General features: G+C 45.7%; 6 protein-coding genes, 1 long non-coding RNA gene and 1 other non-coding gene across 13 annotated transcripts; 5 read left to right on the top strand and 3 right to left on the bottom strand.

Moving 5' to 3' along the window:
* Positions 1 to 45,436: 45,436 nt before the first annotated feature.
* LOC120667536 lies at positions 45,437 to 47,618 on the top strand. Its single transcript, XM_039947594.1, has 2 exons — positions 45,437 to 45,461; positions 47,080 to 47,618. Exons 1-2 carry the CDS (start codon positions 45,437 to 45,439, stop codon positions 47,616 to 47,618), a joined length of 564 nt encoding a protein of 187 aa, XP_039803528.1.
* Positions 47,619 to 84,745: 37,127 nt separating this feature from the next.
* LOC120667352 lies at positions 84,746 to 85,478 on the top strand. The gene is made up of 2 exons (XR_005672163.1): positions 84,746 to 84,805; positions 84,894 to 85,478. It is a non-coding gene; the product is annotated as an uncharacterized LOC120667352 (long non-coding RNA).
* Positions 85,479 to 85,687: 209 nt separating this feature from the next.
* LOC120664246 lies at positions 85,688 to 92,371 on the bottom strand. Of its 2 annotated transcripts, XM_039943367.1 has the most exons (11): positions 91,914 to 92,371; positions 91,627 to 91,770; positions 91,399 to 91,523; positions 90,314 to 90,536; positions 89,368 to 89,606; positions 89,159 to 89,292; positions 88,050 to 88,149; positions 87,607 to 87,699; positions 87,463 to 87,531; positions 87,298 to 87,369; positions 85,688 to 86,152 (listed from the first exon to the last, which is right to left on the bottom strand). In XM_039943367.1, exons 1-11 carry the CDS (start codon positions 92,338 to 92,340, stop codon positions 86,141 to 86,143), a joined length of 1,638 nt encoding a protein of 545 aa, XP_039799301.1. In that variant the 5' UTR covers positions 92,341 to 92,371; the 3' UTR covers positions 85,688 to 86,140. The 2 variants fall into 2 exon arrangements, 1 of the variants encoding a protein (XP_039799301.1); XR_005670814.1 differs by lacking the exons at positions 85,688 to 86,152; positions 87,298 to 87,369 and having other exon boundaries at positions 88,433 to 89,292.
* On the top strand, positions 92,085 to 95,619 carry LOC120664247. Of its 2 annotated transcripts, none has more exons than XM_039943369.1 (9): positions 92,085 to 92,970; positions 93,060 to 93,113; positions 93,182 to 93,310; positions 93,910 to 94,182; positions 94,262 to 94,392; positions 94,776 to 94,893; positions 94,956 to 95,045; positions 95,288 to 95,371; positions 95,474 to 95,619. In XM_039943369.1, the coding sequence occupies exons 3-8, from the start codon at positions 93,302 to 93,304 to the stop codon at positions 95,366 to 95,368; spliced, it is 702 nt and encodes a 233-aa protein (XP_039799303.1). In that variant the 5' UTR covers positions 92,085 to 92,970; positions 93,060 to 93,113; positions 93,182 to 93,301; the 3' UTR covers positions 95,369 to 95,371; positions 95,474 to 95,619. The 2 variants fall into 2 exon arrangements, with proteins under 2 accessions (XP_039799303.1, XP_039799304.1); XM_039943370.1 differs by having other exon boundaries at positions 92,829 to 92,970; positions 95,477 to 95,619.
* Positions 95,620 to 97,575: 1,956 nt separating this feature from the next.
* TRNAS-UGA lies at positions 97,576 to 97,657 on the bottom strand. Its single transcript has one exon. It is a non-coding gene; the product is annotated as a tRNA-Ser (tRNA).
* A 10,186-nt stretch (positions 97,658 to 107,843) lies between these two features.
* LOC120664245 lies at positions 107,844 to 108,756 on the top strand. The gene has a single exon (XM_039943366.1). The coding sequence runs from the start codon at positions 107,978 to 107,980 to the stop codon at positions 108,629 to 108,631; it is 654 nt and encodes a 217-aa protein (XP_039799300.1). The 5' UTR covers positions 107,844 to 107,977; the 3' UTR covers positions 108,632 to 108,756.
* A 13,086-nt stretch (positions 108,757 to 121,842) lies between these two features.
* On the top strand, positions 121,843 to 123,840 carry LOC120667351 (LOB domain-containing protein 15-like). Its single transcript, XM_039947446.1, has 3 exons — positions 121,843 to 121,982; positions 122,168 to 122,465; positions 123,214 to 123,840. Exons 1-3 carry the CDS (start codon positions 121,969 to 121,971, stop codon positions 123,622 to 123,624), a joined length of 723 nt encoding a protein of 240 aa, XP_039803380.1. The 5' UTR covers positions 121,843 to 121,968; the 3' UTR covers positions 123,625 to 123,840.
* A 333-nt stretch (positions 123,841 to 124,173) lies between these two features.
* On the bottom strand, positions 124,174 to 128,309 carry LOC120664244. 4 transcript variants are annotated; one of them, XM_039943365.1, is made up of 6 exons: positions 127,936 to 128,309; positions 126,439 to 126,640; positions 126,038 to 126,122; positions 125,807 to 125,861; positions 124,722 to 124,860; positions 124,174 to 124,649 (listed from the first exon to the last, which is right to left on the bottom strand). In XM_039943365.1, the coding sequence occupies exons 2-6, from the start codon at positions 126,613 to 126,615 to the stop codon at positions 124,533 to 124,535; spliced, it is 573 nt and encodes a 190-aa protein (XP_039799299.1). In that variant the 5' UTR covers positions 126,616 to 126,640; positions 127,936 to 128,309; the 3' UTR covers positions 124,174 to 124,532. The 4 variants fall into 4 exon arrangements, with proteins under 4 accessions (XP_039799299.1, XP_039799298.1, XP_039799296.1 ...); XM_039943364.1 differs by having other exon boundaries at positions 126,439 to 126,637; XM_039943362.1 differs by lacking the exon at positions 127,936 to 128,309 and adding an exon at positions 127,200 to 127,336.
* Between the last annotated feature and the right edge of the window lie 14,348 nt (positions 128,310 to 142,657).

Genomic DNA, 142,657 nt, shown 5'->3' with positions numbered 1-142,657 from the left:
CATTAAGAGGGCGGTTCTTCGTGCAGACTCTAATCCAGCTCCCGAAGGAGAGACGGGTGCTTCACAGCCGCCTCAGCAGCAGCAGTCTAGCGAGAGCCTTTCGGCGGTGTCTGTGGACGTTTCGGAACTAATGGCTCCGGAGAAATGTAAGACTCTGCTTTTCGAGCCATCTGTCATTTCTCAGAGCACGATTGTAACACCCTAATTTAAATTTCAGCATTTAGTAATAAATTTAATTGGTTTTATTTAATTTTCTAAGGTTTTATATGTTTAGTCTTGCATTTAAATTAATTTTTGATTCACAAGTAATAAAAATTTGTCTAAGTTTAAAATTTGTTGTTGCATTCATGCTGGTGCATTGTTCTTTTTGTTTGAGTGCTAGGATTGAATTCAAATTTGAATTTGAATTCAAATGGTTTTAGTTTGAGGGGTGTTTGAAATAGGAAATAGAAAAGAGGAAAACCAAACCTGAAACCCAGCCCAAAGCCCGTTGGCCGGCCCACCCTCTCTCTCTTTTTCCTTCCCTGCCGGCCCGCTCGGCTTTCCCTCACCCCGCTGCCGCACCGGCCCAGCAGGCAGCCCAGCTAGCGCAGCGCGTCCTCCCCGACAGCCCGATCCCGAACGACAGCGGCTCCGCTTGTGCGTCGCCCGCGCCCCCGCTCTCCCTCGCTGACGCCGCGGCCCCACAGGTCAGGGCCTTCTTCCTCGCCATGACGCCCGTGCCTCTGCTCCGCACAGCTCAGCCCTGCTCGCCCGTCCCTGCTCCGTGGACCACCCCGACCCCCCGTGGCCAACCGGTCAGCCTCGTCCCCATCTTCTAGAAGCTTCACCACCAGAACCTGGGACCGCGCACGGCCGTTGCGCGATCCGCCCTGCCCGGCCGAGAATCGCGGCCGCTATCCCCGCCGGGATCACGCTGGGCACGCACGCCCAGGATCCTCGGCCCCCCTCCTTTAAACACCGCCCGTGACCCTCTGCGCCGCACCATCCACTCCATTGCACCTAGAGTCCCGAGATCTGAACGCCCTGCACCACTCCGCCACGCAGAGCTCCCTGCGTCGCCGATGCCATGCTGCTCCGCCGCCTCCTAGTCCCACTAGAGCTGCGCAGCAGCTTCGCCGTGCGCCCAGGCGTCTCCCCGAGCACGCTGCCCCGACCCCGGTCCATACCTGCGCTGGAATTTCCTTTGGAGCCGACACTGCAGGTATCATGGCCGCCGTCGAATTTCCTCACCGCCGGCAAACACGGGACCCTTCTGACCCCTTTGCCTTGCTCCACAGCACCGCCACGGGTAGATCCGTGGAGCCTGGATGCTAGAGGAGCCCTCCATCGACCGGACCCCGTGCCCAGCGCCGTGTGCCGCCGCCGGGCCCCGACGTCGACGCCTCTGCACTGCCTCACTGCTCAATTCCGAGCCTAGGTGAGCATTGTCCCGGCCTCCTCTGTCGTTTTCGCTCGTCATCTTGGCCCAGGACGCACTCTAGGTGCTGGTGCGCCTCTCGCCGGCGACCCTTGCCGCAGTTCCGCCATGGCGAACGCCCTGCAGCCCTGCACCGCACCGCAAAGTCCCTGCACCGGCATGCCCGTGCCTCGCGCAAACCACACGACCCTTTTGCACACGCGCCCAGGCCACAGAACACTCAGCATGGCACGCCCATCGCATGCCGGCGAGCTCCGCCCCTCAGAGCCTCCGCCGCCGCCATCGCATCCTCGCTCCTAAGCCGCCCCGAGCCCAGCAAATGCCATGGGTAGATCACGCATGACGTGTAGATCCTCCCCAACCCAAAGCCCGCTCAAATCCCAGCCCGGAGGGCCGAGTTCGGCCGGCTCCGGCGCTGCTCCGCCGCGGGAACGCGTCTCCGGCGGTCAGCGCCGCCGCTTCCCCGCAACCTCAGCCCTGAGCCGTCCGATCAAGAACGGACGCGCAAGATTAGATCGAATCCCCATCAGATCTGAACCACTAGATCTCGTTCCAATGGCCCATACGCGTAGATACCAGTTCGGCCTGGCAAAATTGCTAAAGAGACCCTGGGTTTCTTTTAAATGAACCCGCTGTCCTACTCAGTGTTAAAATATTTCCAACCAGGCCCAGAATCTTGCACGGACCCCCCTGAACTTTCCAGTATTAGAACCCGCCATCCACCCTTGGCAGTTTTACGCGCTAGCCCTTAGATCTAAGGTTTAATTACATTTAGGTCCCCGGTTTTTGCAGAAAACCCCCAGAAACTCTGTTTTTCTTACAGTTAAGCCCCTGGATCTTGTTTTAGGCCTAGTTTTCGCGTTCTAGCTCCGTTTTAGGCGTTCTTTATGTCCGAGCGATCGTTGTAACACGTAGAATAGTTCTACCTTTGTTTTGTTCACTATTTTTATGTATTATTGTACTGTTTCTTAGTGTTTGCTCTTGTTTGCATGTATGTGTATATGTTGGACTTGTTTTGGCATTGCGATTGTGAGTAGACGTTGATCCTTCGGAGGAGTACCAGTACCCGGAGTAGCCACCATCTTCTGAGCAGTTTGAGCAGCAGGAACAGTTTGAGGAAGGCAAGTATAACTTGAACACCACCTATCACTTTTAATACAATTTCATACTGCATTTTAATACTGTATGCCTATAAGGATTTTCTAGCCACTTTATATCCTTTATATATATCCCTTGTGTTGCATTTTGGTTAGTTGTGATAGGTGCCGCGCTATAACACACTTGGTCCTTTTTAATTAATTTGAGTAATGGTATATGCAACTTAATTCTGGGAGTGACCCGTTTGAGTGGCTCACATCTCGTTAAAATATGTTTTGTTAGAAACATGGTTTAGGGGGCCAGCACGGTGCTTACTGCCGGGTTGGCCACTCTCCATAAGAACCGGTTCATAGAGCGACAACCTGGGACAACAGCGCAACCACAAGACTGGAATGAGATGGTCTTGGCTTACTAATTAGGTCATTTTTGTTCGGGAGTAACTTACCGACGGGGCAGGAGGGGTGGTGAGCTTCAATGGTCCCTGACCTATGAGGCTTAGTCTGTATACCCCCTCGAGGTGGGCCCCATCGTTGCGGAGCCTGATTCCTTAGCGGTTACACCTGTAACACCCGGTTTATAAAAGAACATAAACCGAGCAATCATATACGTGCCAGGATCAAGTCACACGTATATACAACAGAATGAACAGTATATCATAGCACATATCACGTAAAAAGATATAATAAAGCGAATACGAATGTTATTTATTATATTAATGACAAAATGTATGATACAGCGGAAGCGAAGTACAGATACGAATAAAAACTCTCCGAAGCTGAGCAAGGCGTCACAGGGACGTCGACTGGGAGACAAACACCTAGAAGTCCTCGAAGTCCTGGTAGCGCTGAGCGAACTCCCTCGTGTCGGTAGGAACTGAGAAGCAGTAGCGTAGCGAAGAGGAAAAAGTAGAGAAGAGGCAAGAGTGAGTACACAACTTGTACTCAACAAGTATAACACAAACTATGAGGCTCTAGGTTGGCTGACTGAACTGCATTAGCTTTTAATCTTGGCAAAATTTTATTAAAGCTATTTACTATGAGTTGATGAATTACCATTAACCCAATTACATAGTAATAAATCAGAATTAATCATGTTACTACTGAGAACCAAACCAAAACCAAGCCACCAAGGTAACCCCGAGAGGCACCTCCCTCGTCGGAAGGAGATAACCCCACTAATCAAAAGGAGGATCTGGGCCGCTCATAACCGTGAGCACGGCTAGTATACCAGTTTTACACTCTGCAAAGGTTGCACATCTTTACCCACAAGTCGTGAGCTATGCTAGTTGTTCATCACACTTCCGTAGGTGAGATGGCTAGCAAACTCACTACGAGGCCGTTACAAAGAATCTCGTTGGTAAGGCGTAACCGCGAAGAGTTAGATCGGCGACGATGGGGCCCACCTCCAGGGGTACAAGCACAGGTGCGCAAACCAAGCACAGATGAAGCCGGAGGAGCAGGGACCATTGAAGCTTACCACCCTTTGCCCCGCAGGTAAGTTACTCCAAACCAAAAAGACCTAATTAGTAAACCAAGACCGTCCCATTCTAGTCTTGTGGTAGCGCTGTTATCCCAGATTGTCGCTCTATGAACCGGTCCTTATGGAGAGTGGCCAACCAGGCAGTAAGCACCGTGCTGGCCCCCTAAACCATGTTTCTAACAAAACCCATTTTAACGAGAAGTGATCCACTCAAGCCACACAGAGGGCCACTCTCAGAATTAAATTCAAGTAAACCATTAATCAATTTAATTAAAAAGGACCATTATGTGTGAGAGCGCAACAACGTAGCACAACTAACCAAAATGCAACCTAAAGGTTTATATAAAGGATATAAAGTGGCTAGGAAAGTCCTTATAGGCATACAGTATTAAATGCAGTATGAAATTGTATTTAAAAGTGATAGGTTATTCATGTTATACTTGCCTTCCTCGTACTGCTCCTGCTGCTGCTCAAAGTGCTCAGAAGATGGCTGCTTCGGGTACTGGTACTGGGGCTCCTCCGGTAGCTCAACGTCTACTCACGAACACATGGCCAAAAACAATGCACAACATAAACATACAAGCAAACACTAACAAAAGCTAGGAAACAATACATCAATACATAAAAACAGCACACTAAACTAGTCTAAAACTATTCTATGCATCACAACGATCGCGTGGACATAAAGAACGCCTAAAACGGAGCTAAAACGCATAATCTAGGCCAAAAACAAGGTTCAGTGACTAAACTGCAAGAAAACTAAGGTTCCAGGGGGTTTTCTGCAAAAACCGAGGGCCTAAACGTAATTAACCATTAACTCCAGGGTCTAACTTGTAGAAGAACAAGTCAGGATGGCGGGTTCTATTCTGGGAAAGTTCAGGGGGTTATCTGCTAAAATCTTGGCCCAACTGTAATTAGTTTTGCATACAGATGGATGGCGGGTTGATTTCAAGAAAACCGAGGGGCTCTTTAGCAAAACGTGCAAGGCAAACCGGTATCTTTAGATCGGAATCGTCGGATCTCAATCCGATGGCTCAGGGCGGCTCGGTCCCACATCTAATCTGGCCCGTCGGCTACGGATCTGACGGCTGAGGTGAAAAGGGGCACATGAGGCGGCGGCGGGCTGCCGCCGGCGACGAATCCCGCGGCGGCGCTCGTCATGGACTCGCCGGAGCTCGCTAATCTGGCGTTCTGGGGCTCGTTTCGGCCTACGGTTTGTCCTGGGAGGTAGTACGCCTCATGCGTAAACCACTGGTGGTGTTGTGGAGGTGGTTTGGGGCTCCGAGCGCGACTCTCGTCGGAGATGGCGGCTCAGCGGCGGCAGGGAATGCCGGTGAGCTCACGCTGGGCGGTTCTGAGGCTGGGATCTGGGTCTGTGGGTTCAGCATGCGTTCAAGGCCAGCGCAGGCCATGGCAGTGCACGGCGGGGCTAGGCAGCGCTGCAGCGAGGTCCGTCGCGGCGGCGCAGGGCGTGTGCGGCGGCGGGAGCGCCGGCGTGCGGTGCCTGGGCACCGATGTGGGTCACTGGCTACAACAACTCTTGCAAAAGGGAGAGGGGGCCGGGGTGTAGCTCACCGAGCATTGGATTGGGCGGTGGCGTGATGCAGCAGCGGGATTCCGGCGGTGCAGGCGCGGCTCGACGGAGCTTGTGCCCGGGATTCATCGTGCGCGCGGGGCTAACGTCGTGGAAGGAGAGCTCGACGAAGGTTCTAGACCCGAGGCAGAGCGGCGGCGTCGGTTCGCAGTGGTGGAGATGCTGCGGAACGGCCGGACAACGGTGGCGCAGAGACTCCGCGCGGCGGAGCTGTGCAGGCGAGGCGGGGTAGGGTTTGAGGCGGCGCTGGAGCTGGGTGATAGGCGCAGGGGCCGTGGGGGCGAGTTTAAAGGGAGGAGCCAGGGATCGCGGGCGCGGTTGGGGAAGGAAATCCCCGGTGGTTTCGCCGGAGATCTCGGGCGGACGCCGCGGCCGTTGCGCTGGCGCGAGGGGTGAGGAGGAAGGGGATGATAGGCGGGCCAGGCTGGTCAGTGGGAGGGAGTGCGTTTGCGGGCCGTGCGCGAGCGCTCGGGCTGAGCGGGGCAGTCTGGGCCGGCGTGGGGAAGAGGGAGCGCGAGAGCAGGCCCAGCTGGGCCGCGCGGGGTGAGGAACGCCGGGCTGGCCCGAGCGGGAGGGCGTGGGGGAGAAGTGGGCCGCGCGTGGGAGGTGGTCCGGGCTGCTGGTGGGCTTGGGCTGAGCGGGAAAGGAAAAAGGGGAGGTGGGCCTGCTGGATTTGGAATTTTTTTTTGGGCTGGGTTTTGGATTTGAGTTTGGGTTTTGGGTTTTCTTTCTCTTTCTATTTCTTTTCCTTTCTAATGCTAATTCTAATTCAAACTCAAGGCAAATGAATTCAAATAAATTTGAATTCACTCTAGCACTCAAACAATTAAAACAAAGCTCCAGCATGATGCACAAACATGTTGACCCTAAAATAATTTTTTAATTACTTATGCAACAAAATTGGATTAAATGCAAGACTAAGCAAATTAAATCCTAGAAAATTAATTAAAGCCAATTAATTTTATTATTAAATATTGAAAATTAGCTTTGGGTGTTACAACACCTTACCAAGGTGATCCTTTGTAACGGCCTCGTATTGAGTTTGCTAGTCATCTCACCTAAGGAAGTGCGATGAACAACTAGCGTAGCTCACGACTTGTGGGTAAAGATGTGCAACCTCTGCAAAGTGTAAAACTAGTATACTAGCCGTGCTCACGGTCATGAGCGGCCCAGATCCTCCTTTTGATTAGTGGGGTTATCTTCCTTTGACGAGGCAGGTTTCCCCGGGTGGCTTGGTTCGGTTTGGTTCTCAGTAGTTCTTAATTAATTTTGATTAATCATTATGTAACCGGGTTCATGGTAATTCATCAACTTGTAGTAAATAGCTTTAATAAAATTTTGTCAAGACTTAAAAGCTAATGCAGTTGAGTCAGCCAACCCTAGAGCATCATAGTTTGTGTTATACTTGTTGAGTACGAGTTGTGTACTCACTCTTGCCTCCTCTATATTTTTTCCTCTTGTTCTTTTGGGGACACTCTACTGCTGCTCAGTTCCTGCCGACGCGAGGGAGTTCACCCAGAGCTACCAGGAGTATGAGGACTTCTAGGCGTTCGTCTCCCAGTCGACGTCCCTGTGGTGCCCAGCTTCTGAGAGACTTCGTATATGTTTTACGCTTCCGCATACTCGGTATCAAACATTTTTTCATTATTGTAATAAATAACATTCGTACTCACTTTATTATATCTTTTTACGTGATATTTGCTGTGATATATTGTTCATTCTGTTGTATATACGTGTGACTTGATCCTGGCACGTATATGATTGCTCGGTTTATGTCCTTTTATAAACCGGGTGTTACAACGATAGACTTCTACGTTTCGAAAGGCTATTTCGCCGAAGGTGTTTGCCGTCCTCCAAGGGCGGAGGTGATTCCTGTACCGGAGATCGGCGAGGTTGTGGTTTTTAAGGATTTTTTTACTGCGGGGCTTAGACTTCCGATGGATCCACTTGTGCCGAAGCTTTTGGAGCCGTTCAACATGAAGCTGCACCACTTCACCCCGAACGGGATAGTTGCTTTGGCCAAGTTTTTGTGGGTGGTGCAGACCTTCGGTGGAGAAGTGTCTGTGGATGCCTATTGTTGGCTTTTTCAGCTGCACTGCCAGCCTTGCAAGGTGTACGTGGATGAGGACGATGAGCTTAGCGAGGTTCAAAATGGCTGTTGCACCTTCGTTTCTCGCAAGCCGAACAAGAGGATTGGCTTAGAGAAGGTTATGCTTTCGACGGCTTATAAGAACAAGTGGGAGGGGAACTGGTTGGGGTACTGGTTTTACGCCAAGATTGGCTTTCCTGATCCCGAAGGTTCTGACGAAGAGAAGTATATGTTGGCTTCGGACATCAAGATGTTCGAACACGTCTATCAGCCTAGCTTCAACAAGAGTGGGCCAGGTTTCAAATCATGCCTGGAGGCCTTCATGACGGCTTGCCAAATTTGTGGCGGTAGGGATGTGGTGGAGGAGTTTTTGGCTGTGAAGGTTTGGCCTCTGTCTGCTGGCTGGTCTCCATTGACGTTCGAGCGTAAGCGTTTTGCTGGCTTGAAGTATGACGTGACGTCTCCGGTTTTTGGGTTTCGGAGACCCGAAGGTTGCAGCGATGAAGTTTTAGTGGCTGAGCTGGAGCGGCAGGCTGCGGAGATATTGGGTCCCTGGAATAGGAAGGAGTATGGTTCTTTGGTGGAGGTGTGTGGGGGAGAACCTTCGGTGGAACCGGTGTTTGGCTGAGATGGGCGTGGCTTATGAGCCTCGGCCGGCGCCGGCGAATGCCATTCCGAGAATGACGTCGCCCGGGAACATTGGTTCGGAGGTTCCCGGGTCAAAGTCTAAAGGTAAGGCTAAGGTGGAGGAGGTGGGGAGTTCCGGGGCTGTTGGCACGCGGGGGCGCAGGCGTGGCCGGAAACCTTCGAGCATGAAGCGTCCCCTCATAAGAGAAGACTTAAATGTGATACAAACATCAGTCTCAGGAGGCTGATGACACATTTATTACATCAGATGGTTCATTACCGTACAACTCTACGCGGTAGTGAGCAGAGAAGTGCCACTATCGCGAGGATTACAACCCACACCCACACAACGATATTAAATATAAAAAGGAGGTCATCAGAGTCTTGCGCCATGCGGTAACTCCTGCGGGTGACCCTAATCCACAGGGAAGGTTGGGTGCAGGACGGTACCCTACTCAACATCTTCTGAAATGAAGTCGGGGTCTTCCTCTGTAAAAATTAAGAATGGGGTGAGTACAAACGTACTCAGCAAGTCCAACCACACCCACGGAGGGGGAATAAATAGAATATAATGCACAGGGAAATTCAAGGATAAGGTCAAGGCTTACTTTTGTGGAAAGCAATATTTTATGCAAGGGTTCATTTGAAAGAAAATATTTCCAAAACTAGTTTTCCTGTACCGAGTAACACGAAGGGTTGATCCACACAGGATCCAAGTTTTAAGACTGCTACCGGACTCCTCATCCGCCGTAGCATACGACACAATTGCTGGACACATTTCCAAAACAACTCACGCCAACCCATCCCATAGTAAACACTAGTTATGTGACCACACCGTAACTCGCCCAGTACCGCGGGCACGGCTATTCGAATAGATTCTTAACTCTGCAGAGGTGTGCAACTTTACGCACAAGCGGGGTACCGCAACTCGATCACCTTAGTGTCGGTGCAGATCCCAACAAAGCCATTGTGACACCCCGGCATACAGAGTACAAGAGAATTTGAGAATCTCTCAGGTGAGACAGAAGAGTTATGCTATAGTTCCTTTTTCCCGGATTTATGTAACACCTATCTGGAGTTTTTCTCTCTTCCTTGACCTTACCAATCTGTGTTTCCTTTTATCCCAGCTCAGATGTCAGCTGAACAAAAAGACCTTGGAGACAGTGCAATGGGTGATGGTGAGAAAGCTTGCCCGTGTTGCCAATTCTATGGCGTTCCTTGTCGTCAAATTCGAGCAACTGAAGATGAAGCCACAACTTGGAGGAACCAGAGGTTGTTCTCTAGTACAAAGAGAAAGAGGTCTCATCAAGAGCAGCTAGCAGAGGATTCCCTTTTCCTTGACTGTCTATTGGTCGATGAGCTACAGACCATCCAGAAGAGAAAGAATCCTGAGTGCTCTAGCAATAGACAGGTCGAGAACCAATCACTCTATAATTATGTTGATGGGTTGACTATCACTATGAATGTGATTCAGCCCCGTGGCCGCAAGGAGCCTAAAAGGCAAGCAGCAGAAGTAATGCAAGATGGGATGTTAAGTTCACAGGGAGGTCAACCAAGTAGCGTCATTCACCTCCACCGCAAGTGCTACAAATGCGGACAAAAAGGTCATTATGCCAAAAGTTGTCCACAGAAGCGCCTGTCACCGGTAGCACCAGTCCAGGACCTTTCACCAGTTCCGCATACTAGTGGTGATGAGACCCACCTTATTTCCGAGAACTGCTCCAAGCAGGATGCCCAGAATGATCAACAACATGTGATACCAGTGAGCAGTGATCGTACGAAGCATGAGCAATCCGAGAAGGGACCAAAAGAATATATCCAGGGTAGAGTTCACCATGTGTCAGCAGAAACCATTCGGGATAATAGTTCAGTCATTCTTGGTATGCTTCTGGTCACCTCTTTCCCAGCCTCAGTGTTGATAGACCCTCGTGCTACACATTCATTCATCAGCACGCAGCTTGCTGCTAAACATGAAATATTGAAGCTTCCCATGAGGAAGAGAATGGTCGTCAAATCATCAGGAAAAGAACAGATCTCCAGCTACATATGTCCTCGAGTCAGCATAAGGATAGGCGAGGCAACCCTCCCTGAGGACCTTATTGTAATGGAGTCAACAGGAATCGACATCATTCTTGGTCAAAATTGGTCTATTCGAAACAAACTTGTGATGCAGCCTACCAAAAGAGTGGTGAAGGTCCAGACCTCGCCAGGAGAGCAAATTGAGCATGAGGTTCAACATACTTCCAACTCAAGTCATGTGGGTATGAGAATCCGACTCCGAAGTGAGTAGAACTTAATCCCATCCTTGTTTCTCTTTGTTAGCCAGCCTAGAATCTCGGGACGAGATTCCTGTAAGGGGGTAGGATTTGTAACACCCTAATTTAATTTTCAGCTTTAATAATAAATTTAATTGGCTTTAATTAAATTTCTAAGGCTTTTTGTGCTAGTCTTGCATTTAATCCAATTTTTGTTCCTCAAGTAATTAAAATTTTCCTTAGGTTTAATTGTGTTGTTGCATTCATGCTGGTGCATGGTTTTATTTTGTTTGCTTGTATAGGAGTTTGAGTTCAAATTCATTTGAATTCAAATAGTTTGGTTTGAATTAGAAATAGAAATAGAAGAGGAGAAGAAGAATAGGAAAATACCAACCCACTGCGGCCCACCTCAGCCCAAATCCGGAAAACCAAACTCAAACCCAGGTAGCAGCTCAGGCTGGCCCAAAACCCAAGAACCAACCCAGCCCTCCCTCACCTCCTAACCGCGCGGCCCAGCATGCGCTAGAGAAACCGGCCCAGCAACCCACCCCCACCCGGTCCAGCCCACGCCAGCACAGCCGCGGCCCAATCTAACGCGCGCCGGCCCAAACTCACGCGCCCCGCTCGCGCGCGGCCCGCGTCCCACCCCGTCAGCACGACCACGTCGCCCGCTCAGCCCGCTCGCAGCGCGCCCCGCCGCTGACCCGTGGGCCCCGCCTGCCAGCTTCGTCTCCCCCGCGCCGCGCACTTGCAACGGATCCCGTGATCCCTGCCGAGACCTCGCCGGCCTTCCAAACCCGGGCGCGGACGCCGAGATATCCGGCGCCCTCCTTTAAATCACCACGAGACCCCCCCAGGAACCCATCTCATCCCGCTAGCGCCGCCGCCCCAAACCCTAACAACCGCCCCGCCATAGCCTCTGCTCGGAGCCACCTCTGCGCCGCCGCGTTTCCCCACTCCATCTCCTCCCAGCCCACCAGAGCCACCGCAGAAGCTCCCCCGTGCGCCCCGGAGTCCACCTGAACGCTTCTCGCCCGGCTCCGACTCTACAGCACAAGGATTTGCCCCCCGTGCAGCCTCGCCGGTGAGTCCTTGCGCCACCGAATTTCTCCCTCCTCAGTGAGCCCTGGGCCTCCCTAATCTCTGGATCACCTTCGCAGCGCCTCCCGGAGTCAGCCCGTGGGTCCAGGATGCAGGAACAGCACGTTTTCGACCGCACCACCATCTCCGACAGTCCGTCTCCGCTCGACCTCGCCGGCGAGCCCCTTCCGCGTCACGCCCCGCCCGTTCGAAGACTCGGTGAGGACATCCTCCACCCGCGCTCCCTTTTTGGCGTGTTAGCGTAGCCCGTAGCCCACTCTCGCGGCCCGAACACCCTGCGCCGGCGAGTCTCCGGTGTCCCGAGCCGCCGCCGCCGCATCCCCCATCCTGAGCCACCACGAGTCCAGTTAATGCCACCAGTGAACCACGCATGATGCGTGCGCCAGTCCGGGCCAAGATTCAAGTCGAATTAGGCCCCGGAACACCGATATCGGTGTTCCCCGGCGAAGCCCCGCCGCGGGAATGCCGTCTCCGGCGACCCGCGCCGCCACCACCCCCGCGAGCGAATCCTGGCCACCCGATCCCGCACGGACGCTCGTGATTAGAATGTGTAACGATCTGTTCTGAGCCGCCGGATCTTGATCCAACGGATCAGATCCGCGCATACCCCTTCGCCCTGGTCTTTTTGCTAAAGAACCCCCCAGTTTACCTGATATCAAACCGCGGTCCAGCTTTAGTCAAAAGTATTCACAGCTAAGTCCTGTTTTTTGTGTTTAGACCCCTGATCTTTCCAGAAATCAAACCCGCCATCCAGCCCTTGCCTTTTTGTACGTTAGACCCTGGAACTAAGGTTTAATCACGTTTTAGTCCTCGGTTTTGCCCAAAAACCCCCTGGAACTCCAGTTTTCTTACAAATAGGTCCCTAGATCTTGTTTTTGGCCTAGACTATGCGTTTTAGCTCCGTTTTAGGCGTTCTTTATATCCACGCGATCATTGTAACGCGTAGAATAGTTTTAGACTAGTTTAGTGTGCTGTTTTTATGTATTGTTGTACTGTTTATTAGTGTTAGCCTTTATTTGCATGTATGTTTTTGTTGTTGCCTTGTTTTTTGCTACGTGTTCGTGAGTAGACGTTGAGCTACCGGAGGAGCATCAGTACCAGTGCCAAGAGCCATCTTCAGAGCAGTTTGAGCAGCAGGAGAACTTTTGAGGAAGGCAAGTATAGAATGAACAACACCTATCACTTTAAATACATTTCCATACTGCATTTTAATACTGTATGCCTATAAGGATTTCATAGCCACTTTATATCCTTTATATATATCCTTTGGGTTGCATTTTGGTTAGTTGTGCTAGGTGCCGTGCTATAACACACTTGGTCCTTTTTAATTAATTTGATTAATGGTATATGCAACTTAATTCTGAGAGAGACCCTCTGTGTGGCTTGAGTGGTTCACGTCTCGTTAAAATTGGTTTTGTTAGAAACATGGTTTAGGGGGCCAGCACGGTGCTTACTGCCTGGTTGGCCACTCTCCATATGGACCGATTCATAGAGCGACAACCTGGGACAACAGCGCTACCACAAGACTGGAATGGGACGGTCTTGGCTTACTAATTAGGCCATTTTGGTTCGGGAGTAACTTACCGACGGGGCAAGAGGGGAGTCGAGCTTCAATGGTGCCCAGGCTGCGAGGCTTGATCTGCGTACCCCTCGAGGTGGGTACCATCGTTGCATTTCCTGAATCCTTAGCGGTTACACCTTACCAACGTGTCCTTTGTAACGGCCTCGTAGTGAGTTTGCTAGTCATCTCACCTAAGGAAGTGTGATGAATAACTAGCTTAGCTCACGACTTGTGGGTAAAGATGTGCAACCTCTGCACAGTGTAAAACTGGTATACTAGCCGTGCTCACGGTCATGAGCGGCCCATATCCTCCTTTTGATTAGTGGGGTTATCTTCTTCCGACGAGGGAGGTGCCTCTCGGGGTTACCTTGGTGGTTTCAGTTTGGTTCTTAGTAGTAACATGTTTAATTCCGATTAATTACTATGTAACTGGGTTTATGGTAATTCATCAACTTGTAGTAAATAGTTTTAATAAAATTTTGCCAAGACTAAAAAGCTAATGTAGTCAGTCAGCCAACCTTAGAGCCTCATAGTTTGTGTTATACTTGTTGAGTACAAGTGGTGTACTCACTCTTGCCTACTCTACTCTTTTTCCTCTTGGGGATACTCTACTACTGCTCAGTTCCTGCCGACGCGAGGGAGTTCACTCAGCGCTACCAGGACTACGAGGACTTCTAGGCGTTCGTCTACCAGTCGACGTCCCTGTGGCGCCCTGCTCAGCTTCGGAGAGTTTTTATCGTATTTTGTACTTCGCTTCCGCTGTATCAGACATTTTGTCATTAATATAATAAATAACATTCGTATTCACTTTATTATATCTTTTTACGTGATATGTGCTGTGATATACTGTTCATTCTGTTGTATATACGTGTGACTTGATCCTGGCACGTATATGATTGCTCGGTTTATGTCCTTTTATAAACCGGGTGTTACAGCCATTACCCACCTTAGATAGACCTGACTAGCCATCACGGGATGCACCAAGGTGTCATTGACCTAACACAGAGGTTTTAACCGGGGCATAAGTCACACAGAGCTAATCCCTTCTCCTTGATCACCCGTTGCTCTCAGCTCTCCTGATGGCTATCAGACTAACTAGTGGGGTTCATGCTAAGCCGTTGCCCATACAACGGTCGAGTGGTTTGCACGATAGTGGAGTTAGGTGAGATGACACACCAACTCGGTCCTTAGTGGTGACAAGATGGATATCTCCCTTCCTTCCTCTGCCACACAGGCACAAGCACACCAAACGGCAAATCACACAGAGATGCCATCCATCCCATCTAGACTTATCTTTCGAAAATTCCACTTTTATCCCTTCCCACACATGCACACCTTTTCTTTATAAAACAAGTTGTATTGTGTATAAGATCCTAAGCATTCTAGTAGCGATTAACGTCCAAACAAAATCAGACATTAATCTAGGTGGTCAAGGAATGGTCATAACAAATCAAGGGGGTGGCTATCCAACCGTGTTTTCAGCAAGCAAAACATATGCAATTTGGTAAAACAGGCCAATAGGTTGTGTTTATAAAAACTAGGATAGATGCATGCATCAAAGGATGGGATTGAATTTGCCGTCTTCGAAGTCTTCGGGGAGGTCCTGGTCGAAGCACTGTCCTTCGGGCTCGGGGTCGTGGAACTGGTCCTCGTTCACCTGCTCGTAGTACTGCTCGTCGACGGGCTCTCCTTCATTCACACCGTGGTCTTGGCTCGGGCTGGGGTGCAGCGAGGAAGGGGTCTCCGTGGGAGCTGGCGGCGGTGAGCAGAGCAACTGGCGGCGGTGGTGCTGGAAGCTTTGGGGAGGAGCTAGGTGCGGCGGTGGAGCTGGTGGGGGGCGAAGGGTGACGCGGCGGGACCTCTTTATAGCCCTAGTAAGGCGGTGAGGAGGGGTGCGAGGCGGTGGCGGGTTGGTGGGCGTGGCGCGCGGTGCACGTGGGTGTAGTGTGAGGGCGCTGTGTGACCGGCGGTGATGGTGGGCGTGGCGCGAGGAGCGCGTGGGCGTGCGCGCGCAGGGCAGGCTCGGGGCATGCACGGGGCGAGCGGGTGCGGCGTGCGCGGCTTGAGCGCGAGCAGAGGGAGGCCGCGGCATCGTGGCGTGCGTGTGCACGCGAGCGGAGGGGCAGTGGCGGTGCGCGGCGCGTGTCTGTGTGCGCGGACCGTGCGTGGGGTCAGTCGGGGCGAGGCGCGCGTGCAGGAGCGGCGTGCGCGTGGGCAGGCGGCGGCCGAGCGGCGTTCGGGGCGCGCGGCAGGGAGGAGGGAAGGAGGGAGAGAGGGGGAGGGAAAAGAAAAGAAAAGGAAAAATGGAAAAAGAAAAGGAAAAATGGAAAAAGAAAAAAAAAGGGGAAAAGGGAGAGAAAACGAGCGCACGCCGGTGGGGTTCGCGGCGGCCGCTGTGACCTGGTCGGCCGCGTGCAATGTCACGTGTGCGCGCGGATGAGGCCACAGGGAAAAGGTCGGGGTTGGAAATCGGACGTTTGGAACTGAGAGAGATTCCGGGAAATGGGGTTTAGGGTTTAGGAGGATTTTGAGCTCAACGATGAAAAGTTTTGCAAATAATTATTTTAGCGCATTATTTAATTTTGATGGATTTTCGGGATATCACAAACCTACCCCCACTTAAAATGAATCTCATCCTCGAGATTCGGCTGGCTCCTAAACAGGTGGGGGAATTCTTTCTTCAGAGCGTCTTCACGTTCCCATGTCGCCTCTTCTACTCCATGTCTGCTCCACTGGACTCTGCAAATCCGTACTTCGGAGTTTCTTGTTCTCCTGATATCGCAAGTCTGGCTGCAGATCTATTGCTTCTATTGGCATGTGTTCTGCCTCGGGTACCTTTAAACATCTTCTTAATTGCGAGACATGAAACACCGGGTGTATATCTGACATTTCTTCCGGTAGCTCCAGACTGTACGCTACTGCTCCGACTTTCTTCAGAACTCGGTACGGTCCAATGTACCGAGGGGCCAACTTTCCTTGCACCTAAAATCTTCGGGTTCCTCGAATGGATGACACCTTGAGATAAATGAAATCTCCTGGGTTGAAGCTTATTTCCCGTCTTTTCTTATCTGTGTAGCTCTTTTGCCTTGACTGGGCTACCTTCAGCTTTTCTCTAATTCCGGCAACTCTTTCTTCCGCTTCCTTTATAAGTGCGGGCCCGACTAGGGCACGTTCTCCAACTTCTAACCACATCAGCGGAGTTCTGCACTTTCTTCCGTAGAGAGCTTCGAATGGTGACATGCCCAAGCTTGCTTGGTAGCTGTTGTTGTATGAAAACTCGGCATAGGGTAAACTCTGTTCCCAATCCTTGCCATAGGTAAGGACACATGCCCTCAACATATCCTCCATAATCTGATTCACTCTTTCTATCTGGCCATCCGTCTGTGGGTGATAAGCTAACTTGGTGCCCATGGCTTTATGCAGACTCTTCCAAAACCTGGAGGTGAACTGGGTCCCTCTATCTGAAACAATTCTGCTAGGTACACCATGTAACTTTACTATATTTTTCACATAGAGCTTGGCTAGCTGTTCTCCACCGTAATTTGTCCGTACGGGTATGAAATGAGCTGATTTAGTAAGTCGATCCACTATTACCCATATGGAGTCGTGTCCTTTCTGGGTCCTGGGCAAACCCACTACAAAATCCATTCCTATCTCGTCCCACTTCCAAACCGGGATGGGTAAGGGTTGCAACAGTCCTGCTGGCTTCTGATGTTCGGCCTTGATCCTTTGACAAGTATCACAACGGGCGACAAACCGTGCAATATCCGCCTTCATCCCATTCCACCAATATTTCTGTTTTAAGTCCATATACATTTTGGTGGATCCTGGGTGAATGGAATTTACCGAGTTGTGAGCTTCATCCATGACTATTTGCCTGAAGTCTCCCTTCTGGGGCACACACATTCTATCTTTATATCATAAGGTTCCCCTATTATCCACCCTAAAATCTGGTGCCTTATTTTCTCCAGTCAGCCTCCGGATTTCCATCAGCCCCTTGTCCGAACTCTGTGCCTTTCTGATTCTGTCATCTAGTGTGGATTGGACGTTCAGCACTTGGTTGGAACCTCGAGGAACAATGTGCACATTCAATCGTGCCATTTCCTCTCGCAGATGATCCTCCTTGGGTCCATAGGATATCCGGCTTAGGGCATCAGCTACCACATTTGCTTTTCTGGGGTGGTAATGGATTTCCAAATTATAGTCCTTAACCAATTCCAGCCATCTTCTTTGCCTTAGGTTCAAATCCGGCTGGGTGAAGATATACTTCAGGCTCTTATGGTTAGTATAAATCTCGCACTTATTTCCAATCAAATAATGTCTCCAAATTTTAAGTGCGTGCACTATGGCTGCAAGTTCCAGATCAAGGGTTGGATAATTCTGCTCATGAGGCCTGAGCTGGCGGGAAGCATATGCAACGACTTTCCCGTCTTGTATGAGTACACAACCCAATCCTTGTCGGGATGCATCACAATAGATGACAAAATCCCGATGAATGTCTGGTAGGGTCAGCACTGGGGCGGTCGTCAACCAATTCTTCAATTCTTGAAAACTCCTCTCACATGACTCTGTGCAGGTGAATTTCTTCTCCTTCTTGAGCAGTTCTGTCATGGGTCGGGCTATCTTGGAAAATCCTTCAATGAATCTCCGATAATACCCAGCTAATCTGAGAAAACTTCTGATCTACCGACGTTGGTCGGTTGCTGACCGTTGGAGACTGCTTCGACCTTCTCGGGGTCCACTGCTACTCCTTCCGCGGTCAGAATATGACCAAGGAAAGCTACTTTCTCCAACCAGAATTCACATTTGTTGAATTTGGCATACAGTCTGTGTACTCTTAATTTTTCCAAAACTATTGTCAGATGTTGTTCGTGCTCCTGGACACTCTTCGAGTAAATAAGTATGTCGTCGATGAAGACTACGACAAACTTATCTAACTCATCCATAAATATCTTGTTCATGAGGTTCATGAAATAAGCAGGAGCATTTGTGAGTCCAAAGGACATTATAGTGAACTCAAACTGTCCGTAGCGGGTGACAAAAGCTGTCTTTGGAATATCACTTTCTCTGATCTTAAGCTGAAAAATATCCTGACCTTAGATCAATCTTGGAGAAGTACTTGGCTCCTTTTAATTGATCGAAAAGGTCATCAATCCTGGGAAGGGGGTACTTATTCTTGATGGTGATTTCGTTCAGTGCTCGGTAGTCCACACATAACCTCATACTCCCATCCTTCTTCTTGACAAATAGGACTGGGGCTCCCCAAGGCGACGAGCTTGGTCTGATGAAGCCAATTCGTTGCAATTCTTCCAGTTGCTTCTTTAATTCTGCCAATTCGGAGGCTGCCATCCTATAGGGTCTCTTGGCTATAGGGGCGGTTCCAGGGACAAGGTCGATGACAAACTCTATATCCCTATCTGGTGGCATTCCAGGGAGTTCCTCCGGGAAAATATCTGGGTACTCATTTATTACTGGGACTTCTTCTAAGGACTTGGCTTCCATGCTAAACACCATTGGGTCTGATCCACTTACCCGGGTATGGCAGGTCACCCGTATTCCTTCCGGGTTTGTCAGGTGTACCACCTTGTCCGTACAACCTATGAGGCCATTGTGTCGGCTTAACCAGTCCATTCCAAGGATCACATCTATTCCCTTGGACTTTAGTACTACTAAGTCTGCTAAAAATTCTACCCCACTTAAATTGATCCTTACCCGTAGACAACCTAGTTGACACTTGATGTCACCTCCAGGCGTCCGAGTTAATAGGGGTGTCTTTAGTAGTACTGTAGGTATATTGTGCTTTTCCACAAAACTCGAGGATATGAACGAGTGTGATGCTCCAGAATCAAATAGTACCGTTGCAAGAGCTGAGCTGACTAGGTACTCACCGAGCACTACGCCCTGAGCTCCTTGAGCCTCCTGTGCGTTGATGTGGTTAACGCGGGCTCGTCCAAATGACTGCTGGGGCTGCCTCATCTGCTGACTGTTGTTGTTGCGGATGGGCACTCGGTTGGCACCTGACAGAACTGGCCTTGGTCCATTAACTGTATTGGAGAAGGCTGATGTAGCAGGCTTGTTCTTGGCATATGGGCAGTTGGCATTGAAATGGCCTGTCTCTCAGCAGTTGAAACAGACCCTAGCATTGCTGTTGTTGGTGGTGACTTGACAGGCATTGCTCTGCGGGGCCTTCATGGTGTTCTGGCTCCGGAACTACGTGTTAGAGGCATGTGGGCCTGTCACTTGAGATTGAGTCCTATACTGCATTGGGGCCTGATACATTGGTGCAGTATAGCTGAAGCTTCTTGGTTTCTGGAAGCGATCCTGCTAGCGGGACTTGCTTTCTAGAAACTTGCGCTTGTTATCTTTCCTTTCATCAATTTTGGCCCTCTCTCTAAGAATCGCCTGGTTCATCAGGGTATTAAAATCTAGGTAGATCTGCGGAGTAAGCAGGGTCCGGAGTTCTGGGTTTAATCCTTTCTTGAACATATCCTGCTTCTTCTCATCGGCATTCACTTCTTCAGGAGCATATCGGGCCAGCTCTATGAACTGATGGGTGTACTCTTCCACCGACATGCTTCCTTGCTGCAGAGCGCGGAACTCATCCGCCTTGCGCTTCATGGTGGCTGAGGGAATATGATATCGGCGGAACTCTTTCACAAACTCTTTCCTTGTGATGGTGGAGGCGTCTTCGACAGTGGCACAGTAATTTTCCCACCAGGCCAAGGCAGTCCCGATGAGTTGGTGTGCTGCCAGAAGAACTTTGTCCCGATCTTGGCATTCAAACGGCTCGGGCTTCCTCTGGATCACACGAAGCCAGTCGTCTACATCCAAGGGGTTGCTGGATCCGGCAAAGGTGGGCAGCTTGGTCCTCAGAAAAGTCGTCAGCTTGTCATTCATGGTTTGCTCTCGGGGCCGCTTGTTTACGAGAGCATTGGCCAATGTTTCCAGTATGAGGGTCTGGTTGTGGATTATCTGGGCCAGATCTCCGAGGGGCGGAGGTGGTGGCAGTGGCACTTCTCCTTGATTCTCTCCTCGGTTCTGACTCACTTTCTGTTCATCCTGGGGAGGGTTCTGTCCATTAGGCTGCACTCCCGTGCCAGCGACTGCAGGGTTCCGAATGCGGGAGGCCCTTGTAACGCTTCGGGAAGCCATATGTAAATTGGGTAGAGTTTTTGTGAGAATGGAATTAAGTGATGTTTAAGTTGTTTAATTCGCATTTTTGAAAAGGCAGAATCTATCTTCTGCCGATAAGCACACAACCAACAAGCACGCAAACATGGCAAACAACAAGCACACACAACTTTATTACTGCAAGGGAGGGTACAACACGGGGCAAGGTTAAAACGCGTACTACACGTCCGGGTACAGGTTCACACTTCAGAGTACAACTTAAGCCAAAGGGGGCTCGGGAGGGTGCAACATCTGGATGGCGTCGGTCATCCTACTCGCGGGGCGAGCCTTCCTCTGGGGCGGAGTGTGCGAGTAGACCTTGCTCGCCGTCCTCTAGGTTCCCATTTGCCAAGGATTGCGTAGCAGCTTCTCCTTCATCGGCGGCAGTAGACCTTTCAAGATTCGCGGGTGGGACTTGTGGAGTTATTACGAGTGGTCCCCATCCTATGACGGGTGTTCTGAGTAGAACTTGGTCTTCCCCAATTGCCGGGACCGGGGTTCCACTTCTGGTCCATTCTTGCATACGCTGATCTCGGGCTTGCCTGAGGCTCTCCTGAGCAACTGCTTCACTGCTGACCGCGGCTGCGGATCTTGCCTCGGCTTGAGCTGCTCGTACCTGTTGTAGTCTCACCGCGAGCTCTGCTTGCTCGGCTCGATGGGTGTGCTCCCTCAGAATGTTGGCTTGCTCATCAAAGAGCTGATCCAAGGCGGCTAGGTAGATGGCCACTTGGTACAGAGGGTCCTCTTCATGGTGGCGCCGTTCCAGACTTCTCATGCGTGCTTCCCAAACTGGGGTTCTGATGGCCGGCGGAAAAAACCTCATTGGCGTGGGGGCTAGGTGTTCTTCGAAAATCCGGCATAGGTAACGGAGTGCCTTTCTGAAGGCCAAGGAATAGGTGTCTTGGTGCCTAAATCCCGTAGCGGTCACTCGCCACGGCTGGATGTCGGGGTAGTGGTCACTCCTGGCGATGACCAGGATCACCCTGCAGCGAAGGGTACCATGGTGCTCGTACTCTCTGCTGTAGTACCTTGGGCGTTCTATAATGCCAAGGCTTTCTAGGGCGTTGATCAACAGGCTGGGGAAGCCAGGTGCAGCTTGGCAATCGCCCTGGGTCCATCCTTTCTCAGCCATCTGAAAACAAAGATAGGGTGAATAAACTTGCACAATTATTTGAGGTACACAAAGGGAGTAGATGATATTTATTATTGCGACATGGTGGGATACAGGCTTCATGGATACATGATTATTAGGGCAAAGGTTCTAGCTTGGGGTGCTACTCCTATCATGGGGATTCTTCCTCGATCCTAAGAGGGCGCTTCTTCAGTGGAAGATACTGATCCATCACGTCATCTTCGGTCTGAGTACCTTTATCCCAATGGGCTTCTTCGAACTCTTCTTCGGTCTGAGTGCCTACATCCCATTGGGCTTCTTCGGGTTCTTCTTCTTCTTCTATCCACCCACCTATTCCTCTGCGAGCCTTGTATTCTTGCATTCGGGCTTGGAGAGCGGCCAGGGAATCCTCGGAGCGTGCAGCTCTTGTCCGTTGTTCTTCCAGTTCTGCCTCACATTCTTGCATCTGGGCTTGGAGAGCGGCCAGGGAGTACTTGGCGCGTGCGGCCCTCGTCCGTTGTTCGTCCAGCTCCTGGGTTGCCTTTTCTGCTCTGTGGACTTGTTGCTTCAGTTGTGCCGCTTGCTCGCCGTAGAGCTCATCCAGGCCGGTGAGATAGATGGATAGGTGGGAGACCGTATCTTCTAGGTCTTCTTCTTCTCTTCCAAGTCCTCTCATCCGGGTAATCCATGTGCGTTCTCTTCCTTTAGTAGGCGGGAATAATCCCATAGAAGTCTGCTGAAGATGGTGCTTGTAGATCACACGCAGACGTCGGAGTGCTTTACGGGCGGCTTTCCGGTAGGTGTCAGGAAAGCGAAATCCAGTGGTGGAGATGAACCAGGGATCCACATCAGGGTAGCGGGTGCTCTTTCCCATGAAAACCATTACGTCGCACCGAAGAGTGCCCCTGGTGTCGTACTCCCGGTAGACGTACTCTGGTGGGTCCACCACTCTAATGTGTTCCAGGCTGAGTATCAGTAACTTAGGAAGGCCGGGCTCTGCGTGACAGATTCTGCCAATCCATCCATTGTCAGCCATCTGGAACAGGGCAAGAACCAGTGGTGAGTGTTTGTGCGAAAGAAGGATTAAGGAAAGAAAAGTCCTAATGTGAAAGGGCCAGAAAAAGGGTTTCGCTCCTAGGGTCACGTTCTACGGCCAACCTATGGCTCTGATACCACCTGAAGCGTCCCCTCATAAGAGAAGACTTAAATGTGATACAAACATCAGTCCCAGGAGGCTGATGACACATTTATTACATCAGATGGTTCATTACCGTACAACTCTACGCGGTAGTGAGTAGAGATGCGCCACTATTGCGAGGATTACAACCGACACCCACACAATGATATTAAATATAAAAAGGAGGTCACCAGAGTCTTGCGCCATGCGGTAACTCCTGTGGGTGACCCTAATCCACAGGCAAGGCTGGGTGCAGGACAGTACCCTACTCAACGTCTTCTGGAACGAAGTCGGGGTCTTCCTCTGTAAAAATTAAGAATGGGGTAGTATAAATGTACTCAGCAAGTCCAACCACACCCACGGAGGGGGAATAAATAGAATATAATGCACATGGTAATTCAAGGATAAGGTTAAGGCTTACTTTTGCGGAAAGCAATATTTTATGCAAGGGTTCATTTGAAAGACAACATTTCCAAAACCAGTTTTCTTGTACCGAGTAACACGAAGGGTTGATCCACATAGGATCCAAGTTTTAAGACTGCTACTGGACTCCTCATCCGCCGTAGCACACGGCACAACTGCCGGACACATTTCCAAAACAACTCACGCCAACCCATCCCATAGTAAACACTAGTTATGTGACCACACCATAACTCGCCCAGTACCGTGGGCACGGCTATTCGAATAGATTCTTAACTCTGCAGAGGTGTGCAACTTTACCCACAAGTGGGGTACCGCAACTCGATCACCTTAGTGTCGGTGCAGATCCCAACAAAGCCATTACCCACCTTAGCTAGACCTGACTAGCCATCACGGGATGCACCAGGGGGTCATTGACCTAACATAGAGGTTTTAACCCGGGCATAAGTCACACAGAGCTAATCCCTTCTCCTTGATCACCCATTGCTCTCAGCTCTCCTTGATCACTAACTAGTGGGGTTTATGCTAAGCCGTTGCCCATACAACGGTCGAGTGGTTTGCACGATAGTGGAGTTAGGTGAGATGACACACCAACTCGGTCCTTAGTGGAGATAAGATGGATATCTCCCTTCCTTGCTCTGCCACACAGGCACAAGCACACCAAACGGCAAATCACACAGAGATGCCATCCATCCCGTCTAGACTTATCTTTCAAAAATTCCACTTTTATCCCATCCCACACATGCACACCTTTTCTTTATAAAACAAGTTGTATTGTGTATAAGATCCTAAGTGTTCTAGCAGCGATTAACGTCCAAACAAAATCAGACATTAATCTAGGTGATCAAGGAATGGTCATAACAAATCAAGGGGGTGGCTATCCAACCGTGTTTTCAGCAAGCAAAACATATGAAATTTGGTAAAACAGGCCAATAGGTTGTGTTTATAAAAACTAGGACAGAAGCATGCGTCAAAGGATGGGATTGAACTTGCCGTCTTCGAAGCCTTCGGGGAGGTCCTGGTCGAAGCACTGTCCTTTGGGCTCGGGGTCGCGGAACTGGTCCTCGTTCACATGTTCGCAGTACTGCTCGTCGATGGGCTCTCCTTCGTTCACACCGTGGTCTTGGCTCGGGCTGGGGCGCAGCGAGGAAGGGGGCTCCGCGGGAACTGGTGGCGGTGAGCAAAGCAGCTGGCGGCGGTGGCGCTGGAAGCTTTGGGGAGGAGCTAGGGGTGGTGGTGGAGCTGGTGGGGGGCGAAGGGTGATGCGGCGAGGCCTCTTTATAGCCCGAGTAAGGAGGTGAGGAGGGGTGCGAGGCGGTGGCGGGTAGGTTCCGGCTGGTGAGCATCGCGGGGCGCCATTAATGGCGCTCCGGCCGCTTGCTCTAATCGTGGCGTGGCGGCGCCGGTGGCGAGGTGGCGCTGGGTGATGGGACGTCTCGGGCAGGCAGTGTCGTGGTCAAGCGGCATGGCACGCGGCGCACGTGGGTGCAGTGCGAGTACGTTGTGCGACCAGCGGTGATTGGGGGCGTTGTGCGCGCTCTGCACTCGCGAGCAGCGCTGGCAGTGGCGAGCGGCGCGGCGGTGTGGCGGCCGCGTGGAGCGCGTGGGCATGCGCGCGAGGGGCAGGCTCGGGGCATGCGCGGGGTGAGCGGGTGCGGCGTGCGCGGCTCGAGCGCGAGCAGAGGGAGGCCACGGCGTCGCGGCGTGCGCGTGCATGCGAGCGGAGGGGCAGTGGCGGTGCGTGGCGCGTGTCTGTGTGCGTGGACCACGCGTGGGGTCAGTCGGGGCGGGGCGCGTGCAGGAGCGGCGTGCGCGTGGGCAGGCGGTGGCCGAGCGGCGTTCGGGGCGCGTGGCAGGGAGGAGGGAAGGAGGGAGAGCGGGGGAGGGAAAAGAAAAGAAAAGGAAAAATGGAAAAAGAAAAGAAAATGAGCGCACGCCGGCGGGGTTCGCGGCGGCCGCTGTGACCTGGTCGGCCGCGCTCAATGTCGCGTGCGCGCGCGGATGAGGCCACAGGGAAAAGGTCGGGGTTGGTAATCGGACGTTTGGAACAGAGAGAGATTCCGGGAAATGGGGTTTAGGGTTTAGGAGGATTTTGAGCTCAACGATGAAAAGTTTTGCAAATTATTATTTTAGCGCATTATTTAATTTTGATGGATTTTTGGGATGTCACAGAGCACGAAGGTTTCTGTTGCGAGGGTTGAGAGCGCCAAGAGGAAGGCACAAGATGAGGAGGTTTCTTCAGGCAATAGCGGTACACCCTCATTTATGGAAGAGCTCATGGGGATGGTGGGCGGGGAGATTGTAGTTCCCGAAGGGAGGCTTTTTAGATCCCATTATAATCTTAGAGATGAGTACGGGACCATGCTTTTTGGGTCCGGCCATCGGGTTGAGGTGGTGAGGGCGCTGATTAATCTTTATTGTTCCCCCGAAGGTATAACAAAGCGCCGGAGGATTCAGAGTCTCGTTAAGACTGGCTCCAAGCCTTCGGACATTCCGAAGCCGCTAGAACCTAAGCCCATCGGGGCTGCAGCTGGTGCCCGGAAGGATCCGACCCCGATGACGGCGGTCGCCATGCCTATCCCTGCGGTGGGTGTCGAGGAGGGGGAGATTGTGGTTGGTGAGACGCTCCTCTCTCTCAGGGGCAGGGATTTTAACGGTGGGTCATCGGCTCTACCTTCGGATAAGGGGGTGGAGATGTTGGAGGGATTGAATCTCGACGAAGCCGGTAAGCTTCGTTTCCCTGTTTTTGTGAACCCTTTGTTTGTGACCTTATAGTGTCCCTCTTTTTATTTCCTTCGCAGCTGTCTCTGCGTCGATGAAGAAACTTTTGGCTCTGATGCATGAGCCTAGAACGACTGGGATTCTTCCTCCTGAAAGGGGTAGGGCGGAGCCTGATTGCGTTTAATCTTTCTTCACTTTTTGTTGTCCCCGAGGGTGATTTTGTGTTTGATTCAGAGTTTAATGCAGTTGTGGCAGAGACGTCTACCTCCGACGCTGCCTTCATTGTTGCTGAGTTGAGCAAGAAGCTTGCCCACGCCAGCTGTATTTTGATGCAGAAGGCCAAGGCGGATGCGGACCTTCGGGTGATGAGCGCCACCGAGAGATTGGGTCTAGCTGACAAACTATGGTGGGCTGAGGCGGAGGTTCTCGCTCTGATGGACGAGAACCAGCAGCTGAAGGTCAAGTGTTCGAAGCTGGAGTCAACTGCTTCAGATAATGAGAAGGTTCTGGAGAGCCTTCCGAGGACTGTTGAGGGGGACGCAAATGAGAAGGCCGCCCTCAAGGGGAGGATCACCGAGCTGGAGAGGGTTCACGCTAAAGTGGGTGAACTCGAGCAGGTCTTCACCGAGGTCGCCTCACGAGCAGATGGGGTGTACGAGGAGTACAAGAAGGCTCTTGCCGCTCTTGGCACGGAGCCTTTACCCTTGCCTAAGCCGGCCGAAGTTTCTCGGGTCTTCTTTCAGCTCTTGGATTGGATGATGTCTGAGTTCGAGGGCCTCGGTGAAGTGATGAGCATTGCAAATGATAACGTGGCCTCTGTTTCCTTTGAGGGGCTTGTTGGAAACCTTCTTCGCGTCGGCGTAGTTGATCTTGCCCGACTGGAGGGTTTTCAGTATGTCCCCTACGAAGGTTTGGCTGAGGAGGTCGCAAAGATTCAGGAGGTGAAGGTTGTGTTTTTTGACCAGTTCTAGGAACCTTCGGGCAAGGTCGCCGTTTGGACTCTGGCAGCCGCTGCTACTGAGGTAGGGTTGGTTTCAGCGACTGTTCATTTTTCTTCTGCTTTTTTTATTGGGTTCGTCTATTTTGTGCAGGGGTCGACTCCTGATCAGCCTTCGGAGGACAATCGAATGTCCGAGGCTCGCAGGACTCCTTCGGGTAATGATGCCGGTGGTTCGTCGGGGGCTCAGGTCTAGAGATTAGTTTGTAGTTTACTTTGGTAGTTTCTGGCACTTGGTTTGTAAATATTCCCATGGTGCAGGATATGAACAACGCTAGGGTATTGATGAGCTGGGAGGCTTTCAGCCTTGCTCGTCCCAGATGCAGTGTGGCAGAATATTTATGCTGGTCCGGTCGAAATTCATTGTAATCTGTTTTGCTCTTTCGTCTTTAAGTGACCTTCGCAACGCTTTTCAGAGCGTATGTTATTCTCTCATTTGCCTTTAACGTGGCTTCTTATTGCGTATCCTTCGGGTTTCCTTTCTATGTGCATCCTTCGAGATACCTTGTTATGTGCATTCTTCACGGTGTTGTGTTTTGTGCATCCTTCGAGGTGCCTTGTTATGTGCATCCTTCGAGGTGCTATGTTTTGTGCATCCTTCGAGGTGCCTTGTTATGTGCATCCTTCGAGGTGTTGTGTTTTGTGCATCCTTCGAGGTGATGTGTTTTGTGCATCCTTCGAGGTGCTTTGTTGTTGTCGTCCGAGGTGACGCTCGTTATGAAAAATGTCTCTCCCCTTCCTAACGAGTCGTTGCCCAGAGGCAGTTTATGTATAAAAGGGAGTTCTCTTTTGTGGAACCTTGATAGAAGATTTGCTTACCATCGAGGCAACACGCGGAAAATTTGTATTTCTGGAAAAACGTCTCCCCCTTTTTTGCGCACTGTTGTCTTCGGGGGGTTTTGTTCCTTTTGCTTCATGTGGATCGAGTGATTTATGCCGAGGGTTCGGTCGGAAAAAAGTCTCCCCCTTTCTGGCATCCATTTTTGATCATTCCGAGGGTATTTTTATTTTTGTTTTTTGCCGAAGGCATTTTGGTTCAGTACGTTTTAAAGGTCGAACCCCCTTTTTTGCCGAAGGTTGTTTGTTTCGGACCTTTTGAAAGGTCGAAGCCCCATGCCGTTCTATTTGCACAATTTGTGCCTTGGTGCCGAAGGTTTTTTGATTCGGGCCTTTTAGAAGGTCGAAGCCCCTTGGCGTTCGATTTGCACTTATTGTGCCTTTTGTGCCGAATGTTTTTTGGTTCGGACCTTTTTGAGGTCGAAGCCCCTTGGCATTCATTTTGCACTTATTGTGCCTTTTGTGCTGAAGGTTTTTTGGTTCAGACCTTTTTGAAGGTCGAAGCCCCTTGGCATTCATTTTGCACTTATTGTGCCTTTTGTGCCGAAGAATTTTTGGTTCGGACCTTTTTGAAGGTCGGAGCCCCTTGGCGTTCGATTTGCACTTATTGTGCCTTTTGTGCCGAAGGTTTTTTAGTTCAGACCTTTTTGAAGGTCGAAGCCCCTTGGCATTCATTTTGCACTTATTGTGCCTTTTGTGCCGAAGGTTTTTTGGTTCGGGCCTTTTAGAAGGTCGAAGCCCCTTGGCATTCATTTTGCACTTATTGTGCCTTTTGTGCCGAAGGTTTTTTGGTTCGGACCTTTTTGAAGGTCGAAGCCCCTTGGCGTTTGTTTTGATAAGTATGCAAAGTTTACGGATTCTGTATACTTTACTAACTTACTGTTTTGTGTAGCATGTAGATGCTTGCCGAAGCTTGCCACTTGGGCTGCTTAGGCGAAGGTGACACTTTGTTTGGGGGAAGTTCATTGCATTGAAATAGTTTACAATGGGTCCGTCTTGTCAAAAACCTCACCTCCGGTGTGGAGTTTCCCCTTGTGAGGAAAAGAGTACAGCCCTTTTGCAATGTAAAGGAAACTGAAAATAACTATGAAGGTCCGCGATCGCTTATAGTTTCGCGACGCGGCCTTTTTACAAGCTTATATGTAGTACTTTTTAAGGCTGTCCGCATTCCAGGGATGCAGCAGCTCATTGCCTTCGGCGTCGGACAGGTGATATGACCCTGGCCTGTTGCTCTTGATTACTAGGAATGGCCCTTCCCACTTGGGTTGAAGTTTGCCGGAGGTTTCGGCATTTGGCTTCCTTTTTAGAACCCAGTCTCCTACTTCGATGCTCTTTTTGACGATCTTCTTGTCTCTCCACTTCCTGGTTTCTTGTTGATACTTCTCTAGGTTTTCCGAAGCTTGTAGGATGTCTAGTTCCATGAGGTCTTTTTCATCCAAGGTGATGGCCTCCACTTGGTGTGTCACCCTTAGGCTTCGGTTTTTAAGCTCCAATGGTGTCATTGCTTCGGCACCGTAGAGTAGCCTGAATGGGGTGAACTTGGTGGTTCTTGATTCTGTTGTGTTGTGGGACCAGATGACCTTTGGGAGTTCATCAGCCCATTTGCCCTTTTTTTGATCAAACAGGCACTTTTTGATGCTTCCGAAGATGATACCATTGGCTCTTTCGACAGCCCCGTTGGATTGCGGGTGGTACACTGAGGCAAAGATTACCTTCGTGCCTATACTGTAACAGAATTCTCTGAATAGCTGTGAATCAAACTGTTTGCCGTTATCGGCAGTGATCTCCCTTGGGAACCCGAACCTGCAGATGATGTTCTGCCAGAAGAATTTTCTGATTGTTTCTGATGTGATATTGATTAGTGGCTTAGCTTCGATCCACTTTATGAAGTACTCAACAGCAACTGTTGCGTACTTGTAATTGCCCTGAGCTGTGGGTAGAGGTCCCACTAGGTCTATTCCCCATCTTTGAAGAGGCCAGGTCGGAGGTATCAATTGAGTTGGCTCCGAAGGTCTGGAGGACTTCGGGCCCATCATTTGACATGCTTGGCATGTTTTCACTATGTGCTGAGCGTCCTTCAGGGCCGTTGGCCAGAATAATCCTTGCCTGAAGGCTTTGGAGACAAGTTGTCTGAAGCCAATGTGTGATCCACAAAATCCGGAGTGAATTTCCTTGAGGAGATCAATTCCTTCGGTTGTCGAGATGCACTTTAACCATGGGCTGGTTACACCAGACTTGAACAGCTCTCCCTCGGAGATAAAATAGCCCCTCACTCTTTGGAACATTTTTTCTCCTCTTTTTCATTTGGCAGCTTGATGTTTCCCTGAAGGTACTCCATTATGGGTGTTCTCCAATCTTCGGCTAAGATTACTGAAACCTGTTTTTCTTTTTTCGGCATGACCGAAGGTTCTGTGATTTCTTCAAAAAATGCATCCGAGGGTAATTGTTCCCTTCTGGATGCTGCTTTTGCCAGCTTCTCAGCTTCATCGTTCATTTGCCTCGGGATATGGACGATGTCAAAGCCCTTGAAATGCTTCTCCATGGCTCTGACGGCATCGAGGTACTCGATGAGTTCTGGTTTTCTTGCCTCCGAGTCTTTTTCAATGTGATCTCTGACAACCTTTGAATCTGTTCTGACTATGAAGTTTTGATGGCCCAGGGCTTTCATTTTGCGAAGGCCCAGGAGCAAGGCTTCATATTCGGTGGTGTTGTTGGTTGATGATTCGAGGTTGCCGAAGCTTAGACGTGCTGCGTATCTTGTTTTTGCTCCCGAATGAGATTTTATGATTGCAGCGATACCTGCTCCTTCGTTGCACCAGGCTCTGTCGCAGTGCACGGTCCAGGTTTCAGCTGATGGTTCCTCCTTGAAGATTGGGGATGTCCAGTCGGAAATGAAGTCTGCCAATACTTGTGACTTGATGGCTGTTCTTCTCTCGAAGTCTATGTAGAACTCAGAGAGTTCCAAAGCCCATTTAGCAATTCTGACTGAGGCCTCCGTGTTGTTGAACAAGTCATGCAGAGGTTGATCAGTGACTACGATTATCTTGTAAGCTTCGAAATAGTGTCGAAGCTTCCGAGCAGACATGACTACCACGTATGCAATTTTCTCTAGCTCTGAGTACAGGAGCTTCGAGCCAGCAAGAGCTTCGGATACGAAGTAAACTGGTAGCTACTTCTTCTTTCCCTCGGTTTCTCTCTCGAGCATGAGTGCTGCACTGACAGCAGAGTAGGATGCCGCGATGTATAGGAGCAACACATCCTTCGGGTGGGGTGAGGTCATTTTGACCATGTTCTGGAGATGGTTTTTGAGTGCTTGGAGGGCTTCGCTTTACTCGAGGCCCCACTCGAATTTGTTTGCATTGCGAAGGACCTTGAACAATGGTAGGCTTCGGTCAGCAGAGCGAGGGATAAATCTGTTTAGGGCTGCTATCCGCCCTGTGAGCTTCTGTACGTCCCTGATGGACTTGGGCTCCTCCATGTTCCAGAGAGCTTTTACTTTGTCAGGATTTGCTTCGATGCCTTTGGTGGACACGAGACATCCTAGCACCTCTCCTTTGTGAACTCCAAAGATGCATTTGTTGGGGTTCAAAGATAGCCCTGCTTTTCTTAGGCTTGCGAAGGTTTCAGCCAGGTCTTCCACATGGGTGCCTCTTATTGAACTGGTTACTACAATATCATCAACATAAGCCAGGACATTTCTTCTGAGTTGGTGCTCTAGGACCACCGAAGACATTCTTGAGAAAGATTGTCCTGCGTTTTTCAATCCTTCGGGCATCCTCACGATGCAGTAGGTGCCAAAGGGGGTTATGAAACTTGTTTTTTCTTCGTCTTCTTTCCTCATCCAAAACAAATGGTACCCGGAGAAACAGTCCAGCAGAGATATCAGTTGACTGTTTGCCGCATCATCGACGACTCTGTCGATTCTTGGCAGTGGGAAGTCATCCTTTGGGCAGGCTTTATTGAGGTTAGTGAAATCGATGCAGATGCGCCACTTGCCATTCTTCTTTTTGACTGGCACTGTGTTTGCCAGCCATGTTGGATATTTGACTTCTCGAATAACATTTGCATCTAGCAGTCTCTGGACTTCGGCCTTGACTGCTGCGACTTTTTCATCTGCCATTTTGCAAAGCTTCTGCTTCTTTGGGTTGATGTCCAAGTGATGCTCAATGATATCTCTGCTGACTCCCCGTAGGTCACTGGCGGACCATGCAAAAACATCTTGATTCTTGTGGAGGAATTCAAGAAGCTCTTTCTCTTCTTCGGGGTCGAGGGTTGCATTGATGGTTACCATTTTGTCGGGTAGATGTACGTCAAGGGGGACCTTCTTGACTTCGCAGTCTTCCTCGAAGGTTGCTTTCTCGTTGTCTCTCTGCTGCTCTTTGAAGGTAGCAGATTTGGATTCAGTCCGAAGGATGTGGACATTTTTCTGGCCTGGGGTGTATCCCCGCTCTATGTCCCGCGCAAGCTGCTGGTCCCCGCGGACGGTGATGACCCCCGCGGGAGCTGGAATCTTCATGCACAAGTACAATTGATGAATGATAGCTTCGAACTTGTTGATTGTCCCACTTCCTAGGATTGCGCGGTATGGGTAGGGCATCTCTACAACATCGAAGGTGATGTGCTCTGTTCTTGCATTGGCCGTGTCTCCGAAGGACACAGCGAGTGACAGTTTGCCGATTGCATTCACTCTCTTTCCTCTGAAGCCCATTAAAGGGATATCCGAAGGCTGAAGCAGGCTTCGGTCGATGCCCATTGTTGACGCTCCTTAGTGCCCCAATTTATATACCGCAAGCGCATAGGGATCCTTCGATACCCCATGTACTAAAGCAACGCCCTGTCACGACGCCCCCCTTTGGACGAAAGCACTCTGAAGCAAGTCGAACCCCCCTTTGGTAGTTCCGCCATGAACCTCTAGCCACCATGACTACAAGATCATGCTAAGCGATCTATCTCGAAAATAGATCTAAGATGAAGCAAACCCAAAGAAAAGAACAAAATCGAAAGAGAGAACATGGTCGCTAAAAATTCGGAATCACCTTGATCTTGATGATCCTAGCTCCAGAACTCCAACGTGGTCTTCCTTGCAAGGTTCCCACGTCGGCTAGGGAAGCCCCTAGACAACTAGCACGACCCTCGGCTCTCCGAGAGGTGTCCCTCTATCTTTTCTGCTCCTTGGCGTCGTCTCCCGAATGATCTTCTGCGTGAGCTTGGGGGAGGGGGCTTTAAATAGCCTCAGGAAACCCTAGTTCGAAGGGGAGGTCGAGACTCCCTGAAAAGGGCCTGGGCCGGCCAGCTCAATGGGCCCAGGCCGGCCAGCCTGGCCCATTTTCTCGCCGCCTCGCGTCCTCCTTTCTCCCTAAGTCTTTTGGAGTCTTCTGGAGTTTATACCTTTCACGATTGCACCCCGTTGGACGTCGTTATCTTCGAGATTTCTTCGAGGGAAAGGATAAGACGGAGAATCCTTCCTTAAATCTCTCTCTGCTCTCCTTAGCCCTGAAGTATCTTGATCTCATCTTGTGGGCTTTGTCCTTTAGGCTTCATTGGAGGGTGGATGTGCATGAACGGGCTTCTAGTCATCATGGCCTTTGGTCCTTTGTTTGGGCTTTGGCCTTCGTCTTTCTTCGTGTTATCGCGTGATCATGGGCCTTGTCATTTCATGCTCCAAAATTTGTCAAAAACCTGCAAAAACAAAGTACCTCCAAAATATATGTGCAATTGTGAAAACGACCAATAATTGGGCCGAGGTTAGGATGGTTAGTGATTTTGATATTAAATTCATGCCATTATCAAAGTTAAACATGGGATAGAATGGATACTTAAGGAGCGCCAACATTCCCCCCATGCTTAAACCTTGCTCGTCCTCGAGTAAGTCTTTGATAAAAATCAGTGTTGCCTTTCGGTGTCCAATCCCGGCACTTGATCATACACGAGAAAACACAATGCTCCCAAAATATTTTGCAGTTAATAGTTCAAGTTGTAGCCAGCTTTTTCAATGTGGAAGGTAGATACAAGTTAAATGCTTCCCCACAATTATTAAGCACATGCTCTCAAAATTAAACAAGTCTCAGAATTAAGAAAGTAAGTTCCATAAGTAATGCTAGACCAAGATCAATAATTTAAACCTCATTGTAATTTGCTCATGGAAACTCTCAGCTCATCTTGTCTCTCAAACTTGCTAGAACTTCCTCCTTTCTTTCTCTCATATGTATGTGTGAGGCTTTATCTGGAGCTCTGGAAAGGTTAGTCCTAACAAAAGATATTATAATCAAGATATTATCAAAACAAGAAATACTTCTTATGGATTTACCGAGACTCGTCAAAAAGACCATTGGAAAATAATTTCTTTGTGGAGAGGGAGAGAATGGAACACACACTTTAGATGGTGGACATGTGCAAATGGCAACGGTTGATCCCAAGGCACAGCTGATGTCCTTGTTATCGGATTGCACATGGTTGGAATAATTGAGTATAGAATAATCTTCAAAGTACTTGGAGTTTAATGAAGCTAAAGGAACCGAGGAGTTTTTCACCATCATCATTTTTTTCTTTCTTTTTGCTCCTCAGAACTGTTGATAACACAATGCACTAACTCCTCCCCCCCATGCTTGAATGTTTGCTTGTCCTCAAGCAATGAACTGATGATAACCTGATGGAGTGAGTGCACAAGACTCGCATCAATTCTCTGGGCTCAACTTTGGAATTCAAGGGGGCATCTCCTCGTAAAAGATTGAGGCCAACAGAGGAGGTAAAGGTCCAGGCCGGCCGGCCTAGGGGTGTTGGGCCGGCCGGCCTACTCCCTGTAGGCCTCCACTTCTTCGGATTTTTCTGCTGCGAACTCTTTGAAGCTTCCCAAGCTTATGTTTTACTGAATTTTGCTCTTGATTCCACTGTTTTGCCGTCGAAATAATATATACTCAATATATAGGTTGTGGTCAAGGAGGTGTTTCACAAAAAGATGTTTTTGGTTAAGGGTGGATATCCAGCGAGGTTTGCGATGTTCCCGGTGTAGAAACTCACAATTCATGGATAGAATGGCTAGCAAAAGAGAGGTACACAAAAATACGGAATGGTCAGCTTCTTAGTCACGTACCAAAGAAGATAAGTCTTGAATTAATTCACCTGAAAATAAATCTTGCTCTATGGTTTGTCCTGATATAACATTTAGGCTTTTTTAGAAGGGTAGAGCAATTGCAAAAGATATCATTGACAAGGTTAGCTCAAAATTAAATCCAAATTAAATTTTCCTTGACAAGCTTAAGAGCAAGAATAAAAAGGTATGGGTCTTAATTTATCATAACCTCCACAATTGAATTAGCCGGTATTTAATTAATTTTTCAGATCATGTTAGGGAGAGCATTAGTTTAAATATGCATAAACCAAGCACAAGAAAGTAGATAAGGAGGCAATGATCATCATATTTTAACATGGCACAAACTTTCTATCATCATTACTAACCATAACATTAAAGCGTGGGTGATACATTTATTTATCATGGTGATGGAAGCAAAATAAAGCAAATTGCACACATCCTGAAAAATAAAACAGAAAATTGCTACGCACACACAAGCTTGCACACATGCTGAAAATAAATGAAAAGAAATAGACAAATCCAAACCACACGTGCGAGCATTTTATTCATGGTCTTGTCGTCGATCACTCTCCTTGATTGCCTCTTGCGTTGTATCCTTGGTCATAATATTGTTGAAATGCTCCTCCATCAAATTGTTCCAGTGGCACTAGGCCTAGAAGTCTCATTTGATATGCAATTCCTGCGGTTCCATCTTCTAGTTGGCTTGTGTGCCTCCGGATGGCGTCTATGTCTTCCATGTTTCTTCTTGCATAGGCACCCATGATTCTCATTCCTTGTTCCGGTTGAGGGAGGTCAGAAAATTGTGCTCCAAATGACGGGTCGGGCATCTCTCCTTGGTATGATGGGGGTGGGTAGCCATAGTTGCTAAATGGTGGGGGTGCCGCCACACCATGCCCCCATGCTTGATCTTGGTTTCCTTCCCATTGACTCGTCCATCCTTGCGGGTGTCCTTGTCCACTTGATGCACCTTGAAATTTATTCCTCCAATAAGCGGAACTTGGTGGTGGAAGCTTTACTTCCAAATTTTCTTGTTGTGCCGATGCCTATGTTCCTTCAATCAACCTTCCTCTTTTTGTTTTCCTCACCTTTGCTCCAATGTTTTCAACTCACCAATCAGTACTTCCTCTTGAGAATAATTTTAGCCTTTGATCGGGGAGGGAAATATCCATCTCGAAAATAGTGAATCCCTTCTTTTCATCCCCTCCGATATAATATCCTTGCCTCAAATGTTCAATCCCTATATCTCTTCCCGGGACATAATATTTTTTGAATCACCCCTAACCCCAGATTCAAGGCTCGGGCTATTAGTGTGAAATAACACCCCGAACCAACTTCTCCCGTGCCGGATGATGCTTCACAAATCCATCTTTCAACCATGATGTAGGTGGGATCAATCACTTGCTTTTTCACCAATGCTGCATACATCAAATTCAATTCTTGGTCGGTGACCTTTGATTCTCTCATCCTCCCGAGAATTCTTTTGTTCACCCAAGAGTGGAATATTTGGAGGATCACATTACTTATATTCTTCCTTTGGCGATTGACATCTTTTGCTATCTTCGTCCAAAACTCATTGAGCCCTCCATCTTCGACTTCCACCGTTTCATTTGCATTGCTTTTGAACCCGAGCAAACTCCCTATTTCTCCATAAGTGATGACTTTTTCTTCATTCTTGAGCCAAAATTTCAGACATAACACTTCTTCATCATCCACCACCTCTGTTATTTTCTCTAGTGTCATGAACATCTCCAAAGCCACTTCTTCTTGCATGTCTACCGTAACATCGTCGGAAAATAGCTTCCAACCGATGTTCTCCAAGAGCTTGTAGATATCATGATGGAATCCCAACTTCTCCAATGCTTCATCATCAAGATCATAGTTTGCTCGCAGCCTTTCCTTCATGAACTTGAGCCTTTCTTCTTCTTTCTTTGACAAGATAATAAACCCGCATTCAGAATTCTTGGGCTTGTATGACGGTGGTGCGGATGACCTTGTCGAACGCCGTGGAGGAGGTGGCATCCCTTCGGTGAATCTCATGGAGGAACTTCTTGGGTCCCTCATCCCACCAAGGAGTAACATGTCGCTCCTCGGTGCGGGGTTGTCTTCCTCCATGCTCTGCGGAGACTCGGAGAACGAGTGCCTCCGCGAAGAACTTGCTGATGCGTCGGATGTTGATGAACGCGTCCTTCTCCTCCTGGTGACGAACTTCATGAAGCCACTCATGGTGACTCTTTGCTGCACACACTCAAAAACAAACACAGCGGGGGTTTCTTGCCAGTGGGAGAACAATATATCGAAGAGTGGAGCAAACTAGGATTTGTGGTGAATTTTCTGAGATTTTAAGAGTTGATTTTGGTGGACGAATTTTTCAGAGCTCTAGCTTAAGTTTCTGGGTGATGAACTTGAAGAACACAAACAAGGAACTGAGCGAGGAGCATACCTGTGAAAGGGGAGCACCAGGGGACTTAAAAAGAGGCCAGGCCGGCCGGCCTAGGGCCATGGGGCCGGCTGACCTAGGGTGTTCCTGGCCCTCCTCCACTTCATCTTTCTCTGGTGACTTCCTGGTGCAATTTTTTGCCTCTGTCCAATACATATTTTGTGCTTTGCACCGTCCAAAACCTGTGCACCACTCCTTCCTTGTTCTTGTTGTCCACTTGCAACATTATTTCTTCACTTTGTGTCATTCACCTTGTCCCATGCTTCATCATTCATCACATGGTGCCATCTTTGCTGAAAATCCCATGTCCTTCCCATGCATGGCTGCTCCCTTCTTTGGATTATTTGCATGTGGTGGTAGGTGGAGAGCATAACTTCTTCCCATGAACTCACTTTGATCAATGGATGTTAATCAAGCACATAAACCCTCTCCAAATCATGCTTAGATGTTGAATCCTCCTCTAACTTCGAAATTTCAGAATTAACTCAAAGCATGCAATGAGCTTAAATAAATAATCAGAGGGGAATCAAAACATCTTTACATTTGTAAGTCAAAATAAAATTTTCTGACTATATTAATTTTGGTTGCACCCGAACCGTTCACTTTCATGAATTGATAGCGAACAATCTCGAATTCAACCGTGGGTCTTGGGTTTAGCTTCTAATTTTTGCCAAAATTAGAGAGAAATTTTTGATAAATGGAACAATTAATGTTTAGGAAAAATTCTAGTCCTATGGCAATGAAACTGAAAATTCTCTCTGTGTTTGCGCGAACCTACGCATCAAGAATTTGGATAATATAAACAAAGCGCGGCTCTACTCGTGTCTTTTTATTTCAACTTAGTCCGGCCATCATGGAGAGGACGGTCGCCAAAAATAGGTATGGAATTTTGGATGTGGATTTCTCAAGAAGAGGCAAATAAATCATAGGATGGCTCATGTCATTGGTTTAAAATAAGAAACAACATCGAAATGACCGAGCAAATAAAATCCAAATCGAATTGTTCGACCGAACGACCAATTGTTCAAAAGTTTATCATGTTCTTGCATAGCAAAATTCTTGACTCACTTACCCAAATCTCTCGCGGGTTGTCCTCCCAGCAACTTATTCTTGACTCGACGAACGGGTTGAACTCCCGGCAGCTTTATTCTTGACTCGACGAACAGGTTGCCTCCCGCAAAGCGCTTCGTTTATAGTCTATAGCTAGACTTTCTTCTTCTTCACTTCGGACCAACGCTCGGTGATGGCGCTGCAGTCTTGGGTACCCACTTCCGCACAATCCTTGTTGCGGGTTTGTCATTCAGGTTAGTCGTCTTTTTGGTCTTCACAGGCTGGCTTCTAGCTTTTATCTTGACGGGTGCAGCAATCTTCTTTGTCGCGATGGACGCGATGACTTCTATCACCTTCTTCGCTTCCTTCTCGTTCGGCTCCTCTTCTTTCTTCGGCTTCTCCTCTGTGACATGGTAGTGAGGCGGAACATATTTGACATTGATCATGTTGCATACCTCGAAGCGTGGGCGAAACTTGAACTCGCTTGCGGTGCCATTGATGTCGAACTTGATCTCCCCCTTGCCAACGTCGATGTTCGCTCTTGTGGTCTTGAGGAAAGGCCTCCCAAGTATGAGAGGCACCTTGCTCCCTTCTCCCATATCGAGAATCACAAAGTCAACTGGGACTAAGTGTTCTCCAATCTTCACGGGCACATCTTCGGCAATTCCCAAAGGATAGCGAATGGAATTGTCCGCTAACTCTAGGCACATGGCGGTGGGTTCCGGCTCTGGTAAGCTTAACTTCTCGAACATGTTCTTTGGCATGACGCTCACACTTGCGCCGAGATCACAAAGTGCTCTTTCGAACATAAGAGATCCAATGGAACACGGGATGGTAGGACATCCGGGGTCCCTCTTCTTCTCAGGAGCTTCATTAGCGATTGCCGCGCTACACTCCTCGGTTAGCTTGATGGTGCTTGGCGGTATCTCACACTTGTTTCCCATGATGTCTTTGAAGTAGCGAGAATATGTTGGAACTTGTAGAGCGTCCAAGAGTGGCATGTTGATGCTCAACCTGCGTACCATGTCAACAAATTTGTTGAATTGCTCATCTTCATGTTTACCTTTGCGGTATCGTGGCCTTGGCGGTAGAATCTTGGTGTCTATATCATCTAGCTCAAACTCCGGCTCTTCGGTGACTATCTCCGGCGTAGGAGTAGGTGCCTTCTCCTTGATGATGGTCTCCACTTTAACTCTTGGCTTAGGCTTCCTTGCTCCCGCCTCATGTTCAGGTTCTTCGGTCTCCTTTCCCAAGCGAGTTTGAATTGCCTTAGCCGTCTCCGGACTTTGAGGTTGCCCGGGCAATTTTCCTTCGTTGCTAGATAGGCGTCCGGCGAGCTGGGCTACTTGCGTCTCTAGCATCTTCATCATGTTTTGAATGGAAGAGCTTGCATTAAATTGGGGTCTACCTCGCCCGTAGCGGAAGTTGGGTTGCGGGATCCATTCTCCCTTCTTCATGTAGTCGAGCATCTTGGCTTCCTCCGGGCAATTCTTTTGGACATGGCCGTACTCTCCACATTCTTCACATGTAGACCTTACTTCAGCCGCCTTCAAATCAATAGCTTGGGCTTCTCTTTTTTCCACTTCCATCTTCTCCAATCTTCTCATGAGCGAGTCGATCTTCCCTTCTAGCACTTCTTCATGTTCCACTTGCAATACACTCTTCGCGGCGCCCACGGCTTGGAGTGGTTGTAGGCGCCCTGATGATGCCCATGCGTCATTGTCCGCCACCTTCTTGAATAGCTTGAAAACTTGAGTCGGCGTGAGTTCCATGATCGAACCTCCGGCCGATGCGTCAATGATCCCCCTTGATGCAGTAGTGAGGCCTTGATAGAACATCTGGACCACATCTTCCCTTGAGAACTTGTGATGAGGTACGACATGGATGTCGTCGTTGAAGCACTCATAGGCTTCCGCAATAGTCTCCGTCGGGGCTTGCGTGAATGTAGCAATCTTGTTGCGCAAAATTTGGGTCTGCCCGGTGAGTAGAACTCCGTCATGAACTCCTTCATCAAGGACTCCCAATTTTGCACCGTGTGCGCTGGTAGAGAATGAAACCATTGCAGCGCTCTCCCAAGTAGAGAGAACAAAAAGTGCCTCGCTCTCATCTGATCTTGAGTCATCCCTTGCATGTCGAAGGTGCGGCATAGTTGGAGGAACGCTTGAACATGTAGATTAGCGTCTTCTTTTCCAGTGAAGGGCGAGCTTTGCACCATCCCTATGATTGAAGTCTTGATCTCCAACGGAACTCCGATGTTGTCGAGATTTTGGATCGGCAAGTCCCGAACGTCCGGAGTACATAGCTCACCGATCGTACGCTCCGGCCCCGGTAGCGCCATCCCTTGGTGAAGTGGTGCCTCCTTTGGACTTGTTGGTGGAGTCGCTTGAGGTGAAGACGATGAACCGGCGACTTCTTCTTTTGGATCTACTAGTTCCAGCTTTCTTGATCGTGTTTCTCGTCTCCTTTGCCTGTAAATTTTTTCTGGAACATCCACAAAATTTTCGGGTTTGTTGGAGAGGCTCCCGTCCATCGCCTGTTAGGGGTTAGTGAAAAGAAAAAGAAAAATATATACAAGATCTAAAAGATGAATATACAAGATCTAAAACATAAAAGAAAAATAAAGCAAAATAAAGCAAACTCTAGATTAGATTGATTTTCGTGGAATAGATCTGTTTTTTAGTTAGCACAAAAAATAAGAGATCTAAAAGGTCAAAAAGAAAAATCAAGAAAAAGAAATATTTACAAATGCAAGTAAGATTGGATCTTAAATCGATGGTTCCCCGGCAACGGCGCCACAAAAGCTTGTTGACGCTCCTTAGCGCCCCAATTTATATACCGCAAGCACACGGGATCATGTAGCTTTTCCCTTAGAGTATTCTCCCAACGTTTATCAATCCACGGAACCAAATATACAAGAAACAATCTACTAACATAGAGAATCCTTTGTGTTGAGATGGTGTAAAACAAATCTAATCTACTAAAAATGACAAACACCGAAGGTAGCGAGAGAAAGTTAGAGATAACCAATCCAGATCACCTAGATCATGCATATGTTGTAGTTCAAGCCAGATGTAGTGAAGCAAGACAGATGTGAATCTCAATGAAAAGCATCTTCAAACCCAAAATCTCCAATCCGATCCTTCGATGCCCCATCTACTAAAGCAATACCCTGTCACGCCCCCTCCTTTGGAAGAAAGCACCCTGAAGCAAGTCGAACCCCCCTTTGGTAGTTCCGCCATGAACCTCAAGCCACCATGACTACAAGATCATGCTAAGCAATCTATCTTCTCTACTCCTTGGCGTCATCTCCCGAATGATCTTCTGCGTGAGCCTGGGGGAGGGGGCTTTAAATAGCCTTAGGAAACCCTAGTTCGAAGGGGAGGCCGAGACTCCCTGAAAAGGGCCTGGGCCGGCCGGCTCAATGGGCCTAGGCCGGCTGGCCTGGCCCATTTTCTCGCTGCCTTGCGTCCTCCTTTCTCCCCAAGTCTTCTGGAGTCTTCTGGAGTTTATACCTTTCACGATTGCACCTCGTTGGACGTCGTTATCTTCGATATTTCTTCGAGGGAAATGATAGGACAGAGAATCATTCCTTAAATCTCTCTTTGCTTTGCTTAGCCCTGAAGTATCTTGATCTCATCTTGTGGGCTTTGTCCTTTGGGCTTCATTGGAGGGTGGATGTGCATGAACAGGCTTCTAGTCGTCATGGCCTTTGGTCCTTTGTTTGGGCTTTGGCCTTCGTCTTTCTTCGTGTTATCGCATGATCATGGGCCTCGTCATTTCATGCTCCAAAATTGGTCAAAAACCTGTAAAAATGAAGTACCTCCAAAATATATGTGCAATTGTGAAAACGACCAATAATTGGGCCGAGGTTAGGATGGTTAGTGATTTTTCTCTGGGCACTGGTTTGTTCTATGGTCGGAGTCAGACCCGTGGAAGTGACGGAAGAATTTTTTGGGCTCACGCGAAGGTCCACGACCTCGGCCCCTTCCTCTGTCGCGACCTCTACCCCATGCTCCGGACGAAGGTTGTTTGTTATTTGATTGCTGAGGTTCTGACTCTGGCGGTATCATGAAGGGATCGAAGGTTATCTGATCCTCATCATCATGCGAAGGCTCCAGAGGTAGGATGAGCTGCTGAGCTGGCTGCTCTTGCTGCCATGTTTGCTGATTGTATTTTTCTGCCTGGTGAATGATTCTTCTTTGCTCGACCATTCTGCGGTGATTGGCGTCTGACTTCGCGTACTTCTCTGCTTCTGTATAGAGCTCCTCTAGGGTCCTCGGAGGCTCTCTTGTGAGGTGAGAAGCAAGCTGGCCAGGCAGGAGACCTTCGATGCATTTCTTGATTGCATCCTTCTCTGGGAAGTTTGGGATTTGAGCCTTCTTCTGAACGAACCTCCGGAAATAGTCATATAGAGGCTCACGGTCGTGCTGTGGGAACTTGAAGTCTTTCACCATGTTGGTATTTAGCCTTCTGAATCCCTGAAAGTCCTGGAGGAGCCTGCCTTTCAGCTGGTACCAGTTGTTGATTAATTGTGGGGGACGGTATGAGTACCAGTTGGCCACAGAACCTTCGCAGGCCATGACGAAGGACTTGGCCATGGTTGAGTCGTCACCTCCGGCCGAAGCGATGGTTGCTTCGTAGGCCATGAGGAACTGGGCTGGATCAGTTGTTGCATTGTATTTGGGGAGCTGTGTGGGCTTGTAGCCGAGCGGCCATGAAGTTCGCTGCAGAGCGATTGAGAGTGGCGAAGTCGGGTCAAATGGGAGGTTGACCGGTGGTGGCCTTCGGTCTTCATTGTGAGCGAAGGTTGTCTGGTGAATGATGCAGTTTTCTTGTTGGACAGAACCTTCGGTCATTTCTTGGTATGCTCTCTGCAAGTTCTCAATTTCTGCCTCCATTTCTGCTAGTTTGCGCCTGGCTTCGGCTAGTTTGTTTGCCTGGTCCAGTGCCCTCTTTTTGGTGGCGAGCTGAGCTTCGATGTTCCTTTTCTTCATTTCAAGGGCCTTGAGCTTGAGTGCTGTTTCTGTGAGCTCTGTGGATTGGGTTTGATGAGCTTTAGTGTTTTCGGTGTCATCAACCGGTTCTCCATGAAGGACAGTTTCGTTGGTGAGGTCTTCATTTCGTGTGTTGGCCTCTTCGTGCTACTCAGTGGTGTAGTTTGTGGTGCCGGCGGTGGCTTTCTTCTTCGCTGGGGCCATCGAAGGTTGTCTTTCGAGCTGGAACGGTGGGCGCCACTGTTGGGATCTTAGCTTCTTAGATGCCCAAATAGGGAGCATGAACAGTATGAAAATGACAATGAAATTAGGTAATTCTACAGTAATAACCAGAAAAATTCAACCCTTTACACTGTGGAGAGAGGGGGCTATTTATACCCCTAGCCTTCGGCTGGGTTTTCCTAAATTGCCTCCTTCCAACTCATTTACAGCTCACTTACAACCGGTTTCGGGGTAAAATTACAAGATTAGAGGTGCACAACTCCGACCTTCTCATGTATTCAGGTGTACAAACCCAATATTCTCACGTATTCACGTTTTACATGCCCACCTACACCCACCGAAGGGCTTTGAGTCCTTCGGGGTCCTTCGGAGGTCGCCCCCCTGCATGCTCCGTCTTCAAGCGATCAGCCGTCACCTTCGGCCGCCCGAAGATGTGATCCTTCGCTTATCGGCGGCGAAGGTCTTGATCTTTAAGCTTGTGCTTCTGAGCAGCCACTTGTCACCTTCGGCCTGCCGATGGTGTGACTGACGGTCTCCTTCGGTCTCCCGAAGGTGGCTCCTTCGAAGGTTCACATGTTGTGGACTTCAGGCTTGTGCTCCTGGGTTTTTGGCCCTCACCTTCGGTCCCGAAGGTGCGCTTCTCAGACCCCGGTGTCTTTGTTGGCACCGAGCACCCTTCGTGCGCGTCTGTTACCCAACACCGGAGCCCTGCAGACAGGTTAGGAGATGTTTTCGAGGCTGGGATAAACCTCTGGGTGCATTCCCGATGGTCCAATCCCCAACAGAAGTAATGACCCAGACCATGCAGCCCTCATCATCCTCTTCCAAGACGTATGGCAGCCCGCCATGGGCCATGGCCTCCAACAGGCTCTTCAAATGAATATCCAAAAATAGATATCCTCTATTCCGGATTTCATGTTAGCCAAAGATAGAGAGTAAGGATGGCTATCTAGACTACAAATAAGATATAGAAGAGCTATTGGAAAAGACAAATATATGGAAAATGATTTTCACTAAAATGCCTCTCCAAATGATAATTTAGAGAGTAGATTTTGAAAAAGCTCTTGGAGATGCTCTTAGCCCCACATTTTTTTGCATATCCCATTTGTCACATCTACAACTAAGAGAATGATAGTTTGTCGGAGAAAATTAATTGAGTTTAATAAACCACAAATCCCACATATGGAGGGGATGCCAGGATGCTTACCGTCAATAACTAGACTCTGTTCGCAAGCTGATAGTATTTTTCTCTCACATCAAATTAGCATCAGACACCAGCCAGTTAGCGATACTTTTTTCTCACAATAAATCAGCATCAGCCACCAGCCACAGCCAAATGAATAGAGTCTATGGTTTTAGGCCCATTTTTACATACCAGGAATATCTGTTGCCCACTGTTGCTGGCTGGGTGGCTGGCTTTACATTTGCGGCACGCCCCCACCTGTCCAAGTGTCCATGATCAGGTTCCTCGCTTCCTCCATCCTCCGCGCTGCATTCACCAGGAGCTCGCCCGCAGGCGCCATCAGGTGCGACTGCGGCCACCCCCAGGGCCTCCGGCTCCCCATTCTTCCCCGATCGCCCCGCGCTTCGCTAGGATCAGCTGTCGGGGTTCGGTTCCTCTTGTTGGAAATAAATTTCAATTAAGATATTTGTGATCTTCACTATTAAAAAATGTTTAAACCACCTAAATGCGATTAAAGAAACCTAATGATAAAACCCTAATGGGCTATGATAAGCAGGCCCATTAAGCCTGTTTCCAGAGGCTAGCCCCCAGCCCCACAGTGCCTATAAATATAAGGTCGTGGTTAGCACCTTAATCACCCATTCAAGTCATTCTAAAACCCTAGCCACCGCTAGTCTGATCGCTAAGGGCACAGGAGGGGTTTGGAAGGCCAAGCACTCCCGTTGGCGCCCGGAGGACGCCGATTCGCTGCTGCATCTCCTACACCGACAGAAACGCCTACTTCCTCTACGGATCAGGCGTAAATGGCTGCTGCTACTGCTAACACTGGTATAATGATTACCATTTATTCCGCATTAGATTGATTTGTCATGAACTAGGTTATGTTAAGATCCTGGGTAACGTGCCACTAATATTAAGTTTTGGCAATTCTAACAATCGGTATCATGAGCCATCTTAACCTAGTCATGCACGGTCAATTTTAAGCCATGTTTATGCCTCTGTTTTTTTCGTCGGTTTAAGATGCATGTGCTGTGCAGATTAGATCCTATTGCACAGTTAAGTTTGAATCATGTTTTAGATGCAATTAGTCTCTGCAGAATGGCTTTTACATGTTAATCATATTGATTAGATCTAAATCATGCTTAATTAAGTTTTCTGATCACGAGATTAGGTCTAATCTAATTCGGTTTAGGTCAAGTTTAAGATTAATCTTGATCTGTTAATGCTAAGTGTCTCGGATTAGATGCAAATCATTAATGTTTATGCTAATTCATGGTTAGACCAAGACAATTTCTTGATTAAGTTGAGTAATTAAGGTTAGGGTTTAAGATTGCTTACTGTTTTCCCCAATTTATGCCTCTGTTAAGTTAAATTCCGCAAAATTGAAGTTAGATCCATGAGTTTTCTTGCATCAGCGGGCGTGCGGGACCCGCATGCTTGGACCAAGGCCGGGCCAAAGCAGGCACCGCGCACGCTGGTCCTCCCCATGCAGGCGTGCGGGACCCGCATGCTTGGACCAAGGCGGCGCCCTGTAGGGCCCGCATGAGGAGGCGGCCGGTCGGCGGCCTGCAAGCTGCATCAGCGGCGGCCGGGCCTGCCAGGCGCGCGGCGCAGGCAAGGCGGCCGGATTCGGCCGGCTCCCACGCAGGCGCGCGCGGCGCACTACTCCCGAGCATGGAGCCAGGCGGCGCTCCTGCGGGCCCGCGCTCATGAGGCTGCGGCGGCCGGGGCCAGGGCGCTGCTGCTGGCCAGGGCCCCGCGCGGATGACGCTAGCGCGCGGTGCTGGACTTGAGTCGAGCGGCGGCTGCTGTCTGAGGAGAAAGTGGAGACTGGAGTGAGGAAACTAGGGTTCAGACTGCACCTCCACTGTTTTATACTGCACCACATCAGTTCGTGGCCCTTGGATCATGACGGACGATCAAGATTCGCCCGCAGTTAGGGTTTTCGCGGGATGGGCCAAATGGGCCGAGTGTGCAGTTTGGGCCGCGAGCGAAGGGGGTGTTTTGGGCTGTTTTTTATGAGTGGAGGTGCAGTTATGTTTTAGCTCAATTTTAATTGCTGTTATGTTAAAGGTTTTAATTATTTCTGTTGCACTTATATTACCAGCATTATGTTTATTTAATTTTCCATGAGTTATGTAATACTTTTAATTATATTTTAATTGCATTTATTCACTAAAAATTATGTTCATCCACCATAAGCAATTAAGATGCACTCTATTTAAATGGAACCATCGGGAAGTTTATTTAGAGCACTTGTAATTAATTCTGACCATCATTGATTTAATTACGAGTTTTAATGATAAATTTCGTTTGTTTTCCCCATCGGTGATGCAAATTGAAATTTATGTATGATTTTAATCAGACCATCGTAGGGTTAATTTCATACTTCTTATGCGCATCTTAATTGTGAGTTTAATGAAGTTATTGTTCTGATGATTTTCAGTGAACACTGTGATGGGCTACCAGAAGTCCATTGAGCCCCTGAATGGCACCAACTACCCCAGCTGGTATAAAGATGTTAATATTGCCATTGCTATGTGCGAGTATGATCTCGCCTTACGTCAAGACAAGCCAGCAGAGCCCGCTGATCCCAATGGCGATCGTACTGCCATTGAGAAGTGGGAGAGATCAGACAGGATGGCCAACATGATCATTAAGAACACGATCTCTCTGGCCATCTATGGTGCTATTCCTAATAAGGACCAGGATGGTAATGAGCTGAGCACCAAGGCATACCTTGCCAAGGTGGAGGAGAACTTTAAGAGTTCTTCCAAGACTTATGCTAGCACCCTGATCATGAAGATGCTGACTTCACAGTATGATGGGCAAAGTGGAATCATGGAGCACATTATGAGTATGTGTGACATGGAAAATAAGCTGAAGACACTGGATATGGCTATCTCTGATGGTTTTCTAGTGCACTTCATCATGACTTCTTTGCCAGTACAGTACAGTCCCTTCAAAATAAGCTACAACACTTAGAAGGCGACTTGGAGCATGGCTGAGCTCATTAGCTACTGTGTTGAGGAAGAAGAAAGACAGAAAGCTGAGAGGATGAAGGATGCTGTCAACATGGTCAGCGAGCGCTTTGGGCGTGTTAGCATGAGCAACACTCCTAAGCATCAGGCTGAGTCTGGCAGCAGTAGGCAGCATAAGAGAAATTTTAAGGGCCATAAGAGCAAGGCCGTGTCACATAAGAAGATCTATAATGAGAGGTGTGCAAGTTCTGCAAGTCACCTAAGCATGAGCAGAAGGAATGCCATGGATTTAAGGAGTGGCTTAAGAACAAATGTACAATTACTGATTATGTATCTTTTATTGATGAATCATTCTTGAATTTTTCTCCTAATACTTGGTGGATTGACTCAGGTGCCACTGTGCACATTTCCAATTCACTGCAGGTATTTAGTTCGATCCGAACTATAAGTGAGGGGGAGCGAAGCCTAAGAGTGGATGATGGCAATGAAGTGAAGGTTGAAAGCATTGGGAGCTTCGACTTGGAGTTACCAAGCGGCTTCAACCTTAGTTTGCATGATGTTCTTTATGTTCCCAGTTTGGAGAGAAACCTTATTTCTGTTTCACGTTTAGATAAGTCGGGACATATTTGTGAGTTTGGCAACTCTGTGTGCAACATTAAGTTTCATAATTTATGTGTGGGCCTTGGTCATTTGCAAGGTGATCTTTATTTGCTCTCTCTTGATAATGTTTATTCTGCAATGAATGTGGATGATGTATCGCATAAGCGTAAGCGTGATGATGAGACTTCTTCGAAATTGTGGCATTGTCGTTTGGGCCATATTTCGAGGGGGAGAATTGAGCGTCTCATAAGAGAAGAGATACTCCATTCATTAGATCTCTCAAACTTAGATCAACAATGCGTTGATTGTATTAAGGGGAAATTCACTAAGACAATTAAGAAAGGAGCTACTCGGAGTTCGGGCCTATTAGAAATAATTCATACTGATATTTGTGGCCTGTTTCTGGTAAAGTCTGTTGATGGTTTTGACTCATTCATTATTTTCACCGATGACTTCTCTCGTTATGGTTATATTTACCCCATTCGTGATCGATCCGAGTCATTAGATAAATTCAAAATATTTAAGGTTGAAGTGGAAAATCAGCATAATGTCACTATTAAATTAGTGAGATCGGATCGAGGTGGTGAATATTATGGGAGACACGCTCCATTCGGCCAAGTACCTGGACCATTCGCTAAGTATCTTGAAGAGAATGGTATAAATGCCTAGTACAGTATGCCGGGCGAACCACAGCAAAACGGAGTAGCTGAGCGTCGTAATCGTACACTAATGGACATGGTACGTAGCATGCTTAGTTATTCTACTTTGTTTGTGGAGCTGTGGATGGAAGCATTAAAAACAGCTGCGCACATACTTAATCGTGTTCCTTCCAAATCCGTGCCAAAAACACCTTATGAGTTATCGTTTGGGAAGAAACCATCGCTTAATTATTTACATGTGTGGGGCTGTCCAGCCGAAGCTAAGTTATTTAATCCACAGCAAAAGAAATTATATGATAAGATGGTGAGCTGCTATTTCATCGGATACCCTGATAAGTCTAAGGGATACCATTTCTACTGTCCTAATCGTTTCACTAAGTTCGTTGAGACCAGGCAGGCTGTGTTCCCAGAGGATGTAGGAATCAGTGGGAGCTTTCCGAGGAGGGAAATTAATCTTGAAGAAATACGGGCTGAGCTTCCCATCCTAGTAATTCAAGAAACAATAACACCTCAGTTAGTGCCGTTGTTCATTCCTTCCATTAAGAGTACACCATCTGTTCAGATTACGCCTCCTGTTCAGAGTACTAGCGCTGCTCCGCAAGTCAAAGTAGCTCATGAGCCTGCGAGCAAACCACAAGCTGAGCAAGTGGCGCCTAATGCTGAAGTTCAGAACCATATCCAGGTGCCTCAGGCTGCACCTCAACCAGCACCTCAGCCTGTTGAACCCTTAAGAAGATCACAACGGGCTAGGAAGCAGACAGTTTTCCCTGATTATGAGACATACTTGAGTGAAGACATTTATGATATTGGGAAAGCTGATGATCCTAACTCATTTAGAGAGGCAGTATCATGTGCGAACTCTGCCAAATGGGATGAGGCCATGGAAGAAGAGCTTAAGTCCATGAGTTCCAATGATGTTTGGGATCTGGTAGATATTCCTGATGGAGTCAAACCAGTAGGCTGTAAATGGGTCTACAAGACTAAACGTGATTCTAAAGGGAATGTCGAACAATTCAAAGCAAGGCTTGTAGCCAAAGGTTTTACACAAAAGGAAGGGGTTGATTATAATGAAACTTTCTCCCTTGTGTCTAAAAAAGATTCATTCAGAATCGTTATGGCGCAGTGGCTCATTATGACTTAGAGCTGCACAGATGGATGTCAAAACTGCGTTCCTTAATGGGGACTTGGATGAGACCATCTTCATGGCACAACCGGAAGGTTTTGTTGTGAAGGGCAAGGAATATTTGGGATGCAGACTTAAGAAATCCATTTACGGGCTTAAGCAAGCGTCAAGACAATGGAACTTTAAATTCGATCAAGTGATTAAGAAATTTGGATTTAAGGAGAATGATGTGGATAATGGTATCTACACTAAGATAAAGGGTGGTAAATTTATAATTCTAGTGCTTTATGTGGATGATATCCTATTAGCGAGCAGCGATAAGCGTATTCTACATGAGACAAAGGGATTTCTTTCATCCAATTTTGATATGAAAGATCTTGGTGAAGCCTCTTATGTTCTGGGCATTGAGATACACCGAGATAGGACCAAAGGAGTACTAGGATTGTCTCAAAAAGCATATATTGAGAAAATGCTTAAGAGATTTAATATGGATAAGAGTAAGGCCACACCTGTTCCATTAGCGAAGGGCGATAAGTTCAGTGAAGCCCAAATGTCTTAAGAACCAATTGGAATCAGATGAGATGAAGGACATACCTTATGCTTCAGCTGTCGGAAGCCTGATGTATGCACAAGTCTGTATGCATCCTGACTTGGCATTTGCTACCAGAATGTTTGGAAGATATCAGAAAAATCCCAAAAAGGTCCACTGGGTTGGTGTCAAGAAGGCATTACGTTATTGCCAAAGCACTAAAGACTTCATGCTCACATACAGAAGATCAGATAACCTTGAAGTTGTGGGTTATACTGATACTGACTTTGCTCGGTGTGTGGATAGTAGGAAATCTACATCAGGATATATCTACACGTTAGCTGGTGGAGCTATATCATGGAAAAGCTCTAAGCAAAGTTTAGTTGCAGCGTCGACGATGCAAACTGAATTTGTGGCATGCTATGAAGCAACTGGACAGGCTGTTTGGCTTAAGAATTTTATCCCGGGCCTCAAGGTAATTGACAGCATTACGGAACCTATAATATTATACTGCGATAATCAGTCTGCAGTATTCTTTTCAAGTAACAACAAGTCAAGTGGTGCTTCCAAACACATTAATCTTAAGTATCGTGTTGTGAAAGAAAGATGCCAGGATTGAACCATTAAGATTGAGCACATAAGAACTAATTCTATGTTAGCGGATCCGCTCACTGAAGGCTTACCACCGAACGTGTTTAAGCAGCACGTTACTAATATGGGTTTGGTGGATAGTCTTTAGGTCCTGGTTTAGGACCATTATGAACTCCCAAATAACGAATAAGCGTTCTACCGAGGTGTTTCAGTGAGACTGTGGGTAATGGGTGTGACACCCGAGGTGTCTGCACAATAGAATTGCATTTATTTTATGCATCATGTGCTTGTTTTACTTGATCAAGGACCTTATTGCAAAATTATAAGGTCAAATGTGTAATTATGATTTAAAGTAAGGTCTTTTCTATAGTTTGATTTGAATAGGGAGAGCAAATCTTGTTTTGTGGAGGGTTTATTTGAAAATTTTAGTGCAATCATTACATGTCAGCAAAGTTTACATTTCAGCCTAGATTTAATGTGAATTTGCCTTGAAAAAGACAAAAGTCCTTTTGAATTCAAAATCCTTCCAAGGTTTTCAAAATAACTCTTTAACCTTTGGTCAAATCAATTTTTGCACAACACCAAAGTTGTACATCTTGAAAAGTTGAACAACTTTCATGTTGGGCACTTTTTCATTTGAGCTTTAGTTTAAAAGTTATTGCTATTTTACAGTAAGGTCCCTAAAATTTTTTGAAATTACAAAGAAGTCCAGTCGTCTTCCACCTCCTGCATGCTTCTCTGTTTTCCCTGTCGCCGCCGCTGTTCAGCGCCACCGCCGCTCAGGGCCGGCCGGGAGGCCACCTCCTGCTTGCTGGGTAGTTCCACGTGTCGCGCCCAAGCCTCCACCGCTCTCTACCCCTCACGCTGGAGTTCGTCTTCCCGTGCCACGCGCCCCCAGAGCACCCGCCGGTCGCCACCTAGTGGCTGCCGTGGACCACTCAGGATAGAGCCCGGCTCTCCTATCTCTCGTGCGCATCAGAACCAGGGGGCTCTCCTCGACCTAGTCCCCTCACTCTTGCGCCGATTCCCCAACCTCAGACCCCAGAGCACCACCGCCCCTCCTCCGCAAGTTCGGTGAGCTCGACGCCGCCGCGGGACCGCCCCTCCAGACCTCCTCCGCCCGCTCCGACCCCGCACTAACCTCGCGCAGCTCCCAGGCCCCTCCACACCCCCAATCCGCCGCCGCAGCATGGTCGCCGGCGAGCAGTTCGAGCCGCCGCCGCACCTCGCCGTGCGGAATACCCCAATCAACCGTCCCGGACCTCACCAAACCCACGAATCGATGCGCCCTGACCTCCTCGAGCTCCCTAGCCACCTCTAGTTCGCCGTCGGTGAGTCCCCTGGCCGGAACACAACCGAATCCCCTCCCGGTCATCTTCTCCGACGAGCCAGGGGCATATCTGCTAGGATTCAAAAAGTTCTAAGGGCCTAGCTGCAAGATTCCAATTCTTTTCTTTTTACTTTTAGGCTGAATTTTGAAATTCCATAGAAATTTGTAGAAAAATCAAAAAAATACAAACTCAAATGTTTTGGAATCCTTACTATAAGATCTACAAAGTTTGTTACATGCACATCTTCATTTTTGGTGGGTATTTTAATCCAAGAAAAAGGAAAGAGTAAAGAGGATTTATTTGTTCCATGAGTTCTACTCATTAACTGCATGTGATTTTTTGCTTTATTGTGTCTTGTATTGTTACTAGTGTTTGGTAAAAAATTTGAAACCTTTTTGACATCATTAGCTAGGTCAAAGTTTAAAGATTCTTTAATATACTAGTTTTCCTAATTTATTTGTTCTGTTAGAAATAATCAAGTTTTGTGTATGAAAATTTTTCCATGATCACATGTTCCTAAAACCTTGCTGTTTCCCAAGTTTGGAAAATTTTCGATCTGTTTAACTATTTCTTTCATTTAATGCTTCTTAAGTAGGCTTTAATTGTGATAAATAGTTTCCTTGCTTAGAAAATTCTGAGAATTTTTGTGTAACTCTACTTTGGTCATATATCCATTTCTGTAAAATTTAGGATCCATAATCAGTACATAACTTCCTGTACTAATTAGTTTTATCATATGTGGTTTATTTTTGTCTAATTTATTACTCCAATTTTGTTCCTAGATAAATTCTGAAAACTTTATGAGGTGTTCATAATCATATTATGTCTGTTTTGAAAAATGTTGAGCTTCATAAGTATTGTGGGTTCTTCTATAGAATTCAATCTTTCTCTAGGTACTATCTAAATAATTGCTTTATTCTAATTAAATGCCTGCATGAAATGGCATAATTTTTGCAGGATAGATTACTCTGTTTACCTTCTATTTGATGTATTTTTTTCTGAATTTACTACTGAATGTGTGCTGAGTTAGGTATTTATTAGCAAACCATGAATTGCAAGCTATAGGAATCAACTACAACTTGTTTATGAAGTTAGTGAACTTCTTTTGTGCTGTTGATCATGATGCCTTGTGTAGTTAGAAAAGTTAGTTATATACTCTATAAACAATTGCCCATATACATAAGTTGTGTTGCTATGTGTAGACTACAACATTACCATGAAATGAGCGTGTTTGTAATTTCATCTATTGCATCACATATAGATACGACTGCTCTCTCGGACGGGACGTACGAGTTGATCCCGGAGTCCGAAGGAGGTGATCACAAAGCCCAAGTGAACGCTGCCGTACTAACTGAAGCCCCGGACCAAAGTTCGGAAGAGCCCAAGGCTGAAATAGTTACTGACTACCGAGAAGGCAAGCTCCGGACATAACCCAGTTTTCAAATATTGCACTTTATATACTATTTATTTGTGCATTTATAGTTCTTAGGAGTTGTATTGAAACCCTAGATGCATGATCCTAGAAACCTATGTACTGAACACTAGACTTGAGTCCGCATATTTGCTATGCTTATAGGACCGGTAAAAGTCGAGTGATTGCCTGTCACTCGCGCCTCTATAGGAATTGTTTGTTTACTTTCTGCTATCAATATAAGGACGACGGACGGGGTCATGTTTTGAGAGACCCCGTCTGTGTTGATGAACTAGCTAAGGTCGCGGTGTGTGGTAGTGCTGGTTAAGTTTTTTAACGTACTAGCCACATGCCGTAAATATGGTACACGGTAAGTCAAGTAGCCAATTGGACCGGGGAGTGTATATACCTGTCACTCTCTCTTAGAGATAGGTTTTATTTATATTTATGTTGCGCAACACCGCGGCTACAGGGAGGAAGATGGTGCCCTGTAGTCGGGGAGAGTGTCCCTATCCACAAGCCGGAAAGAAAGGTAAACGGTTGTTTGGGAACGACCCGACGGTGTTACAAACGTGTGTGTTAGGTCTGCCTGGACAGGTTAACAAATTCGATTTGAATCGTCTTCTTCCCACAGTTTGGGACTGGTTGATCTCTTTGCCACACAGAGTAATAAGAGCAACATTATTATGATCAATCTTGATATTTGCTTAAAGTTCTACCATGGTTGAATAGTAGTTGCTTACATAGAATGGTTAATCAACTAGAATCTTGGAAGCTAAAATTTGAAAGTAAGGACCTACTTTTTATTGCTTTTCAGCAAAATAAACCAGAGCCTCACAAACCTTGCATAGTCTAGCTAAAGTGGGTTAAGTATACCCGTTGACGGTTAAGTCTTGCTGAGTATTAGTATACTCAGCCTTGCTGTTGAAACCTTTTTCAGGTATGAGTTTTGAGGACTAGATCGCTAGTTTGACCTATCCCTGCTCTTTGCCTCCTGGCTGGTCCGTAGAGTGGGATACGTCTTCGGCCGGAAATGACCCTGACGAGTGATACCTTGCTTGGGCTAGCTTGGTATACTTCTGCGACGTGTTGTAGCCGTCGTGTTATATTTCCGCTGCTTTCCAAACTCTGAAGCTTTAAACTTATGGCTTGTATAACTGTTTTACTAAGTTTGGTTCTGTAATAATGCTTTGAACTGGTTTGTAATAACTACTATGCCCGTGTTGTAAAATATGGAGGGTTGTAATATCTCTGGACTCGCCTTCGTGCGGGGTATGCTTGTTCGATCCGAGAACCGGTGGTTGTATCGGGACGTTACCCGACAGACCAAGAATTGTTCCGTTTGAAGTGCGTTTGTGTCGGTGTTGCCTTTATGATGATGGCCAGCGCACTTGAGCCGGGATAATTCAGGTGGTTCTGTCATAGCTGGTATCAGAGCTGCAAGCATACACCAGAGGTATTGGAACCTTAAAAATCGATTTCCGTATAAAATTCGAACAACAAAGAATTTCTGAAACTACGTTGGAATCGTTAAGGGTTGTGCATAGAGCGTAAAGCCCTAGGGAATTTATGGGATTTATCAGGTGGCTATTTATGTATGGTTTATTATATCTGACTTCCAACACTTTACATTTCTATCAAACCATACTCACAAGCAACTCTTAATTTTTGTAACAACGCACCTACGCTAAGGTAAGAAGTTAGGATCCTCAGTCAGCTGAGGGAGTCTGACCTTCCCGTCGGTGATGCGAGCCGAACGCTGCCCTCAAGCAGTGGCTTACTTGAGGTGCTCTCAATATACCAATGTTGGTGCTCCTTAAGTATCCATTTTATCCCCTGTTTAACTTTGATAATGGCATGAATTTAATATCAAAATCACTAACCATCCTAACCTCGGCCCTATTATTGGTCGTTTTCGCGTTTGCACATATATTTTGGAGGAACTTTGTTTTTGCAAGTTTTTTACCAATTTTGGAGCAAGAAACGACGAGGCCCACGATCACGCGATGACACGAAGAAAGACGAAGGCCAAAGCCCAAATAAAGGACCGAAGGCCATGATGATTAGAGGCCCGTTCGTGCACATCCACCCTCCAATAAAGCCCAAAGGACGAAGCCCACAAGATAAGATCAAGATATTTCGGGGCTAAGCAAAGCAAAGAGAGATTTAAGGAAGGGTTTTCCATCCTATCCTTTTCCTCGAAGAAATCTCGAAGATAATGACGTCCAACGGGGTGCAATCGTGAAAGGCATAAACTCTAGAAGATTCCAGGAGACTTGGGGAGAAAGGAGGACACGAGGCGGTGAAGGAATGGGCCAGGCCGGCCGTCCTGGGCCCATTGGGCCGGCCGGCCCAGCCCTTTTTTGTGGCGGTTCGGCCTCCCCTTTGGCCTAGGGTTTCCTAAGGCTATTTAAAGACCCCTCCCCAAGGTTCACGCAGAGATCAATTGGGGAGACGACGCCAAGGAGCAGAGAAGATAGGGGACTCCTCTCGGAGAGCCGAGGGTCATGCTAGTTGTCTAGGGGTTTCCCTAGCCGATGTGGGAACCTTGCAAGGAAGACCACGTCGGAGTTCTGGAGCTAGGATCATCAAGATCAAGGTAGGGCCCCGGTTGTGATCTTGTGATGTACAATCATTCATGGTGAAGTTATTTGTGATTCCGAATGTTTAGCGACCATGTTCTCTCTTTCGATTTCGTTCTTTCCTTTGGGTTTGCTTCATCCTAGATCTATTATCGAGGTAGATCGCTTAGCATGATCTTGTAGTCATGGTGGCTAAAGGTTCATGGTGGCTAAAGGTTCATGGCGGAACTACCAAAGGGGGTTCGACTTGCTTCAGGGTACTTTCGTCTAAAGGGGGGCGTCATGACAGGGTGTTGCCACTGAGTAGGTGGGGTATCGAGGGATCGAATTAGAGATTTTGAGTTTAAAGATGCTTTTAAATGAGATTCACATCTATCTTACTTCACTACATCTAGCTGGAACTACAACATATGCATGATCTAGGTGATCTAGATTGGTTATCTCTAACTTTCTCTTGCTACCTTCGGTGTTTGTCATTTTTAGTAGATTAGATTCGTTTTTCACCATCTCAACACAAAGGAATCTCTATGCTAGTAGATTGTTTTTTGTATCTTTGGTTCCGTGGATTGATAAACCTTGGGGAAATACTCTAAGGGAAAAGCTACACGAACCGTGCGCTTGTGGTATACAAATCGAGGGTGCTAAGGAGCGTCAACAAGTTTTTTTGGCGCCGTTGCCGGGGAACCATCGATTTAAGATCCAATCTTACTTGCATTCGTAAATATTTCTTGATTTTTCTTTTTGACCTTTTTAGATCTCTTATTTTTCTGAGCTAACTAAAAAACGGATCTATTCCACGAAAATCAATCTAATCTAGAGTTTGCTTTATTTTGTTTTATTTTTCTTTTATATTTTAGATCTTGTATATTCATCTTTTAGATCTGGTATATATTTTTCTTTTTCACTAACCCCTAACAGGAGATGGACGGGAGCCTCTCCAACAAACCCGAAAATTTTGTGGATGATCCAGAAAAAATTTACAGGCAAAGGAGACGAGAAGCACGATCAAGGAAGCCGGAATTAGTAGATCCAAAAGTCGAAGCCGACGGTTCATCGTCTTCACCTCAAGCAACTCCACCAACAAGTCCAAAGGAGGCGCCACTTCACCAAGGGATGGCACTACCGGAGCAGGAGCGTACGATCGGAGAGCTATGCACTCCGGACGTTCGGGACTTGCCGATCCAAAATCTCGACAACATCGGAGTTCCATTCGAGATCAAGACTTCAATCATAAGGATGGTGCAAAGCTCGCTCTTCACTGGAAAAGAAGACGCTAATCTACATCTTCAAGCGTTCCTCCAACTATGCCGCACCTTCGACATGCAAGGGATGACTCAAGATAAAATAAGAGCATGGCTCTTTCCGTTCTCTCTACTTGGGAGAGCGTTGCAATAGTTTCATTCTCTACCACTGCGCACGGTGCAAAATTGGGAGTCCTTTATGAAAGAGTTCATGACGGAGTTCTACTCGCCGGGCAAGACCCAGATTTTGCGCAACAAGATTGCAACATTTGCGCAAGCCCCGACGGAGACTATTGCGGAAGCCTATGAGCGCTTCAATGACTACATCCGCGCCGTACCTCATCACAAGTTCTCAAGGGAGGATGTGGTCCAGAAGTTCTATCAAGGCCTCACTACTGCATCAAGGGGGATCATTGACACATCGGCCAGAGGTTCTATCATTGAGCTCACGCCGACTCAAGTTTTCAAGCTATTCAAGAAGGTGGCGGACAATGACGCATGGGCATCATCGGGGCACCTACAACCACTCCAAGCCGTGGGCGCCGCGAAGAGTGTATTGCAAGTGGAACGTGAAGAAGTGCTAGAAGGGAAGATCGACTCGCCCATGAGAAGGTTGGAGAAGATGGAAGTGGAAAAAAGAGAAGCCCAAGCTATTGATTTGAAGGCGGCCGAAGTAAGGTCTACATGTGAAGAATGTGCAGAGTACGGCCATGTCCAAAAGAATTGCCCGGAGGAAGCCAAGATGCTCGACTACATGAAGAAGGGAGAATGGATTCTGCCACCCAACTTCCTCTACGGACAAGGTAGACCCCAATTTAATGCAAGCTCTTCCATTCAAAACTCGGTGCCTCTTCGTATACAATTGAAGGAGTTCATGGAGGAGCAAGGCAAGATCAACAAGGACACCGTCACCAAGTTCATGGCTATGGATAAGATCTTGGAGAACATTGATGGCAAGGTGACGGAGGTCGGGAGCTCTAACCTTCAAGTACTCAACATGATGAAGATGCTAGAGACACAAGTAGCCTAGCTCGCCGGACGCCTATCTAGCAATGAAGGAAAATTGCCCGGGCAACCTCAAAGTCCGGAGATGGCTAAGGCAATTCAATCTCGCATGGGAAAGGAGACCGAAGAACCCGAACATGCAGCGGGAGCAAGGAAGCCTAACCCAATAGTTGAAGTGGAGACCATCATCAAGGAGAAGGCACCTACTCCTATGCCAGAGATAGTCACCGAAGAGCCGGAGTTTGAGCTAGATGATACAGACACCAAGATTCTACCGCCAAGGCCACGATATCGCAAAGTTCCGACGTATTCTTGCTACTTCAAAGACATCATGGGAAACAAGCGCGAGATACCGCCAAGCACTGTCAAGCTAACCGAGGAATGTAGCACGGCAATCGCTAATGAAGCTCCTGAAAAGAAGAGGGACCCCAGATGTCCTACCATCCCGTGTTCCATTAGATCTCTTATGTTCGAAAGAGCACTTTGTGATCTCGGTGCAAGTGTGAGTGTCATGCCAAAGAATGTGTTCGAGAAGCTACATTTACCGGAGCCGGAGCCCACCGCCATGTGCCTAGAGTTAGCGGACAATTCCATTCGCTATGTTTTGGGAATCGCTGAAGACGTGCCCGTGAAGATTGGAGAACACTTAGTCCCCGTTGACTTTGTGATTCTCGATATGGGAGAAGGGAGCAAGGCGCCTCTCATACTTGGGAGGCCTTTCCTCAAGACCGCAAGGACGAACATTGACGTTGGCAAGGGGGAGATAAAGTTCGACATCAATGGCACCACAAGCGAATTCAAGTTTCGCCCACGCCTCGAGGTATGCAACATGATCAATGTCAAATATGTTCCACCTCACCGCCGTATCACAGAGGAGAAGCCAAAGAAAGAGGAGGAGCCAAACAAGAAGGAAGCGAAGAAGGAGATAGAAGTTGTCGCGTCCATCGCGACAAAGAAGATCGCAGCACCCGTCAAGAAGAAAGCTAAAAGCCCGCCTGTGAAGACCAAAAAGACGACTAACCTAGAAGACAAACCCGCACCACGGATTGTGCGGAAGTGGGTAGCCAAGACTGCAGCACCATCACCGAGCGTTGGTCCGAAGTGAAGAAGAAGAAAGTCTAGCTATAGTCTATAAACGAAGCGCTTTGCGGGAGGCAACCCATTCGTCGAGTCAAGAATAAAGCTGCTGGGAGTTCAACCCGTTCGTCAAGTCAAGAATAAGCTGCCGGGAGGACAACCCGCGAGAGGTTTGGGTAAGTGAGTTTAGAGTTTTGCTACGCAAGAACATGATATACTTTTGAACAATTGGTCGTTCGGTCGAACAATTCGATTTGGATTTTATTCGCTCAGTCATTTCGATGTTGTTTCTTATTTTAAACCAATGACATGAGCCATCCTATGATTTATTTGCCTCTTCTTGAGAAAGCCACATCCAAAATTCCATACCCATTTTTGGCGACCGTCCTGTCCATGACGGCCGGACCAAATTGAGATAAAACACATGAGTAGAGCCGCGCTATGTTTATATTATTTAAATTCTTGATGCGAAGGTTCGCACAAACATAGAGAGAATTTTCAGTTTCATTACCATAGGACTAGAATTTTCCTAACCTTAATTATTCTCTTTTTCAAAAAAACTCTCTCTCATTTTGGCAAAAATTAGAACCTAAACCCAAGAAACACGGTTGAATTCGAGATTGTTCGCTATCAATTCATGAAAGTGAACGGTTCCAGTGCAACCAAAATTAAAGTAGTCGGGAAATATTTTTCGACTTACAAATGTAAAGATGTTTCAATTCCCCTCTGATTATTCATTTAAACTCACTGCATGCTTTGAGTCAATTCTGAAATTTCGAAGTTAAAGGAGGATTAAACATCTAAGCATGATTTGGAGAGGGTTCATGTGCTTGATTAACATCCATTGATCAAAATGAGTTCACGGGAAGGAATTGTGCTCTCTACCTACCACCACATGCAAATAATCCAAAGGAGGGAGCAACCATGCATGGGAAGGACATGTGATTTTCAGCAAAGATGGCACCATGTGATGAATGATTAAGCATGGGAAAAGGTGAATGACACAAAGTGAAGAAATAATGTTGCAAGTGGACATCAAAGGCAAAGAAGGAGTGGTTCACAGGATTTGGACGGTGCAAAGCATGAAAGATGTACTGGACAGAAGCAAATAATTGCACCAGCAACCCACCAGAGAAAATTGAAGTGGAGGAGGGCCAAAAATGCCCTAGGCCGGCCCCAAGGCCCTAGGCCGGCCGGCCTGGCCCCTTTTTAAGTGCTCTGGTGCTCCCCTTTGACAGGTACGCTCTTCACTCAGTTCATTGCTTATGTTCTTCAAGTTCTTCACCCAGAAACATCATTAGAGCCCTGAAAAATTCGTCCACCAAAATCTACTCCAAAAATCTCCGAAAATTCACCACAAATCCTAGTTTCCTCCACTCTTCGATATATTGTTCTCCCGCCGGCAAGAAACCCCCAGGGTGTTTGTTTTTTAGTGTGTGCAGCAAGGAGTCACCATGAGTGGCATCATGAGGTTTGTCACCGGGAGGAGAAGGAAGAAGAAGAAAGGCTCAAGTTCGAAGGAAGAAGAAGAAAGGCTCAAGTTCATGAAGGGAAGGCTGCGAGCAAATTATGATTTTGATGAGGAAGCATTGGAGAAGTTGGGATTCCATCATGACATCTACCAGCTCTTGGAGAACATCGGTTGGAAGTTATTTTCCGACGGTGTGACGGTAGACAAGCAAGAAGAAGTAGCTTTGGAGATGTTCATGACACTGGAGAAAACAATGGAAGTGGTGGATGATGAAGAAGTTCCATGTCTGAAATTTCAGCTCAAGAATGAAGAAAAAGTCATCACCTATGGAGAAATAGGGAGTTTGCTCGGATTCAAAAATAATGTATATGAAATGGAGCAAATTGAAGATGGAGAGCTTGATGAATTTTGGACAAAAATAGCAAAAGATGTCAACCACCAAAGGAAGAATATAAGTAATGTGACCCTCCAAATATTCCACTCTTAGTTGAGCAAAAGAATTCTCAGGAGGATGAGAGAATCGAAGGTCACCGACTAAGAATTAAATTGGATGTATGTTGCATTGGTGAAGAAGCAAGTGATTGATCCCACCTACATCATGGTTGAAAGGTGGATTTGTGAAGCATCATCTGGTACGGGAGAAGTTGGTTCGGGGTGTTATCTCACAATGATAGCCCGAGCCATGAATCCGGGGTTACGAGTGATCCAAAAATATTATGTCCCGGGAAGAGATATTGGGATTGAACATTTGAGGCAAGGCCATTATATCGGAGGGGGTGAAAAGAAGGGATTCATTATTTCTGAGATGGATATTTCCCTCCCGATCAAAGGCTGAAATTATTCGCAAGAGGGAGGACTGATTGGCGAGTTGAAAATATTGGAAAAAAGGTGAGGAAATCAAAAAGATGAATGTTAATTGAAGGAACATCGGCATCGGCACAACAAAAAGACTTGGAAGTAGACCTTCCACCGCCAAGTTCCTCTTATTGGAGGAATGAATTTCAAGGTGCATCAAGTGGACAAGGATACCCGCAAGGATGGACGAGTCAATGGGAAGGGAACCAAGATCAAGCATGGGGGCATGCTGCGGCGGCGCCCCCACCATTTAGCAACTACGGCTACCCACCCCCGTCATACCAAGAAGAGATGCCCGACCCGTCATTTGGAGCATAATATTTTGACCTCCCTCAACTGGAACAAGGAATGAGAATCATGGGTGCCTATGCAAATAGAAACATGGAAGACATAGACGTCATCCGGAGGCACACAAGCCAACTAGAAGATAAAACCGCGGGAATTGCATATCAAATGGGACTTCTAGGCCTAGCGTGTGACACCTCAGGTGTCAGTACACTTAAATACATATCACTGTACCCCATTTACACTTAAAAGAAAATGTGGCAAAGTAATTCAAAGAGGAGAGGTCAAATAAAAGTCAAAGTATATAAAAGAAATTAAAGGAGAAAGAAAAAGGAGTGAAAAGCTACTCAAATTTCAATTCAAAAATAGGCACAAAATTTTTCTTGGCTCAAGAGAGGTACTTCAATTGACATGTGCTCAATTGAACTTCAGCCAAAAATCAATCAAAAACAGAATAAAACCAAAGCCCTTTTATGCAAATTTGAAAATTTACAAATAGTTCAAAATGTGAGTTTCAAATGAAAATTTGCATAGCACGAAAGTTGTAGATCTTGAAAAGTTATGCAAAAGTGGTATTCAACACTTTTTCATTTGAGCCCTCTAAGTAGGAGATATTTTTAGTTTACCGACAGGTCCCTGGAATTTCAGAAATCACAGATATGCCCTCACCTCCATCTCTCTCCTCCCGGTTCCTCTGTTTCGCCCGCCGCCCGCCGTACGCCGCCGGTGGACCTCGTCCATGGCGCGTCCGCGGCCAAATGGACCCGGGGAGCCCTCCAGCGCCACCTGGCTTGCCCCTTGGCACCTCCCCACGCTCACACGCGTCCTGGACGTCCTCCCGAGCTGACACGACACCCTCAATGCGCAGCGCCGCCTGCTCGCTCCGCCCGCTCGCCGTCGTGTGCGCCGGACCCAAACCCGAGCCGACACGACACCCTCCACGCGCAGCGCCGCCTGCTCACTCTGCCCGCTCGCCGTCGTGCGCCCCGGACCCAAACCCGCCTTCCCCAGACGCTACTCCCCTCACCCAGGTGCTCTCTGACCTATAAGTAGCCCTGGAGCCCCGCCGTTGCGCGGCTTCTTCTCCTTCTTCCTCCTCCCGCCGCTCCGCCGTGGCCGGTGAGATCTAGCTCGCGCGGACCAGCCACCCCAGCCCTGCATTGCTCCATCCGACCACCCCACAAGCTTCTCCACCCTCCAGTTCAGCTCCACGCGTGCGGAATCGAACCCAATCCCTTTCCCGACGCCGTTCCCCTTCTGCGCCGCCGCCGGCGAGCTCAGGCTCACCGCGGACCGGCCAGCCCAGAGGGAGACCGAGCACGACATCTACCCCAGGCGCATCCTCATGCTCTCGCGGTGCTCGTGCGCGCCCCGTTCCCCTACCCCGAGCTCTCCTTCACCTACAACGCCGGCGACCCGAACATCCGCTCCGCCATTGACGCCGACGAGCTTGATTCCGTGCACCGAGCACTCGAACGCTGACCAGGGTAGGTGTTCCTCGATCCCTACTCTCCCACGCGCCTCCCCGTTGCAGCCCCGGTAAGCCCTGGCTAGCAGAACACCACCGGGCGAGCTGCAGCGGTGGAGAAGGCCGGCGAAGGGCCCGGTTGTAATTTCTTTTTTCGTTCAAGGGTGTGTTTGCAAGAATTCCAGTGTATACCAGTGAAATTCTAAAATGCAGAACAAATCGCAGAAAAATGATAAAAATGTAAACTCAACGGATCTGGAATCCTTGTAACAAGATCTACAAATTCTGCAACAGTCACATCTGCAGAAACTCAACCAAATTTAATCTGGGAAAAAGAATAAGAAAATCACCCTATGCATGTTCAGGAAGTTCAACTCAACAAATCACCATGATTTTTGAGCATGTTATCACTAATGAAGTATTAAGCTCACAGTAAAAAGTTGGAACCCAACCAAAATAGTTATCATGTTGGAACAATCAAGATTCTCTAATCTGTTGTTGACATTCCTGAATTAATGCTGGAAAACATATGCATGAACTTGCTCTGGAATTTTTATTGCATGCATATGCAACTAAGACCTTGTTAATCCCCAAATTTCAGATTTATTAGAGTTCATGTACTATATACCATGTTTAATACTTGTTTAATCAACTTAATTCTTCATATATAGTTTTTAATCTCAGAAAAATCTATATTTATTTATGAAGTCCCTTTTCAGCTCTGTGATCCTGTCTAAAAATTTTGAGCCGCAGTTACTAAGTTTTGCTTTAGTAAATAATCATGCTTAGGATCTCAGGGCTAGATTTACCATTTTTGTTCTGAGTAAACTAGGCCGTATCTGATCTTTATTTTTGGACATTTTCTTGTTTAGAGTATGTTCTGTCTGTAATAAAAAGTTCACATGTAGAACTGGTCAAATGAACTTTGATAAATTTATGCTAACTCTTGTTAAGTTAATTGCATAACTAATATATCTGGTGGATATAAAGCTTGATAATTTTTCTGGAGTATTTTTAGCTCTTTACTAGGCTCTGGTAAAAATTTGAGAACCATATCCATAGTTCAACTCTCTAGAGAATTAATCTTATTTAATGGCTTGCTGATTTTGTTTTTTTTTGTCACCTCTACTGCATAAGTGAATAAAATCTGGATAAATTACAGTAGTAAGTAGATGCTTGGTAGATGCTCCCATAAAATTTTGACTGTGCTAACTTGTCTCAAGACCTGGGCCAAGCCCCAGAGGCTTTTCTGCCTGACAGTGCACAAGAAGGCAAGCCCCGGAGCATAATCCCACTATTTTCCGAATTGTTATTCATTTATCTATTTATATTGTGTTGTAATAATTTCTTTTCTGCATTTAAGTTTTCTAGGCGTTGATCGAAAATCTTAGATGCATGATCTCTAGGTACCTATGTTTGATCCCGGATCTTTTTATCGACTAGTTGCCATGCTAATTAGGTACGGTAGAAGTCGAGGGGTTTCCTGCTTCTCGCGAGCAAATAGGAATTTTACTCACTTTAATTCCTGCTGAAATATAAGGACAACGGGTGGGGTTGCGTAGTTGTGATACCACGTTGGTGTAGTCAAAAATGGCTAAGGTCGCGGTGTGTGGCTCATTTCGTTAAGCGTTTGAAAGTACTAGCCACATACCGAGAAATATGGTAATCGGTAAGCTGAAGTACCTGATTGGACCAGCGAGTGGAACGACCTTTGCACCCTCTTGGTAGAAGTAGGGTTTATATTTTTTTGTCGCGACGTACGGGTGCAGAGACGTCGGGCTCTGTAGTCGGGGAGGGTGCCCCGGATCCACGGACTGGAAAGAAAGGGGAAAAGTAGCGTGGGCGGGAGCGAATTCGATCCCCATGCGTGTGGTCTAGGTTCCCCTGGCTAGGTTGAAATTCGATTCGGAATCGTCCGCCTCTCACGGCATGAGATTGCTTAATGTTTTCGGTCACACAGAGTAACAAGTGGAACATGATGATGATAATACTGCTGGTTGATTAAATGGTTGCTCTACCATGTTTGTGTAGAGTTAGTTGCAAATTTAGAATGGTTAATCCAACTAGAATATGGCTAAGTAAAACCTGAAAGTAAGGATCAACACTTAGCAGCGTTTTTGGCAAAACAAACCCCACCAACCAAAAAGCCTTGCATGTCTAGTTATCGGACTATGAAATATCCGGAGACGGGTCAGTCTTGCTGAGTATTACTATACTCAGCCTTGCTTGTAGCACTGTTTTTCAGGTACTAACTTTGAGGATCTGTTTGCAAGTCTTACTTGGCCATGTACCTTGCCTCCGGGTTGGTCTGTTGAGTGGGATGGCCCTTCAGCTGGTGCTGACCACCCTCCCGCTGAGTGATGCATTCGTATGGGCTTTATCGATGTGTCACGTTATTTCGCTAGTTATCTTTTAAATGCTTCCGCTGAACAATGAAACTTGAATAATTTGAGTATATGGAACTCTGTAGTACTTTACTATTCCGAACCTGGTTTGTAATAAATTTCCTTTTCCACTGCAATCACTCTGAGATGTATGAAATGTTCTGTGTTGTAATCTCTGGGCTCACCTTCGTGTGAGTGTTGTCTGCTGATCCTGGAATAGCGTGGCTTTATCGAGGCTTCACTCGAGGAACTACCAGTGAGTGCCAATTTGGGTCAGAGTTGCTTAGCAATGAAGATCAGTGCACCCGGGCCCAGTAGTTTTGGGTGGTTCCGCCACATAGCGCCACCGGAACAATTTGATGGAGGAGCATTTCAACAATATTATGACCAAGGATACAACGCAAGAGGCAATCAAAGAGAGTGATCGACGACAAGACCATGAATAAAATGCTCGCACGTGTGATTTGGATTTTTTTCTATTTCTGTTCATTTATTTTCAGCATGTGTGCAAGCTTGTGTGTGCGTAGCAATTTTCTGTTTTTATTTTTCAGCATGTGTGCAATTTGCTTTCTTTTGTCTTCATCACCATGATAAATAAATGCATCACCCACATTTTAATGTTATGGTTAGTAATGATGATAGAAAGTTTGTGCCATGATAAAATATGATGATCGTTGCCGCCTTGTCTACTTTCTTGTGCTTGGTTTATGCATGATTAAACTAATGCTCTCTCTAACATGATCTGAAAATTAATTAAATGCCGGCTAATTCAATTGTGGAGGTTATGATAAATTAAGACACATATCTTTTATTCTTGCTCTCTTACTTAAGCTTGTCAAGGAAAATTTAATTTTGATTTAATTTTGAGCTAACCTCGTCAATGATACCTTTTGCAATTGCTCTACCCTTCTACAAGGCTAAATGATATATCATAACAAACCATAGAGCAAGAATTATTTTCAGGTGAATTAATTCAGGATTTATCTTCTTTGGTACGAGACTAAGAAGCTAATCATTCCGTATTTTTGTGTACCTCTCTTTTGCTAGCCATTCTATCCATGCATTATGAGTTTCTATACCGGGAATATCGCAAACCTCGCTGGATATCCACCCTTAACCAAAAACATCTTTTTGTGAAACATCTCCTTGACCACAACCTATATATTGAGTATATATTTTTATTTCGATGGCAAAACAGTGGAATCAAGAGCAAAATTCAGTAAAACATAAGCATGGGAAGTATCAAAGAGTTCACAGTAGAAAAATCCAAAGAATTGGAGGCCTACAAACAGTAGGCCGGGCGGCCCAATACCCCTAGGCCGGCCGGCCTGCCCCTTTTCCTCCTCTGTTGGCTTCAATCTTTCACGAGGAGATGCTCCCTTGAATTCCAAAGTTGAGTCCAGAGAATTGATAAAGGTTTTGTGCACTCACTCCATCAAGTTATCATCACTTCATTGCTTGAGGACAAGCAAACGTTCAAGCATGGGGGGAGGTGGAGTAAGTGCATTGTGTTGCCAACGGTTCTGAGGAGCAAAAAGAAAGAAAAAAAGAGGAAAGAAAGAAACAAAAAAGAAAAAAAAGAAAGAAAGAAAAAAATGAATGATGATGAAAAGCTCCTCGGTTCCTTTAGCTTCATTAAACTCCAGGTACTTTGAAGATTATTCTATACTCAATTATTCCAACCATGTGCAATCCGATAACAAGGACTTCAGCTGTGCCTTGGGATCAACCGTTGCCATTTGCACATGTCCACCATCTAAAGTGTGTGTTCCATTCTATCCCTCTCCACAAAGAAATTATTTTCCAATGGTCTTTTTGACGAGTCTCGGTAAATCCATAAGAAGTATTTCTTGTTTTGATAATATCTTGATTATAATATCTTTTGTTAGGACTAACCTTTCTAGAGCTCCAGATAAAGCCTCACACATACATATGAGAGAAAGAAAGGAGAAAGTTCTAGCAAGTTTGAGAGACAAGATGAGCTGAGAGTCTCAATGAGCAAATTGCAATGAGGTTTAAATTATTGATCTTGGTTTAGCATTAGTTATCGAACTTACTTTCTTAATTCTGAGACTTGTTTAATTTTGAGAGCATGTGCTTAATAATTGTGGGGAAGTATTTAACTTGTATCTACCTTCCACATTGAAAAAGCTGGTTACAACTTGAACTATTACCTGTAAAATATTTTTTGGGAGCATTGTGTTTTCTCGTGTATGATCAAGTGCAGGGATTGGACACCGAAAGGCAATGCTGATTTTTATCAAAGACTTACTCGAGGACGAGCAAGGTTTAAGCATGGGGGGAATGTTGGCGCTCCTTAAGTATCCATTTTATCCCCTGTTTAACTTTGATAATGGCATGAATTTAATATCAAAATCACTAACCATCCTAACCTCGGCCCTATTATTGGTCGTTTTCGCGTTTGCACATATATTTTGGAGGAACTTCGTTTTTGCATGTTTTTGACCAATTTTGGAGCATGAAACGATGAGGCCCACGATCACGCGATGCCACGAAGAAAGATGAAGGCCAAAGCCCGAACAAAGGACCGAAGGCCATGATGATTAGAGGCACGTTCGTGCACATCCACCCTCCAATAAAGCCCAAAGGACGAAGCCCACAAGATAAGATCAAGATACTTCGGGGCTAAGCAAAGCAAAGAAAGATTTAAGGAAGAGTTTTCCATCCTATCCTTTTCCTCGAAGAAATCTCGAAGATAACGACGTCCAATGGGGTGCAATCGTGAAAGGCATAAACTCTAGAAGATTCCAGGAGACTTGGGGAGAAAGGTGGACACGAGGCGGCGAAGGAATGGGCCAGGCCGGCCGGCCTGGGTCCATTGGGCCGGCCGGCCCAGCCCTTTTTTGTGGCGGTTCGGCCTCCCCTTTGACCTAGGGTTTCCTGAGGCTATTTAAAGACCCCTCCCCAAGGTTCACGCAGAGATTAATTGGGGAGACGATGCCAAGGAGCAGAGAAGATAGAGGGACACCTCTCGGAGAGCCGAGGGTCGTGCTAGTTGTCAAGGGGTTTCCCTAGCCGATGTGGTAACCTTGCAAGGAAGACCACATCGGAGTTCTGGAGCTAGGATCATCAAGATCAAGGTAGGGCCCCGGTTGTGATCTTGTGATGTACAATCATTCATGGTGAAGTTATTTGTGATTCCGAATGTTTAGCGACCATGTTCTCTCTTTCGATTTCGTTTTTTTCTTTGGGTTTGCTTCATCCTAGATCTATTATCGAGATAGATCACTTAGCATGATCTTGTAGTCATGGTGGCTAGAGGTTCATGGCGAAACTACCAAAGAGGGTTCAACTTGCTTCAGGGTACTTTCGTCCAAAGGGGGGCATCGTGTCAGGGCGTTGCCACTGAGTAGGTGGGGTATCGAGGGATCGGATTGGAGATTTTGAGTTTAAAGATGCTTTTCATTGAGATTCACATCTATCTTACTTCATTACATCTAGCTGGAACTACAACATATGCATGATCTAGGTCATCTAGATTGGTTATCTCTAACTTTCTCTTGCTACCTTCGGTGTTTGTCGTTTTTAGTAGATTAGATTCATTTTTTACCATCTCAACACAAAGGAATCTCTATGCTAGTAGATTGTTTCTTGTATCTTTGGTTCTGTGGATTGATAAACCTTGGGGGAATACTCTAAGGGAAAAGCTACACGAACCGTGCGCTTGCGGTATACAAATCGAGGGCGCTAAGGACCGTCTACAACCAACTATTAGTTGACTATATTGGAAGTAAAGTGTACTCAGTCAGCTGAGGGAGTCTGACATTCCCATCGGCGATGCGAACCGAACGCTGCGCTCAAGCAGTGGCCTACTTGAGCTACTGCCAATATATTGACCATCGGTCAATTATATTGGGAGTAAAGGAACTTGTGAATATGCCACTAAGTAGCGTATGTTAACGTTGGCCATACGACGGAAATTGTATGGCTGCCGCTTCTATAGTGAGCGGTACTATATGGAAACACTTTCATGAGTGCTGGCATGAAAGGTTCAATGGATATATATATATATATGTTCTGTCAAATTTTTTGCAGGTACACTAACTGCGATTCGATAAGTTAAGAACGGTTAGAATTTATCGACTAGATATATAGGGAGAGTCGTATCTATGTTATGCCACCGTGCTAACCACGTAAGCCCAACAATAGTTGGCAATTGCTTATCTTGTGAGGACGTATAGAACGCACATGCATCATGGCATATCTTGGTATGATTGATCGCCTTGCTTGTTATGTTGTTTTATTAAAATATGTTACTTTTACCTGAATGTCCTCCTAGGTTTTCTGTTGTAGTAGTGTGACCGACGTAATCTGCTAGTCGGATCTTGAGTTGAGAAGGTCTTTTGTAAGTTAGTGGCTTTGGATTTTGTATGAACCTTACCGTTGATCTTAGCTTGTTAATCAATCCAACCCTTGATCAATGCCTTGAATCTATTCCTATCAAAACCATTATTCCTTTTCCTTCATGGCTCCCTGGTTAAGTCATGATGTTTGTTAACAAAACCCCATCAATAATCATTCTATTCCTCTTGGTGTTATGCCTGATCTTGCTGGCTATTTCGATTTCAACATCTGAATCCTATATTTCCATTCTTGCTCAGTTAATTTGGATAAATTTAAAAAAAAAGTCATGATAATAATAACTTTTGAAATACAATCCTTGATGCAACGATCATGCATCACATCATTTCATGTTATTCGTCAGTGCATGGTGTTGCATCATGATCGAGAATCTATAGACTGGCGAATGGGTATGCGTTTGAGTACCACTTCGTGGGTTGTCTTCGGTTCCTATCTTGATGTTGTTGGCGCTATTGGGTTGCCACTCTTGATTTCTCTTGTGGTGGTGTTTAATCACGTGACATTGATGCCGCAACGAAACCTAGACTCTCGTGTGCGCTGCAGCCACATGATTGAGCTACTAGGAGCGTGCTGGTGTCTAGGTATGTGTGACGTAACTCACTGCAATCCCCTTCTATGCAACCTTACTAGTGTCCTAACCTCTGATCCTTACTCAAGTGTATAGGGCTAATGAGTTTTAGTCGCGGGAATATGGATACGATATGTGCATTGCACTGTGTGCATCATCAACTCATGTGTGTACGCATCATACTTTATGCCTCTCCTACATGCATACGTCAAAGAACATTGTCATCATTGCATCATGATGTCTGCATCATTGGTCCAGCATCGTGGTAATTACATCGTGTCATAAGCACCATTTCAATGGCGCATAAAACATTTTGTCATTGCATTGCACCAGCATTGCAATCATACATCTCAAGGGTGCATCATTCTCATGGTCATCGAGCATATGCATCTCGCATCATACTGTTTAATTTAATTAACAGTTTGAGCAAGAATGTCCTTGACCAAAAACTCACCTTGATATCTTTTCTATCTAGATTCAACACCAGATTAAGAAATTGATTCTTCTAGGACTTAGGTCCTCTCTTCTTTGCAAGATCCTACTATATGTTAGTACTAGAATAGTCCACCGATCTTTTCCAACCGACTTTGATGGTGAGTGTGATCACATATTTTATACACAGACTCTTGTTGCAAAAACGGAAGCCCTGGAGCCTTTAGTGTGGAAAAACAATTGAGTTAATCCCTCTCGCTCTAAATACCATACCTTGATTCTTAAACTTTCTCTAAGTTCTCCACTTTTTTTATCTGCAAAGGATCGTATCATCAACATCAATCTTCTCTATTGTGACTTTGTCCTGCTGGCTTTGATGCTTAGTCTGCTCCTCTTCTCTAGAGAAGTCTATCGTTCGGAATCTCAGGACGAGATTCCTTTTAGGGGGGAAGGCTGTGACACCCTAGGTGTCTGCACAATAGAATTGCATTTATTTTATGCATCATGTGCTTGTTTTACTTGATCAAGGACCTTATTGCAAAATTATAAGGTCAAATGTGTAATTATGATTTAAAGTAAGGTCTTTTCTATAGTTTAATTTGAATAGGGAGAGCAAATCTTGTTTTTGTGGAGGGTTTATTTGAAAAATTCAGTGCAATCATTACATGTCAGCAAAGTTTACATTTCAGCCTAGATTTAATGTGAATTTGCCTTGAAAAAGACAAAAGTCCTTTTGAATTCAAAATCCTTCCAAGGTTTTCAAAATAACTCTTTAACCTTTGGTCAAATCAATTTTTGCACAACACCAAAGTTGTAGATCTTGAAAAGTTGAACAACTTTCATGTTGGGCACTTTTTCATTTGAGCTTTAGTTTAAAGTTATTGCAGTTTTACAATAAGGTCCCTGAAATTTTCTGAAATTACAAAGAAGTCTAGTCGTCTTCCACCTCCTGCCTGCTTCTCTGTTTTCCCTGTCGCCGCCGCCGCCGCTTGGGGCCGGCCGGGAGGCCACCTCCTGCTTGCTGGGTAGTTCCACGCATCGCGCCCAAGCCTCCACCGTTCTCTACCCCTTGCGCTGGAGTTCGTCTTCCCGTGCCACGCGCCCCCAGAGCACCCGCCGGTCGCCACCTCATCGCCGCCGTGGACCGCTCAGGATAGAGCCCGGCTCTCCTATCTCTCGCGCGCATCAGAACCAGGGGGCTCTCCTCGACCTAGTCCCCTCACTCTCACGCCGATTCCCCAACCCCAGACCCCAGAGCACCACCGCCCCTCCTCCGCAAGTCTGGTGAGCTCGACGCCGCCGCGGGACAGCCCCTCCAGACCTCCTCCGCGCGCTCCGACCCCGCCTTGAGCTCCGCCCTAACCTCGTGCAGCTCCCAAGCCCCTCCACACACCCAATCCGCCACCGCAGCACGGTCGCCGGCGAGCAGTTCGAGCCGCCGCCGCACCTCGCTGTGGGGAATACCCCAATCAAACCGTCCCGGACCTCACCAAACCCACGAATCGATGCGACCTGACCTCCTCGAGCTCCCTAGCCACCTCTAGTTCGCCGCCGGTGAGTCCCCTGGCCGGAACACGGCCGAATCCCCTCCCATCTTCTTCTCCGACGAGGCATATCTGCTAGGATTCAAAAAGTTCTAAGGGCCTAGCTGCAAGATTCCAATTCTTTTTCTTTTTACTTTTAGACTAAACTTTGAAATTCCATAGAAATTCGTAGAAAAATCAGACAAATACAAACCCAAATGTTTTGGAATCCTTGCTACAAGATCTACAAAGTTTGTTACATGCACATCTTCATTTTTTGTCGGTATTTTAATCCAAGAAAAAGGAAAGAGTAAATAGGCTTTTATTTGTTCCATGAGTTCTACTCATTAAATGCATGTGATTTTTGGCTTGATTGTGTCTTGTATTGTTACTAGTGCCTGGTAAAAATTTGAAACCTTTTTGACATCATTATCTAGGTCAAAGTTTAAAGATTATTTAATATGTTAGTTTTCCTAATTTATTTGTACTGTTAGAAATAATCAAGTTTTGTGTATGAAACTTTTTCCAAGATCACATGTTGCTAAAACCTTGCTGTTTCCCAAGTTTGGAAAATTTTAGATCTGTTTAACTATTTCTTTCATTTAATGTTTTGTTTAAGTAGGCTTTAATTGTGATAAATAGTTTCCTTGATTAGAAAATTCTGAGAATTTTTTTGTAACTCTACTTTGGTCATATATCCATTTCTATAAAATTTAGGATCCATAATCAGTATAGAACTTCCTGTACTAATTAGTTTTATCATATGTGGTTTATTATTTTCTAATTTATTACTCCAATTTTATGCCAAGATAAATTCTGAAAATTTTATTAGGTATTCATAATCATATGAAGTCTGTTCTGAAAAATGTTGAGCTTCATAAGTATTGTGGGTTGTTCTATAGAATTCAATCTTTCTCTAGGTACTATCTGAATAATTGCTTTATTCTGATTAAATGGCTGCATGAAATGGCATGATTTTTGCAGGATAGATTACTCTGTTTACCTTCTATTTGATGTATTTTTTCTGAATTTACTACTGAATGTGTTCTGAGTTAGGTATTTATTAGCAAACCAGGAATTGCAAGCTATAGGAATCAACTACAACTTGTTTATGAAGTTAGTGAATTTCTTTTGTGCTATTGATCATGATGCCTTGTGTAGTTAGAAAAGTTAGTTATCTACTCTATAAACGATTTCCCATATACATAAGTTGTGTTGCTATGTGTAGACTACAACTTTACCATGAAATGAGCGTGTTTGTAATTTCATCTATTGCATCACATATAGATACGACTGCTCTCTCGGACGGGACGTACGAGTTGATCCCGGAGTCCGAAGGAGGTGATCACGAAGCCCAAGTGAACGCCGCCGTACTAACTGAAGCCCCGGACCAAAGTTCAGAAGAGCCCAAGGCTGAAATAGTTAGTGACTACCGAGAAGGCAAGCCCCGGACATAACCCAGTTTTCAAATATTGCACTTTATATACTATTTATTTGTGCATTTACAGTTCTTAGGAGTTGTATTAAAACCCTAGATGCATGATCCTAGAAATCTATGTACTGAACACTAGACTTGAGTCCGCGTATTTGCTATGCTTATAGGACCGGTAAAAGTCGAGTGATTGCCTGTCACTCGCGAGCTCTATAGGAATTGCTTGTTTACTTTCTGCTATCAATATAAGGACGACGGACGGGGTCGTGCTCGAGATCATGACCTTTTGAGAGATCCCGTCTGTGTTGATGAACTTGCTAAGGTCGCGGTGTGTGGTAGTGATGGTTAAGTTTTTGAACGTACTAGTCACATGCCGTAAATATGGTACGCGGTAAGCCTAGTAGCCGATTGGACCGGGGAGTGGATATACCTGTCACTCTCTCTTAGAGATAGGTTTTATTTATGTTTATGTTGCGCAACACTGCGGCTACAGGGAGGAAGATGGTGCCCTGTAGTCGGGGAGAGTGTCTCTATCCACAAGCCAGAAAGAAAGGTAAACGGTTGTTTGGGAACGACCCGACGGTGTTCCAAACGTGTGTGTTAGGTCTGACTAGCCAGGTTAACAAATTCGATTCGAATCGTCTGCTTCCCACAGTTTGGGACTGCTTGATCTCTTTGCCACACGGAGTAATAAGAGCAATATTATTATGATCAATCTTGATGTTTGCTTAAAGTTCTACCATGGTTGAATAGTAGTTGCTTATATAGAATGGTTAATCAACTAGAATCTTGGAAACTAAAATTTGAAAGTAAGGACCTACTCTTTATTGCTTTTCAGCAAAATAAACCAGAGCCTCACAAATCTTGCATAGTCTAGCTAATGTGGGTTAAGTATACCCGTTGACGGTTAAGTCTTACTGAGTATTAGTATACTCAGCCTTGCTGTTGAAACCTTTTTCAGGTATGAGTTTTGAGGACCAGATCGCTAGTTTGACCTATCCCTGCTCTTTGCCTCCTGGCTGGTCCGTAGAGTGGGATACGTCTTCGGCCGGCAATGACCCTGACGAGTGATACCTTGCTTGGGCTAGCTTGGTATACTTTTGCGACGTGTTGTAGCCGTCGTGTTATATTTCCGCTGCTTTCCAAACTCTGAAGCTTTAAACTTATGGCTTGTATAACTGTTTTACTAAATTTGGTTCTGTAATAATGCTTTGAACTGGTTTGTAATAACTACTATGCCTGTGTTGTAAAATATGGAGGGTTGTAATATCTCTGGACTCGCCTTCGTGCGGGGTATGGTTGTTCGATCCAAGAACCGGTGGTTGTATCGGGACGTTACCCGACAGACCAAGAATTGTTCCGTTTGAAGTGCGTTTGTGTCGGTGTTGCCTTTATGGTGATGGCCAGCGCACTTGAGTCGGGATAATTCAGGTGGTTCTGCCACAATGGGGTCCCAATAGTGCATCAAGCTACTGACGACGCATTGGTCTGGTACTTTCTGTTACTACTAAGGGTGAACTTTAGTATGATACGAACATTGGCCTTAACCGTTCGATCAAGTGGGAAAATATTGGAAATAAATTTCAGTTAAGATATTTGTGATCTTCACTATTAAGGAAGCATTTAAACCACCTAAATGCGATTAAGGAAACCTAATGATAAAACCTTAATGAGCTGTGATCAGCAGGCCCATTAGGCCTGTTTCCAGAGGCTGGCCCCCAGCCCCACAGTGCCTATAAATATAAGGTCGTGGTTAGCACCTTAATCACTCATTCAAGTCATTCTAAAACCCTAGCCACCGCTAGTCTGATCGCTAAGGGCACTGGAGGGGTTTGGAACGCCAAGCACTCCCGTTGGCGCCCGGAGGACGCCGATTCACTGCTGCATCTCATACATCAACAAGAACGTCTACTTCCTCTACGGATCAGGCGTAAATGGCTGCTGCTACTGCTAACGCTGCTATAATAATTATCATTTATTCCGCATTAGATTGATTTGTCATGAACTAGGTTATGTTAAGGTCCTGGGTAACGTGCCATTAATATTAAGTTTTGGCAATTCTAACACCTCTCATACGGCTCGCGGCTCATTTTTTTTCCCGTTCCGTTTCGGGCAAATTTCCGGAATCTCCTCGTGTTCTGCCGGGGCCACGTGCGTTCCGATTTGTTTCTGCGCGTGTGCTCGAACGTGGGGTGGTGGTGGTGGTGGTGGTGGTGGTGACCCCTGGGAACGCGATGGTGGGAGGCACGATGATTGCGGCTTGGGTGGCTCGTCAGGGTTTAGCGTTGTTGATCACTAGGGGTTAGGGTCTAAGCCGAGGCCAAGGTTCTGGGTGTTGCGGGGTGCCGGTTGCTGGGATTGCTAGTCCGCTGCGTCGTTTAGCTGCTCGTCGCAGTCAATCGCGCCGCTTTGGTGGGTTTTTGGTTGGTTGGCTGGGCGCCATTTTTGTAGCGACAAAAATCCTTGCGATTTTTGTTGGTAACCGCTTGCAGTTTTATCTCCTCTCCGTTTCGTTTGAAGGTTGGGGTGGACAAACTTTTGTATTTTGGAATGGAAGAAAATTTAATGTATGCCTTGTGGGATGTGGAACACTGGTGTACGGTTAAATGATTTGTGATGGCACGGTAACATAAAAGGATTTGCTTCTGTATGCTCAGACGTCCTTGTAGGAGTGGTGGTGTGTAGAACTAGTTGTCTTCTACGCGGCTTTGTTGACCTTTGCAGTGACTAAGCGTATTGAATTCAATAGAGCTTGTTGTTCTTGTGCACTGCAATTAGTCTACAAAGTACAAACTGTTTGCTTGTCCACCGTGGTGATTAATGAATGCTGTGCTGTAAGTTTGGTATGCTGACGGATTGAATATTTGTTCTGGCCCAACAAAGAAGGCTGCTTAATTAGGTTGTGCATTAGGCATCATGCATTTGATTGCTTTTAATCAAGTCAGTTTTTTTTTCGGAGCAAGTCAGGGGCTTAACCAGCACACCTCCATAGAAGATTTCTGTAAAAGGGATTGTTTGGACTGTGCACTTAAAGTTCAATCTTGGACAAGTTGGTAATATGTGTGACTGATTGTTATAGTCGTTGACCAATTTGGCCATGGAATTTGTTTCTATTTGTCCTTTTCAGTATTTTTCATGTTATTTTGCTCAACATTCATGGTTTTGTAAAATACTATTGTTTCCTTGCCCAACTGTGCATTATTAGTGTCTTTTTTTGGTTACATGTTAGCATACAATGGGTGATCTGTGAAATGTCTCTCTTACTTCTCAAGCTCCTGCATTTACCTTGCTGCTTTAGTTCTAGTCTTCCAGATTGTGTGGTACCTGAGACCTCTTATGGACGCAGGTCTATCCAAATTCGATAGCGCCTCAAGTCATCTTTGAGATCACTGCTGCTTTTTGATAGGCCATCACCACTTCTGCTTGTTATAACTTTTCTGAAGGAAAGCTCCAAGTTAACTTAATGGCGGGGTAATGAACATTCGTCTTAAGGTGATGTCTAAATTTGGCACAAAGGTGGCATCACTCTCCCCGGTGTAACATGATGCACTGTAGGAACAACTGTAGAAGTGCAATGGAATGGTATAGAGCTCAGGGTTCACCAAACCGGTGGGAACCGGTCCGGTTTAACCGGTTACTGGTCAAACCGGTCCGGGCCGGTTCCGGTTTCGGCCGATACCCAACCGGCCAAAATTCAAAATTTAAATTTAAATTCAAAAAATGAAAAATTCTCAAAAAAAAATCCTAAAAATACTTCAAGGTGCGATGAATCTAATGGTGTCAAATTTTCTCAAAAATTCGTTCATTTAGTATAGTTTGCGGGGATTTAAAGTTAAATCAAAAAAGAAAAAGAAAAAATGGGCCGGCCCATTAAGGCCCACCGGTCAAACCGGCCGGTAAACCGGTCAAACCGGCAGGTAAACCAGTCAAACGGGAGCTTTTGAATTTGGATTTGAATTCAAACCGGTCAAACCGACTGGTAAACCGGTCAAACCGGCCGGTAAACAAGTCGGAACCGGTTGCACGGGAGCTTTTGAATTTATTTGAATTTGGATTTGAATTCAACCGGTTTCCACCGGTTACCGGTCAAACCAGTCCGGTAAACCGCTACCGGAGGGCGGCGGTTTGACCGGACCGGTCGGTTTGGTTAACCCTGATAGAGCAGCATACCAACGCTTACCTCATCCAATCAATGGTCATTACAAGATAAAAGGACTCCAAGTTGAAACATGTTGACTTCAATTTTCAGGTTTTGAGGTCGTGGGATGGTACTTATCAGATGAGTGAGATTGAGAACAAATGCCTAATCGACAAATGGGCTAAGGATAACAAGATTAGTTTCTCTTCTTATTCGCTAATGAAAAATATTAGACAACAGTTTATAATCACCATTGAAAGTCATTATGAAGTGAGTGGTCACTCAAGGCTTCTCTTGTCTTGGGTTGACGGAAGCTTAACTGCTTGGTTGAAGCAAGGAGGTTACCAGAAATGTTTTGAGAATGGTGTGTCTGTAAGTGGAAGCTGCCCATCAGAAATTTTTCGGAAGATGATCATGTAATTCACTCATGCATTTATTTACATTTGTCATAGGCTATAGATGAAGGGCAGGCTTGGTGCAGTTGGTGAGAAGCTCACCCACTGAGCACCAGGTCCTGGGTTCGAAGCTTCAGTTACCCCTTCCCCAGAACCCACTCAATTGGGAGCCGCCTCGCACTGGGTCTGCCCCTGGGTCTGCCCCATAGGCTATAGATGTACCAAATAAAACTTAGTTTGCATTGATGATGTACTGAATAAAACTTAGTTTGCATTGATTTTTTCTTTCTTGCAGAGATACATGTTGTGCATTGCATCACTTGTTCGAGAAGAATATATACACTACTGCAATTGCTGAAAAGGACCTGTACGTGTGCAATGAGCGTCAAAGAGGACATGGTCCTTCAATGAAGATTCTCATTAACCAACAGTTGCTTCTGAACTTCAAGGCGAAGTTGGATCAGCGTTCCAAGAGATATTCTCATGTCAGGATGTTGTAATTTCTGAGCTCAGAATAATGATAAACTCGACGAAGCAGAATGGTACACCTCTTCATGGTTATGATTTGTTCAAGGGAGTTGATTCAATGAGTGAAGTGATTAGTGCTGCTTATCCTTTATTGGCGACTCTTCCTCACCAGATCTTGGATCTTATGCTTGAGCTTGATAAGCTGATCTTTGAGATTAGGCACTGCTATGTGAAAGCTTCACAGACCACTCCTGATATCCCACCTGCTCTGCCTCCTACTGAATTTGATGCTAACCCAGCACTTGGCGAATCAAGCCCATAGCCTTGATTAGGTATGACTTGACAGTGTGCTGCATCTTATATTTACTGGGCTGTTTAAGTGTACTTTCTGAGATGTAAATATTGTTGCGTCTTGTCTTTACCTATTAACTTTGCTTATGCGCATTATATTTACCTATAGCTGCAAGTACTTTTGGTTTGTCGACTTGACTAGGTTTTTTGTTATGCTGTGTTAAAGTAGGCCCTAACTCTCATAGATACATGCTGTGCATTGCATCACTTGTTCGCGAAGAACATATACACTGCTGCAATTGGTAAAAAGGACCTGTACATGTGCAATGAGCGTCAAAGAGGACATGGTCCTTCAATGAAGATTCTCAATAACCATGGTATAGTTTTCTCTGTGACGCCTCTTCTTGTTAGTCTGTAGGATATTTTCTATTTTACTACTATTACTATACAGCTATAATAAAGCCATGCCTATAGTATGCATACCAACGCTTAACTCGTCCAATCAATGGCCATTACAAGATAAAGGACTCCGTGTTGAAGCATATTGACTTTGATTTTAAGGTTTTGAGTTTGTGGGATGGTACGTATCAAATGAGTGAAATTGAGAACAAATGACTAATCGACAAATGGGCTGGGGATAACAAGATTAGTTTCTCTTCTTATTCGGTGTTGGGAACCGAGGTGATCCTAATACCCACTATGTTGAGGACCTACACCTAATACACACCAACTCACTCTAGAGTCGGTTAGACTTTTCAATTTTTATTACTTAGTGTATAAGGTCCTTTCGACGGCAGAGCCGCCTTCTCGCTTCCGGGTGGCAGAGACTACCAACAGATGAAACTAGCTTCCGGGAGGCAGAGCCTTCCAATGATGAACCCCAGACCCTTTGTGATCCCGGGTGGCAGAGCCAGTCTACGATAGATCACAAATTATACATTAAGTACTTAGAAACTGGGAGGGGATCTCAAATCTTTATTCGTAACTCAACCTGATACAATATGAGATGACACTTACACTCTTTATGTGGCTACCCTATCATGACACCACTACACTACATGGCAATCTTGCCATCTTCTACTTAATACCTCTTATGCCATGATATGACAAGGAAGGAGGGGGGACACCCCTACTTATGCCATGATATGACAAGGGAGGAGGGGAACACCCCTATTTATAGGACTCCATGGTTCATATGGTGTTGCCATGTGTCCACCTTCTACACTCTTCTACATTTCTAGAGTTCTCTTCATCTTTATACAAATATCTTTCCTCTAGAGTGTTCTACACCTCACCATTAACCGTGATAACTATTACTCATACTTGCTCTCCACTTTTCTAGAATGTTCCAAGTATGCATTGCATATTTTAACACTCGCTCTCAATACATACTTGTCTCTGGTGATCGGACCACTGTGCGCCACCCCTTGCATCTTCTGTGCTTTGCCATTTCGAACCTTCTTCTTCTCTTGTCCTGGTGACATGATTTGATCTTCCTTCGACTCATACTTCTCAACCTTTCGTTGGAGCTTCCCTATAGACTTCGTGCAAATATACATCTCCTTTTTCTTCTTTACTCCTCTAGTTGTTTGCCCTCTAAATGCTTCCTTGTATGAAGACAAAATAACATGTGTTCGTGACGTATTGGCATACCTGAGATCTTTGCAACTATATCCTTCTCGAAGCTTCTTCACCTCATCTCGTGTTTTCGAATCTTCATGGATCACCAATGTTCCCTCTGTTTTTGCCCCATACTCTTGTGGCTCATCTTCATGAAGACTAGGCTCTATCTTCATGTCTCTAGTATCTTCCTCCTTGTCGCTTATAGTCCCCAAACTTCATCATCATCACATTAAAATACTATAAATCCAGTAGAAGTCTTCTTCTTCTTTAGCAATGATATTTGGTAGAGCTTCATTTTGTGTAAGTCTTCCACGAAATAGGCTTCATCATCTTCGGTTGTGATGCATGCCTCTGCATCCCACTCTTCTTTCCTAAGCCACCCACTATGGATGACTTCATTCATAGTAGCCACATTTCCTTCTGTGTGTCTTCTTGGACTCGGACAGTCCCTAGCAAGATGCCCCTTCTGGCCACAGTTGAAGCACTTACCTTTTCTTCTCCTCTCATTCTTGACCAACTCCTGGTCATTTCGGCATCGCTCTCTTGTTGAGCTCCCCTGAATAGCTGCTCTTCTTTGGGCAACGCCTATCACCTCTTGTCCACTCTTTCGCCTCCTTTGCCTCTCCTCGGCTTCTTAGTGGACCCTTTACCTTTCCACAGGTCCTTGCTCGGAAGGAATCAGACGATGGCAGCCCGAGATGGCCGGAGGTGAGGTGATAGTGGTCGCTCGGCTTGCTGCTTGAGCTCGAGCAAGAAGAAAGGGAGAGGAGGGATAAGATAGGGGCAGCATGGTCTTTTCTTGTGGCCCCTCCACGCCGGTCTCCTGACCTGGCCTGCCACGTTCTCATTTTTGGCAAATTGTTAGCATCACGCGAAAATTAGTGGCAAAAACGTAGAAGCCACGTAAGGATGGCAAACGAAAAACTGCCACGTATAAAGGATGGTAAATAGTTAAATACCCGTCCATCACAATCCAACTTCAGCGTCCACGAGCGCGCGCGAGGGTGGTGACTGGCTTGGGGGCATACGGTGGTGAACGATGAACCCCTTCCACTTTCCAGTCTTCATCTGCTCCTCTTTTCTACAATCTGCATTTTTTTTCACTTGTTCGCGGTGGCGAGTTCAAACTTATTTGAAGGAAAGTATAGGCATAGGAATTGTGATTGATTTCAATGAACGGGATGTTACATTATATAGGCAAGGATCAGCTAGGGTCTAAGGAAATATCCAATCTAGGGGATCCTTGCCTAACACATCACAAAACCCTAAGGCACAAGCAGGTGCCGGCGCATGCAGACCTGGGCGCATGGCCCTGTGCAGCGCAGCCCATCAGGCCCAAGAAGCCAATACTAATGACCCACTAATGAATAACATCAATACATTCTAACATTATTTAGTTAGGTTCAGATTTTTTTTTCCTCGCGAAGGAATCTAGCAGCTAGATTCTAGCTGCTTGCAACTGTGTGCCAGCTGAGTGCTACCTCGCACTTCTCCACAACCTCTATCGTTGTCGGTTTCCTGATCAAAAAGTGGTAAGGTAGTGCTTCTCTTAGCATCAGGGGTGTCTTCAAGTTCCACGAGCCAGCGACAAGAACTGAGCAAATCTCTAAAACACGAATCCGCGTCCTTCCTATGGCTATTCCCTGGCACCAGAGCGCGCCACGTCACGAATTAAAAGATCGGCCATCGGATCTAGCATCGAATGGTGCTAGACAATCTTCCAGAGGCATCTAGCCTGGCCGCCTTCTCTTCCCCGTGCCCTCCCCCGCCGTCGCCTTCCGTTCCCCCTTCTCTTCCTCTCCAGCCCTGCCGCCGCCGCCGCACCTCCAAATAATCCTACAGCGCCAGCCTGGGCGAACGACAGCGACTGTGATGGCGCCTAAATGGACGGCGACGATGCGGAATCGGTGCCAGCCTGCTAGGACGCAGGGGCCTGGGGAGTCTGCATGCTCCCGTTCACCTCATGTTTGTCCCTACAACTCCCGCTACCGCCGGTGGTGCGGCGCTGCTCCATTCCACCGCCACACCGCCTCCTCTCCCGCCCGCGGCCGCGGATGCCTCGTTGCTCTCCCGGCACGACCACCTCTGAGCCCTCACTTGCGTCGCGGCTGTTTGCAAGGGTCGTCGTTGTCATTGGTGAGTTCCACGGTGGAAGCGCGGATAGGCAGCTGCGAAACGGGTGCAGTCGCAGGATCGAGCTCTATGCACGCATCGGCGTCGAGCATGAAATGCCTAACGATCCAGAAATATTGGTAGGCATCTTACTTCATGAAATTTCTGATGTATTCTCGAAGATATTGCTACTCATTTGGAAGTGTCAATGGAAACACATATGAGAATATTTCAATCATCGTTATATTTGGTGGGCCTTTAGCTGCACCATGTTTCATTCTGACATCGCTAGACATTTTAAAACTTCAAGATGGTCTTTCTGTTTTGATCAATGTGGTAATTCATTCATGGTAATTTGCTGATTACAAACCATGTTTTGCCATTTTGCCATTCTGACATCTACTGGATACATTCTATATTATTTAGCTTACCAGCTGTCTATTTCCTGAGAATTATCGAGATAAAAACAAACGTGGCTCTGATTGCTAATTTGCTATCGCCTATCCGGAGCTCTTTTGCAATGGAAAAGGCAAAATGATATATTTTGATTTTTTTCCCATTTACTGACATTTTTTAAGCAGATAATCTCTTCTGTTGAAACAACTCTTTCACAGGAAACCCATACTAGATTGCCCCTGAGGTATGACAGTTGAAAGGATCTGCCATGCGTGGTTTCCAACTCCAGAGATGTGTGAGTGTGTGACCTACTTGAAATTCTTTAGGTTATAGTGAATAAAAATGAGTACAGTCTTGAAGTTGATATCTGGAGCCTTCATTCCACAATTATTGAAATGGAAACTGGGAGACATCCTCGGCACCAGTATGAAGATGTATGTCTTCACTTTTCGTAATATTTTGCTGAAATATTTTCGTCCAACTTGGGTCAGTCCTCTGCTTCGTGAAGTTCAAGTAATTAGAACACACTTCATAATTTTCTATTGCTAATAGCCAATTTATCCCAATCCAAAATCCTCAGGCAATTAAGATAATCAACAGTAAAGATATACCACGTATCCCAACGAGTTTTTCCAAAAAAAGAAGTGAAATATTCCCTTAATTTGTGCTTCAAAGGTTATCTAATGCGGTGCCCCTCTGCAAGGTAGTGGCTCGGCCATCCTTCTGTTCAGAACGACCAAGCAATAGAAGCAACCAGACGCAATATCACTTATAGTTGAGAATTGGACTATTCCTCGACAGAGGCATGTCTTCAAAAGGTCACTTACCTACTCATTCACTTCAATTAAACTTCTTTTTTTATCTTTTACAAGCTTGTCCAGTCATGTTAAATGTTTGCTTTGCAAGGATTCTTCATACTTGCCTTCCCTTGCATTTGGTTCCAATGGAGTCCAACAAAGAACCTTCATCCAAGAGAAGCATTACTCCACTTGGGACATCAGAGAATTGACTGCACGTGATTTCGCAGGGCTTTCTATGTCTGCTCCGTCACATTTTGTGATCATCCTTCACAATTTTTGATCATCATGTCTTCCTGGTCCATCTGCTCATCTCAGCATCCTGGCTGAGAAGTGAGAACCACAATTGTCCCACAGCAGGCATATCAGAGCAAGCATGTCTGTCCCAATGTCTATGCTCAAACATTTTACGGCAGTTCAAGCAATCAAACTACAGTTCCCTTCCTCACGATGTCGAATGGAGGAACATTTTTTCAGTGATGGAACAATCTTCCTGGATGAAGATGCATTTGTCCAAAACTGTTAACATGTACTCTATTATTATTTAATGTTGGGCGTGGTATGATGTAACAATGTGGTATTCTATTGCGTAATTGCGTTGCGTGGCATGGAGTTATGTATCAAATGGTGGCAGCTATAGCTTCTGCTCTGCCTGATCTATCTAGCCGTCCTTCTGTACGAGGCAAGATCTCAAGGCGTGTCCCGTGATTCGGTTGACAAGAAATGGACGATTTGGCCTAATCCAAACCCACTTTTCCAGCGCTACGCGTTCTGCCATCGTTGTGGATACCAATAAACTGAACAGAGCATTTCTAGCTATGTCAAAACTTACTGAAAATAATTTTGGACCATGCTCAGCAATGGTCTGGCGCAGCAACGCCGCGCCCGTCTTTCTAGTAACAATTCAAAGCTGAGACAAGCACTTGTTAACTTGTGGGTTCGACAATGTTTTGAACAGACACAATGGTCCGGAGAGTAACTGAAAGTAGACCTTCCATGCCCTTTTACTTGTCATCTCAACAGGAGTCATCGTTACGATTAGTGCAAGAATGCTCCAAGGACTACTTTTGGGTCGCTCTTGTTTTGGATAGCTACGGTTTCACAACAATTACGACACATAGAACCATTAATCAAGCTAGTCAAGCTGCAGAAATTTACTATTCCAGCTGCTACCGTCTGGAGATATTGCATATTCTGCCGGTCATATTCCTCATTCAAAAGATTACACACCAGCTGTAAAACTAGAATGGTCTGGAGACCCCGACCATTCAACATACTTGGTCTGCAACGGACATACACAAACAAAGTCAGGATGCAGAAGAGCATATGAGTATGACACAGCACGCACAACAGCACTCAGCCCAAAACCTGCACTCATCAAATACAATCACAAAGAAAGATAGTTAGTTTATACAAGTTATCCAGTGAGGCAAGTAACTAAAAATAATTTCTGCCATAGAGCACCCAGACTTCATGCCTTTTGCCATACTTGCCAAAAGAGAATTAAAAAATAATTTTCCAAATAAGCTTAGTAGAAGTTCCAAAAACATCAAGAGTATGCATTGGCCTTATGTAACACAGCACACCTCGCGAGCCAACTAGACAAGTGTGACCAGACAATGGTGATTTTTGTCATGAAAGATAAAGAGCCAATACTATATGCTACAGCTTTGGACAGAGCAAAATTTCAACTTGTGGCACATAAAAACGAAAACTTTTGCAAACAAGAGAACACTACAATTTTGCATAGAAGGAATTGCTTGGCCCACAATAATGAAAATCATAAGAATAATTGCTTCTATACCATTAAAAATTATAGCATCCAAAAAACTTAGTTTCCCTTGTGCGCCACCTGTTCAAATTTTGCTCCTTTTGGACTGAGAGGGAGGGAGGAGCTTGGAGGTGTGGGTGTGTGATGGGAACTGGGAAACTGCTGCGGTGAGAGCCAAGTTGTAGCCTGCAGGCTGCAGAGTGCATAGCTTGGGAGGTGCAGTAGGGAACAGATGGAAGCTTTAGTGTCTAAATTTTGCTTTGCTTATTTGTATGATGAGAATTGGATGGTCTCTGTGAACTGCTGGTGCTAACTTCTTTCTGTTAAACATGTATATGGTCACTCAAATTTTATCAAAAAATGGCTATTCTGTCTCATGGGTGTGTTTCTCTAGGAGGGACATGCTCATCTTTTCACAGCAACTTAACATTTTGCTAACAGAAGTGGCCCAGAGATGAAGCAAAATTTCATCTAGTGGCACACAAAGGAAAGAAAGTTTTGAATCAATTCGCCATATGAGACTGGCAATGTCATGGGCAAATCAACTCCTGTGGCATTTGAGGGATATCAGGTTTAGCAATGGCAGATCTGGGATATATGTTTATTCCAGAGTCGTATAAGGAATTAATCCAAAAGCTGACATCAAACTCAACATGTAACAACATATGAAGTATTATGCAACAGACAAGGGTGCAAATATGGATGTCAGGAGAGATGCAGAGAATGTGCTATAACCACTCACATTGGCAACATCAGGGAATGGAACATGCAAGGTAATGCTTCTCTGAACATTGTCGGGATCTTGAACTTCCAGCTACAAGGTACAATACACATTTGTAAATAATTTTGATATTTTCAATCATTCCGATAAATCCTTTTCACCATTGTATGTAACAACTAATCACACCTTGAAATCAACCTCCGTGTGTGTCCCATGGAGGTTCTTTGAACCAAGCGACAGTAGAAAAACTTCAAACTGATAAGAAATATTGACCATGTAAGCTAATAATAACTAGATTATTGACATATAGATATGAGATATATTTATCACCTCCGGCAAAGGTTTAGGAGCCTGCTCATCAAAGGAAACAATCAAATTCCCACTTCTAATGCCCTGCTTCCATGCGGCAGAAGTCGGGTCAACCTAGACAGATTTAGAGAGTTACAATATATATATAATTTCTACACCTTCGGGGTAGAATGATATTCAGTGTCCAACATATTAAAGAACTTTGAATTATCGAACTATTAAACCGATAGCTCAATACAACTAAACCACTTTAGTAATAGGTCCTGTAACTGGAGACTGGGACTGAATTACTTAATCGAAATCCTAAAATCTGGTGGTCAAATTACCGACCACGACTAAGATCTATTATTGAATAACTTTCACTGGAAACATGCTTTCAATTCAGTAAAAACTGCTGGGTGCAGAAAACTACTAGTGCAGCCTCGTCTACAATGTGATTATACCAAAAGAGAACTGAGGTATACCTTAGTTACAACTAAAGCATCAAATCTGATGTCACCAGAGCGAGAATCCAGAGCTTCCGCATTCCTACAGCTCATACCGAGCAAGGGACGAGCTATTCGTCTGAAATAAGTTGAATCAAGCCTTTTAGCACTGAAAATTGAACTCCAGAACATTTTCGATATGATTGAAATAAGCAGCTCCATAACAAATATAATTCAAAGACACTGATTTAAGGGTCCATTTAGTTAGTCATGTAATTCAATTAGTATTTGTAATTATTACATACTGGATAACAGTTTTATGTACTTAAAACTAGTACTTATCACATCACATGTTCAAACTTTTGTCATATAGTAATCAAATCTAGTGAGCAACGAATGATAGCAACACCTTGAGTGGCTACCTGCCAATAAGTTTGTTGTATCTGTATTCTGTAATGATACACGTGACCCCCGCTTTTCTGATTCATATAAAGATGACTAAATAAGCTAGTGTTATGTGCAAGATTTTGAGTAAACATGGCATAGAGTCGAACAAACTGTTTGTGCATATCAGAACTGGGCATTGCAGTGCCCAACACAATATCTGGAGAAATACCACGACTTGTTGAAAATATTGGAAGTACTGATGATGAGGCTAGGGAGAATCTGCTGGATAACTGGTGCATCCTGATGGCTGATCTGAGCATCTAATGGGGCTGCAGGGGCTACTGGTGCTGGTGGCTCCAAGCTGCGCTACTAGGCCTGGTCCTGGAGTTGATGCAGAAATCAACAGAGCTTCTGTTTTTAGGGGGTTGCTTAGGATGCATGTGTGTTACTTTGAGTTTGATGCGAGTGACGAGTCTTTGTGCTCCTAGTTGTTGGCTTATGTCCTGAGCCTGTATGCATTTGAGCAGGAGTTATGCTCCCTGCTGATGAAGAATTGTGAATTGATTAATTCTGTTACAAGAAAGCATACAGACAGGGAGATAATACCTATAACTCTAATGAAAGTCTTTAACGTTAAAACTGGAAAGCCCAAAGAGAACCTACCCGGAAAAATAGGAAACAAACCCAAACTTAATCCACATAGCGATACTATAAGAAGGTGGTAGAGATAGAAATAGACTGAAACAAGATGGGAAACAAACCTGAAATCTGTCCACATACGAAAACATGAGAGGACAATAGAGATAGGAAGAATAATTGCTATGTAATCATCACAAGCCATTACCATCCCTACCACGTCACCTTGATGATCAACCACAGGTCCTCCTGTGCCACCCTGCACCAAAGAAGTGGTTCCAAGTTACATGAATAATTAAGCAATAATGCATCAGAACTATATGATGATTATTACCCCAGGTAGTTCATAGTCCAGAAACAGGTAACCTTGGCGCAACCCAATGAGACACCCATCTTTCACAATTGTCCCACGACGGACCACCAATGACAAATCTTTGTCCCTACCAGGGGCGGAGGACCTGTTATGGCGAGCTATGGCGCTCGCCATACCTTGTTTGGCGCGGACACCCCTGCAAATAGCTGGTCCCCGCTTCCAAGCTGGCGTCCGCCCGCCATGGATTGGCCGACGAGGTCCTGGAGATAGATTCAAGGCTGCAGAAAACGATTCGATGAAGAAGAGAGGCAGCAGGATAGTGGGCCGTGGGCTCAGTGACTGCTTGTCTTATTTCGGCTTCTATTCTTGCAGCCCATGTAAACTTGTGGGTCTGCTTGGCGGTTGGGGCCGCAAGCCGGCGTGTGAATGTGCTGCTAGCCGTCAAGTTCGACGTGAGAAAAGATGAGCAGCGCAGCCATCCTCTGTCCGCCGATGATGCAGCAGCACGCACATACGTGCCCCATACATTAGCACATTCACACCCCTAATCTCATGACTCTTTTAATCTTATTTAGTATTCCCTCCAGTCTTAAATATAAGTCGCGTTTGAATTTTTTTCAAAACTTTGATCATTCGTCTTATTCAAAAAATGTATTCAAACACATAAAAAGTCATGCTCAAACTAACCTTAGTGATAAACCAATTCACAACAAAATAAATGATAACTTGTAAAAAAATTTAAATAAGACGAATGATTAGAGTTTTGAAAAAAAAGTCAACCACGACTTATATTTAAGACCGGAAGTAGTACTTTATTGCTTTAGTTATTTAATTGTTATTGATTGGCTGGTTAATTTAGCAAGCACGGCAATTTCACATTTATCGGATCACATCTTGCATTTACATGTGTATAGGTGTTTTTGTTTAAATCTTACTTTGTTGATTTAAGTTTTCAATTTCGCCATACCTCGATTTTCATCCGTCCTCCGCCACTGGTCCCTACCCAATGAAAATACCTCATCACCACGTTTTGGGTGGGTTGAACCAAAATGGGGAATCTGTGTCGGGACATCCAGCAGCATCCCCTGAAAAGCAACCTCCAGCAAAGAAAGTTGATAGAATGTGCTGAAGAAGAGAAGTTTTGCCTCAATTAAGCCATCATCTTCCATGTATGGATAATGCACGAATATCTGCAAGGACAAGATATGCTTAGATACAGTTCAACTGTGTGAAAGGGTTATAAAAAGAGGAAAGTTGGCACCACTAGAAGAAGCAAGGACGAAATCAAAGATAAAATCTTGGAAAATGGAGCTAATGATGGCAATATCACATAAATGCGTTGAAGCAACATCCGGCAGCGTTAAAATAGCAGATCAGGGTCATGGAAAGATAGGAGAGCTTGAGCCAGTGACAAGAACTGGGCAGATAATTCAAAGCAGAGACAAGAACTTGTTATCATGTGGGTTCGACATTGTTTTAAACAGACACAACACTAGCTGCTGGTTACTTCTAAAGACCTTTGGACTTGATAAACAACTGACATCTGCCCTGTTTGGGAGCGCAAGTAGCAGACGCGCGTCGCTTATACGCAAACGCGGCTCGGACATCAATTACTTGATTTTCCCCCGCGCAGTTCAAACATCTGCGTTTTGCGTTGCGTGCGTTCGGCAAACGCGCGGCTGACGCGAGGCGTTCGGCGGGATTATTTCCGCTTCTCGCGTTTACGCATCGCCACCGCAGTCCCAAACAGGGCCATCATCTGGTGCAGGTACCTCTAAGTAACACCACAGAGGCAGGAACATAATCGGTAACTTGGAAAGCGCAAGAACACAACTAGTTTTACTCTGGCACCACGGTGTGGCATGTTAGGTGTGGCTAATCCAATATGACAAACATGTGAAGGGTTCCCCCCTGATGGGCTAAGGAATAACTAGGCAATCAAGTAATCAACACTTCGGGATGCAATGAAAAGGTAGCCGATCATGAAAATCAATTAATAATCCAACAACACACGGTAACATATATTTAGCACAGCAGAGGTTTTGTTAGCACCTTCCTCTTGGACTTATCATCAATGTCGCGGTCCAAACAACCACCACTGAGGATCATTGCTGTCTTATTGGGCACATCCCAACTGATGATGATGCCAGTATACCACTGATCCAAATATTCCCGACCTGCAAAATCAATGTGCCCACAATCAGAGTTGGAATCATCAGCAAGAGATTTGGATGGAAGCGCCAAGATTGGGTGAACTGGACATCTTCGGGCGATTGTTACCTCGATTTGGTGGGGGAAAGGAAACTTTGACAACTGACTTTGCCACATTTATGATCTTGCTCTTGTCATCCGGGTCGAGCACAGCAGCAACGGTGGCAGGGTCCTTGTGGCCATCGGTCAGAGTGGGAAGGTTATCGGTCGCAGCTGAAGAAGGCAAGACAAATGATAATTTAGACGAGGGGAATATATACGACTGAACAAGTTTAAGAGAAATAGTACTTCTATATACATCTATCGCAGTGGTAAGAATAACTAAACTAGCAATAGGATTGAGAAGAAAAGCAAACCATTAAGATCCTGGACTCTCGTGTATTCTTGCATCCACTCTCCGCCCGGCTGCTCCTCGTCCTTCAGCTCCTCCTCCTGCTCCGCCAGCTCCTGCGCAGCCTCCACGGAAATAGATCTTTCCGCCGCAATAATAATATATTCCCTCCTCTTCTCCATGAACTTGATGACCTTCTCCAGAGAGCCGATCTGCTTTGCATGCTTCCTCGCGTCCTCCTGATCCGCCTGCCTCGTCTCGGGATTCTTGACCTTCCTCTCTAGCAGAGACTTAACCTCCTTGCAACGCTTCTTCCCGCCCTTCGGATCCGCTTGCTCCGCGAAATTTTCCGTCGTAGTCATCTCAAGTTTCCTCTTCTGACTCTTCAATTGCTCGATCCTCCTCTCGCAAAACTCAATGCTGGTCGGATCCAACTTCGCTGCGTCCTCCATCAGATGAATTTCGCACCAGCACCGCGCGGTCGATGGGAGCTCTCCCGCTGGGTTAGGGGTACAGATGAAATTTATGAGGATGAGGACGAGAAGGGGGAACTGGCGGCGGATCAGGACGAGGACGACACGGCCTCAGCGCTCGGTCGATTAGGTTTTTTCGAAGTGCCAAATAAGGAAAAGGAAAGGAAAAATAAAATCGACAGGTCGGCTAGGGATCCCGACGTCTCCCAGTTGCGAGAGTAAGGGGGAGCAGGGAGGCGGCGGCGGCGGTGGCCGCCGGAGACTCGCACGGTTGAGCGCAGGAGAGCTGGGGGTGCCGAATGCTGCATGGCCGGAGCATGGAGGCCGAAAGGGCGAAAAAAAGTCGGCTCGCGGAGGAGGAAGGCCCTAAAGATCTCGAATCGCCTCCCGAGAAGAAGGATTTGGAGGAGCAGGAGCAGCAACAGGAGGGGACGCGGATCTCGGTCCCGGCAGGAGGAGGAGTAGGCCCTAAAGAGCTCGAATGGCCTCCTGAGAAGAAGACGGATTTGGAGGAGCAGGAGCGGCAACAGGAGGGGACGCGGATCTCGGTCCCGGCAGGAGGAGTAGCCCGTCGCGGATTGCGCAGAAGCATGATCGGCAATCGTCATGGTTTGGTTTCGCTGATTTAGCTACGCATTGGGCATTGCTGATTTAGCAATGCAATTCACGTAATTTCCCCTTCATCTGTCTTTCATTAGGAAAAGTCGTGGATGGGGTGCCGTGGGTCGTCCATGTTTCATCCACGGCTGCTGGTAAAGTAGATCAAACCAGTCCAATCATCTCCCCCTCCTCGTGGTGACATCTCTCTCCGTGCTTGCAGATGGGAAGGAGCTTCACGGATGCAGTGGCACCGTCATCCACTGTGATAAGGAAAAAACTTGGATACTGACCTCATATATAGTTTGTTTTCCGCAGACGTGAAGAAAGATTGTACAACCCTATGCCTAAGGTACAAGCAACTGTTTTGCTTTAGTTATTATGTCATACACAGGTCTAACCTCATCGTTGAAGCCCATGGAGCCTGCTGTAACTGGTCTGCTTAATCTTATCGCCATCTAGGCTTCTGGCACATCCCTTTGTTGCATGTTGTTTCATTCCCCCATTGCCCTTGCACTAACAGTTCTCGTCTCATGTATAAATATCAACCAATTCGAAGTTCAACACACTGTCAAGTATCTTCTCTCTGCATTATTGCATTGTTCTTGTTCATTCTATTAGCAGCTTTTGAATTTGCAATCCCTAGTAAGCTAACTGCCTCATTTCCTTTTTTTATCTATTTTATGCATGCTAAGTTATGCCTTGTCTTTTGATATGCATCTCATCTACAGATATATATTGTGCATTTTGTTGTGCTTGTATGCCTCTCTTGTTTTACTAACTATTTACTGTCGACCTCCTTTCTTTGATATTGACACCCTGTTATCCGTTATTTGGTATATTCCAGCTGCTGATCCAAGACTCCTTTGTGCTTTCTCTAGTAGTGCATTCTTGTCCATTAATATCCTTTCGCACAGTTTAACTGCATCAATACATTTCTCATCTTTGCAGCTGGCAATCCATGTGGAGAAGGCTGTTCACTTGCCAAACAAGGGCAAATATGAAGGAAAAATGCTGTTTTTCAGTGAACGCTATCAATTTGCTTTGATAGAGGTGGAATCAACTATTGAAGTGAAGCCCCCTCATGATGGTTCTAGACCCCAGTACAATGAGAAGGTATCAATATTGGCTAGGGATAAAAATCTGTCTTCGACGCTTCGCGGCGGAACAATCAAGTGGGATGAGCAAGGCTTCTTTCTCTTCGTCAAGTGTAAATTCTGTCCGGTAATAATCATATCAGTATGTTCCTTTCATGTATTCTGGTTTCATTATTTATTAACTATGTGGTATGTTTTTGGTGCAGTATGGCCTAGGTGGGCCGGTGATTAACCATGCTGGTGAGCTAGTAGCAATGTCATGTGTTTACAACGAAGATCTGCCTATCATTTCTATCACTACAATACGTGCATGCATCACAATGTGGACCAAATCTGGGTCTGTTTCCCTTTTCCCTTCATAGTTTCATTACCATCTCCATTGCTATCTTGGATGAGTTGTTCCCCATAGATGGCAACCATTGAGTATGATAATATAAGTTAAAACTTGGGATATGTTGCAGCCGAGAAACATAAAAATGGTGTTAAACAACCAGTGATCTAAATGTGTACCAAGTTTGGGTTTGTTAAAAGACTCATTGTTTTTAGCATATATATTTAGTTTGTCCAATAAATGGTAACACAATTATTGGACAAGCTAAATATATGCTAAAAACAATGAGTCTTTAAAGTGACGATTATCTATTCTTATGGTTCTGCTTTCATTGGATTAAATCCAAAATTTAATTTTTAGATCTGAGTTTCTTATCCTAATTATTGCAGCTGTATTGCTCGTCCTATGCTTGGTATGGCCTTTGGAACTGTGAAGCTTTTGGACATTGTACGCCAAGATATTCTCGGTTACAAATACAAAATCTATGACGGCTTCATTGTAGATGAGGTATAACTAAATTTGATCTATATGTGTTGTTGGCCATATCACAACTCTTTACATTTATCTAGGTGGCATATAAGTGTAATGCTGAGAAGCTTGGCATTAGACAAGGAAATGTGATTAGGTTCTCCGATGTGGACCCTTGCTACCTACCAGAGGTACCTATCTCTAATACCAGTGTATCGATTTAATCTAGATACGATTGTAGTTTAGATGGTCAATCTTTTTGAATAGTTTGAAGATTATCTTCTCAATATTGGCTTGGATTTCCTCGATGGGGCTTGTGAGGTGAATGATTTCAAGCTGCGTTAATGTTACTTGCAATGACAAAAATGACCAGATTAGAATTATGATTGAAAATTGCATTCTTTTAACAAACATTTTTCTTTGTTCATTGTAGATTGAAGTTAATGATCTCGTTGGAAAGGCTAAGAGAACCATTATTCTGCCCTTGGAGATCACTTGTGGTTCTGAATGTTGAACGGTTAGGCACTTAACAGAACTGTTGTAGCAATTACTATATGAATTTCTCCTTGTTACTGTTATCATCAAGTACTATATAAATTGATTCTTTTTCCTTTATTAGCAGACGAAATGTTCTGTGGCAATTGGGATTCAGACAATTTCCAGTTTTTAGAGCTGGCCTACTCTGCTATTCCAGAGAGTATGTGAACCGGGTGACTGAATTGTATACCATGCTAGTTGACCTCATAAAAAAAGAGTCAGGTTTCACCTGTGAGTAGATGACAGAAGGCAAGGCAGGGTTGCGAACAAATCCCACATCGGATATGGGGGAAAGCAGGATGTCGCAAGAGTCTGAAATGACTTGCTGCGTCCCTGCAGCACTTGAGAAAGCAACTGTCCACACATACACATGTTCAGTAGGTTCAGGGCGACCGCTCCTCCTTGTGCCTGTCGGCCCAATCCAGCAGCAGGAACAACGCCTCAGCGAACGCGTCCTGACCGTGCGTGCGTGACGGGCGCAGGTACGATCGATTTCCAAGAGACGAGTGCCTTGCGCGCGCCTTGGCGCGCGTAATTTATTTACTTGTTTCTGTTTGGCAATATAAGTTTATATAGAAGTTTGTAGTAGATGTATAGACAAATGGATATATATAGATAGAAATAGAATATTTGTTTTTAAAGCAAAAAAGTAGTACCTGAAATCCGACGTCTCAATCTCGCCGTCGAAGGCGGCCGGGAGCGGTCCTCGAGCATCTCCTCACCATGCAATGCGCGGCTATCACGCCCGACCTGCGGCACCACGGCGTACTGGAGCGAGGCTGGGTCGCCCACTGGTGACGGCATGAACTCGCCGCACCCGTCGAGGGCGTGCCCGGCGGCCCGCCCGAACTCGCCGCGTGGCTCTCCGCCCTAGCTTCACTGTCGTTGTTGTAGTAGAGCACACACCCATTCGGAGACCACCAAAATTACCGGTCGAGAGTTCTAGATTTAGATATTTTACAGTGACCGAATGGAGAGCTGACGCGTGGACCATTCGTGTCTCAAGGCCTCAAAGATAACGATGGCACGGCTAGTCACATGGACTGTCAATTTAGGATCGAATGGTGGGAATCTTTTTTACTGATGTGGCCGGTCTGCCCTTGTGCCGACCTTCGGGGCATTCACATATAGAAATTAGGGCCGTGATTAGATTCAAAAATTTATCCCAAAAACGTCATCGAATATTTGAGCACATGCATGGAATACTAAATAAAATCTATTTACAAAACTTTTTACACGGATATGATGTAAATAGCGACACGAATCTAATGAGCCTACTTAATCTATGATTTTGCAACAGTGATATTACAGTAATCGTTCACTAATTATATATTAATCATGAATTAAGTATGCTCATTAGATTCGTCTCGTGATTTACAACCCATCCATGCAATAGGTTTTGTAAATAGATTTTATTTAGTACTCAGAAATAGCAAGATTTCCTTTCATCCGTAGCCAGACAGCGATTCTACAATAACCGTCCACTAATTATGAGTTAATCATGAATCAAGTGTGCTCATTAGATTCATCTCGTGATTTACAACCCATCCGTGTAAAAGGTTTTGTAAATAGCTTTTATTTAGTACTTTGAAATAGAAAGATTCCCTTTCATCCGTAGCCATACAGTGATACTACATTAACCGTTCACTAATTATGAGTTAATCATGAGTTAAGTATGCTTATTAAATTCGTCTCGTGATTTACAACTCATCCATACAAAAAGTTTTGTAAATAGATTTTATTTAGTACTCCGAAATAGCAAAATTCTTTTTCATCCATAGCCATCGGATCGCGATCGGACGGCCGGATTTTTCCGGCATACGTGGCCTGCCTGTCCGCGCGCCGCCCCTCGGGGCTTTAACATATAGAAATGGGGCAGGGCAAGGAGCCAGTGCGTCGGCGACCAGCCAGACCCCGCTGGAACGCGACGGCGACGCCCACGAAGAGCGTGGCCACCGTCATCTGCCAGTGTGCTCCGAGAGGAAGAGCAGGGCCGGCGGAGGCTAGCGATGGTCTTTCTGACGGCTGCGACTCTCTCCGGCGGGGCACGGGATTGATCGAGTGGCGCAGAGGAGCCGACCGCCGGCGTCCCGGCAGAGCTTCGCCCGCGCGCCATGTCCGCCGCATGCCGTTCGCTCCCGCGAAGCCCACCAAACCGAAGGAAAAAAAAAAGATAAAAGGAAACGTCGACAGCAGGGTTCGAACCTGCGCGGGCGAAGCCCAACAGATTTCAAGTCTGTCTCCTTAACCACTCGGACATATCGACTCTTCTGCTGGATTTAGTGCTTTAAAATTGATATAAATCATTTTTTATCTTTGCAGAAAACATAATGGCCACTATCAGACAAGCACAAATACAGAAATTTACTTTTACTTGAACTTTGCAGGAAAGGTGTTTCGAATCTACCCAGAAATTGTGATATCTAGTATTCTTTGTGCGTGCGGCTTTTAGCTTCTCAAAGCTTGGGAGTTGTTTTCCTGTCTAAAGACAAAATATAAAACATAGCTTTACAGCCAAAAAGAAATTAAAGCAGGCTGTAAAGTTTCTACTAATTTTCCAAGCATGCAAAATTTCAGAAAATTGTGTCTCCTATGCTGCTTCCTCTGGCAAAAGATTTTTTTTCAAATTCTCAAAGAGTTAGTAATCCAGTAATCAAAGTTGCCTATAAATTAAAGTAAACCACTTTCTTTTTAACACTCACAGCCTACCTATCCTGCTCGAACTTTCCTTGTCAACCCAACCCACTGTTCCACTGTTTGCTGCCTTGTTTTTAATCAGGCCCTCCTAGCTTTTCGCGTGTGCTCGAGATTTCAAGCAAGAAAGTAAAGTACAGCGGGGACAATACGCTGCGGATTGTACAAAGTGGCACTGGCTCAGCAGGTGCGAGTGGTGTGGGCTGTGGAACAGGGAAGGAACGGGCGAATGCTACGCGAAACAATCCAAGGACGCACGACTTATTGGCGTTATTATCGTCAGGGGCGTTCACGTCGGCGTCGTTGCTTTGCGATTCATGAAGTGAGGTTAAGTACTGACTTATTGGTTGATATGTTTACTTAAAATTAGATAATTTTATTCAAGACAAAATTAAAGTATTTGAATATTTTTGAACCACCATCATTGAAAATTGCGAGGAAGAACTACGTACCTCATCACAAGTTATAAAAGAGAGATAATGAGATCATCACATGACACATGTTTTCTTTTAAAACCGGGCTTATATCTCATAGATGTATCCGGTGGATTACAACCGAACACCTACAGAGACATCCTTGAAAGAAAGGAAAATTACATTCAAACCCTTGCAAGTTTCTCCCTTGTCGCAGGTGACCAGATCAATCGCATTGAAGCCGCCGCCCTCCCGACGAAGAAGCTTCAAAGATTGAAAACGGCACACGTTATTGAAGTGATTGTACAAAATGTTTCAGCTATCACCACGGTCTACCGTCACTGTTTGACTGCCACTAAAATTATTTTTTTGGAAAAAAAATTAGATATTATATTCCCTTTTTGATATTGTAGCATTTTTTTACGGTAACACCGGGGGGGGGGGGGGAGGCGATGAGTCCCCACCTGAATGAGCTTTCATTGATGCCGGGTGATCCGGTGATGAAAGGGTTTGTGCGCGACGCACATACGGGCAGGCAGAGCTGCAGGAGTGTACAAAGAGAGAGCAAGAGCTAGGTGGTGTATATTACATAGTAAACAAGCTACTCCAGTAGTCGGCATCACGCTGTTGTGATGCAGGTAGGCGACAACGCCAGGTCTTTGCAGCAGATCGGCATTCAAGCAGTAGATGTTGCAGGCTCGGAGGTTTGGCGCGGAAGACGACTCCATGTCGGTGAAGCCAGAGCTGCCAGCAGCAGAGAAGGAACATCGTGGGCAGCGATTCGGCCGGAGCCCCAGCCTGTGTGTGCACAGTTCAGAGCTGCGTGACCGGCAGTATAAGAGCTGGATCCCAACCGATATGAGCCCAGAAGCTTTTGGAGAAGGAGCATCCAGAGATCAGGTGGTCGGCGGACTCTGGTGAATTGTGCCTGACCTCACAGGTGTCCGAGTCCAGGACGTGTTTCTGCCGCAGGTTCGCTTTGCACTGAATTCGGTCTTGGAGGAGGAGCCAAGCGAAGAACCTGACCTTTGGTGGAGCATGGTTCTGCCAGACAAAGCCATAGTAGTCGCAGGAGGAGCCGGTGGCAATGGCGTGGCGGTAGATCATGGCAGTGATGAGCTTACGGTCCACCGTTTGCAGCCGGCACTCCCGTTCATCAGAACCAGGGAGTGGAGACCAAGAGCCCAGGATGTTGCGGACTGAGCAGAGTTCAGCCTGCGCCTGCCTTGTAAGCCTAGGGACGAGGAAGTTTTCAAGGCCCCTGCTCGCTGTGGCTTGGACGCTGGCGCCATGGTGCGCAACATGGCTGTACAGAGCAGGGAATGCAGAGCAAAGAGGTTGGTCCCCGATCCAACGATCTTCGCAGAAGGATGTGGAAGCGCCGTCCTTCACAGAGACGCGGGTCAGCTGGCGGTAAGCAGGCAGGAGGGAGCGCAGCGCGTCCCAGTGAGCGCCTTCGACATCCCCGCGCAGAGTGTGCACATCAACGTGCTGGCGTGCCCACGTCGCCCAGGAGGATCCAGCGTGCTGGTGAAGACGGTGTAGGAGCTTCAACAGAAGGCAGGCGTTCTGGACGGAGATCTGCCGCACTCCCAGCCCCCCCTCTTGTTTGGAGAGGCAGGCCTTGTCCCAGGCAACTAAGCATTGAGCACCATTGACAGTGTCTTGGCCAGACCACAGGAAGGCACGTCTTCTCTTGTCGAGAGCATCCACCGTCCTAGCAGGGAGGAAAAGGGCCGACATCAAGTGAGCAGCCATCCCATCCAGAACCGAGTTGAGGAGCACCAGACGACCGGCATGGTTGAGCATGAGGGCTTTCCAACCAGAGAGCTGCCTATCCACCTTGGCGATCAGGGGGGGTGAAGGCTGCCAAATTGAGCTTGGTGTTCGACAGAGGGAGCCCCAAGTAGACCTGGGGGAACTCGGCCCGTTGGCATTGCAGAACTTTCAGAAGTCAACGCACGTTGGCCTCCGGCACATGCATGTATATTTTTGCATTTCGTACAATTTGTTGCATACAATGCAATGCAACACATGCAATGTGCCAGTGTTGGTGGGCCGCCGCCGATAGCTTGGCAGCTGTTTGGTGGGCCGCTGGTGCGCGCACGGACGCTGGTGAGATCCGTAGATCCAGGTGCACGTACGCGGGCGCTGTCGGCTCGGCTGCAACGAAATTCACAAGGGTTGTTGCTCCGATCCACGCCGTTCCGTTGGAGAAACTTTGCTTGCAGATCGATCCCACTACTACAGAATAGGCCTTTGTTCCGAGCCATTTGTCTCGGCAGCATTTGGGCCCGGGACAATAGGTGGCTTTTGTCCCGGGTCCAACGGCTAGCCGGGCCAGCGGGGGACAGGGGCCTTTTGTCCCGGTTGGAGATTGTAACACCCCTGTGTTAATCGTCCTGCTAAACACGAGTTAATTTGCTAATCGCGGACTCGAGTTCGTCGTTAGCGTTAATCGGGTTCGCATAGTAATACTTGTTTTAGCCGTGTTCGATCTCGTTTTTGTCCTTGATCTGAGCTCCAAATCAACTTGCGCCCAAAACGAAAGTTGTAGATCTTTCCTTCCTCTACAACTTTTATTTTGGCTAAATTTCAAGTTCCTATATGAAAAGTGGAGTTTCAACTGGTCAAACTCGGGCAAAAATCATTTAAACGAGTGAACAGAGGAACCCCTGCTCGGCACTGTGACGCCCCCGATGCCCATACCGCTGCTGGTCGCCGGCGAGCGCGTACACGCGTCGTCCATCCCGGCGATCCTCGTCGTCCGAGCGCTGCTCTTCGCCTCGCTAGACCGAGAGGCTTCCAGTGCAATCCATTCCGTTCCCCTTCCTCGCACCGCAGCGGAGCTGTGCAACCCTAGCACCGCCGCTCGCCGCGCCGGCGTTCGCGCCGACCATCCATCGTCACCATGCCCCGATTCCTCGCGCTCTGAGCTGCGCGACCTCGCCCCGAAGCTCCTCCATCCCTCCACGAGCGCGGCCGTGCCCTACCCCGGCCGAAGTCAAGCCCCAGACGCCGTCCGCCATTGCTGTCTTCGTCAAGCTCCGCCCCGAGCTCCGCCCCGAGCTCCGCTACTCCCGTAGACGACCCCCTTCCGGCCTTCCTTCGCGCAAAACGAATCCCCGGTGAGCTTCCCCGCAACCTGCTCTCGCTCCCCGACCCTCTCCTCACCCGAATCGGCGTCGCCGCCGTCGAATCGAAGCCGCGCCGCCGCGGAACGCGCCGCCGCCTCCGCGCGCACGCCGCCGGACCTCCCTGGGCGCCGCCCCTCGCCGCTGCCGCGCGCCCTAGGGCCGCCTAGCCTCCCCGGAGCTCACGCCGCCCGCCCCCGCCGCCGGCCGGCCCGGGCCAGGCCGGAACGCCGCGCGCCGCCGCATGCACCGCCGCATCCCGCCGCCGCACGCCGCGGGCAGAGCCTGCGCGGCTCAGGGCCGCGCCCCCGCGCGCGCTGACGCCCTGGCCGCGCTGGAGCTTGCTCCGCCCCGCAGTGCCGCCGCCTAGCCTTGCCCTGGCTGCCACCACCGCGCCACCACCGCGCCGCGCCGCCCCTGTCTCGGCGCCGCCGCGGGCCGCCGCGCGCCCCCTCCTCTGCGCCTCTCCGTGGGCCGCCGGCCGCCTTGTACCCCCGGCCGCCCCGGGCCGCGGCTCGGCCCAGCCGCGCCGCTGGCCGGCCACCGCCGGCGGGGCCGCCGCGGGCTGCTCTGGCCAGAGCGCGCCGGTCTTGGCCGCGCGGGCGAAGCAGGGGAGTGGGGGGGAGCAGCTGGGCCGGCGCCCACTGCCATGTGGGGCCCGGCTGTCAGCCCCCCCTCTCTTTTATGTTTTTCTTTCAATTATTCCGGCTGAGAAATTCATAATTGCGTAGAAATTCACAAAAAAATGAGAAAAATGCCAAATAAATTTTGTTAGGTTTCTAAAATCATGATCTTTAGAAGAAAAATACTTAAGCACACATTTTACCACTCTTGCCCTGCTGAAAATCCGGTTTGTGTTAAACCTAGTTTATTTATTACCGGTTATTCTAGGGCTCTAAAATTTATGAAAAATTCGCAGTGGATTACTCCTTACATGTGTAATCCACTGTAAAAATTTCAGGTGCTAGTGATGTACACTTTTGGGTAGATCTATTTATGTTCAATTTACCTTGCTAGGGTTATTTAAATGCTTTGTTAGTAGTTGTTTTCGAAGGAAACACTTCAGGCTAATTTGAGTTGATCTTTTCATCGCTTTAAGCGCTCATGCATTGCACTGAGTTCTAATTTGTTGCATGACATATTTTATTCGTGTAGACGCCACGAACGACGCTGTCCACGAGCTAGTTGCTGAGCCGGTCCAGGAGCCACGAGCAGGAGCGCAGCAGGAGGACGCCGTTGAGCACGCCCCCGGAGACCTAGTTAACCCCGCTGACCTGCAAGGCAAGCCCCGGAGCATAACCTTATTTTAATTTATTCAATGTTTATTTAAGTATTGTGCATTTATGTTCTAGGAGTTGAATGGAACCATAGTATGCATGTTTCCCTAGGTACCGTGGGCATGTACTAGTATGCAGGTGTCGATAGAAATGCTTTGCTAAATAGGAAATCGGTAGAAGTCGAGTGATTACTGTCACTCGCGAGTTTAGGATCTTGATCCCTTAGCTTTGGCTTGAAATGAATTGTTGAGTAAAGAGAAATGGAGACCGGGCGGAAATGAGTTGGTTTTGGTATGGAATGGATGGAAAGTAAGCTCCGCCTGTATCGATTGAGGACCGTACCGTTGTTGGCAGTGCTGACTGAGTTTGAACAGTACTAACCACATGCCGGGAGTAGGAGGTAGTCGAAACCGGTAAGCTAATTACCTGATTTGCAACGATACTTTGAATCGCGACCTGCTACTCTGGGAGTGGGATGATGGCGGGTGTTGGAGTGTATGTCACCTCCTAGTTCTCTGGGAGTTCGCTGTGAGGTACCCTTCACCCGGGTTTTGGCAGGCGTGATTCAGACGTCGGGGTGATGATGGGAACAGTTGACGTGTGTGGCCCGACGGGGTTTACGCGTGTCGTGTGAGTTAGGTCCACCTTGTAAGGTTAAATCGGATCGATTCGCCGTCTCTCTCGGTTAAGAGAACCTTGGTCACTTTGTCACATCGTAGTAAGAAAGTGGAATGAAAACGGAATGGAAAAGACTGGTTGGAAGTTACTAAAAGATAATATGTTCCACCATGTGTGCTTTAGATGAATAGGCGAACTTAGTTAATGCTTGATATACTAAATGGAGCTAAAATATTGAAAGTAAGGATTCACTTCTAGCAGCCTTTCAGCAAAAGAACCCCAGAGCCAAAAAGCTTTGCATGTCTAGGTAATGGGCTAAGTATACCCAGACTCGGGTAAGCCTTGTTGAGTATTAGTATACTCAGGGTTGTTGTTGTAACCCTTCTGAGCAGGTTGTGTCCCTGCGGACTTCGAGGAGATCTGTGCGTCCTGGATTGGACAGCCGCTTCCTCCAGGTTGGACCGTCGAGTGGGCCCGTCTTCCCCGTGAAGATTGGGCAGGTTGGCGTCACATCGGTGGGCAGGATGTGGAGCTCACCTTTTATCGTCGTCATAGTTATCGTATTGTATTTCGAACTCAGTTTTAAACTTCTGCTGTGCGTTTGAACTCTGTTGTTTGTATTTAAGACTTTTATGTAAAACCTGGTGTTGTAAATTAATTTGAAGATTTCTGTATGCTGGTAACACCTGTGCTCGTCTTCGTACGGGTCTAAGTGCAATTGTGATCCTGGAGTACAGTAGTTTAATCGGGATTTTACCCGATAGCCTGTCAGGTTACACCGTTTTAAGTGCACGGTAACTTGATTAAGTAATAAGATGATGGTTAGTGCATTTAAGCCGGTTTAATTTGAACGGTGCTGCTACAGAGACACCAACCGGGACAAAAGGGGGGTCTTTTGTCCCGGTTGGTGGATCCAACCGGGACAAAAGGCCCGCGTACCCTTTTTGTCCCGGTTGGAACCACCAACCGGGACAAAAGGCCTCCCTTTTGTCCCGGTTGGTGTCTCCAACCGGGACAAAAGGCCTTGGCCCCCTTATCCCCTTCCCTCTCCCCCCGCCAGCCATTCAGCTCATTTGTTTCTTGCTGTTCTCGGCTCGGGAAAGAGGTGTTCTTGCTCATTTCTTCACCACATTTGTGAAGATCTTTGATTCCCCGTCCATCCATCGGCGCTAAATGTTTGGGGCTTGTTTTTCTCTTATTCCTTGGCTTGTATAGCTCATTTCATACTTTAGAAATAGAGAAAATGTGTAGCTAGCTCATTTCTTGGACATTTAGCTAGATTGCATATGTAGGTGTGATTTTTTTTAGATTTAGATGAGTATGTGGATAGTAGAAATTTTTAGAATGAGTGTAGACACTTCATGTGATGTACTTGTATACATGACCATATTGTGGATAATTGATTTTTGTATTCATGGATGAATTAATGAAATGAGTATATTAGAATTTTTGTATTATGAATGGATTATTTTGACACTCTAGTGATGTATTTATTCAGGCTCACATTGAAACCATCTAGAAGCTAAAAAATTTTTATTTCGAAACAAGTATACGTCGTTAATCTCCATCCAACGGTGATGGCACTACCTTTCGGGAATACACGATGCGCTATAAGCACGTCGCAAATCGGTTGGTCGCATCACCAGCACTTCCGATTGATAAGAAGACAGCATTTGACGCAGTCAGCATGGCCGTTGTTGTACTGAGAGCATGTGGGCGCTGGCAGTACCATTTATCCCGATTGGTATTACCAACCGGGACAAAAGGTCCTCTTTTGTCCCGGTTGCCAGACCCGGGACAAAAAGACACCCTCTTTTGTCCCGAACTGGCGTTCTCAGTTGGGAAACCGGGACAACAGGAGTTTCCCAACCGGGACACATCAATGTTTTTTTAGTAGTGTCCGTGGCACTGGCCGAGCGTGTCGTTCGTTTCGCGTCAACTTTGCTTGGACAGCGGGAGCTCGAGCGTTTCCGGCTGCAGGAACACCGGGGCAAATGTTCCGAACCTTGTCAGAAATCTAGCCAGCCAATCAAATACCTCTCGTATAGTCGTATTCCTAAGAAAAAATCCAAATTACACTCTTAAATTATCGCAGAAGTCGGATTTTCAACATTTAACTATAAAACCAGATAACATGGGTTCCAACTATCAAAACCAGACAAATTTAGACATTAAGGTGATTTCCAAGGTGCTTTTATATTTATAAAAAAGTTCTAATTAGTTAAAAAAATCAAATCTAGTTTATTTTAAATAAGAAAAATATGAAACTTTTACCAATTTTTTTCTCAAAATGTGACATATCTATTATTGCTCTATTTGAAACTTAGTTATTCAAAAATAATAGATATAACTACAAGCACCATTATATATCATAAAATCAAAAATATCTAAATTATTTAAATGTTTCATAAAAATAGATAGGTTACATTTTTAGAAAAAGATAGGTTACATTTTTAGAAAATTTTGATACCCCCTTCGTATTTTTTATCTAGAATGAATTACTTATGATATTTTAGTTTAAATTTGAATATTTTTAGTTCTAACAAAATACAAAACTAGAAATCACCTCGAGTCCAAAATTGAACGGTTTTGATAGTTGGATGATCTATGTTATCCGATTTTATAGTTAAATGTTGAAAATCGAACTATCGCATCCCTATTCCTAATAACTTGCAACGGCATCGATCATCTGCAAAAAATTGAAGAAAAAAAATTGCCACGGCACGTGAAGTCTAGCGTCGATATAGTATATAAACTGTGAAATTCAATTGGCCGTGTTGCTGTGTGTGTGTGTGTAACGATAAACACGTCGGTATATATATTACGCGCGATGTCACGCGGCTAACGAGAAGTTAAGGAAGCGGCGGTAGGCCTACTGTCGGGTCGTTTTCAGGTGGCGGCCGGCAAGATAACCATCACCGTATCACCGATCATTGAAATTATTTGAAAACCATATCGAGAGGAACACGCAGGGTGCTTAGCAGTGCATGGTGATTGTGAGGCGCCAGCAATTTACCAAATTGTTGTCCTACCCCTTGCTTAATTTCGTGGCCAAATTGGCCACAAATATGTGTGACCTCACTTAAAACAAATCGACCTCACATAACTGGGTACCTTGGACCCCAACACATAACCTTTTACTGGTACTTTTCTGTTAAACATAATAATAAAGAGAAACATTTTCGCATATTAAAGTTTAGTTTCAAACATAATGACCTTTTAGGCTTTTTTCCAAGTCAAACCATTTTAAGCTTTGACTATAGATAATAAAAAGATCATAAAGATTCATACTATAAAAATAATATTAGTTTATTCATAATGAAATCAACTATTGTAATATGTAATTTTTTCTATTTAGGCCTTGTTTAGTTGCAAAATTCAAAATTCCAAAATTATGACATCAAAAGAGAATCTTACATGCAGAGTAAATTTAGATGAAATAAAAAATGAATTGCATAGTTTGTTATATTTTGATGAAAATATTTATCTTTGATCAAATCTAAAAATTGTTATATTTTGATGCAGAGGTATATTTTTTTGTGACCGGGTCAGAGGGAGGACCTCTTGGAGGAGGCAAACGTGCACACAGACACCAAAACTGCGAAGAAAAAAATATATTTTCTTTGCTGTTGACCGTGCATGGGCATCCAGAAAGTAAATTTTGCTTTTTAGTCTTTGGTATATGTTTAAAACAGGTACATACTCCTATCTTGCATGGGAATATTGTATATTTTTTAAAAATAATAATACTCAATCGGCCGTTGAATCTATGTGCTGAAGGAACGGCATCACCAACTAAATGGACTTAGAGTTACATGACGAAATGGACAGAAAAAATTTTAATGTCTAAAATGCCATGGCCGTGTAGGACTTTGCACTTTTCAACTACTATTTAGACAATGGCAGTAAATTAAACGGCGTGACACGAACCATTACGTACACGGTCTGACAGGAACAGGTTCAAGCTTTGTTTACTTCAGCCGCTAGCCGGTCAAGTTGACAAACCAGAGAGATAATATCTCAGTTCTCCTTTGGTAGGAAGAAAAAAAAACAGAGGGGCAATCTCAGTTACATTTTTCTACCACACGATTGCATATGTGTGCTTACACCAGCAAAGCCACAATCTGTGCCTCACGCTCTTATCATCTTCAGACAATACCCTTGGATTATGTCCACTAACCATGCCGTGTCACGTGCTTGTTGGTCGTCGGCCAAAGTCAGCTTCAGGAGAGAGAGAGAAGGCCTCCTTCTTGTCCAGTGCAAAATTGCAAACAGGTGACCCATGGATATATAAAAATCACCTGCTATAGTTGCCACACCCCTTCTCAATCTTTTTTTGAAGAACCCACACCTTCTCAATCTCAAGCGGCACCTACTTCTCTCTCTCTCTCCCTCTCTCTCTCTCTCTCTCTCTGTAGGAGCAGAGGGTGTCAGTCAGTGTACAGAGGGCATGTACGCCATGGCAAGCGCCGGCGGCAAGGACGAGCCGGGCCTGTTCGTGAAGCAGGGGAGCAAGCTCCACTCCAAGATGCTCTCCAAGGAGGCGGCGGCGCAGCTCGCCGTGCCGTCGTTCCGGGTGTACTACTCCGTGGCCTCGGCGGGCGCGGTGCCGTTCCTGTGGGAGTCGCAGCCGGGCACGCCCAAGAACGACTCGCCCTCCGCGGCCGCGCTCCCGCCGCTCACCCCGCCGCCGTCCTACTACGCCGCGGGCCGGGGCGGCGCTGGCGGCCGGTCCAGGAAGCGCCGGCCGGGGCTCATCGGCGCCATCCTCCCCAGGATCGCCCTCCTCCGGAGGCCCGGCCGGACGGCGCCGTGCTCTTCCTGGTCCTCCTCCTCCTGGTCGTCGTCGAGCTCGAACACGTCGTCGATGTCGCCCGTGTTCACCGTGCAGTCGTCGCCAGCCGCGGGGGGTTCCCGCGGCCACCGCCGCGCGTTCTCGGCCGGCGGCGTCGAGGACGCGGAGGCCGCGCCACGGTGCTTCTGGACAGACCGCGACTGCTGCGAGAAGGGGGTGGTCAAGGGGTGCGGCGTCGCGGTGGCCGTCAGGAACGCGCTCGCCACGGTCGTCGGCGGCAAGCCCCGCCGCGGAGCCACCGCAGCATAGAGAGAGAGAGGCTTCATAATATGGCTAAAGTTGAGGGTGTGCTTTGCATTTTGCTGCAGCATGTGGGCCTACTGTATGTGATTTGTAGTACTCCCTCCGTTCCAAATTATAAGTCATTTCAAGAATTTTGGAAGTCAAACAATCTCAAAGTTTGACCAAAATTATAGAGAGAAACACAAAGATCTATGACATCAAATAGGTATACTATGAAAATATAGCTAACAATGAATCTAATGATACTTAATTGGTATCATAAATATTATTATCTTGTTATATAAATTTGGTCAAACTTGAAAAACTTTGACTCTTCAAGATTTTTGGAATGATTTATAATTTGGAACGGAGGGAGTAGTAACTTAACGTGCCATGCCAAAATTATTCGTGCATGATATGAAACATATAGCAGTATGTACGTCGTGTATTCGTATCTGTGTGTATGAAACATTGAAACCGTATATATATACGTGTATACGGTCCTGTGTAGTCTAGTCCTGCAAATATGTGTGCTTGTTCCAAAGTTGTTAAGTGTATCACTGCAGAAACGGTAGTGATAAGTGTGTTAGATCTAAAAGAAAGATGGTACTGAATACCGTCTTTGAATATCCCTTCTCAGTATCATGGAAAAATAGAAGTTATATATTTTGAGAATTTTCTTTCGGTTCATTGCACAAGTGTAATTTGCCTGAAAAGAGTAGTTCTGAAATTTGTAGGCGTCATCTGAGATTTGGATTGTTTCCCCAAATAACCATTTATTCATATTTTATTTTTTGAACGAACATTGATTTATGTTTTAGATATCTTGATACATCAGCTATTTGAAATTATCCCATTTGGAGCTATAAAACCAAAATTTTACTAATGTTATCCACCCCGTATGAAAAAGTAATCTAGTAGCACAGCAAACACGAACTGCCTAACACTTTCGGACAAATGACCTCCCTGAATTTCGTTTGGATCATCCCAGCTAGCTTGTCCTAAGTAGTAATTTCTTATTAGCTAGTAGTTGTAGATAGTTTATGGGACCCAATGGAGTCAGCCATTAATGAAGCTTAAGAGAAGATTAAGCACAAATCTAGGGGTTGAACCCCTATCTTGCCCCCCTCATGATTCATGATTCATATCTCTGTCATAAAACTGCTTACAATTGTTTTTCTCCAACTTGCACCAATTTGAAATGCAATATACTAATATTTAGTAACATGGAGTTCTGAACTTGGATGAAATATTTTAAGGGTTGCACACAGTGTGATATTCTTGAGAGGCCACGCATGGATTTGCACCCTAGGACGTTGTCCTTGACTCTTGATTGATCACCATTAATTACTGACTGGCTCGAACCTTGTTTAATCATCTCTTCTAGCTAGCAGAAAAATAAAAGGATCAAAATCTTGTTTACCCAGTCCAAGAAACCTGGATGGTGCTACCAAGAAGAAGACAATGGTGGTTAAGTTGTGATGTTCTTTTGAAATTTTCAACTCAGAAAAAGAGAAGAAACCATCATGTACTCTTGTTCAGGCCTTGGGGTGATGTGGATGATGTGGATTGTGGACAATGAATTTCAACATAATTTATTATATCTGCATATCATGGATGCATGAAAGTTGCTGCATCTAGTGTCTATCTAGACAGTTATGGTTTAAGTAATGGATAAACTTCATCCATTTGACCTTCATCAGATTCAAGTTTTGAAGGACCGAAGCCGGCGACTAGAGAGGGGCGAATGGAAGTCGATCAAAATTTCTTCCGAAATTCAAATCGTCGGCCTATATCCCGAAAATCACCCAAGCCCTCAAGCGTTCTGGCCAAAGTTTGGAATAGCTATTGAAAAGCTAACCCAACACAAAAGGCCTCGAACGAGCGAGCGAAACCACGAAGCAAATCGGAAGCAAATCGGAAAAACAGCAGAACTGATCTGCCTGGACCGGTCTGACCGGTGCACTGGACCGGTTTGACCGGTCAAGTCTGTTCAAAATCCAGCAGACCGGTCTGACCGGTCTTGCCTACCGGTCTGACCGGTGGCACCCAGAAAACCCCCCGAACACTTGGATTCAAACGATGAATCTCAACCAAACGACCACAAAAATAGATGAAACTTGGGGGATAGCTTCGCCCCTACCCCGTGAACATATCCCCAAAAGATCTCGTCCTAAAGATCAACGAATTCGAATTCAAGAAATCGAATTCAAACACGCCAGTGATTCCAGATGGGTTAGGACAGGGTTAGAAGCACGGGAATCACAGAAAAGAACTCGTGGACTCCTCGCAATCAAGTGCACCAAAAACGAAATCGAAATTTCATCAAACAAGGCACAAAACGAGGAGATGGATTGATTCAAACCGCCCAGAGGGCACGAGGAGGTTAGGGCCTCATTTCCCAATCAAATCCACAAGAGTTCTCACACAAACAACATTCAAATCTATCCTAAAGAGATGAACAGGGAGAGAGGAACACAGGGGCGGCGGCCTGGGGAAACAGAGAATTCACGGACATAATACAAAAGCCGCACTTGACCTAACACAAGTGAAGGGGTATTTATACCCGCGGGATCAGTCAGACCGGTATGCTGGACTGGTCAGACCGGTTGGTTAGACCGGTCAGACCGGTGCCAGGGACCGGTCAGACCGGTTGGCCTGCAGCACCCCATGTACACGATCTCATCCGACGGCCGAGGTTCTTTCTTCGAAACGAAGTCTTCTCCGCGATGCCGCCGTTTTGATGAAGATCCAGTCCGCGGTTTTGGAGGATCCGCGAAACCCGGTTAGGTGGCCGGTTTTGAGAAAACCGTCAAAACCTCACGCGCGGGAAGATTCCCGCCTCCACGCCGTGACCCTAGACGCCATTCCCGCCTCGGCCTTCTGACGGCCCTAGACGCCGCCCGACGCCCGTCACCTCCTCACCCGCAGCGAGGCCCTAGACGCCGTCGACGCCTGTCGCCTCCGTCAGTCCCGAGACCGACGCCCGTGCCTCCACGACTTGGCGTCTTCAAGCGCCGTCCGCCTCCTTGGTTTTGTGGCGCAAACCAAGAAACCCGCCTTCCGTCGCCGCTTGCGCTCTCGATCCAGGAGTGGACGCCACAGCTGCCGCCTGGTCCGAGCTCCGGTCCCGGCTGCCCTTCACCGTCGTCCACCGCACGGTCCATCGGCCACAGCACCTCCACGGTAGCTCCCCGTCGACACTTGACGCCCGTGTACCTGCAAACCAAAGACCAAGCGCACAATCACACTGCACGGTTGACAATTCACTCATCACAAACAGGATAGAGTACTCAACATTCCTCAAGTTTATCCATGCAGTCACTGTCCGATGACACTGGAATGACCCCTTATCAAAATGACTCACTTGATACCCGCAAAAAAGAAATGACTCGCCTGATATTATCATAAAATTTTTTCACCACTCATTCCTTATGTGCTGAGAATCATAGGACATGAGTTCAGTTACAAGATGTACTACTAATGTACTAGCAATTCAATCATCTTGCAGAACTGAATTCCCACATTGCCTTGTTCATCCCTTGGGGAGAAGGGATAGGTGCTCTTTGCCAAACTTCCTGCCCAGAATGAGGTGATCAGTAAAGGCAAGGGCATCAGGGCCACTGGCTAGCCAGCTACCAGTCTGACTGGGGGCTCCATCCCTGCTGCTGCAGCACATTGCCATGGATGGCCATTGCCCATTGGCCATTGATGCATAGGCTTGGCTTGCCCCATATGAGGGGCACCAGGTAGTTGAAGCACTCACAGCAGGGAAGAAGACACTGGAGTTATTGCACTTGCAGGACCACCTCAGCTCATCAAGTGCTGATGAAAAAAAATACAGTATACAGGTGGAGTGATGGACCCATGTTTCACTCGCTCCGTGTGGGGATATGTTTCGGGGAAGATGAATTCAGCTGGCTGCCAATGCTGTTTTAGGTAAATGACTAGGTTTAATCGGTTGCAAGCAAGCATCATGTTCTTGATTTGTAACCAACACTGGAGTAATCAGGTGTAGGCAGTGCTGCATAAATTGAGCTTTTTTTTTGCTGATTAAAGTGGTCACTCGAGACTGATGTGCTAGTGCACAAAAATTAGGTGGAATTTCATAGATTGATGCACATATATGACGGTTGATTGATGTGCTAGGAATTGCACATTTAGAGCTTACTAAGACAGATCAGTGCTGCCTTATGTGATACGCAACGTTGTAGATACCCTTCAAATCATAATTTGATTATCCTTCTGATTGAGGACAGACATCATGTAGGTCATTGCAGTTAGGGATTGCTGTAGAATGATTAGTAGTACTAACCTCTCAACCTGTGCTCCCGCACGGGCTAATTAGAATTATATAAAAATAAGGCTTATAGCTAATAATTGTAATTATCTATCTAACACCCTCTTTCATCTACCAAATATTCTAACACATACTTAAATTAAGTATTTATTATTATTTAGTTGATATAGATTTCATTTTGCATCACTCCTCCATGTATGTTCGATATATATTTAATTGAAACATTTGTTTGTGAATTGGTAGTTTTATCTCTTCCATCATATATGAATACATGGTCGCACATATCGTGGGTAGATTTTTTATATAAATAATAACATAAATAATATATTAATAATAATAGAAATAGTAATGTATAATTCTATATTGGTGCAATTTAATATTTTGTTAAAGATTCGGATTTAAGGATTACTTTAACTTTTAATAATGACATAGTTGGATAATCTATCTGCAACTATAGGCAGTTATTTGTATTATTTTTATAATAGCATAGGTGTGTAATTTACACGAAGATTAGGGGTTACTTTAGATTTTTTATAATGACGGAGGTGAGTAACTTAGATACATATTTAGGGTGTTATTTTAGTCTATTTTCATAATGGGAAAAGATAACAGATCCAATGACTATTATAATTAGAGTTATCGGATTGATGCCGGATGTTTCTGATTTTTGTGAGAACTTCTAGAATTTCTCTATATTTTTAGAGTATCCATCTAGGATTCTAGGTGGCTTCACGTGAAGGCTTTAAAAGAAGCTTTCAATTAGTAATAGTAAGATTAGCCATGGGTATAAGGACTTGTCCATATATAGTGTCTAGACTGTAGAGAAGAACATCATGGCCAGCATCTTCCTATGACCCTGTCAAAGGGGTTAGGTGTGTTGCATGATCCTAGTTCTGACTATTAAGCATTAATTAGTGTGGCTCCAAACCTAATCCTTGCTTTTCTGTTCTAATAGTGATTACAGATCATAGCAAAAGAGATCTGCACAGGAAACTTGACAGGTAGTCTGAATGAGAAACTGACTGAGGCAGCATACCAGTGCATGTTACTTTAGTTTGTACTGCACAGGGCATACTCAAAATCCGTTATACAACACTGTGGCCGGTCTTTCGGATTTTTTTGCAGGACAATGTTAGGATTAGGAAATAACAGTTCAGAATAAAACAATAGGAGAGATTATTGCAAAGACATGGGTCAGCAACTGATGGGTGTATGCTAACCAATGTGTAATGCCAAATCGATAAAGTTCAGATTGGCACCTTGTAGCTGCAAGATTGTTTTCTACGCGAATGCTCAAGCCAAAAAACGATAAAAGTTGATCTCCAGCTACTATCTGAATGAGTGCCATATCATTTAGATCCAACCAAACAATTCTTGCATCTTTTGCAGGGAAGAAGAAAAGAATCTTGCTTGCTTTTCGCACGTAGTCCTTGTGAACAGCATGAAAGCTACCCATCCCACAACCTGTTTTCGGTGGTTTGTGTGCAGGCTAATTGCTGTGCAGCGGAAACTTAAACTTACAGTTTCAGATCAGACATTAAGGCACGCATGTGTTACTTGCTGAAATTCACAAAAAAAATTTAGGTTTCGGTAGAAATATTCACATTTTTTTTTCTAAAAAAATCATTTGGACCTGCGTTTCTAACTGACCAGTGACAACAGAAGCATGGAAACTATAATAACATCAACTACCACCACGCAATCAGCACGCATTGGTTTGGAAAGAGAGAAGAAGGTGACAGAGATGTCGGTGCACTGTGCCCATTTTATCCCTGTCCCCTGATGTTACAGTCGCGACGACAAATTCCTTTTGCAAAGGATCGGCAGAGCGAGGAGCCGAGGAATCGTTGGTCTTTTCGTCCACAGTGCGACAAAGGAAACAGTAATCCGACATCAGAACTGCAGGGTGTTGATTTTCCATTCTGATGCGAAACCGTGAAGACAACCAGGAAAGCTTTGTCGTGACACTGATTTGTGATTTCTGCAGATTTCCATCAGAAGGTTCTTTAAACCGCAACCTTCCATGTTCCATCTAGTGGTTAGGTCAAAGCTTACGCTGTGAAAAAACTTTTCTGAAAAATGCGGTTCATATTTCACAAGGATTGGGGTGAGCAGTCTATGGAGCAGGAACTGAGAGGCTGTGCGTGCTGTCTGAAAAGAAGGATCTTTAAACCACAACCTTCCGTGTAGTTGTTAGGTGGAAGCCCATCTTGAGGAGACTCGTTTCTTTTTCCTCTGAAGATCGATGCACATTATCCCAGTGTCAAATAGTTCTTCAAAAAAAATATTCCAGTGTCAAATCAGATAATAATGCAACAATTTGTTCACCTCATAGTCCTTTATTACTCGAATTTTTTTTATGAAACTTCCAATACTGAACAACTGACCTGCAAATTCTTCTACGCGACCAATACATGTGCCTGCTATCAATCAATCTGAAATTTAGAATGCACAGCTCTCCGTTGCTGTACACTGTTCCAACATGAGTAGATGACATTCAGGCATGACTCAGCAGGCGGTACTACTACACACGCGCGGTGCTGCAGCCACATGATGCACGCATGCCATCGCCACCTTTGGAAGCTTCTGGAATTTTTTTCTTCTTCTCAGCAGCTTCTGCTCCTCCGGCTAGCCGGGTCGGGGAGCCGGTGCGTGTGTACCTGCAGAGGGAGCATGGTGCCATGAGACCTGGAAAGGAGAGAGCTGGGAGGGAGCCATGTGGGGTGGGGGAAGGAACGAAGAAAGGTAACTGAACGCGCGCTGTGAATCATGATGGACTGGAGTGGGATACCATGGATCATGCATGGTTACCAAACCTACTCCTTGACTAGGAGCAACGCCGGCGACACATGCTATCATGGCGCCTTCTTTCTCTGCGCGCGTCCTGCCACGTAGCCGGCCGGTCCGGCGGGGTCCCAACCCCAAAACCATGTGTCGGCCGGATATGCATCTAGCGTCGGTGCCCAATTTGCAAAAGTACAAGCTACTCCCATCATCCCCTGCCAATTGCCATGTTTCTAGCTTCAGAATCACAATTTAAAACGAAACTACTCCATGTTGTGTTGAGGAACCGGGGAAGAAGGAGGAGTTGATTGGATGCATGGATCTATCCAACTGGGACAGGAGAGGACAGTATCCTTAGTTTCAGAGGATCTGGCTACTGGTGGCAACACCTGTCCGGCCGGTTAAGAGAAGCTTTTTGTCTAATCAACAGGGATCATCAAATACTAAAGTTTAGTCACTAAACCATGTAGGCATGTACGGCGCCTGATGAGCACGGCTGGCAGCTAGCCGAGCAGCACTGGGCGCGCGAGATCAGATACGGGGCATGCGTTTCGTCGGTGCACGTGTTGTTGGTGAAGCGGTGTGGTGGGTAGCTAAGCTCGGCAGCTAGCCTACTAAAAAAAAAGCTCGGCAGCTAGGTAGACGATAAGTGAGTGTCCTAGTGGTAGCTTGGATGCCGATGATGAGTACGGCTGCAGAGTTGGAGTTGGAGACATGCATGGAGGCATGGAGCTGTCTGATCTCATCGTAGTCCCAAGAATCAGGGAGCATGTTACCTGTTGCCTGTCCTTGATTTGTACCTGGCCTTTTGCTGGCTCACAAACTCTGCAACATTTTTGCTTTGGGTCGCATATGATCTGAAAATACGCCATGTTCTGTTCAGGAACCGAGGAAGAAGCAGTTGCTTGGATAGTTGGCTTGGATGGATGACAGGGACAGCAGTGTCCTTTATTTCAGAGGACTTGCAAAATGGCAGCATCGATCTATCCGGTTAAGAAAAGCTTTGGACCTTTTGTACTTCAGGAACTAGCTCATTACAAAGCAGCACGTCGAATCATGAAAAAAAAAAGACTACGTGGATACTTGTCTTGCTATTGTGGAACTTCGAATCTGAATATACAGAAATTGAAAGACTAAATGGCAAGTTGAGAAAGTTTCAGACTAGCAGTAGCAGTAGGAAATAAAAATTCTGCTGTGAGACAATAAGTATCACATTATTTGGTCGAGATTCAAAAAATTCAGCATTGCAGCAACAGTGCAACACATTATTACATAACAATAAATCGACAATCCTGAAATCATTTGAACTGACTGCTCTATACCATTGATACAATCATCACTGCTGCTTTGAACTCTCTGTCTCCATCAGAGAGAATTCCAGCCCACAAGGCATCACTTTCGGCCGGGATTCTGATGGACAGAGAGAGTGGGGAAATGATTTGCAAGTCTTCAAATGGTCACTAACATCTGTCGAAATCAGCCCATGTCTGATCTGACATGCTCCGCGCCTCCGCCCCTGCTAGCAGCATCGATTCATCCACCCCCTGTGGGAGCACGGAGCCTGGTGCAGTACGAGATGGCGCTCCAAGCCGACGGCGGCCGGCACACATGGTGACATGGTCACATGGACATGCATGGCTGCAGATGCATTGGTGTCTTGGGTAGTTTGCAGTTGCAGCAGAGCTACTGGCGCAAAGCTGGAGGCGAAAGGCGTGCCGGTGCAAGCTTGGGTGGCCGGAAGTCGGCGAAGCGCCGCCGAGCCGCGGCGCGCACCGGAGACGGCGTTCTGGCAATCCCAACCGGGTGGACGGTGTTTCAAATACCGTCCGCCCTTTCGGTGCCTAGGAGCCGTCGGATGCGATGTGCGCGGCCACGATTGACTGAATCGCAGAGGAAGGCCGAGCGGGCGCGCTCTGCCTCGTCAGAGTCAGAGTCGGGCACTCGGGCGCCGGAATCCGGAGGCCGTGGCGTGGCGTGGTGCTCCGCCGGCTCCGGCGGATCAGAGAGAGCGGAGGGCCGCTCGCTAGCTTGCCCGCCGTCGAGAGCGCCACCGCGGCGCGACCTGTGGCTGTGGGTCGTTCAAATCTGCAGCCTGTCTGACTGGCTTCTCGTGGCGAGCTTTGGAGCTCTTCGTACTCGCCCGGAGGCAGAGGCAGCCTGAGGGTCTTGCAAACAGACTGGTGAGTGGCGTTTGGGGGATCATCGGCGTCAACTTGTCATGCTCAGATGTTTGCCGCCGCCGCCGCCCACCGGCTGGTACATGCTTCGCCTCCTCCGGCACCGGCAGCCTGCTGCAGACTCTGTTCGTGCAGTCGGCTCACCGGTGAACTCACATCTCTTTGCTGAAGTATGTATACTGATGAACCTCTGCGCCATTCGAGCATTAGCTCTTTATTACTCAACAATTCTCTTGGCATCTTCAGAAGCCTAAGAGCAAGACAGAAAAAAGAGCAGTGCTTGAAAAGAAAGAGCAAAATGGTACTTCTATATAGGCAAATGGTAAAACAACAATAAGCACTGAATGTCCCATGATACTAAAATAAATTTTCATAACCAATTAGTATCATGATGATCACATTTAACAACAATTAATAGCGTGCAGGTGCAGAGTTACTGCCTACGAAACTAGAAAATTGAACTCACCAGTTTCAACGTGGCTGCTAAAATATCCACTCTGTTTTTTCGCTGAAGCAACTCACCTTCTCTTTTGGATAGCTGAACTGCTAAAATATCCACCTATGAAAAGCACAACTTACTTTTTTTAGAGAGTACTGCTACAATGTATTCTTTTAGGAAGAATGAAAATAACAGACTATCCACAATGGCCCAAAAAAAATCTCAATCCAATGGCCCAAAAAAATCCAGTGCCCACAGTCCTTTTGAAAACACTCGACAGTTGTATAGACAACTCCTTAAAAAAGCACTAAGCCCACTGAAAATGAAGTAGCGATAACTGGGTTCTGATCTTTTGCCATTTAGCACTCCTGCCCAGCTTCGCTTTGTCAATGTTTTTTCCAACTGAAATAGCAGGAGACGGCGAGACGCTTCACCAATGTTGAGTTGTCCATTGCAATTTGCAATCGTGTTTAATTACCAAACAAGCATGCAGATCAACGGTTTGCCTTGCTGAATGTTCAGGTAAACCGCGCGCACGCGTTCCGAGGCACGATTAGTCTAGTGCCTTCTTTAGTTAGTTACAGAATGGCGGACAAGTGTGTGGTCAAAGAACAGGGCATAGACGTTGTCGGCACGATGTGCGGGTCAAACAAGGTTCGGCGTGCAAGCGGTGCATCTCCTTGCAAGCCACGCACTTCACTTGCAATGTCACTGAGAAGGCCACCCGGCCTCTCTCCTCTTCAGAGTTCATGCTGTGTGCCACGTTCAGCTCAAGGGAAAAGGGATTATAATTTATAACAAAAGGGAAAAGAGATAAAAACAAAAGCTATACAGGTTACACTAGCTAGGATAGAGGGAGTACATACACACTACTCACAATATCTAAATATCAAACTAAAGAAGAAATGTAGTTGCCACTTAGGCACTTCATTAGCAGCAATAGATGCTGAATGAACTGAAAAAGATCTTATTATGAGTTGTCTATACAACTGTCGACTGTCGAGTATTGTATATATGTATTGTAATTTGTATATACGTGTAAGTGAACTTATTGTAATTTGTATATACACAATTACCTAAAATAACAACATTCACATATACTCCCTCCAGGTTGGTAAAAGAAGTCGTTTAGGACATCGACACGGTCTTCAAAAATAATTTTGATCACTATATATTTGCTATAAAAAATTATAAAATATAGTCAATATATACTTTTATGAAACTATATTTCAAGATGAATCTATTTACTTTGCTTTCATATTTTCAAACTCAACCTAAAAAAAATTATTTATAGTCACAGTTTAAAATGTTTGGCTTCAGACAAACTCAAAACGACTTCCTTTACCAACACGGAGAGAATATATATACTGCAACTATTCAAGGTTTGATCAATTGGTTTGGATGAGTTGACCTTGGCCTTAAAAGGCAACACATAGGTTATGGATCGGTGCAGACTGCTGCTCACTGCATAAAAGTAACGTAACGTTATAAAGGAATCTGGTGCATTAATGGCCAATGTGCCTAGTGCGTGCTAGGGTAATGTTGGTAGGTCATCATACATAGTGACTCACTGATTCTCTTTAGAGCAAGTATTACGGGCGGCTGGGAACCGACTAAATCACCCGTGGAAGAGAGAGAAGGCGTCTGGCCAAGCACCCGCTTCAGCTGGCTGAAAGAAGCTGCTCCCGCTGCTATTGGCCCAACGCACTGGTGTGCATGGAATCTAGCGGGCCCCAGCGTGCGTTGCAGCCGGTAGTCGGCGAAATTCATAAGCCTTGCTCTTAGGGTTGTCCCCAAGTAGACTTTCTTTCCTAGCTAAGATATTGCATGTTATCAAGAAGAAAAACAATGTGTGTTGATATGCTCCATGTATGTCTGTTATAATGTTATTAATGGCATGGAGTTGGGCATTGGAAATGGCAGTGTCAAGTTCATAATTTGCTGGCAGCTATATAGATAAGTACATCACTGACACGTTGAGCCTATATCTATATTTAAGATGATTACTCAGGGTTCAGGTGATATAAATTATTTTCTTCTAGATGGGATCTTAGATGTGCAGGTGCATGCCAATATGCCATCTACAGCTAATGCTAAGCAAACAAGGAAAACAGAATAAAAACACATGTAGACCTAGTTATCAAGAGGAAGACTTTCTTATTCTTCCATACATAATGGACCACCTTAAAAACCCTAAAGATGCGCCCGATATTGGGCAGAGTATTTAGGGACTTGTTCCTTGGAAAATAATTAACAATGCCTCTAGTAATATACTCCTACATGCAAATCTTTATATATTGATTGTCCATATGCCAAACTTCTTTTTACGTATTTATTACTTTCTGTAACAAAGCTATATTATCTCCATTTCGAACACAAGTAGTTATCGAACTTTCAAAACTTTGACTTATGCTGCACATCAAAAGTACTTTAGTGCTATTGATAAATATATTTGTTGGGAACATATTAATAACTATATTGATCAATGATAATATATCTTTACCAGAAGAAATAGTCAATTTTATGCATATAACCATACCGGGATGTGCTAAACAACCAGACTGATCGAGAAGGAGATAGAACACCCTACTAAGAGCAGAACTACATAAGGATTTTTTTCCTGAAAACCTTTTAGAAATTTTAATAGTGTTGAAATTTCAGAAGTTCAATTAAGTATCATCTATTTCTTAACCGCGGTGCACAAAGGTATGTTTTTAAGAAGTGCATGCATTCTTTGTAGTACATTAAATATGTCAAAATATGTGTGGACTGTGGACAAAACGGAACAAACTTTTCTTAGAATACTCAAAGTGCATAATACAAACTTGTGGAGTTGTGGGGCATTAGTAGTGGATAACTATACAATGCAATGCAAATTTCCATTATTGATAGCTAGAATAATTTAATGTGTAGTTTATACACCAAACTTGTCCCCATCAATCTTCATTTTAGAGTGTTATCCTTATCCACTTCGTTAGTGTGATCACCTAAGCTTTACCTTATTTCCAAATCCAATCAAATAAAGGGGGTTAGCTTGCATTGTTGTTGTGCCAAGCTGTGATTTCTTATATAAACTTCTAGGAAAAAGCACATGTAAAGAAAAAAAAGGAATATTAATCAAGTTTGCCAAATCTAAGTATAGTCTAGCAAATTATGCATTATAGTAATATTCCATCTATCTTTCACTGGTATGGAATGTTTCTTAGTCAATAGTTACAAAATATGGTTTATGAAATTTTGCTTTAGCTTGCTAGTGCTAAACATTTATTGGTGTTTTTAATAAAGTGTTGTGGTTTTAGGATACGACAACAAACACAAAGATCAAGCTAATAAGATTAAAAAGACAATAGATAGTTAATAAATATCAGAAGATTCCATCATTCCATACGCATACATCTACAATGTAAACCTCATGATAAACTATACCCGGAGTCAACACCGCTCAGGCTAGCTTCCAAATGGCGCAAGAACACCTACATATCTTGCAGTACGTACAATCTTTTGACAACACCGACGCATTTACTAGTTTCCCCTTAAGCGTCTGTCTTTGTCTCACACAATCACACACACACACTCCCTCTCAAGCGGCCGGCACAAGCACAGAAAACCTAGAAGCCACCTTTTCCAAAGCACCTCAGTCCCATCCCTGTCTCCTAGCTTCTTCATGTCCACCGCAAGGTATATTGTTATTATGATCCATCCCAGGCAAATTTCCCCCCCAAAAATCTACTCCATCCAGGAAACAAAAACTATATATGTATCGTCGACCTAGATCATTATCACCTGATCAAACATATTCCAGCGTCACAATCAAGTTATTATTAGGACCCTATACACTTACGATTTCATGCTGTGTTCATCAGCGAATGGCCAGACCATGAGCTAGGGAAGAAGTTCAAGAGGGAGTCAGCGGCGGCGGACCGGATGACGGCGGCACGGAGGAGCTGCAGCCTACCGGCGGGGGCGGGGGCGACGGCAGCTGCAGGAGCCGGGCCAGGTTCGGCGCTGAACACGGTCACGCCATGCGCGGCGTGCAAGCTGCTCCGGCGACGGTGCGCGCAGGAGTGCCCCTTCTCGCCCTACTTCTCGCCCCTGGAGCCACACAAGTTCGCCGCCGTGCACAAGGTCTTCGGTGCCAGCAACGTCTCCAAGATGCTCCTGGTAAGGCCTTCGACGATATCCGCCATGGCCTGCCTCTTGGTTGAAACCAGTTTGGGAACTGATTTCTTCGAGTTAATCTTATACGAAACTGATTTAGTAGCTTATTTCGATCGATAGGACTGGATCTATATCTAGCCCTGAGGAGTCAAGAGATCATATTTTTTGAAGTCGTAGTTCTTGACAATTACAAATTTGAAATCTCGAATCTTCAAATCAGACCTCTTTCACGCTCAGGGCCTCAGAGAGCCTTAAGCTCTCCTTACCTATCTTTTAGGAATTTGAGCTGGATCACCAGAAGCTTTCTTTCTTCCTTTATCTTCAACTCCTTGTACTTTACGTCAACGGTCAAATGTACAATTTTGAAGTTTCAAAGATAAGTCTAGACTCTAGAGTAGTGATTTTGAACATCTTCCCATTGTACTGTTATCTTTTTATGCTAGCTGAAGACACAATTGTTGAAGATACAAAAGATTTTCCATTTGCAAAGAGAACTCTAAAGTTGCGCTATATATATGTCCTTCTGAAAACGTGCAATGGCATATTCATACTTCGTCAGCGACTGACACAATTAGATCTCGGATCATCTAGCCATGCATGCCATCTATTCAATAACAATCCTTATCAGTTTATGAATAATCATGCATCACTACAGAATTACCGGATAATAATGACACTACTGCACTGCCGCGTGCTGAGCTTGAGCTGACTGACAAGTGACAATGGCGACCTTTTTCATCTGCTGCTGCAGGAGGTGCACGAGAGCCAGCGCGCCGACACGGCGAACAGCCTCGTGTACGAAGCGAACCTGCGGCTCCGGGACCCCGTCTACGGCTGCATGGGCGCCATCCTCACCCTGCAGCAGCAGGTGCAAGCGCTGGAGGCCGAGCTCGCCACCGTCAGGGCCGAGATCGTCAGGCACAGGTACCGCCCTGCCGCCGCCGCCGCCGCGTCGCCGGTGGCCACCGTGCTCCCCTCGTCGCACGCCTCCCAGCTCCTTGCGGCCAGCCGGGGGCTGCACGCCGGCAGGCCGGTAGGGACAAGAACGGCAACTTTGGCGGCGGCCTCGTCGTCGTCGTCATCGGTGGTGTACGCCGCCGCCGCGTCGAGCTCAACGGACTACAGCTCCGTCACGAACGAGAATGTTCCTTATTTTGGTTGAGGTAGCACGTATTGTAGAGGTTAACACCGAATGCTAGCTGGCTGCGCTTCTTGAATGTATTTTTGCTTTTTTTTAATCTGTAGACCTTTTGAAAATACTTGAATAAGTCTTTACGTTGCTATATAGGGCAAACAACTCAGGCTTCCAGTTCCAGATTGAAGCTTAAACAGACTCAGGCTCAACATTGCTAGGGCAAACAATAGAATTCATATACCCAAACATAAAGAGTTCGCTCCTCCGTTGCCATTTTGAGTGCCCAGATATAAAGAGTTCATAGATAAAAGTTCCTCTCTTTTTTTTTAAAAAAAAAAAGAGAGTCAAGCTCACCTCATTCAACAGCATGTATCAACTAACAACTCATCTGGAAGGGTTGGGAATCGGAGTGAGAGCACGTGCATATGCCATATGATACTCCAATACTACTCAACAGTATGCGGTGCGTTTGACTGCATTTGGATCTCTGCATGGAACAGACACCTCACATGCATGTCTGTGCACATTCATTTTTCATATACTAGTATCTTTTCATTTATGTGGTACAGGAGAAAATTGAGATTGTTTAACAAAACCTTGCATCTTCTGATCTTCCCACACATGACAGAGTTCATTTGAACTGCTTATAGTTGGCATCACATATTTCAGACCCGTGGACCGAAAATTACATCAGAAAGTGAATGCTATTCAGTACTATTCAGATCAGTACTAGTATGGAATATGAATGGTTAGCGTTAAGCGGTATACACTTCAGCTGAAACCACCAGGTAAACATTTCCTTCTAGCAATCAGTGCCGCTAGCACCGGTGAGTCCTATGACATCATCAACAGTTCCAATAATCTCAATCTAATGTATATCAACTGCAGATGCTTCTTTGGAGCATACATATATCTACACTTAAGCCCCAGATCGCTCATGTTTCTGAACAGCTCGGGTTATCAGCTCTAGAGGGACTCGGGCATTTAGAGTTTGTCCATGTGCAGAGAGCCTTCCATACTGGAACCAAGATTTTGACAGGGGGATGAGATTTCTGCATGATTAAGCTTGCTATTAGATTTCTGAATTAGCTTTCAATGAACTAACATGTGAGAACAAGTTTTACCTGGAAAACTAGCAGGAGTTCCTCTTCATCACGCAAAAGAAGTGCCAAGCTCCAATAACAGGTCACCGGTGTCACGCACTCATTTATCAGTGGCTTCAGAATCTTGCCAATGGGCACAAAACGACGATCAACTCTTCCACTAAGAATCACAATTTTTAATTCTTAATATGAATGAATCGAACAACTGAACCAAAGCTTCAAGTAGCATATATGTTTTCTAAGCTAGAAGAAATAATCATAAATCTAGCACTCTCTAAGGTAAAGTGAGGAACTGCATAGTTGAGAAAATCTAATTATCTACTTATATGCTGTATGCCTGTATATTAGTTTAGTTATAAACACATAATGATCAGTAGAGTACTCCAATCTTGTTAAAGCTATGGTGAACATCTAGCAATTGTCAGACATAGCACAACCATACTTCAGAAAATATTTAATGAATAATTGATGTCTAGAGCCAGTCATACACAGAATTCCAGTTTATGCATCCCATTGCTCATAAAAAAGTTCAGTTTTGCCCATAAGCTAGCTTAGACACACAGTATTGCTACAGCATGCTCCTAAAAGAAAGTTGAGTCTACAGCATGTTATAGCAACTCGATGCATATCATTTATAAATTATCATGTGTGATCAGTGATCTAGAGCTGCCACTGTATAAAAGAGAATGGATCGTTGCCATCTCTCTTGACACCGTTCTGGGCAAAATCAGATGAAACTGCCCCTTGTAATATGAACACTGAAAAGTGCTTATGCAGCACTCAGCACAGAGTTGCTGATGAACGAGACCCTTGATCTGCTACGATGCTGGGTAGCAGACTAGCAGTGACTTCCAGAAGAGATTTCATTGCAACAGCTGACTTGGATGATTGGTGGTTAATATATTCAACAGAGAAAGTGGTCCCTCTGCATGAACTATTTAAGACATGGCATGCTATACAGCTATAGTTTACTAAAGTACAATAAACTACCATTATCCAATTATCGAGGACAGTGGATATACACAATGAGATGGAGATTAGGAGTTTAGGACAAACGGTAAGGGAATAAACAGATATCTATTATTTCAGATCAGGATGATATATACCTCCAAAAATGGATCTCTAGCTGAACCCCGAAAGCTGGCATAATCACTACAGACTCTGCACACAAAGAAACGGGAAAAGCCAACAAAAAATAAATTCTTCAATTTCATGCAAAATAGAGGAAAGGAAGAATGGATATCCAACTCTGAATTTTGAAGTATGCAGCAATCTAACAGCTAAATTAACTAAACTTATTTATTACTAACAAAAAACATCTATGATGAAGGATTTACCTTTCTTCACAGGTTTGTATTGCAAACATTTGGCAACAAGAACTGCAAAGGTAATATTCCAAACTGATCCAAGGGATAGACTCTCCTGCGATGTTCAAGCATGTCGATTTCCACTATATATACTGGTACATAAAGTTAAACAAAAATATGATATCTTCCATCACATGTGAACCAAGGATGGGCAACATGACTAAGACTCTCATAAGTTTATTTTCATACCAAGAACTATGTGAAACAGTAAATTTTGTAACTGTTCTATATAAACATGTGAAATTCAGTGGTTCCAGCTCTTTCCATAATTAAATGAACTAAACCTAAGATCAGCAACCAAGGAATTATAACAAGATTCTTCTTAAAGTATCACATCATTTTCCCCATCAACACTTCCAAGAGAATTATACCTTGGCCAGCAATGGTTGGCTGACATTCACAAGAAGGAACACAATGCCAATGTATGAAAGGACAATCCGCAGTCTGCTCTTCTTAACAAAGACCTCATGGACATCAACTCCCATGCTACAATGATGCTTGTAAGTATAGAGGCCACAAGGTGCTTCTCTTTTTTGTTCTTGATCCATGGTCCCAGTACATCCAGAAAAACTGCTGCATACCAATCATGCACCAATAAATAAACCAGTGTTGGTACAAGAAATCGACATTAACCAGAAATTGTAAGTTGGTGAAAATTATATCTCCAGGCCAAAGCATGTCTCCACTATATAAATTGGAAACCCATAGCAAAGTCAAAAGACTCCCTTCTAGCCTGATCTCTAGTTTCTACATGACACTCGGTAACTGGTTTTGGTAGCCTACGAACATCAATAATGTCATCACGATATAGAGCACGACAACACCCCCCCCCCCCACCGTGATTACATTCAGCACGACAGTTTTGTCACATCCTAGAAAACAGTTGATACAAACTTACTACGCCTGATTTCAGAACAGAAACATCTACTCCCTCCGTCCCATGAAGAGTGCAATTCTAGATTTTTTCAAACAGATAGTGGTGGCGTGAAAAGACTCTCATGCCCTTATTTGTTTGCCACATGCGGTTAGTTTTGGTATGCAATTCAAATCTGACGACTTAATTAGGCAGGTAATTGAGATCCAATCTATAGAATTGCACTCTTTGTGAGATTTTTTCCAAATGCAGAATTACCCTTTTCGTGGGACAGAGGGAGTACACATGAACACATTAATTCTTAGGTCATGCATTCAACAACTCAATGGGCATCCCATTGATCTCTTCGCTAGTTCTCACAACTTCCAACAGGGCTGATGAGGAGCTTTCACCTTCTGCTGGGGCGAACCAAGTATAGGGCATGTACACCCGATAAATTATGCAAAAAGAATTCAAAATTAGCAGGTAAAAGCATGGTCAGATCCAAATACAAATAGCATATATCAGGGTTTTGGGTTTCGATTTTGCACAGCAAGATGGGAAGGGAAGGCAAGGGAAATGAAGGAAATAGGCGGACATAACTGTCGGATGCTCATCACTGGCAGTGGCGGACCCAGGATTTGAGATTAGGGTAGTCCTATCCAAAAGTTTTAAAGCACAGTATAATATATTTTAATATATTCTTTTTAAAGAAATATTTTAATATATTCTAATACCGATTCGATAATAATATGACACATAATAATATAATTTACAATAGTATGGCTACAAAGGTCCCATAATACGCTTAATTCAACAATGTTTCCATTCTTCACGGCTAAATATCGTGATAACACACGGCAGCAATACAAATGGATCCACGAATTGTTCAATTAATCACTTGATGTCTGAACTCAGAAATGAGATTGAGATGGGCATATTGAGAGAGAAAGCAGTAAACACCAGAAAGCGGATTGCAATTGGGCGGAGAATTGTGGATGGTAGATGCCGGAACCTGGAATGGCTGGTGGCTTGCTGCGGCTGGTGCCCGCGCCCCCTGCAGCTCGCGGTGCGTGTGCAGTACCCACACGCGTCGGGGTGGCCGGGCGGGAGGCGGTGGGCGCTGGCCGGTGCCTGCCGGATGCGGGCTGCGGAGCTGCACCGAGCGGCCGGGGTCAGGGCGCGCCCGCGCGGGGCGCCGGCAGGAGGCGCGAGCCCACCCTGAGCAGGCCAGCTCCCAGGAAGGGTCCGTCGGATCGACAGGCAGGCGACGACGCGGCGTGGGGCGGGGCCGCGGGCCGGCGGAGGCGCGAGCGCCCGGTGGCGGCGCAGCCCCACGCGGAGGCGCAGTCGCGCAGGGGGTAGGGAGTGGTGGAGGAGTGGTGGAGGCACAAGCTGTCACCTGTCAGGGCCTGGGCGCACACACAGGTTGATTAGGCCGTTCCCGCCCGTAAATGCAAAAACGCAAAAATGTAAAATTTTGTGAAGGAATCTTGCTAATTTGAAGTACTAAATGAAGTCTATCTAATAAAATTTTTTGTATAGATGGGCTGTAAATCCTACTTAATCCATAATTTGCAACAGTGATGCTAAAGTAACCATCCGCTAATTATTGATTAATCATAGATTAATTAGCATTATTAGATTTGTCTCGCGATTTACAACACATCTGTGTAAAAAAATTTATAAATAAATTTTATTTAGTACTTCAAATTAGCAAGATTCCGTCGTAAAAATTTTTTGTGTTTACACGGCAGGGATCTAAACACGCCCTAAGATGATTTGGGCTTGGGTGGAATTGTTGGGCCAAAATTTGTAAGTGCTAAAATCTTTTGGGTCAAAATTTAGGGTAGTTCTTAACATACATGCTCACTTGCTTGGGCTTCGCCTAGAGGAAATGGGATTTAGAAGTTGGGCTGAGCAACCATCCAGTCGAGTCCCTTTCGATTGGCTAAGTATGGGCTTCTTTTGGTCTTTTCCCTCTAAAAAATAGAAGAAGGGAAAGCTGCTTGGATTTATTTATTTTAAAACACTAAAAAATTATTTTATTTTTATATGAGAAAAACTACCGTTCCCATGTAATAAGACAAAAATATCATTATTTATATTTTTTAGATTATTTTTGCAGGGATCACTGTATGCTGATGATTATTTATATGAGAAAGCTGCTTAGATTATTTTGCTTGCTTCCTCTTAGTTCTTTAGATTAGGTTTTACTAAACTCTAGTAATATTGATTGAGATTCAAGAACCCACATAAATACTGAGGAAAAATTATAACTAAAGTGAATAACCTGATTTTCAAAGGAAATGAAAACCTAAGATGGTGACGAACCATGTGGCCATACAACGGTACAAGGCTGAAGGATGACACCAGAATTATACTTTTGACTATTTTCGCAAAAAAAAAGAGTGAGAAGAACCTACTTTTGACTACCTGAAATACGCGTGATAAGGAAACGTTATGCAGTCAAATTTAAGAAGTGCAACAAATGAAAACCAAAGCAACTAAAAGAGTATATAATATTACCCGCAAAAAAGAGTTAAATATCTCATCAACTTTCGGCGAATTAAGCCTTTTCCTAAACCATGAATGAGTTGATTAGGGAAAACATGTTCCTCCGAAAGCTAACTTAAAGGCACATGTGAAGGGCAATTCAGGACAAAAATAAATTCTACACCCCTTTCCCAGCGCGAGAAAAAAAAAAACTACAAACAAAAACAGTACTCCCTCTGTGCTGGTAAAAGAAATCGTTTAGGACAACGACACAGTCTTCAAAACATAACTTTGACCCTTATCATTATAAAAATATTTATAGAAAAGTGAGATATGTATACTTTTATGAAAGTATTTTTAAGACAAATCTATTCATATAATTTTCACATTTGCAAACTCAACAATTTAAAAGTTATTGATGATTTATATTCCCAATGTTTGACCCAAAACATGTCCAAAACGACTTCTTTTACCAATACGGAGGGAGTATGCCCTAACCACCACCCTAACCCCCAATTATGAGCCATAAATGAACAAAAAAACATCCTAGTCTGCAAACCACCAATGTTCTACCCCTACTCTTGCAGGCCCTCAATCATTGACTAATCCTGAAACCCCAAGCATCATTAGCCTCTTAGCTGTCTTTTGGAGGTAAACAAACGCGAACAAATCAAGCCGGTAATACTAATAAGATAGGGCATGGGAGTCCGTGCGTGACTTGGTGCGCGCGCGGCGGCTTAATTCGTGCAGCAGCATGTGTGCGTGCGCATGTGTTTTGTCAGCTCGATGATGAATGGCTTCTGACTGTGGTGCCTGATCCAAGAGCTCACGCAAGTTTATTCAGTTCAGAGCTTGCACGAGCTCTAAGCAAACTGGTGAATATGTGTTACTCTGTCTTCCATGTAATGGTGCATGTTCCTTGTTGCCGATGGCCAAACTCGAAGCTGTCAAGATACGGATTGTTTACAGATGTAATCAAACAAACTTCCTTCTGAAAATTTTGCAGGTCCACTGAATTTCCTACTGAAAGTTTACTGCTAGTAAGCCTCAAAATTCAGAAAGGCCAACGGCAACACATTACAGCTTTGGCATGTTTTTAAGTATATTTGAATTCAGTAGCTCGTTCTGTCTTGAGGAATGAGATATTCTGTTGAACAGTCAGTTCCAAGATGAGATCAGAACTATAGATAATTTAAGCTGCTGGAGCTTTTCAGATCTTTGCCAGAGTATATAGTAAGTATTTCTGGAGCATGGGTTGTGTGTTCTGTCAGGGAAGAGCAAGAAGGACTTCCAGTTCTTTGTTTCTGCAACCACAATATCAATTATTGCTGATTGATAGGAGAACCATACTACTATGACTATTGAACTACTGTGGTTGTCTTTTCTGAAGTAAGTTTTGCATTGAGCTATAAGCCAAAGGGCAAACATTACTGATTATGGTTCTCTTCTTTTTGTCTTTGGAGTCAATATCAGATACTTTTCATTTTCAACGGTGTCGAATATATGTTTGCACAAGTCAATATTTTAATAATATTAGGAATATTTGGAAGACAATTGATGCACAAAGTGTGAAAGCATCTAGGCCCGTAGATGCTACACGGTAAGTTTCGGTGATTAGTGACGACGTTTGTGATTAACGTGTGTTTTGTAGCGATCATTGTTTAAACCGTTAAAGTCGCAAATGAATGGAGACCCCTAAAATCAACATTCAAAGTCATGGACTCAAATTCACAAGGCCAAGGAACTTTCTAGACTCAAGTGTCACAAGGAGATGAAGAACACTTGATTTAGTTTAGATTTTTATAGTTTTTAGTTCATGGCCGAACTATTAAGGGGGTACAAAGCTAGTAGCTTGACCATTCAAGAGTTGGCTTTAGATTTCATGCACACTTGCTCAAGACCAGCTCAAGACATGCCAAGGAACTCAGAAAAATAGAAAGAACCGACGCTCAACTCAACTTCAAGTGAGAAAACAGAAACAGCAAAAAAATCAGTAGGGTCGGATTATCCGAACAAGTGGGTCGAATAAACACTTTAAAGGACTCGGATTATCCGAACCCAAAGAAAAGCAAGTCGGATTATGAGTAGTAGCATTACTCAGAGAGCATGTTTTCTGGATGGAAAAAAATGTCTTCAAGATCGGATTATCCGACGGTTGGAATGATCACGTCGGACAAATGCTCAGATATTGTACCAGAGAGCTTGTTTTCAGGTTGGATTTCATGCTTCAGGCTCGGATTATCCGACGTGTTTTGATTCAGGGCGTCGGAGTAATTCACAGTGGCAAATGATCATCCCGTTGGTTCTAGAATTCAAAATTCAAATGAGGTCGGATGATCCGAAGGTTGATCAAGTACATGTCGGATGAACATGTCGGAATGATTACATCAGCAAGTTTTAAACTATAACGGCTAAACTGGATAACCATCAGTTGGATCGGATGATCCGAACCTGTCATGTCGGATTATCCGAATTGGGCAACTTTTTCTAGAAAGTGGGCAACGGCCACTTGGTGATCTCTAGCCTATTTAAGGGGGTGCCTCGGGTCTCTTCACTGCCTTTTGAACCCTTGGACATCAGAGGCCACCCCATGAGCTGAGTGAACACATCCACACATCAAGATCAAGCAATTCAACAAGAAATCAATCCATTTCAAGAGTGCAAGTGTGCTAGAACCTTAGGGCCAACTGAGTGATGGTCAAGTGAGGGTTTAGAGCCTGTTACTCTTGGTGTTTGATGACACCTAGCCGGTCTTGGTGATCGGAGGCATCTTGGTGAGCTCTTGGCATTTGTGGGAGCCCCAAGAAGCAGAAGTTGTACACGGTTTGAAACCCGCCGTTTCGGAGATGGAGAAAGGGTATTCCTAGTGGATTCTTGCTCTTCGTGATGCAAGGGAGCGATACCCTTTGTGGGTGCTCCAACGTGGACTAGGGGGGAGCGTCAACTCCTCGATACCACGGGGAAAAATCCGTCTTGTCCATTCTCATTTACTTTCAAGCAATTTATTTAGTTATTTTTTCAGCTCTTGTTCTTTGCTTGTTTGTTTGAGACTAGGCTTCACTCTTGGTAGTTTGCTTCAATCGGGCTAGCCTTTGCATGTTAGTGTGATCTCTCTAAGGAAATGGCTTTGTTAGTGTGGTTACCTACCAAGCTCCTTCATGTTAGTGTGCTCTAGTTCTTAGGTCTTTTGAATTATAGGTTTGGGCAACACTAGTGATAGGCTAAGGATTTGGTAGAATTTTAAAAAGTCCCAATTCATCCCTCCCTCCTTCTTGGGCCACGATCCTTTCAATTGGTATCAGAGTTTAGGCTCTCTTTTTAGGGTTTAACAACCTAGAGAAATGGCCCCGGGGAGTAGTGGACCACCGAAGCTCGATGGGTGAAACTATAGCTATTGGAAAGCTCGTATGGCGGGTTACCTTGAGGCTCTTAACCCTCTTGCTTGGGAGGTCACCGACAAAGCTATGGGTGTTATGGATGAGGACCAAACCAAGTGGAATGCTAGAGTCAAAAATGCTATGTTTGATGCTATTGGTGAAGATATGTTTGCTCGAGTGCATAGCAAGAAAACCGCTCATGAAGTGTGGAAAGAACTTGAAAATATTCATGTTGGGTCTAAGAAGCTCCGTGAGGAGAAGTACCAAGTGCTTAAGGAAAAACTCAATGAATTCAAGATGTATCCTAGTGAATTTGTTGAACAAATATATGCTAGGTTGAATGTTCTTATTGAAGATATTAATGCACTTGAAATTTCTCCTATGTCCTCTAGTGACATCATCCGGAAGATTCTTCACTCATTGCACAAGCCCAAGTACAATATTGTGACATCCTTGCTATATGAGAAAGATCTTTCAACATTGCAAGTGAGTGAAGTGGTTGGGAAAATTCGCTCACATGAGATGTTTCTCTTGGGCGAAATTGATCCTCCTCAAGCCAAAGGTGATCTTGCTCTCAAAGCTAAAGGTGAACACAAGTCAAACAAGAAGAGCAAGGGCAAGGCACCTATGTCAAGCTCAAGTGAAGCTAGTGATGACTCAAGCGATAAGGATGGTGATGAAGACACTAAGCTTGCTCTCCTCATGAAGAAGACTACAAAGCTCATGTCAAGGTTGAACAAGAAGGGGTACAACTTTGACCCCAAGAAAAACAAGTTTCGTACAAGAAAGCCCAAAGACAATCTCAAGAAGATATGCTATGTTTGTGGCAAGTACGGTCATCTCTCTTATGATTGCCCTCAAAAATCCAACAAGAAGCAAGATTAGGACAATCAACCAAGGCACAATAAAGAGCACAAGAAGGACCATGACAAGAAAGAGTACAAGAAGAAGAGGTCCTTCAAGAAGAAAGAGAAGATCAAGGCTTTCCTTGGGGAGTGGATCACCGATGGTGAGACCTCAAGCGACGATGATGATGATGATGATGACTCCAAGAACGTCGTTGTGGGGGTCGCCATCCATGATGATGAACCACCGCTACCTCCACCACCCATGTGCCTCATGGCTAGAGGTAACACCAAGGCAAATTCCGATGACTCATGCTCTAGTGATGATGATAGTGACAATGAGTTATCTTCTAGTGATCTTAAAGCTCTTCTAGATGAATATAATGACATGATCAAGAAGCTTAAGTCCAAACTCAAATGTTTAAAAAATGTGCATATTGAGCTTAAGTCTTCACATGATGAGTTGCTTGTTAGATACAATGAGGTAGTAGAGACTCATGAAAAATGTGTTGTATCTAGCAAGCAACTTAGAGAGGATCATGATAAGTTACTTGTTAAGCACAATGAACTTGTTGAAAAATATGATGAAGTAGTTGTGCTCAATAAGTCGCTTGAAGAGTCCAACAAGAAGCTTAAGCTTGATTATGCTAATCTTAATTCAAAATATCAAGAATTTGAGTTTGCTTTTGATGCTATTGATGATGAACTTGAAACTCTAAAAACTAAGAACATCAATGCATCAATTTCTTGTGAAACACATGTGGAGTCTTCCAAAGTTTTCACTAATCATGATGTCCCTAGTTCTTCCAAGACTAACCATGATAGGGAAAAGAAACTTGAGGAGGAGATCCAAAGCTTGACCAAGTGCATGTTCAATGTGACAAGAGGAGAATACTTGCACAATGAGATTCTCTTCAATAATACAATGCACTTTGGTACCAAGGGTCTTGGATCCTTCCCAAAGCCACCGGAGAATGTTCCAAGGTCTCCAGAGCTCAAGGATTGCTTCAACAAGGAAGTAGGCTCCTATTGTCAATATTGACAAGATGTTGGACATCACACAAGGGAGTGTCCTCTTCCTAATCGCCCTCTTCCTAACTTGCCTTTCAACTATAAGTCTCAATTTGATAACCATCACTTTTTGTTGAGCAAGCTTAAGAATGGCAAGGTGAAGGCCAAGTTTATTGGCACATAAGAGAAGAAGAAGCTATCCCGTCAACTATGGGTTCCCAAAGTTTTAGTTACTCACATCAATGGACCCAAAGTTACTTGGGTTCCCAAACCTCAAGCTTAATTCATTTGTGTGTAGGTGAACTACAAAGCTGGTGGAAAGCATTGGGTGCTTGATAACGGATGTACACAACACATGACCGGCTATGTAAAGATGTTCACCTCACTAGATGAAGAAGTGGGCGATCACGAGCATGTCACCTTTGGTGATAATTCTAAAGGGAAAGTGGTAGGTTTGGGTAAGGTTGCTATCTCCAAAGATCTCTCAATTTCCAATGTGTTGCTTGTGGAGTCGGTAAGCTTTAATTTGCTTTCTATTTGCACAACTTTGTGATCTTGGTTTGATTTGTACCTTTAGTGATAGTGGTGTAGTTGTTGCAAGTAAGGAGGACAAGAGTTTGATCTTCAAAGGCTTTCGGCACGGTAATATTTACCTTGTGAATTTTTCATCTAACGATGCTAGTTTGGCTACTTGTCTCTTTTCAAAGAACTCTATGGGATGGCTATGGCATCGACGGATTGCTCACATTGGGATGAGTCAACTAAACAAGACATTCAAAAGAGGTATGGTGGTTGGTATTAAAGATGTTATATTTGACAAGAATAAGTTGTGTAGTGCATGTCAAGCCGGGAAGCAATTTGCTTCACCACATCCCATGAAGGCGTACCTATCCACATCAAGGTGCCTAGAGTTGCTACACATGGACTTATTTGGACCAACCACCTACAAGAGCCTTGGAGGTAATCTTTATTGCTTAGTCATTGTTTATGATTACTCTAGATATGCTTAGACATTTTTTCTAGAGGACAAGAGCAAAACTGTCGAGATCTTCAAGATATTCATCAAGTAAGCCCAAAACGAGTTTGAGGCAAGTGTGGTCAAGGTTAGAAGTGACAATGGTTCCGAGTTTCGGAATACTCAAGTTGAAGAGCTATGCAATGAAATCGGGATCAAGCATGAATTCTCCGCAACCTATACACCTCAACAAAATGGGGTTGTGGAGAGGAAGAACAAGACCTTAATCACCCTTGCAAGAGCAATGCTTGATGACTATGGGATTTCACAAAGGTTTTGGGCCGAAGCTATCAACACCGCTTGCCATGCGGCAAATCGAGTGTATCTCCACAAGTTCTTGAAGAAGACCCCATATGAACTTCTTGTTGGGAGGAAGCCCAACATCTCCTACTTTCTAGTCTTTGGGTGCAAGTGCTACATCTACAAGAAGAGGAAGCACCTAGGTAAGTTCGAGAGTAGGTGTGGTGTTGGTTTCTTAGTTGGTTATTTATCAAACTCCAAAGCATATCGAGTATTCAATAATGCATCCCGCATGATTGAAAAAACTTGTGATGTGGAGTTTGATGAGACTAATGGCTCCCAAGGGGAAGTTTTTGCTTGTGATGATGTAGGTGATGAACCACTAAGGGAAGTCATGATGAACATTACCATTGGACAAGTCAAGCCAAAGGTGGAGGACGAAGTGAACATTACACCATCAACTCAAGATGGAGCCCCTTCCAAGGATGATTCCAAAGTAGAAGCTTCACCAACAATATATCATGATGAGTCATCCGATGAAGAAGATGAAGCTCCACAATCTCCTCCTCAAGATGTCCAAGATGAGCAAGTGGTTCAAGAACAACTCCATTTTGATGACACCCACATCTCAAGTGAACAAGCCCAAGCTCAAGCACAAAATGTCGAACCACAATAAGATTCAACATCTCAACTACAAGAGAGGCTTACAAGAACTTCAAGAAACCATCCCATTGACTTGGTCATGGATGATCCTACGGGTGGTACAAGAACTCGTAGACGTCAATATGCCTTTTTTGTGAACATTACTCGTTTGTCTCTTGTTTGGAACCCTCTAATGTAGATGAAGCACTTGAGGACCCAGATTGGGTGATGGCAATGCAAGAAGAGCTCAACAACTTCACCCGCAATGAAGTTTGGTTCTTGAAGAACGTCCTCAAGACAAGAACATCATTGGCACAAAGTGGGTCTTCCGCAACAAACAAGATGAACATGGAGTGGTGGTTCGAAACAAAGCAAGACTTGTGGCTAAGGGCTTCGCTCAAGTTGAATGCTTGGATTTTGGAGAGACATTCGCCCCCGTTGCATGACTTGAAGCCATCCGTATCCTTTTAGCGTACGCTTTACATCACAACATGAAACTCTTTCAAATGGATGTGAAGAGTGCGTTCTTAAATGGCTTCATAAATGAGTTGGTTTATGTTGAACAACCTCCCGGGTTTGAGGACCCTAGATATCCTAATCATGTTTATCGGTTGCGCAAGGCGCTCTACGGGCTCAAGCAAGCACCTAGGGCTTGGTATGAATGCCTTCGTGACTTTCTCATCAACAAGGGCTTCAAGATCGGGAGGGTGGATACAACTCTCTTCTCCAAGATCATCAATAAGGAATTATTCGTATGTCAAATCTATGTTGATGATATCATATTTGGTTCAACTAACCCTATTCTTTGCAAAGAATTTGGAGACATGATGGCTAGGGAATTCGAGATGTCTATGATCGGTGAGCTCAACTTCTTCCTTGGTTTTCAAGTCAAGCAATTGAAGTAAGGAACCTTCATCCATCAAGAAAAGTATACAAGAGACATTCTCAAAAAGTTCAAGATGGATGATTGTAAGCTGATCAAGACTCCAATGCTAACCAATGGGCATCTCGACCTTGATGAGGGAGGTAAATTGGTAGACCAAACTCTTTTATCGTTCTATGATTGGGTCGCTTCTTTACCTTACCGCATCTAGGCCCGATATCATGTTTAGCGTTTGTATGTGCGCTCGCTTTCAAGCAAATCCCAAGGAGTCACACCTTATTGCCGTGAAGCGGATCCTTAGATATCTCAAGCTCACGCCTAGCATAGGCTTGTGGTACCCCAAATATGCTAGCTTTACTCTCTTAGGGTACTCGGATTCGGACTTTGCCGGATGTCGGGTTGACCGTAAGAGTACTTCGGGTGGCCACTTGCTAGAGTGTTCTTTGGTCTCTTGGTCCTCGAAAAAGCAAAATTCCGTGGCCTTGTCCACCGCGCAGGCGGAATACATTGCCGCCGGGGCTTGTTGTGCTCAAATCCTCTACATGAAGCAAAGCCTCTTGGACTATGGTGTGGAACTAGATAGGATCCCTCTCCTTTGTGGTAATGAGAGTGCCATAAAAATTACTAACAACCCGGTTTAACACTCTCGCACAAAGCACATAGATATTCGCCATCACTTTCTAAGAGATCATGTGGCAAGGAATGACATTACACTTTGTGGTGTTCGTTCCGAAGATCAATTGGCGGATATCTTCACAAAACCCCTAGATGAGAGCACCTTTCGTAGGTTGTGAAGTGAGCTTAACATTTTAGATGCTTCTAACGTCATATAATTGTCTTGTCATATAGTTGCATCTCACTTGTACATATTAGGGGCTTGTCTAACCTTGTCAAGATAGTGATTAACATGGGTTTTGCATGAGCCGGTGGATCTCTTGTTTTGCTCATGGCATGAAGAAAGGTTCATCATGAAGAAACTTGCCGAGGGTTCAAACTTGACAAGATAGATTTAAATTCTTGCAATGCATTTTTCTTGTCATATAGTTTGCATTCATGATTAATTCTTGTCTTGTATAACATTGCATTGCGTTAGTGGCATCACAAAGGAGAAATCACGCTTAAAGAATGTCAAACATGTTCAATATATTTTGATAACTCAACAAGAGTGATGAGACAAATGTTGCGCTTTCATGCCTATTGAGTCATGTCCTAGCGAACTTAAAGGTTCAATCTCTAAGTTCATAGGCAAATGACTCATACATTCCCGTTTTTAAGCTCTTAATCGCTTGGATCTTCATTTGCCTACGTTATGTAAAAGCTCATTGAGCATCTATAAGTATGAGTGTTTGAGGGGTGAATTTGTCACTTGAAAATGATCCAAATTGAGTTTTTATTGCTTTGGTTTTTCGAGATTTGAATCAGAAGTAAAGGCTTAGTTCAGCAGAGAAATCTTCTTAAGGTTGGATTATCCAATGAGTGGCACATCAACAGTCGGATCATCCGAACCCTTCTTCAATTTTCTATTCTAAGTCTCTGACCAAACTTAGTCTGATTCATTCAATTCTAATCCGTCGGATTAATCGGCTTCTTGGGTCGGATTATCCGACGTCCCTCGATTCGGACTAATGTGGCGCCAATTCTGATCGAGTTCAAAAGCGGTCAAAGTTTGTCCGAGGCATTACTCCGACGCCTTGTGCGTTGCCCGTCGGTTTATCCGACCAGTTCAAAATCTACGGGCCCAGCTGACAGTATAACTTAACCATTCGTGGGCCCCGCGCGTCAGTTTAATCGCCTCCCTTCCTCACCGCTCCACCGCCCGTACCCTCTCGACACCCGTACGCCGCCGCCCTGAAAGAACATCTAGGCCCCTAGTGGGTTTTGGTGTATTGATTGACAACACGATTAAATGACTAACTTGTTTGTGTGAGATTATGAGCAGGTATTTAATTTGTGAAATGATATAACTCTCATGTATTGCAAGCAATTGTGTATGTCCCAATTGGTAATCATTGTATGTGACAAGCTAGAATGAGACAGAAAAATTGAAGAGCAAGGTATTCATGTATGATATGAAGGCTCTAATATTGTGTTGAAGCTTGTTAGTTTATGTGGGACTCAAAGTGGCAAGCAAGGTTGTAAAAGAAAATTGAGAGCAAGGTATTCATGGTTGACATGAAGGCTCCAATATCTATAAAAGGCTTGTTCAACTTGTGATGAGATTCATATGACAAGCAAAGGTTATATGAATGAGAAATAATATGTTGTTGCATAGTCTCAAGTTGGGATGACTTGTCCTATGAGATGAATATTGTTGTCAAGGGAAGCAAGCAAGAGAAAAGTGAATGAGACATGAGTTGATGTGCATAAGTTGTCTCAAATTGGAAAGTTTGCACATGAAATTAAATGGTGAATTCATTTTGATAAAGAAGATTTCATGCATAACACAAATCAATGTGAAGTTCAAAATGGACGGCTAGGATGAAGGTAGAGAGGACCGAAAGGCGTGTTTCAAGAGGCTACGCAAGCGTTGGCTTGGGGGGAGCAAGGAAACCAATACGGGTCAAAATACCGGAGATCCTAGAGTCATGAAGAGCTCTATGTTGAAGAGTGTCATTATTTGGTAAATGGATGTGACTTGTGAATCAAAGATGGATTTCATTCTTATATGAAGGAAGATTCAAAGTCACTAACTCAAGCAGTCATGCTCACTGAATTTAAGAATGTTGACAATCTCAAGATATTGATTGAAGAAGTTCGGCTTGATCAAGATATAACAACTCAAGTGTTGTGTATGTCATTTTATGTGAACTTGAGTATAGGATGCCGTACTATTAAGAGGGATGTAATATCAGTGGTTTGACATAACCAAAAGTGCTCATAGCTATCCCATGTGAGAAAAATCAGAAAGAAACACTTGGGAGAAAAATACCTAGCGTGACCGGTCTGACCGGTCCAGCCGATCGGTCTGACCGGTCGGGTCCAACGGCTAGTTTATTTGAACCGACCGGTCTGACCGGTCTGACTGGTCTGACTCTGACAGAGCAACAACTAGTTTTTGAGAGAGGGGTATTTATACCCCACACCCTCACCCATTCGGGGGTGCTGATGCCATTACATTCTAGAGCCATCTCTGTGCCGTGAGAGCACTTGAGAAGTCCTCCCCAACCTCTCTTTGTGAGATTTGAGTGAATTAAGACTAGATCCTTGAGTTGGGTTGAGTGAAACCTTTGCTAAGAGAGTAATTTGAGCAGTGAGAGCATAAGCCCTAGCTTGAGCACTTATGTTTGCGTCGCCAATGAAGCATTTGTTACTCTTGGAGGCGAAGCCTGCTAGACGGCTAGGCATCGCCGGCTAGCTCCCAAGCTTGTGGTGAGCAGCGAAAAGTTTGTTCCAGCAGCGATTATGTGCCACGAGGGCACATGATCATCTAGTGGAAAGGAGGAGATAGCTTGACCTTGTGGTCGTCATAAGCTTCCTCAACGGAGAGTAGGATTCACACGTGGTGAACGTGGTGGATCTGAACTTCGGTGAAACAAATCACTGTGTCTCCTTTGCATCATCCTTATTTGGTTTGCCTCACTCTTGCGCTCTAGCTGTATTTGTGCTTCTGCTTCGATCTACTCGGTTGTGCTGTTTCTGTGTGTGCAGGGTTGTGGAATATATTCATTGACACCTACAGAAGCACTACACCAAGTTGCATTTGTTCTAGAGCTCATAAAGGGGAGAATTAACTCTGTTTGTGTAGGTTCTGCATAGGACCAGTCTGTCCGGTTGGGAACTTATCTGCTAGTTAAGTATTGGACCAGTCTGACCGGTCTGTCCGACCGGTCTGACCGGTTGGTGGCTGACATCTGTGTTAAGTGTTTTAATCTACAGGGTTAGTTTTAAACACCTATTCACCCCCCCTCTAGGCGACATTACGCGATTAAGGTCCTTTCACGCCCGTACGCCGCCGTTTCCCCACGCGCCTCCACTGCACCATCGCGTCGCCGCCGCACCACCCATCCACCACCGCAGCCGCATCGCAGCTCCACCACCGCACCCGCGCCGCCGCTCCACCCCGCTCGCAGCCGCACGCGCGAAACCCTAGCACCGCCGCTGCCTAGCGCCGCCGCCGCCCTTCGCCGCTACCACACCAGGGAGCGCCTCAGCGACCTCCTGCGCACATGCATGCACTAGGGGAGCCCAGTGCTCGAAGCTTCAGACCACCTCTCTTCCTCCTTGGTGCGCTGCACACCAAGTGTTCGGGAAATTGCCTGAAGGGCATTTTCACTGCGATTCCTACAGGGTATGGCCTAATTTGCTTCTAGCATGTGTTGTACCTCTCTTAGCATATCTTTTCCACGCATGTGCCTACACTTTTTGGTCACTGCTTGCTCACACACTTGTGTACACACTCATGCTCACACACTTGCTACACTTCTTGACCTAGCACTTAGAGCACATTCTTGCCATGTTTTAGAGTTTTTTGTGCATTGATCACCTGTCACATTCTCTACACATGCTTGCACATGCTCTAGTCACTTTATGCTCACACTTTCACTTATCCTACACATAGAGCGCATCCTCTATCTAGGAGTGTCCTTTTCACTTGTTTCATCTCTTGCAACACTCTCTAGCTGCACACTTTCACTTACACTTGCACATTTTCATTGCAAATCTTTTGAAGCAAGTATCATCCACTAGAGAACATAACTAGGCTCAATCAATCTTTTGCTTTGCTTAGGGCTTTTCTCACCTCTAGCTATGATCTAGTACCTGTTATATAGCCATGTCTTATTCTATTATCTTCCACCGTTCTCTTTGAAACAGATGGCAGGTGACAGAAAGGGCAAGGCCAAGATTGACGAGCAGCCCAGGAAGAAGAAGCGGTCTCGTGAGGAGCGAGAGTGGGAGTGTGCACAGGCAGCCGCAGATGCTGCAGACCGCCCTCAGAGGCCGTTCCAGATCAGAGACTCCCGTGCCGACACTCAGGGGGAGTCAGAGCCAGATGCAGAGGCACTGCTAGGCACTCCACTTTTGTGCCGTTCTGCACGCACTCGGACCATAGTTCAGACCACAGCTCAGCCTTCACCTGCTCAAGGTATTCCTCGCACTCGAGGTGGACGCCCTCCGAGGCCTGGAGCCCAGACACAGCCACAGTCAGATACAACAGCTCAGACCGAGGAGCAGCCAGACTGTGAGCCAGAGGGTCAGTCTGCGGACAGGGTCCGGTTGATCGACGTCCG

Source organism: Panicum virgatum, chromosome 3N (assembly GCF_016808335.1).
Source record: "Panicum virgatum strain AP13 chromosome 3N, P.virgatum_v5, whole genome shotgun sequence".
NCBI lineage: Eukaryota > Viridiplantae > Streptophyta > Magnoliopsida > Poales > Poaceae > Panicum > Panicum virgatum.
This window is presented reverse-complemented; position numbering and strand designations above follow the sequence as displayed.

Coding starts and splice junctions, on each gene's coding strand:
- LOC120667536 (XM_039947594.1), top strand. CDS start 45,437: ATGGCTGCTGCTACTGCTAACACTG. Junction 45,462..47,079: donor TGCTGCTACTGCTAACACTG/GTATAATGATTA, acceptor GATGATTTTCAG/TGAACACTGTGATGGGCTAC.
- LOC120664246 (XM_039943367.1), bottom strand. CDS start 92,340: ATGGAGGACGCAGCGAAGTTGGATCCGACCAGCATTGAGTTTTGCGAG. Junction 90,537..91,398: donor ATGATAAGTCCAAGAGGAAG/GTGCTAACAAAA, acceptor TTGTCCTTGCAG/ATATTCGTGCATTATCCATA. Junction 87,370..87,462: donor ACACGGAGGTTGATTTCAAG/GTGTGATTAGTT, acceptor TGTACCTTGTAG/CTGGAAGTTCAAGATCCCGA.
- LOC120664247 (XM_039943369.1), top strand. Junction 94,183..94,261: donor TCAAGTGTAAATTCTGTCCG/GTAATAATCATA, acceptor TTTTTGGTGCAG/TATGGCCTAGGTGGGCCGGT. Junction 94,894..94,955: donor ACGGCTTCATTGTAGATGAG/GTATAACTAAAT, acceptor ACATTTATCTAG/GTGGCATATAAGTGTAATGC.
- LOC120664245 (XM_039943366.1), top strand. CDS start 107,978: ATGTACGCCATGGCAAGCGCCGGCGGCAAGGACGAGCCGGGCCTGTTC.
- LOC120667351 (XM_039947446.1), top strand. Junction 122,466..123,213: donor ACGTCTCCAAGATGCTCCTG/GTAAGGCCTTCG, acceptor CTGCTGCTGCAG/GAGGTGCACGAGAGCCAGCG.
- LOC120664244 (XM_039943362.1), bottom strand. CDS start 127,255: ATGCATGACCTAAGAATTAATGTGTTCATGTGTACTCCCTCTGTCCCA. Junction 125,862..126,037: donor ATACAAACCTGTGAAGAAAG/GTAAATCCTTCA, acceptor CTTTGTGTGCAG/AGTCTGTAGTGATTATGCCA. Junction 124,650..124,721: donor AACTCCTGCTAGTTTTCCAG/GTAAAACTTGTT, acceptor TTAATCATGCAG/AAATCTCATCCCCCTGTCAA.